This window comes from Nelumbo lutea, chromosome 7, assembly GCF_056320005.1.
Source record: "Nelumbo lutea isolate HS-2025 chromosome 7, American lotus-T2T, whole genome shotgun sequence".
Taxonomy (NCBI): domain Eukaryota; kingdom Viridiplantae; phylum Streptophyta; class Magnoliopsida; order Proteales; family Nelumbonaceae; genus Nelumbo; species Nelumbo lutea.
The window spans coordinates 21,488,362-21,632,540 of NC_142690.1; the positions used below are offsets into that span (position 1 = coordinate 21,488,362).

The 144,179-nt window shown below is 37.0% G+C and overlaps 4 protein-coding genes, 1 long non-coding RNA gene and 3 pseudogenes across 34 annotated transcripts; 6 read left to right on the forward strand and 2 right to left on the reverse strand.

Annotated features, from left to right (window-relative positions):
• The first annotated feature begins 4,781 nt into the window (after nucleotides 1-4,781).
• LOC148845588 (protein ACCELERATED CELL DEATH 6-like) lies at nucleotides 4,782-12,536 on the forward strand. Its single transcript, XM_088955882.1, has 5 exons — nucleotides 4,782-5,500; nucleotides 9,314-9,377; nucleotides 9,959-10,453; nucleotides 11,672-12,135; nucleotides 12,272-12,536. Exons 1-5 carry the CDS (start codon nucleotides 4,782-4,784, stop codon nucleotides 12,534-12,536), a joined length of 2,007 nt encoding a protein of 668 aa, XP_088812008.1.
• A 10,910-nt stretch (nucleotides 12,537-23,446) lies between these two features.
• On the reverse strand, nucleotides 23,447-25,838 carry LOC148845589 (uncharacterized). The gene is made up of 2 exons (XR_016101878.1): nucleotides 24,540-25,838; nucleotides 23,447-23,849 (listed from the first exon to the last, which is right to left on the reverse strand). It is a non-coding gene; the product is annotated as an uncharacterized LOC148845589 (long non-coding RNA).
• A 14,908-nt stretch (nucleotides 25,839-40,746) lies between these two features.
• LOC148845590 (tryptamine hydroxycinnamoyltransferase 2 pseudogene) lies at nucleotides 40,747-42,205 on the forward strand (annotated as a pseudogene).
• Nucleotides 42,206-47,673: 5,468 nt separating this feature from the next.
• Nucleotides 47,674-49,128, forward strand: LOC148845591 (tryptamine hydroxycinnamoyltransferase 2 pseudogene; annotated as a pseudogene).
• Nucleotides 49,129-68,950: 19,822 nt separating this feature from the next.
• Nucleotides 68,951-86,980, forward strand: LOC148845592 (Pentatricopeptide repeat (PPR) superfamily protein). Of its 30 annotated transcripts, none has more exons than XM_088952693.1 (9): nucleotides 68,951-69,391; nucleotides 69,949-72,151; nucleotides 72,265-72,591; nucleotides 72,699-72,787; nucleotides 73,364-73,428; nucleotides 76,812-76,933; nucleotides 78,607-78,878; nucleotides 86,236-86,335; nucleotides 86,443-86,980. In XM_088952693.1, exon 2 carries the CDS (start codon nucleotides 69,978-69,980, stop codon nucleotides 72,138-72,140), a length of 2,163 nt encoding a protein of 720 aa, XP_088808819.1. In that variant the 5' UTR covers nucleotides 68,951-69,391; nucleotides 69,949-69,977; the 3' UTR covers nucleotides 72,141-72,151; nucleotides 72,265-72,591; nucleotides 72,699-72,787; nucleotides 73,364-73,428; nucleotides 76,812-76,933; nucleotides 78,607-78,878; nucleotides 86,236-86,335; nucleotides 86,443-86,980. The 30 variants fall into 30 exon arrangements, with proteins under 30 accessions (XP_088808819.1, XP_088808820.1, XP_088808843.1 ...); XM_088952694.1 differs by having other exon boundaries at nucleotides 78,611-78,878; XM_088952717.1 differs by lacking the exon at nucleotides 76,812-76,933 and having other exon boundaries at nucleotides 69,949-71,964; nucleotides 72,067-72,151; nucleotides 73,364-73,459; nucleotides 78,611-78,878.
• Nucleotides 86,981-89,665: 2,685 nt separating this feature from the next.
• Nucleotides 89,666-91,162, forward strand: PSRP5 (plastid-specific 50S ribosomal protein 5). Its single transcript, XM_088953748.1, has 2 exons — nucleotides 89,666-89,838; nucleotides 90,586-91,162. The coding sequence occupies exons 1-2, from the start codon at nucleotides 89,754-89,756 to the stop codon at nucleotides 90,933-90,935; spliced, it is 435 nt and encodes a 144-aa protein (XP_088809874.1). The 5' UTR covers nucleotides 89,666-89,753; the 3' UTR covers nucleotides 90,936-91,162.
• An 11,954-nt stretch (nucleotides 91,163-103,116) lies between these two features.
• On the forward strand, nucleotides 103,117-109,253 carry LOC148845594 (coniferyl alcohol acyltransferase pseudogene; annotated as a pseudogene).
• Nucleotides 109,254-114,209: 4,956 nt separating this feature from the next.
• On the reverse strand, nucleotides 114,210-137,840 carry LOC148845595 (E3 ubiquitin protein ligase RIE1-like). Its single transcript, XM_088953822.1, has 4 exons — nucleotides 137,071-137,840; nucleotides 128,038-128,157; nucleotides 117,387-117,684; nucleotides 114,210-114,593 (listed from the first exon to the last, which is right to left on the reverse strand). The coding sequence occupies exons 2-4, from the start codon at nucleotides 128,133-128,135 to the stop codon at nucleotides 114,432-114,434; spliced, it is 558 nt and encodes a 185-aa protein (XP_088809948.1). The 5' UTR covers nucleotides 128,136-128,157; nucleotides 137,071-137,840; the 3' UTR covers nucleotides 114,210-114,431.
• Nucleotides 137,841-144,179: the final 6,339 nt, after the last annotated feature.

The following is a 144,179-nucleotide window of genomic DNA, read 5'->3' on the forward strand; positions in this document are numbered from 1 at the left end:
CTTTACCCACTCCCATGTGGATTGGCTTAGGGCCTTCATTTAATAATGCACTAGTGAAATCTTGCACTGTGTGTACCCTTGCAGCCTCCCAGAACACATTTCTTAGTGCAATACCTTTGTGTACTGTTTTAAAATTAGAATACATGTGTCGAACACAGAACCTATGATCTGCATTGGGCATTACATCATGTACAGCATCAACAAGACCCTATTCAATTAGGAAAAAAGTAATTTTTAATAAACACATAATCATATCTTCAACCTCAAAAGAAAAAAAAAAAAAAAAACAAATTAAACCACTTAACCTTTTGTCGGTCTAACATGAAGCACCATCCATGGCCATCATTTGTAATATCAATAGCATCTTCTAGTTGTTGCAAAAACCAAGTCCAACTAAGCCTAGCTTCAACCTCAACAATGGCAATTCCAACCGGAAAAATGCCATTATTGCCATCCAAGCAAACAGCAACAAGCAAAATTCCCCCATATGGCCCCTTCAAGTGACAACCATCCAAACCCACCAATCTCCTACATCCAACCAGTGCTCCTCTTTTCATTGCATCATAGCAAACAAACACTTTTTGAAAAATGGGAGGTGAGTTGGGAGTAGGCCTATCCACACATATTCTAGCAGTACTTCCTAGGTTTTCTTTCAATATTGCTTCACAATAGTTAGGTAGCTTAACCATTCATGCTTTGTGGCACCCTTCAACTTGTTTCATTGCCTTTGACATTGCTCTATATACCTTGCTCCTTGGAACTCCTATATCATACTTTTGTCTCAATTCCATAACTATGGACTCTATCTTCCAAGTGGGATTTTGGCGCAACTTTTCTCCAATCTTTTCAGCAATCCAGGTGTTAGTTGCTTGTTTATTACGATATATACGCGAGCAATTATGCTCAGGATTAAGTGACTTAATACAATAGGTGAGACCATCTTGTAGTGGTGAAGCATGTATATGCCATGGGCAGTCTTCCCATGCACATTGAGCTATGACACGAAACTTTTCATTTTTTATATACTTGATTTGAAACCCATTTACAATAATGTGTTCTTTGAGGGCAGCCCTAAATTCTTTTATACTGGGAAAACACATACCAACCTGTAAATTAGGCACTTCAATGTTGAATGATACCTCAAGAGCATGTCTTGCATCATCATCATCTGAATCTATCAGGCTTGCATATTCTGATACAGGTTCATAATCTGATGGACCATTATCATCCTCTATTTGAATCCTAGTATCCTCTTCATTAATATCAACCTCAATAACACCATGACCCCCATCATTATCTTCATCTTCACTAAACTCATAATCAAACATTGCTTCCCTGTGTTCATTATAATCTTCATGTTCATTAGGCATATTTAAGTCAGCGTCTTGAATAACTTCAAGCTCTTCATTATCAACATGGCGTTCAATATGAGATTCCATTTACCTAGAAAGGAGTATGTGAGACAATGACAAAAAAGTGAAAACAAGTAAACTTAAGCAACTAAACACCAAAATATTTATTAGATTGAATTGGACATGGTCCGTCCGTAATAAATTTATATTGGATTGGGTTGGATTAAGCCAATATCTAGTCCATTGATATAAGATAGTAATATAGGTGTCACTGGACTGGGTTTGGGTTGAAACCAATCTAAATTAAAACAAATTTGAATAAATTGGATGGCCCAGACATTGAATTGGACCGGTCCAAAATGGTCCAAAATATTCATTGGATTGGATTGGACCTAGTCAATTTGTAATGGACTCACATTGGATTGGATCGGATTGGACCAAATCCAGTCCAATTGACACCCCTATACCTTCCTATGTTCTATTGCTTGAGGACAGAGCTGCAATAGTTGAGTTTGTAAAACTGTAAATCCTCTACAGTTAGCCCCTCAAGGCTGGCTCGGGTATAGCTATTCTTGGCTTCCACCTTCTCTAGCAAAGGAATCTGCAACTTATTTATCTGAGCCTTGATTCAACTGAGGGTGCCTTACCCTCTGCAACTTATTCAAGTAAAGGTTGATCTACTTCATTTATTAGGGTTTTTTACATATATTGTTTGACTTGTGGACTAGCATATCTCTGGTCTTGGATGGGTAAAGTGTGTATACATAGGAACTCGTCTCAGTATTGTTGAGTAAAGTATTTGTACACAGGAAACATTTCTACTAAACAAAAGAAGTGAGAGTTAAATACCCAAATAATAGAAACTCTGGAATGCTGGATGGGGATATCATTGTCCTATAAAAAGGATGGCTGCCGGGAAACTTTTAAACACGGTTGTATTAAATGTCAAATTAACAGCAACAGAGATAACCATCCTGGCTTGCCTTGCTACCTTTATTGTTTAGGACAGCATCAAGAGTGCCATCATTCCCTCTGTTTTTTTTTAAAGAAGTAAAGTATGAAATATATTAACTGAGAAGAAAAATATACAAGTATGGCCCTCTAAACATAGTATTTTATACAAAAAAAACTCCTTTATTCCCTATGTTGTTCAGGCCCAATGTTTAAACAACTGTTGTGATCTCTAGATTTGTAAGTGAAACTTTGCTTATTTTAGCGAAGGAAAACCATTCTATTTACTCTAGTTCAAATTGCACTAATAATCATTTTCATAAATAAATTACACTAATAATTTTGATCCAATATTACTGGAAATACCGGTTCTATCATGCAAACTGTTAGTCATAATGATGGAAAAAGCTTTATCCTTACAGCTTTGCAATGGGCATGCATTTTTTTTATTCAGAATACGTTTGGTTCAAGCTTCTTCTGTTATCTATTTAAGTTGTTACTCGTCTTGTCAATACAACTCATCCTTTCAATTAATCATTATACATTTTACATTGTTCATAATGGATATAAGCAGCAGCTTGTATCTAAATTGTTGCTAATCCTTCTGTCTTTCTTTGGGGGTGTTGGGCATATGCAGGTTTGTTTTGCAGTTGATGGAGTTCTTCTGACTTCACTTTCTTGTCAAATCATTTCTTGAGGTATGCTAGTTAGTAGCTTATGATGCAGGGTAACTCTGGAATGCTGAGTAATATAGATGCTGGCCGTGAGATTAATACACAAACAATAGAAACTTAAAAAGCGACAGTGAATTAAAACAAAAGAATAAACTCCAAGAGAATATCGAATCCAATAAAATCCTATGAAACGAAGAGCATAAGTCGTATTAGAAGAACGATTTATTCGAATCCAATATTAGAAGAACGACCATGGAAGAAAACGAAGAGCATAAATCATATTCAACATAATAAAATATTCGAATCCAATAAAAATCCATTTAAAACTGAATAAAATCCTACGAAACACTAACCTTTCAGCCAATGAAGCTTTATCTCAGTGAAGAACACTCGCCAATCAACAAATGGGCTTCAAAACGGAAACAAAAGAAATTTCTCCAGGCAAGAACAGTCGTCGATGAAGAACAATTGTTGGAAAATGGAAACTATTCTCCGGTGAATGGAATATTTCGATCACCGGCACCACTGCAAGTGGTATTAGGTTTTTTTTTATTTGAAAAATCCCTATAACAAAGTGTAAAAGAGAGATTAGCCGAATAAGGGCAATTTCGACATTTTAAAATATTTTAATGATGCCCTCACAATTAGTTAGGGGCAATTTTGTAATTTCATGTGATTTCTAAACATTTAGGGGAGGTTTTTGTATTTTACCCTATTAAAATAAAACCTCGGAGGATTTAATGATTGTTAGGAAAGTTTTTATATTTTAATAAATAAATAAAAAACAATGAAAAAGAATAGTGGGGATTCTCGGAATTCATGACCTATTAGCTGTCTTTGACATGTCGATTTTCTCATGCTAGTTCATGGAAATTGGAGAGAACGCAATGGCACATGCATCTGTATTTAAAAATGACGACAGTGGAGAAGTAATGAAGTAGGAAATTACGTAGGCATTTACAAATTTAAACTATAGGAGCCCGGAAGCCATGAGCATCCTCCCAAAGTAAACGGGACAACTCAGCCAGGAACAAAAATTGGGATGCAAACATAGAATAAGAAATTAAATAAACAATAGAAATATTTTTTAAGAATATAAAAATTAGAACATAGATCTATTAATGAATTCATATCAAGGTTTTAAAAACAGGATCGGGCAAAGAACTGTTTTCGAGACCGGTTCTAACCTTTCAGTTTGAATAGACGGCCAAATCAGCAGATTACTGATCAAATGACTGGTTCTAACCTTTCAGTTTGATATTAATGAATTAATATCAAGTTTAAATTCCGATCCGACCCAAAAAATAGGATTAGGTTTTCATATTTATCAATCCGAATGTGAAAATGGTCCAATCCAAAAAAATTGAATTGGGTTGGGTCATGGGTCAACCCATTAACTCGATTGTCAAGTTTAATTGAGATTATTTATGCATTGTTATAAGTTTTCACTCTTTAATTTTTTTTATTTAGTCTTTACTTTTTACTGTTTACTTTTTAAATTGTTAAATGTTTAAATTTTTATTTTATATTTAGAATTTTAAGGTTAATTCTTTTAATTTTGACATTTTTCATGTAATTTTTCTTTATTTTTTTAAATTTTAATTATTTTTTGGGATGATCCAAATTGACCCATGAATCAACTCTAACCCGAACATCTAAGATTAGGGTCTAGCATTTGACAACCCAACCCAAAATACATTGACCCAATGCGAACCCAACCCACCCAACCCGATTGCCAGGTCTATTTATAGAGTACAGAAGAAGAGTAAATAGAGAGCCAATTGAAGCCCTTCCGAAAAGAAAAATGTACATCCGTTCAGCTGAACTCAAAAGGAAGTTTATCTTTGTCGAGAGTCCGGAGAATTTGAATGTGAATCGCCTGAAGGAGTCATGGAGTACAACCAAGCGTCCAGAATGGTACAAAGCTGCAATGGAGGGTGACCAAGCTCGCCTCAGTAGTTTTGTAGGTGATAGCACACTTGGACCAGGAGATAGCAGCCTTCTTCTCACTGTAGTCAAATTTGGAAACGAAGATTTAGTGAGGAAAATCATCTTTCTGAATCCAGAATCCCTGCTAAAACAAGATGCAAAAGGCGACACTCCTTTACATGTAGCTGTCAGGCTCGGGCATTGTGGAATAGTTGACATTCTCATCGATTGCGCCGGAGGGATTCCCCTCCCCCAAGCAGAGATTGAAAGAGAAATTGATGGAAGTAGGAGGCTACTGAGGACGATGAATCATATGAACCATACGGCCTTGCACGAGGCTGTGCGGAGCGGTCAATTTGAGCTCGTGAGATCGCTGATTGGAAAAGACGCTGAATTGGCCACAATCGTAAAGGAGGACGATGAATCCGCGGAATCCCCACTGTGTATGGCTATCCGGAGAAGATTCTTCCAAATCGCAGAGTTTTTTATATCTTCTAACAAGTTTAGTTGGCGCGGCCCCAATGGTACGACGGCCTTGCACTATGCAGTTCTCCAGAAACAATCAGGTAATCCCCATTCTCTTCTTATTATTATGCCCTTAGACTAGGGGTGGATCCGATCCGAGGCTGGCTTTGTAAGGTTTCTAGACCTATATATTTACATTCAAATAAGATTTGAATACGATCAAAATCAATAGCCAAATTCCAAGAGATAAATTGTTCTTTTTCGATTCAGAGCTTGCAAATCGCTTCATCCTTCATTTTTAGGGGACCGGACGTAATAGGCACAATAAAATAAGCATGTTAAATGAATATTTAATAAATATTTTGATAATTGTCAAAAGTGAGTATTAATCTTTTTCAAGGATAGACGTGGATATTTTAAAGGACAGGTGTAAAAAAAATTTCAAGTGTTCATTAGCATGTACTTACAACTTCATCCGAACCCCATTTTTAGCAAAAGCAATCAGGTTGAGCTAATGATTGGCCCATCAAACTTTTTTCAGGGACATTCTTGATCCAAATCAATTTGTTGAATCCCAATTTTTAATTTTGACCTGATCCATTAGGTTTTTTTTTCTGAGACAATCCAATTTGTTTGGATTGGATTTTTAGGTTTGAGCTCAAATTGGAATGAGGTATGTGTTTTATTTTTTAGGGTCAGATTGGACAATACCTATCAGCCCAGCCCAAACTTAAATATTTGATTTGAGATGGACAATACTTCCTCTAAGTGCATTATAGAAAATTTCACCTGCTATCCATTCTCCCTCATCTCTTACACACCCCCCAAGACAATTCTTGACTCCAACACTGCCCAAAACCCTAGCTACACCCCAACCTAAGTGAAAGGGGGACTTGATCCCAGGTCTCCACCCTAGAGACTTTACTACAAGCCAATAGAAAGGTATGTCCATGGTAAGTAAAAGAAAATTAAAGACTTCAACTATTGTATATTACATTAAATCAAAATTTTATTATGGTCTATTAACATTTTATCGGTTCATGTTTCACAAGATGTATTTTTACATTTTACGAAGTCATTTATCATTAAAACTTTAATAAGGTCAGTTTCAACTTACTTTATCACTAGTTCAATTTTTTTGCTTCATAGTGCAATTCGTGCGCCATAGATTTTGCCAAAATTAAATGATAAATATATGAAAAACATCTTAGTGGCTGTTTGGCAATTCCAAGTGCCTATTAGTGAGGGCTTTTATAGAATGGTTTTTAGCTTTGAAAGGCAGGTCCCACGTGATGAGCTTTGTTTTGTCAAAAGTTGGTAAAGCTAGAATACACTTATAATAAATTTCTCGTGAAGCTAATTTCAATAACTTCTTTAATGCGGCTTACTCAATGCATCTCAATCAAAGCTGAAGTCCTACGGAACGAGCTCTAAGTAGATCTTTTGACGGCCTACCAATTCAAAATACATGATGAGCTTTGGTTCGGGGTTAAAATTAAAATAAGATTTTGGTTTGATAAAATCAAAATGTTCACATAATATTGATGACATAACGGCATTTCTCTAGAAAACAGCCAAAATACCAAACATGTACAATAAGGGTTATTGGGCCGAACCTCACCCATGAAGAGAAAGTGGATAAAAGAAGACAGTCCTATTACCAACCAATAACCAAGTAGGCTATTGGATTGACATTTTTTTTTTAAACTTTCTAATAAAATATAAAATTTTCTTAAGGCCGCAATGGATATGATTTAATCCTATTCAAATTCAAAACTAGTTCGTCTAATCAGATTGATTCGGATATTACCATGTTGAATACTTCTTTTTAGTATTAAAATTCTTTAAAATTAAATAGTATTTTGAATCTAGATAAAGCTATTTCTTATAGTATATCTTTTTTGTTTTATATTTCATTTTTTTCATTTTGTAAATTTATGTTAATTTTATTAAAGTTTACTGATATTCTAATCAAATTGGATATCCGAATACGCAAACAAATTAAATTCAAATATATGTTTTATGTATCCATCGGATCTTGCATCAAGATCTATTGGATTTTTATTATATCACATCAGATATACCCCCTATCCAAATTTGATCTGATTGATTTGCATTTCAAAATTTTCTCTATAGACTCAGTTTGGAAGGAGTACAAATGTAATTATCTAGGGTAAAAAACCTTGTATTTTGTATTATTTTACTTGTATCTGTATTGTACAAATTTGTAAGGAGTATAAATACAAATATGTACATTACAAATACATACAAAATAATACAAAATGTAAGGTTTTGCACTCTGCATATATATTTGTATCTGTCCTCCTTCCAAACTAAGCCTAACAATGAATTCCCAATTACCATGGGATCGACTTTGATATTTAAAAGATATGATATCTAAAAAAATTTTGACCAATTTATTGGTATCATAAATGTGGTAACCAATCAAGTGTTATTTATCAAAATTCATGGGTGGGTATTGATTGGTCAAAACTCTTCTTGTACCATGTCTTTCTTGCATCATAGATTTTCCCTTTTTCTTTTTGTTTGATATCAAGTTGAGCCAAAGTTTTAAGTGCCCGTTTGGAGGGTTATAGTTTTCAGGCAATGGCCTTTGGCGTTGCAAGGTGGGCCTTACATGGAAAGCCTAAAATCTATGTTTGGTGAAAAACTTGGAAAACCAGAATCTACTTTAAAGTTAATAAATCTATTTTCTAGTTAGTAGCTTCTTCAAAGTGGCTTAGACAATGTAGCCCAATCAAAGATAAGCCCGGCCAAACAAGAGAGCTTTTGTGTAACAACTAGGAATGTCTAAGGGATGGGGATCATATTCCTTGTCCCCGACCCATGTTTAGAGATAAATCTGTCTCCGATTCTGATTCCCACCGGGGATAAAAATTGTCCTCCATCCCCAATCCATGACGGAGGTAGATTCCCCATGGGGACCTGAATCACCAAAATTTGTTAATTAACATAAGTTTTTAAAATTAAATTTACTTAAAATAAAATAAAATTTTAAAATATAAATAATATTTTAAATATATTTTGATATACATTTGAAATAATCCCCATCCCAACACCATTGGGTCAAGGAGGTTGGGTACCTGGTAGTGTGATAGATATCTTCAAGCATGAGGGACTGTTGTAAGGAAAAAAAGAAAAAAGCTTAGGGGGCTGTGGAAAATTCCCGATCAGTACCTGTACTTGGCTCGAGTGACAATTTGGTCCCCAAACTTTAAAATGCAACAATCTAGTACTTGAACTTTTAAAATGTGACAATCCAGTATTTGAACTTTCAAAATGTGACAATCCAATACCTTTTGTTAACCATTCTGTTAATCAGCCGTTAAGTGATATTTGAAAAGTCAAAAATGCCCTTCAAATGTCATCTAACTCTCTTTATCAACCATCCTAATGTTTACAAAAAAATGAACAGTCCAAAATCCTAGTATCTTCTATTCAAAAATGCTAGTGATTGTTTAGAAGAATCTAGAATTTGGGACTACTCATTTTATTGTCAATGTTTGGATGGTTGATAAAGAGAATTAGATAGCATTCTTAGGCTATTTTTGACTTTTCAAATGTCATTTAACAGCTGATTAATGGACTGGTTAACGACAACGATAGGTACTGGATTATCACGTTTTGAAGGTTCAGGTACTGAATTGTAGCATTTTAAAATTTGGGAGACCAAATTGTCGCTCAAGCCAAATTACAGGTACTGATCAGGAATTTTCCCTTTTTCTTTCTTTCCCTGCTAATTATAGTAGAAAGGTCATAAAGGTCTTGCCGAACTACTATAATTAGTAATTGAAAGGTCATAAGGCATGAAATGAGCACAAGGTGTACTTATGGTCACTCGTTTAAACTTTTTTAAAAACCAAAACTACCTTTTTTCAAAGAATTTTTAGCATTTTTTTTTCAATTTTCATTTATTACTAGTTTTATTGAGACTAAATTGCATGTTGTATTTGTTGCAACTCCAGGTCTTCATAGAAGCCTTTTGGTCTTTTGTTTCAAGTCTCATTTTATAAAGATTCTCAGATAGGCATTTTGATAACTTTTTTCTGTTATTCAATTTAACGGAGAGGGAGTCTTTGTTAGAATCTAAAAATTCAGGGGGATAATTATCACTACTCGTAAGGTATATAGGATAGTAATTTATAATTCACCCAAAAGTCCTTCCTTACTTTTACGAAGAAAATTAATTATTTTTGTAACATATAGTGATGATATGAGTTCAAATGTTCTCTAGACTAAATACTAGGGACTTCTTCCTCCATTAAAAGTCCCTATTTGTTAGTTGACAAAGCTCGAGATGCTACAACGGTTGGAATAAAAACTATATGCTCTTTCCATGATTCTGCAATATTTAGAATTTTATTTTATTGTAAAATTTGTTTTAGCTCATCTTTTAATTAAATTCTTCTTTATGGTTAAATCTATGATGGGAGGAAGAAATGGTATGGGAAGAGTTTTGACCAAGCAATACCCATCCATGAATTTTGATAAAAAAAATGATCAGCTTTAATTGCAACGTCATTCATTTTGTGTCAATTTATCTTCATTATTGTTTCGTCATTTTAGGTTTTTCCCATTTGGCCAATGGCAGGGATAATACAAATGCTATTGGAACGAAGGCCAGCAATGGCTCGTGAGGTCGACGCGGAGAAATGCACTCCACTCCATATTGCTGCTTGCATTGGTTACCATAAAGAAGCTCGACTGTTGATGGAATTTGATGGTTCATGCGCTGATGTCCGCAACAAGGACCATATGCTGGCTCTTCATATTGCAGCTCACCAAGGCCACATCAACGTAATAAAAGTGCTTACAGAATATCGTCCAGATTTATGTAACTCTTGCGATGATAGAGGCTGGAATGCACTACATTTTGCTGCAAAATATGGAATGGTTGAAGTGGCTCAGTACATTGTCAATTCGCCAGTGTTCATGGGCCTTGCTGACAAGACAAATAACCAAAGAAAGTTGCCTTTTCATCTAGCACAAGGGAATATGGTAATGAGGTCTATACTGCCCTTACCAGAACAGTCTGTGCGCTTTTGGTGTTTTTCATCAAAGGTAAGTGCCCTAACCTGGCCGGATTCTGACTACATACAAGGTTCAAGATATTTAAGGGTCTGTTTGGTGTTCGCAGTCGGAATCGAAATTGGAATGGTCCATTCTCATAATCTGTTTGGTTCAAACAAGAATGGGAATGGAAATTAAAATCAGCAGAAATGGAATTTCATTCTCAAGGGAGGGGTAGGGAATGGCCATTCCCTCAAATAGAGGGAATGCCATTCCAGCAGGAATGAGAATGGAATTCTAATTCCACCCAACCAAACAATTGGAATCATAATAGCCCATTCCAATCCCGATTCTGAACCCCTATTCCCACAAATCAAACGGGGCCTAAGTGTATCATGTATGGCTTTTGGTCACCAATAGGCTATTGATTTTGCTGGTTTGGTACTTTTGTGATGGTATCTATATTGTATTTATGATAATATATATATATATATATATATATATATATATAAGATTGTCCACGTCACCTTTGTTATCCTTTCTCCCTTGTTATAAAAGCAAGGTACCCACTTTGAAAGAATTTACATAGCATTGTGCCTGGATCTAACCATCTTTCTCAGAAGCAAAATTCCTGTACACATGGCATCCAGTCCACATGCGGAATATTCTCAGTACGCAGCTGGATGCATGTGCTTTTTAAGTATGTATAGAGCTTTTGCTTTTAAGAGATCTCATGGCATGTGTGCAAACAAAAATAGGACAAAAAGTAAAATGAGATGGAAAAGACAAGTTTTAAAATTTTGACCTACTTTTTTTAAAATGTTTTAACTTATATAATATGATGTTATATTTTGATTTAATTTTTATGACCTATGAGTCTATGACCCATATAGAGACCAGGGCTCCGTTATGCACAAACACCTAACATTGATGTGGCATCGTGAATTTTCCTCATTCTACATTAAAGTGTGGTGATTCAAACAAACGATTTCCCTCATGTATGTCATGCAGATAATTGCCTTGTATTTAAATCCAGGTAGATCCTATCCAATGCTATAACCCGATTGCAACCAACTTAATGAAAATGTGGTTTCTACACTCTAGTCACTGAATTTGCATTTATCTAGCCAAGTCATTTATCAAAGTTTATATACTGAAATGATTAAAGTAAGAAAACTGTGCAGATATACTATTTTATCGTTCCAATGTTTCTCTTGTATATTTTGTTTTCCACTATTCTTCATTAATATTAATAGTTGTTTATCACAGGGAAGAAAACGGAAAAAATATGTAAACTTAAAAGGAATTGGGAGGTATGTAGCACTTATGGAACATGAACCTAAGGAGGAAACAGAACCTAACGAGAACAATATTAATTCAGACCCATGGAAAGAAAGAAGCAGCATCCATTTGTTGGTATCCACAATCATCACGACGGTCGCCTTTGCAGCTGGTATAACCATCCCTGGTGGGTACATAAATGATGGCACAGACCAAGGAATGCCAACTTTGTCACGGAAAGCAGCCTTCCAGATATTTATGGTAGCTAACTCTTTGGCTTTCAGTTTATCTATTTCCTCGATGAGAATTCACTTCAAAGGTTCAATGCAGAAACACTACGGCAATAAAGTTGTTCAATTGCTAAATGCCATACCATACATTCGATTTTCCATGTTGGCATTGGTAGTAGCATTTGTTTCAGGCACATATGCTATATTGGCCAATTCTTCTGGGTTTGCCATTGCAGTTTGCATAATCTGCTCTTTCATCTGTATTTTTGGTTCTAGTGTTTATAGGGTACCAAAGTGGGAAGTAAAGAAATTAAAAGCATAGTTCTTTTTTTTTTTTCTCGTAAAGTTGGGAATAAAGATGGACGTACAGAGACTGGGAAGTCTCTTCACCCAGTCGTGGGCCTGGGGGCTTCTTGCCTTCTTCACCCATCAAAGCAAGAAAGCCACAGAGTTGGGGCCGTGACCATCCTGAAGCTTCTGGGAAGAAACTTGGAAGTCGAAATTCAATCAAGGTTATAGAGAAGTTAACTGATGTGTCGATCACTCAGGCTATGTTTGGGTTGAAACAGAAATTTGAGGAAAATTTCTTAACAAAATTGGTGAAATTCCTGAAGATTTTTTAACTTCAACTTTCTTTTTCTTCCTTATTTTCTGTGAAACCAAAATCATCCTTGTCAAATATGTTAATCACTCAACCCGAACGCAGAAAGATCTATCATAGTTGTAAATTGCGAATGGTTCTGTCAAATACCATGAATGAACGGTGAGATTCTCCGAAATTCCTAACCCAATTAGCCCTGGACACATCTCATCTGACATGTGTAGAGTTTCAGTATTGTTTTTCCTATAAATAGATATTTGGCTTACAGAAGAATGGTAAATAGAGCCAATAACTGAAGCACTTCCGAAATGGATTTCTACTACCGTTGCAAAGAAAGCAAACAAATGGAAATCCGCGGGAATATGGATATTGAAGAACTCGTAACAGGGAGACACGTGGATGTGACTCGACATAAGTGATAATTCGGCATAATCAGTCCGGCATGTGAAAGTGACTTGGCACGAGTAACAGCTTAGCATGATCAGTTCTCTACAGAGTAACCTCGGGTTTGAACTGAGACTTCGAGCTAAGACCACCTCGGTACTAGGTTGCGACCAAGGAAGCGCCGAATCCAAGCAAAGGGACCACCTCGGAGACTGACCTACCTCGGGCAAGATCACCTTGGCATTCAGTCACCTCGGGATTCGGATCTGAACGAGCCTAAAGAACGCAAGCTCAGATAGCTCGCTACCAGTTAGCTCACTACCAGGCAGCTCGGTATTTCGCGGGGAGCTCGCTACCTAAACGGGTCATTCCACCTGGCAACCCTGAGGATTGTACTTCCATATCCCATGACTTGCGGGACCGTACCTTACAATGGTTGTATTAATTCACCCACTCCCTGGTTCAGTCGCACTGCAAAGAGACGTTACACCCAACTAACATGATAACGGATCATGCCACAGCGGGGATTTAGGAGCAACCCCACCAAACCTGTCAGAGCACCAGTATATAGAGACCTCAACCCCCCCAAGGGCCAAGGTAATGCGTAACCACTGCTTTTTAGCTCTCTCATTCTCTTACAATCTTATTTTCTAGCTCTCAACCAAGTGCTAACTTAAGCATCGGAGTGGCCTCGTTGGGTGAACCACCCCAAGCTCTCTAATTCTCTTCGCACAGGTCACTCAAGCCCGTCGTCAGCTAGGAGCCAAGTCATTTCCAGCTAGGAGCGGTCGGATTGCGCTTCATCAATTGGCACCATCTATGGGAAACGCTTCAAAAAGCCTTCTTTGCTAAGCATCCATCAGTGTTAATGGCATCTTCTAGCAACGTCGGGCAGAACAACAAGATGAATACCTCCGGGGGGCAACCTCAGGCCCCCACTATACATATCGGTCAGTTCACCGTGCCGCTCAATGCATTTGGGGTCCCCTCGTTGAATCTACCCCAAGCCCCTGAGCCAGTGAACGCCCCGCTCCCTCTTGTGATGGGTGTTGCCTTCACTGAACCCTCCGTGGTTCATCCTCCGGTTGGACAAAACCAACTGAATGACCTGGTACAATGTGTGCAGGCCATTCAGGCCCAGATGCAACAAGTCCTGCATCACTTCTACCAGCAGCCAGCTCCACCGCGGTGCCCGATAATGCCGCAAAACCAATAGCAGCTCAACTGCCGTCAGAGCAACCGTCCTCCTCACCGAGGAGAGACTTCCCAGGTCTCATCCCGCAGCAAAAGGGGAAAGCAAGTAGCCCTTTCCACCTCGCAACACAAGGAGCAACCGTCCTTGAAGGAGAAGTTTTGAACTTATCATGATGATTTGATTCCATTTAATATCATGAAAATAGTCCAGAATAATGTGAGAGTTGTTCAGCACAAGGTTTTTGAAACCGATCCGGACAACGAACCAATCAGGGGTCCGACCGTTCAAACCAAACGAACGACCCGTTCTGACAAAAAAAATAAAAACTAAGAAAAAAAACGGCCAAACCGTTGAACAGATCAAACGGTTCGACCGCCCAGGTCAGCGGTTTGCTGACCAAATCTATGGTTTTCTAGGAAATAACAGTTCTGGGGTAAAACGAAACCGATCACTTGACTGATTCCCGGTTTTTCCGGTCCGATAACCATGGTTCAGCCACATTGATATTTGATAAAAATTTAACCAACATTATGACTACCTTATTAGGGTAACCATTACATGGAGAATTTGGATGTCCACATATTCATCTTTTTAGGGCACTTGTATAAGGGTAAATTTAGAAATAAAAATATGGTGTTCAACAAAGAGCCATTGATCATTCTTATTTTTAATAATGAGATGAGATAATAAATTTGTATTAATAATAGGGGTAAATTTGGAAATAAAAATCAAGGTGTTCAACGAGGAGCCATTAATCATTCTCATCTTTAATAGTGGTAATAGATTTTTTGTTGTGTCTGGATCTGTGGATTTGCTTCTTATAAAGTGCTACTCACACCAACCCCACAGCATAGCCTGGTTGCACATCGGAGACATGTATTTATTATTCATGGGGAGATGTCCCCAATACATGGAGGGACGTGACTATGAGGTCAATGTGAGGAGCATATCCCAATTCATTTTTGTTGCTTTTCTAAGGGTAAATTATATAGAACCTCTATAACAAAAACCTCCCTGAACTTTAACTTTGCAATAAATACCTCCTTTCATAAGAGTTATGTCAATTAACTTTGAAAAGTATTCTCATTCAGCCATTTAAAATTTTTAAGATCCCTATACTACTCTTTTCTTATTTATTTGAATGACATATGATTCAATTAGTTTTCTAAATATAATACTGAAGCCTTCTCGGTTGCTCTAATAGATCCTTGCAAACTTCTAGTTGGATTCAATATCTAGATAAAATTGTTTTGTTTGTCTTGATTCATTGGATAAAGGAGTGGATAATTTTTATATTTTAAAATGAGGAGAGACATTCATGTTATAGAAACAAAACAAGATTTTAAAGAAACTTGTTTTTTATGTTAGAGAAATGATTCTTATTATTGTAGTAGTTTTTGGAGAAAATGAAGGTATTATTGGGTCATTTAGGGTTTAAGAAAAAAGGACGAGAAAAAAAAATATGGAAACTTCATACAGGCATTTTTGTCACAAAGTGAAAGTTCAAGGGGTCTTTGTTGCAAATGAAAGTTTAGAGGCATAATTGTCACTAATCCCATAATACAAGGGGTCTTTGTCCTATTACATATGACAGCCTTATATTTGTCTCATATATTTGAATACTGAGCTTAGTTTGGAAGGAGTATAAATATAAACTAGCGGGGCCCCGTGCGATGAAGGGGCTTTGTTAAGTGAAAGTTAAACAATAGAAACACATAAAAGTATACAGTTGTTTTATATTTTAACTTTTTAAATAATTAATAATTATTCATATTTTATGTACTACTTTTAAGAATATTTTTACAATAGAAAAATAACAATAATTAATTTCAGTTAGGATTGTTTCATAATATCACTATAATTTTTAAATTTAAATTTAAATTTTTTAAGTTTAATTCGAACCAACTAACTAAACTAAAAATCGACCCAAACCGATATAACCCAAGTTGACCGGTTTTCACTAATGGTCAATTAATTCCGGGTGACCAACTCCCCAATCTAACTGGGTTAATATGGTTGGCCAAGCAACTTGCAATTGAACTAAACCAACTCGTGCACTCCTAATTTCAGCTAAATTAATAGTTCAATCTCTAATAAATAACAATACTTTAATCTCCAATAATTATTAAAATTTATAAAATAAATACACAACCATTGAAAATAATTTTGTAGTGAAAATACAATAAAGAACTAATACAAATATAATAAATACAATGGTTACAAAACTACAATAAATATTAAAAATATATTAAATTAGTCAATAAATAGCGTAATCTAAAATAATAGTTTAATCTCTAATAGAAATTAATCAATAAAATATAACAAAAATACATAATTACTAATAATAAATTATAAAAAATATAATAAGTTAAGTTTAAAATGTTAAATGGTAGTAGTTTAATCTCCAATAATTATTGAAAAAATTTGTTAAATATGAAAAAGTTAGATTTATACACAATTATTGAAAATATATTTATCGCAAAAGCAATAAATAATTACTAAAAATATAATAAATATTATAATTTATACTATTATTATATAATTCTGTTATTAATTTTGTAAAATATTAAAATATTATTAATTTGAATGTTACGAAATCTATTATAATTATTTTTCTAATTTTAAGATTTTTTTAATTTATTACATAATTTCGTTATGTTAACCATTTAAAATTTAGTTATGTTAAATATTTCATTATTTAAAATATTTAGTTATTTAAATATTTAAAGAATATGTTAACTATTTATATTTTTATTTGAATTTTATTTATTTTAAAGTTATGACATAATGTTAATTATTTTTTTATACAATATTTCGCTATTTTTTATATTTTTATTTAAGATATTTAGTTATTGAAATATTTAAATAATATTTTATTTTTAATGTCAGATTTTTATCATTTGAATAACATTTAAATTGAATAATCCATAAAATTATAATTTATATTGTTAGTACACAATTTTGTGATAAATTTTATAAAAATATAATTTACTAATAATATGAATATTATAAATATTATTGTCTTTTCATAAATACTTTAAATTTATTATATAATTTTATTATAATATTTAAATAATTCTTAAATGTGTGCATTGGAAAACCTGGTATATTGTATTTCTAAACCTTGTTTTGCACTATACATATTTATATTTATACTCTTCCTAAAATAAGGCTCACTTTGGAAGGAGTACAATTATAATTATATACAATATAAATACATACAAAATACAATATTATGCACTTTACATATTTTTGTTTATACTTAGGGGTGGATTCAAGTTGAGCCGTGCCGAATACTTGGCTATCCAAGCTCGATTTGTAGGAATAGTATCAAGTTTGAGCTCGAGCTCAATTCGAGCTAGATACTTGATCTCAAGCTCGACTCGGTTCATAGCTCGCAAGTTTGAGCTCGGCTTGACATCGACTATAAGCCAATTTTTTTTTTGAAAAATAAAAATTATATGTATAATTTTTTTATTTTTAAACAAAAATTAAGAATTATAAAAATTATTTAATATTATATATACATAAAATAATTAAAAAAATTATTTACTATATATATGAAAAATAAAAATATTATTATATAATAAAATTGTATATATATATGTATGTATGTATGTATGTATGTATGTATGTGTGTGTAGGTATGTATGTACGTATATAATAAAAATTACTTATTTAATACTCGACTCGCAAGCCTCACGAGTTGAACATCACTGAGCTCAAGTTCGGCTTAAAGCTCGGCTTGTTACGAGCCAAGCTCGAATAGCTCGTAAAAGACTCGGCTCGTGGCCACTCTTATTTATACTCTTTCCAAACTAAGCCTAAGCTTTATAACTTGAACACATAAAGGTTGGAATCATTCATTTTTCTTTCTATGGTTTTTCCAATTATTTAAATCACAGGGATAATGAAAATGTTGTTGGAAGAGACCGGCTTCAGTCATGGCAAATCTATGACCACACCATTCTAACAGTCTTTCCCAACCTTACATTGAGAATATATTCCCATAATATAAAGTATATAAGTATGGAGATATTCTCAATACAAGGCAATAAAAACTGCCCGAACAAAGTTTGCCCTGACTGAAGCTGAACTCCTATTGAAACGTAGGCCAGGGATGGTGAATGAGATGAGGTCAATACTTCACTTTGCTGCGTACATGGGTTACCATATAGAAACTCAGTTGTTGCTGGAATTTGATAGTTTATGTGCTGGTGTTTATAACAAAGACCATATGTTGCCTCTTCATATGGCAACATATGAATGTATGTATGTATATATGTATGTATGTATGTATGTATGTATGTATGTATGTATGTGTATGTGTGTAGGTATGTATGTATATAATAAAAATTACTTATTTAATACTCGACTCGCAAGCCTCACGAGTCGAACATCACTGAGCTCAAGTTCGGCTTAAAGCTCGGCTTGTCACGAGCCAAGCTCGAATAGTTAGTGAAAGACTCTCCCGCCCTACTGCTGCTGCCGGCAGCGCGCGCGTCTCACAGTGCTGCTACCGTGCAGCGCGTGCTGTTGTCGTGCGGTGCGTGCTGCGCGCTGTCAGGCTCGTGGCCACCCTTATTTATACTCTTTCCAAACTAAGCCCTTACTATATAACTTGAACACATAAAGGTTGGAATCATTCATTTTTCTTTTTATGGTTTTTCCAATTATTTAAATCACAGGGATAATGAAAATGCTATTGGAAGAGACCGGCTTCGGCTTCAGTCAGGGTAAGTCTATGCCCACACCATTTTAACAGTCTTTCCCAACCTTATATTAAGAATATATTCCCATGATATGAAGTATATAAGTATGAAGATATTCTCAATGCAAGACAGTAAAAACTGCCCAAACAGAACTTACCCTGACTGAAGCTAAACTCCTATTGAAACGTAGGCCAGGGATGGTGAATGAGATGAGGTCAATACTTCACTTTTTTTTGCGTACATGTGTTACCGTAGAGAAGCTCAGTTGTTACTGGAATTTGATAGTTTATGTGCTGGTGTTTATAACAAGGACCATATGTTGCCTCTTCATATCGCAGCATTTAAAGGCCGCATCAACTTAATTAAACTACTTGGTGAATATCGTCCAGATTTATGTGACTCTTGTGACGATGGAGGTTGGAATGCTCTTCATTTTGCCGTAGCTCGTAGAAGGGTTGAAGTGGCGGAGTACATTGTCAAATCGCCAATTAATGTTCAGATGCCTTACTGACAAGACCAATAAGGATGGAAAGTTACCTCTTCATCTGTGTCTGTTGGAAATTTTGATATGAAGGCTGTATTGCCTTAATGATAACATCTACCTAGATTTGAATCCAATCCGAATTTGATCGGATTTTATCTATTAAATCTTGATGAAAGTCGGATTGGATAGATATTCTAGTATCATATGCATCAGTAATCACTTAAATCTCACTGTATAATCTAATTAGTTCTGATAACACGGCAAAGCATGAGAGCAGACACATAGTGCCCAAACTTAACCCTCAGTTTGGGAAGAGTGTATATACAAATATGAAAAGTGCAAAATCTTTTATATTGTATTCTTAGAGGTTGGATTTGCACTGTATATGTGTGTATTTGTACTCTTATCAATAAAAATATCACAGCTCCGTAGCCTATATATATATGTTTTGTTGGTCAAAAGCGCAAAATTCATTAACTATTGCTCAGGAGAAAAAGGCATATCCTACTCTACAAGAGCAAGGAACCAGTCCTCAGATTGTATAAGATATAGACAGCCCAGAGGCCTAAGCAAAGATCGTCTTGCCACTTCATGGGCTCACTTGTTAGACATCAAGTAAGCAATGCCCAACAAAATGGGAGTCTGAGGAGAGAGGGGGAGAGCTGCCGCATGTGCTATTTCTTGGATTACATTTGCCGCGTCTACTTAAATAGTCAATTTTTGAATTCCCAACTTCTGAGCTAATCTCATACCCAATCTAAATGCCAACATCTCTGTTGAATGGGCTGACTAACTCCAAGTTCTACTCCAGAGAGCCCTTACTACAAAGCCTGGAGGAGATCAAATGACCATTCCTAACCCCGTTTTCAACGAGTTGTGGACAAAAGCTGCATCCGTATTTAACTTGAACCACTGCAGCGGAGGAGGAACCCAGTTATGGTTAGGGGAGACCTTAGGGACTATTCCCTGTGGTTTGTGGAGGAACAACACTTCCCCCACCAGGCTGCTTCCAACTTAATTCTTTTCAACACTTGTTCTGGAGGATCAGACTCTCCTGCGAAAACTAATTTATTACGGGCTATCCAAATGTGCCAGCAGATTGCTGCCACTAGCTTTGGGCCTGATTGAGAGAGGTATCCCCTTTTTGAGAGATCCATTTCACTACCCAGGATGAGAAAGAGATAGGATGTGACGGTCATTCATTTAGATCTAATCCAAACCAAATTGTTCTATTGTAATCACATTGAAGGAAGAGATGTTCTGGAGTTTCACTTTCTTTTCCGCATCTAGGGCATGAGTCATCTTGAGTGATTCCCCTTCTTTTTAGATTCATTTTCATTGGGATTGTACCATGACAGATTCTCCATAGGAGATTTTTCATTTTGGGAGTGGCATTAAATATCCGTAAATCTTTCCAAAACCCAGATGTGTTGGCCTGCACACTTGTTGTCACCTGGTCCTCTTAGTCCATCATGCTTTTTGCCAAATGATAGGCCGACTTCACCGTGCATTCTCCTGAATCGTGAAGGCGCCATATAATTGAATCCGAATGGTTCGTCCAGCTAATGGGGATACTTTGAATGGCTCTAGTATCGTGGCTGTTGAAGTGGGCTCTAATGACATCCACATTCCAAGCTCTTGGGTCCTGTGTTATCTAAGTCACAGACTCTAGATATGAAGTCACTCACTAATTGAGGGGTCGTTACTTGTTGATTTGGAAGGTTCGGCACCCACTTGTCCCCCGAAATTTTTACTTGTTCACCATTTACTATGCCCCACATACAGCCTCTCCTTGGGACATCTTGGCCCCAAAACAAACTCCGCCAACCCCACGAAGCTTTGCTGCCCAACAGACTTAGATAATCTTTCAAGGAGAACCCTGTTAAAATCCCGGATATGTCGGTAACCTAGCCCTCCTGTATGTTTGGAATTACAGAGCTTCCTCCAACTTAACCAGTGAATCCTTCTTTCTTGATTATTTTGCCCCCAAAAGAAGCTTGCTATTCTCTGATTGATTCTTTTGCAAGTGTGCGTTGATAATTTGAAATGTGACATTGCATAAATCGGAGAGGCCAATTTAACCACCTTAAGAAGAGCTTCCCTTCCTGCATAGGATAGGAGTCTTCTCTTCCAAGACGTAGTCTTCTTTTCTACCTTCTCATACAACTCTTGAAAGAGTTGCTTTTTGTTTCTCCCCAATTCTATAGGAAGACCTTAGGTACTTGCGAGACCCCATGTACGGAATGTGAAGCCATTTAGATATCAATAGGAGTATTGGCACTGAAGAAAATGTTGGATTTGTGGTAGTTAATCTCCTGGCCTGACATGTGACAGAAGTTCTGCAGCAGCTGGTAAACCTCTCTACAGTTCTGCACATCTGCTTTTGTAAACATCATACAATCGTCAGCGAATAGTAGATGACAAATACAGGGGCCTGCTCCGGATATTTTGATACCTTTCAATACTCTGTTCTGAATTGCTTGCTTACACATAACTGAGAAACTTTGCATGATTAAGAGGAAGTGGTAAGGGGACAGGGGGCCTCCCTGCCCCATGGGGGAGCCATTAACCAAGATGCTGTACGAAACTGATCTAATGCACGTTGAGATCTGTTGAACCCATCTTCCATCAAATCCCATCTTGGACATCACTGCTTCTAGGAAGTCCCAGTTCACATAGTCATACACTTGCTTGAGATCCAGCTTAATGAACCACCAATATACTCTCCGAAATCATCCGATTGGGAACAAAGGCATTTTGCTCCAGATCAATAATGTCATGCAAAGATAGGCTTAATCCGATTTGTTAGCACCTTAGAGAAAATTTTGTAAGCCACGTTACAAAGGGATATGGGGCGGAAATCAATAATTACATTTGGATTCTTAGTTTTAGGAATAAATGTAAGTGAAGTTCAGATTACTGGGCATTACCTCTGAATTGAACAGATATTTGATCAGTGCTGATATGTCTGTCCCTATGTCCGACCAAAAGTGTTGGAGCACTCCAGTTTGAAGACCATTCGGGCCAGGAGCTTTGGATGCTCCCATTTGAAAGAGAGCGGTGTGAATTTGAGATTAGGGATGTAAATGGATCAAATTCGAATCAGATCAGACAATATTTGAATTCGAATCCGATTAAATATTCTAATATTGGATTGGATTCGATTCGAATTCAATTAATTAATTATTTTAGATAATTAATAAATATATAAAATACATATTTTATTGATATAAAATATATAAATTATTTATATAACTTAACTATTTTATATATTATATATAAGAATTAAATAATCGATCGAATTCAAATATTTATCGAATCGAATCAGGTCATATCCGAATTCGATCAATTAAATATTCGAATTATCCGAATTCGATTCAATTATGTCGAATATCAAATTCGAAATCGAATTTTCGAATATCGTTTACACCCCTATTTGAGACTCTTTTTATAATTCCCTATACTTCTCATTCCTTATACCGGCAATTTGAGACTCTTTTTATACACTATTCATAGGTGAATTCGAATATTCATTGATAGCTGTATGACACAAAGAAATAAAAGGAAACAATATAAAGCCTTTAAAGGAATTCAGAAGAATGTAAAGTCTATATACATAGATCGGAAGACCGAAACTCCAAAGAAAAATTCAGATCATGGAAAGAAAGAAGCAGCATCCATTTGTTGGTAGCCACAATTATCACCTCAATCACCTTTGCAGCTGTTATCACCATCCCTGGTGGGTACAAAAATGAAGGCACAGAACAGGGGATGCCGACTTTGTCGGTGAAAGCAGCCTTCAAGATATTTATGGTGGCCGATTCCTTGGCTTTCAGTTTATCCGTTGGTTCAATGATAAGACACTTCTTCGGTTCAATTCAGCGAAATTGCAAGAACAAAGTGTTCCATCTTGGCCTTGGCCGTGGCATTTATTTCAGGCACATATGTGGTATTCGCCAATTCTTTAGGGCTTGCCATTGCAGTTTGTGTAATCTGCTGCTTCATCGTTTCAGTTTATCTTTTTATAACCCACGATATCGGCAAGTACCGATATGTTAGGGAAGCATAATTTATGACCATTAATCTGTGGAAGCCGGTTGACACACCCAAAGAATTTGAAAATTAGGTGAAGCCTCGTTGAGATCGTCATTACTATATTTATTGTATTTTGAAAGCTTTAATCATGTTTTATTCATTTAAAAAATTGATACAAAAATGATGTCAAGCATAACAAAACAAAAAGATGGATGTAGGAGAATTAGAATAATTTCTACAACCAAAATAAGGTGATTTAACATCATCAACAGAAATGGATAAGTACATCTCCAAATCATCATAATTGGCAAACAAACTGACGAGCAGTTTCCAACTAAAACGAAATCTGACAGAGAAGGTTACAAAGCCACAAGCCATGATTTATAACCTCCAACAATTCCAAACCAAACTGCAAAAGACAGCATCATCTGTAACTGCCACCCAACACACTAGAGGACTGTCGATTGCGAGCTGCCACTCAAAGAACGTCGGAGAACTGTAATTTCCATCCGAAATAGCAGGGAACTGAAATTGCCATCAAGACGTCAAAGCACTATCACTGCCATCCAGGACGCCAAAGAAATGTAACTGCCTTCCAAGATGTTGGAGACGGCAAAACAAGTGGCAACTTTCACCGGTGAAATTTGCAAAAAAGAGATAGAGCAGGGACTCCATATCAAAATGCCCGTAAAAAAAAAGCAAACATAAAAAATAGGGAAGAGGGGAGAAACAGAGGTAACAAGGAGAAACAAACGAACAGATAGCAAAAAGGAGAAAAGGAGAACAAAAGAACATAGAGAAGGAGAATAGAAAAGAGAAAACAAGAAAACAGATGAAACACAGAAATAAAGAACAAACTAACATATGAGAACAGGGGAAACAAGGAGAACAGAAGGAGAAAGAAAATAATAAAAAAAAAAACAGAGAAACAAACAAAGCACGAAAGGAAAAGAAAACCTAAGAGATCTCGAGAGTAAACGGGGGGTCGTGGACGACGAACCAACAAGAGACGGGAGAGAAAACAGAAAAGAATCTTGTTTATATATGATTATGGTCTTAATTTCTTTTTGGATAAATTTCTTAAACTACCCTTATGATTTAGCTAATTGATTAAGTATATCCCTATTGTTTGAATATTGTATAATACTACCCCGGCCTATGTGAAATTATTTCTGACGTTAAAATATTAACGGAAGGATGAAATATCTATTTTACCCTTAAAAGCTCCTCCAATTCTTCCTTTGTCTGGTCTTCACCGCCCGCGTCCAATCTGGTATTCATTGATCAAAATCACCGCCGCCGCTGCAACTTCCATAGCGGTGGTGATCTTCTTTCTCCACCCCTTCCCCTCTTCGTTCTCCCCCTCCTCTAAATGGATTTGGCCGAGTAACAAGATGGTTTGGAGGGTTTCGTTCATCCACGAGACCGCGGAGAGGTATGCACCTTGTAGAGATGTAGTTCTTCGGAGACTGTTCGAGCAACGTCTATCGGAGGTCTTTCTGGGTGGAGCTCTGAAATGCCACACCCCCGCTAGATTTGATGCTGTAGAAAATGCCCCAAAGAAACTCCAGTAGCATCAGAAACGCTGTGACTCCTTGAAGATCTCCAAGGTTTTTTCATGCAAAAGATCCCCTAAAGGTATCTCAAACTCCAATCTCCTCTGTCAAAAAACCCCAATCCAATTCATTGATATTCTATGTATATCAAAGAGCGACGAAGCTCTCAGAGCACATCATTGAAACTTCCTCAAGAGTAGGCGCTACCAGCTTCGGCCTCAATTCCTAATTCTTCACTAGGGAGCTTTGAAGATGGTAGAGCCGGTGGCTTCAGATCTGTTTTCGGAAATGGCTTCAAATCTGCAGTAGAGCCGAGAATGTAAACGGCCGTGAGAGAAAAGAGGAAGGGGAGAAAGAGGGAAAAGAGAAGGGAGAGAATAAAAGAGATAGAGAGGCTCGAGCTTGAAACAGAGAGGCTGTCGAGCTCAAAAATGAGAGAGCCTTGTCGACCACCCTCTAAGCTGTAACGCAGCGGTTCTATTTCCGATGCCCAGTCGGAAACGCCGCTTCCAATCTTCGCCGCTGGAACCGCCGCTCTCTCTGACAGGAGGGGGGAGATGTTGTTGTTGAAGTTGCTCAAAGCCCCCGTATTCTTTGATTGCTCACCCTTAATTGTAGTTTTGGTTCTTCTCTTCAACTTTAACTACAGGAAGATATGGTATCCCACCACCGTGTCAAAACCCAACATCTATTCTACAAATGTATCCTAATGACAGTAAAATGAACTGACCAACCCCATTTTGAATTTCTCTTCTTCTTGTTCTTCTTGTTGTTGCACATCGTTATTCTCCAAAGCCCACTTGCAGATATTCGAACTGGCAGTGGAATAGTTGAAACTACGATTACTTCACAGAAACTCATTTGTTTCCCCTAGCACAAACTGTCTCTTTGGATTCTAAGTGTGTTTCTATTCTTTTCTCGGCCTTGCACAGCCGTAGAGCTTTCTACGCTCCCATTGTATCAGGCTATCGATAATCAAGAATCCACGGTCAAGAAAATCAGTTTTTCATTTATTTTGATGAAGTCTTCTAAAAATTTCCAAAAAAAGAAGCCCTTGTTTTTGGTAACATCATTAAGTCTCTCCAAGCCCTTGGTCAATTTCTCATCCCTAAGAAATCTTCGTTGGCATCGTCTCTCGTCTCTGAACGATGGTAGTAGTGGTGGTGGGGGAGGCGGAGGTGTTGGTGATGACGGGGAAACTGAAGTAGGTAGCATTTACTCACCACTCCCTAACATGCATGTTGAAGAACTTCAAATGAGATACGACTTGTGCCCAAAGCCGGGAGAAACAGGGGAGAGAGGGGTCCACCGCTGCAGCGGGGTGATGAAACAGGGAAAATAGGGAGAGAGAACAAAGGTGAAGAAGGAGAGAGAGAGAGGGCCGGAGGTGGAGGGGGCTATCGTCAGCGGTTAAGGATCGAATTAGTTCGGTTTGCTGCTGGTAAGGGTAAAATTAAATTTTAGAAAAAATTATATCACATATGTATATGAATTTTGACAGAATATTAACGGATGTTATCTTTTGACAATAATCAGTAAAAATATATTTAATCAATTAACTAACCATACATAGTTTAAAAAATTTACCCTTTCTTTTTAATGAAAAGTAGTATTTTATTTAGTTTTGCTTTATTTTACCCTTTATCCACAGTTCAACGCATGATATTGTCCATACTTTATTGGATGGATTTTGATGAATGCTGTGATTAGAATCACTTTTCAGCTTGGGGAGTGAGAATAAAACCTGCTCCGAGTAACGTTTTTAGTTTTTTTCTGATGTTGTATTTTGTCAATTTAAGAGGTGGACCCTCTCATCAGATTCCTTTGAGAACATCCTTTAACATTTAATCGCCTGTAGCCCTTGGTACATGCTAGCTATATATTCTAAGCATGAAATCCTAACTTTAAGAATTTTAAATTAATAAAAGGTTTAATTACTTATATACCCTAAATTTTGAGGAAACTACTTTTATATATATACATACCCTGTAGCTTCATAAACTGTTTACAAGGTATACCTTCTTTCATCAAGTCTAACAGATCAAAAGTAAAGGTCAAAAGTTCCCCTAACTGTTCATTCAATTTTCAAAATACACCCTTATTCTTACAACATAAGAAGAACTAAAGCCCAAAAGCCTTCAATTCTAATTTTTGTCTTGGGGCTGGTAACAGTGGGGCTTGGGCTTCGGGTTTTAAGTTAGAGGCAAATGAATTGCAATCCAACATCAACCGGCTCCTATGATTTCAAGTGGTATGATGTGAGATGGTACAATTCCATAGAGGCAATTAGGAGCTGGAGTGGCTTTTTTTGTTCCTTTTTCGATCCCTTTCTTTTGGATCTTATTAGCATTCAATTGAAATCTATTGTTAGGGTTTTATGCAAAAGTAAAACAAATAGATTCTTGATATTATCGGCGGGTATCTTCTTATTGGCCTCAATCCACTACATGGCAGAGAAAAAATGTTTTTCTTTCTTGAGGGGATGTTCCTTTTGGGGGATTTTGAGAGGGGGGAAGTTGGTCAATGGGATTCACACTCCCATTGATCAAGAAACTAATGCTCTTTTTCTAGATTTATATGGGGCCAGGGAAAAGTTTATTTCCATAGGTATCATTTACGAGTTCACATCTCCTCCCCACAAGAGGTCGCCCCACAACATCCCCACCGTGTATTGGGAACATCTCTCAACGATAGTACCAGAACTGAAAATGTCATCATCGAGAGATATGACCAATAAACGGCTGGGATATGCTATGCGATATTGTGGGGCGGCCCTTTGTGGGGAGGAGATGTGATCTCATCACTTACCCACTTACCTAGGTAAGTGCTACCCATCTCCCAAGTGGGTAAATTAACTTTCCTATTGGGAGGAAGTTTCCAACACTTGGATGGGACACAATGCCTTTTTTGATAATGAAATTTTTATGGCTAAAATGGCCATTATATTATTTAATTGGGAAATAAAAGAATGTGGGTAAATTTACATATTCAGGTAAATGTTTCCTAAGAAACATGTAGCAGTTTTTAAAATTATTGTAAATTTTGTTTTTCAATTTTATTTAAACTATTTGTTGTTTTTTCAATAATGGAATTTTTTGTTTTTAATTTATAATTTTATTATATTTTATCATATTTAATTCATTGATTGACAATTGTATTATTCAAATTCAAATGAAATAAAATTCCTATTTTTTCCAATTTATTGTCCATTTTGCATTTGTTAAGTATTTTTTCATCTCTTTGTTAGATTTTTTTATTTTTTCGATTTGTTCCCAAAGGAAAGTTAAGTATTTTACTTAGCTAAATAATAAAAAAAATCAAAATGTCAAAGAAACAAAAAAAAAGTCTGGCCCGATTTGGCCCAAGCGTAGCTTATAGAACAGTCCAACACCGCCCATCTCTCTCTCTCTCTCTCTCTCTCTCTCTCTCTCATTAATTCTCTGCAATCTGAGTGAACTCTGATAATCTGATTAGCTAATTGTCTAATTTTCCAATTCTCAACTTTATTGAAGTTTCAATAAGAATATTGCATGCTCAACCAACTCAAGTATTTCAAGTTAGCAATTTGGGAGTCTTGGGCGTTGAAATACTTTAACCATTGCAATCAAGTTGGGATTCTGAATCGGCAATTTGGGTAAGTTCAATTAAATTAATTTTTATTTTTTTAGAATTAAAAAAAAATGACTGTCTCTTCCCAAAACCAATTCCCCAATATGTTCACTGTTGACGATATTCAATCACATCATAATAGTATTATCACTGATGCTATTGATATTGATGGAACTTTCACCCTCGGTATTGATACAAGGGGAAAGAGAAAAAGAGCCTCTAAGTTGAGTATCCTAGTTTGGAAACTATTTAAAGTAAAAGATATTGAGGGGAAGGAAAAAAGAGTAGTTTGCCAAAAATGTAGAAAAGACTTCAACTATTGTAACAATGGTGGTACTAGCCATTTGAGTAGACATTTGCTCACACATGAGAAAAAAAAAAGAAGAAGAAGGGAGAGAAATAGCACAAACAAAAATTGGGAGGGGGTTTTGGTCTATTTAAATATACACAAGAAAATGAGAATAATTAGAAAAATACATTGTACATGCAGAATAACCATTTTTGTTAGCTGAATATACTAAACTTGAAAAATGGTTACGTGATTTTGTAAATCCACAATATAAAAAAGTTTCTAATAATATTATTAGATTAGATGCTTTAAAAATTTTTTATTCATATAAACAAAATTTAATGTTTTTTGTTATCAAATCTTAATTCTAAAGTTGCAATAAATTTTGATGTTTGGACTTCTAAATTTAACATAAGTTATATTTGTGTTATTGGTCATTTTATTGACGAAAATTAGATTTTAAATAAAAGAATTTTAAGTTTTACTAAGCTTGAATGGCCACATACTGGCCCAGCTATTACTGCAAGCACTTTAAATACTTTACATGCTTATGGAATTGAGAATAAATTATTTTCTATTAGTTTTGATAATGCTAGTAATAATGATTATGCAATAAATATTTTAAAATCTCAATTAAAATCATGTTTAAATGGTAAATTATTTCATATCAAATGTGCATGTCACATCTTAAATTTATGTATTCAAGATGCTTTAAATTACTTCTGCAACAATTTCATTGACTGAACTTAATTTTTATTTACAAGCAAATTTTTCTATTTTAGGTTGGGGAAAAAATAATTTTGATATTTTAGCCTGATGGAGTGAACATTCAAAAAACTATTTAGTTCTTGCCACCATGGCACATGATCTACTAATCCCTCCGGTGTCTATAGTTCCACCGGAGTCTTGTTTTTGTGTAGGTGTGAGAGTATTGGACAACAAGTGAAGCTGCATGAACGATGAAAGTATAGAGATGTGCATCTGCTTTAAGGATTGGTTGGATGCAAAAGATAGATTACAAGACAAAGTAAGGCATGACAAAGGATTGGTTGGATGAAAGTCATGAACAATAGTTGACTATTTGTATACTTTCATCTGCGTCAACGATGAAAGTATAGAGGGATGTGCATCTGCTTTAATTTTATTTAATTTATTTGCTATTTTTTAACAATGTAATTCTGTATTTTAAATTTTTAACTATATTATATTTTTTATATTTTATTAATTTATTCCATTTTCATATTTCATTCATCGAAGTATCTGTATGCTTTGTAATTTGTACCATCCAAATTTAAATGAAATAAAATTCTTATTTTTCTTCTAATTTGTTATTCCATCATTCTTATTTGGTTAAGTATTTTTTTTTCATTTATGTCTTAGATTTTTAATTTCTCATTTCTTAATTTTTCAAATAGTTCTCAAAGCTCAAAGTCAAAGGAAAGTTAAATATTTTAATTTTACACTAAAAAAATAAATCAAAATTTAAAAAAAAAAAACAAAAAAAAAGACAAAAACTTAGTCTAGCCTAGTTCGGCCCTGGCCCAAGGCCTGCCTTGTGGCCAAGCCTAGAACGGCCAAAGCCCACAGTTCGTAGCACAGCATCGGCCTGCACAGGCTTGGGTAGTGGGCTATTACGGGCCGACCCCCAAATTATTCACTAGGGAGGGCGGCACAGCCTGTGCCGGCCAACGGGCCAACATGGCACAGCCTGCACTTTGCGTGGGCTGCCATAGCTTTACACCTCTAAATGTTATTGTACTCTAATCAACTTGATAGAGATCTTTCAGACTTACTAGCTACAAACACCATAGGGATGCATTCCGAACTGAACTAACAACCAAATAACTCTACTCACATAAGGATGCATTCCAAATTGAAATTGGGAAAAAAATTTAAAACACATTTAAATATTTGAAAGAAGAGATGCTTAATTTAACATGCATTTCGAGGTCAAATAGAAACAACCAAATTTAACATGCATTTTCAGACAAAGGAAAATCGAAGAAAGCATACCGTGTTGTGGTTTGGTCTGGTCTGGTCTGCAGCGGAAAAACTACAGAGGAATAAAAAATAAAGTGAGAGAGAGAAGGAGAGGAGGAATAAGAAGAAGAATAGGAAAGAGGAGAGAAAAAAAAATTGATGGTGATTTACCTCGTCGTCACCATCACCGGAGTTTCGACTCAGATCAGTACTTCGAACTTCTACCGGTGGAGGGAGTGACGAGAGAGAAGGGGGAGTAAGGCTTAGAAGGTTGGATTCGAGTAGAAAGAGATTTAAGGGGTATTTTTGTCATTTTCGTTTTTGGGGAATGGGATTCCGATTCCGGAAGGTGGGTCAGGAATGGCCATTCCTTCAAATTGGGAATTGCTATTCTGCTCGGAATGGAAATCAGATTCTAATTCCGCCCAACCAAACACCTAAAATCAGAATGGGCCTTTCGATTCCGATTCCGATCGGGAAGGTTCTTTATTTTCATGATTATAACTTTCTTAACAATTAGCAAACAAATATTCTTTTCTTAATTTAAAAAACCCCCTTTTGCCTTGTTCCCACTAGGGATGTCAATTTTCCCCATTTCCCCGATCCTTGCTCGTGGGGACCTGCCCCATGGGGATGGGGCAGGCACTCCCTGCCCCATGGGGATGGGGCAGGCACTCCCTGCCCCGTGGGGACCCTGATCTCCTCCCCGTTCAATCCCCACTAATAGGTAAGTGGGTAAGTGATGAGATCACATCTCCTCCCCACAAGAGGTCGCCCCACAACACCCCACAACACATCCCCACCGTGTATTGGGAACATCTCTCAATGATAGTACCAGAACTGAAAATGTCATCATCGGGAGATATGACCAATAAACGGCGGGGATATGCTGTGCGATATTGTGGGGCGGCCCTTTGTGGGGAGGAGATGTGATCTCATCACTTACCCACTTACCTAGGTAAGTACTACCCATCTCCCAAGTGGGTAAATTAACTTTCCTATCTGGGAGGAAGTTTCCAACACTTGGATGGGACACAAATGCCTTTTTTGATAATGAAATTTTGATGGCTAAAATGACCATTATATTATTTAATTTGGAAATAAAAGAACGTGGGTAAATTTACATACTCAGGTAAATGTTTCCTAAGAAACATGTAGCAATTCTTAAAATTATTGTAAATTTTGTTTTTCAATTTTATTTAAACTATTTGTTATTTTTTCAATAATGGAATTTTTATTTTTAATTTATAATTTTATTATATTTTATCATATTTAATTCTTTGATTGACAATTGTATTGTTCAAATTCAAATGAAATAAAATTCCTATTTTTTCCAATTTATTGTCCATTTTGCATTTGTTAAGTATTTTTTTCATCTCTTTGTTAGATTTTTTTATTTTTTCGATTTGTTCCCAAAGGAAAGTTAAGTATTTTACTTAGCTAAATAATAAAAAAAATCAAAATGTCAAAGAAACAAAAAAAAAAAATCTGGCCCGATTTGGCCCAAGCGTAGCTTATAGAATAGTCCAACACCACCCATCTCTCTCTCTCTCTCTCTCTCATTAATTCTCTGCAATCTGAGTGAACTCTGATAATCTGATTAGTTAATTGTCTAATTCTCCAATTCACAACTTTATTGAAGTTTCAACAAGAATAAGGGTTGCTCACCAGCTCAAGTATTTCAAGTTAGCAATTTGCGAGTCTTGACGTTGAAAGACTTTAACCGTTTGCAATCAAGTTGGGATTTTGAACCAGCAATCTAGGTAAGTCCAATTAAATTAATTTTTATTTTTTTAGAATTAAAAAATATGATCGTCTCTTCCCAAAACCAATTCCCCAATATGTTCACTGTTGATGATATTTAGTCACATCATAACAGTGTTATCACTGATGCTATTGATATTGATGGAACTTTCACCCTCGGTACTGATACTAGGGGAAAGAGAAAAAGAGCCTCTAAGTTGAGTATCCTAGTTTGGAAACTATTTAAAGTAAAAGATATTGAGGGGAAGGGAAAAAGAGTAGCTTGCCAAAAATGTAGAAAAGACTTCAACTATTGTAACAAGGGTGGTACTAGCCATTTGAGTAGACATTTGCTCACACATGAGAAAAAAAAAAAAAGAAGAAGAAGGGAGAGAAATAGTACAAACAAAAATTGGGAGGGGGTTTTGGTCTATTTAAATATACACAAGAAAATGAGAAAATAATTAAAAAAATACATTGTACATGTAGAATAACCATTTTTGTTAGCTGAATATACTAAACTTGAAAAATGGTTACATGATTTTGTAAATCTACAATATAAAAAAGTTTCTAATAATATTATTAGATTAGATGCTTTAAAACTTTTTTATTCATATAAACAAAATTTAATGTTTTTTGTTATCAAATCTTAATTTTAAAGTTGCAATTAATTTTGATGTTTGGATTTCTAAATTTAACATAAGTTATATTTGTGTTACTGGTCATTTTATTGACGAAAATTAGCTTTTAAATAAAAGAATTTTAAGTTTTACTAAGCTTGAATGGCCACATACTGGCCCAGCTATTACTGCAAGCACTTTAAATACTTTACATGCTTATGGAATTGAGAATAAATTATTTTCTATTAGTTTTGATAATGCTAGTAATAATGATTATGCAATAAATATTTTAAAATCTCAATTAAAACCATGTTTAAATGGTAAATTATTTCATATCAAATGTGCATGTCACATCTTAAATTTATGTATTCAAGATGCTTTAAATTATTTCTACAACAATTTCATTTACTGAACTTAATTTTTATTTACAAGCAAATTTTTCTAGTTTAGGTTAGGGAAAAAATAATTTTGATATATTAGCCTGGTGGAGTGAACATTCAAAAAACTATTTAGTTCTTGCCACCATGGCACATGATCTACTAATCCCTCCGATGTCTATAATTCCACCGGAGTCTTGTTTTTGTGTAGGTGTGAGAGTATTGGACAACAAGTGAAATTGCATGAACGATGAAAGTATAGAGATGTGCATCTGCTTTAAGGATTGGTTGGATGCAAAAGATAGATTACAAGACAAAGGAGGGCATGACAATGGATTGTTTGGATGAAAGTCATGAACAATAGTTGACTAGTTGTATAGAATTTTTTTATTTTTTTTTAAATTATTGCGAATTTGTTTTAATTTTATTTAATTTATTTTCTATTTTTTAACAATGTAATTCTGTATTTTAAATTTTTAACTATATTTTATTTTTTATATTTTATTAATTTATTCTATTTTCATATTTCATTCATCGAAGTATCTGACCATTGTATGCTTTGTAATTTGTACCATCCAAATTTAAATGAAATAAAATTCCTATTTTTCTTCTAATTTGTTATTCCATCATTCTTATTTGGTTAAGTATTTTTTTTTCATTTATGTCTTAGATTTTTCATTTCTCATTTCTTAATTTTCAAATAGTTCTCAAAGCTCAAAGTCAAAGGAGAGTTAAATATTTTAGTTTTACACTTAAAAAATAAATCAAAATTTTCAAAAAAAAAAAACAAAAAAAAAAAGACAAAAACTTAGTCTAGCCTAGTTCGGCCCTGGCCCAAGGCCTGCCTTTTGGCCTAACCTAGCACGGCCAAAGCCCACAGTTCATAGCACAGCATGGGCGCGCACAGGCTTGGGTAGTGGGCTATTGCGGGCCAACCCCCAAATTATTCACTAGGGAGGGCGGCACAGCCTGTGCCGGCCTACAGGCCAACATGGCACAGCCTGCACTTTGCGTGGGCTGCCATAGCTTTACACCTCTAAATGTTATTGTACTCTAATCAACTTGATAGAGATCTTTCAGACTTATTAGGTACAAACACCATAGGGATGCATTCCGAACTGAACTAACAATCAAATAACTCTACTCACATAAGGATGCATTCCAAACTGAAATTGGGAAAAAAAATTAAAACACATTTAAATATTTGAAAGAAGAGATGCTTAATTTAACATGCATTTCGAGGTCAAGTAGAAACAACCAAATTTAACATGCATTTCAGACAAAGGAAAATCGAAGAAAGCATACCGTGTTGTGGTTTGGTCTGGTCTGGTCTGCAGCGGAAAAACTATAGAGGAATAAAAAATAAAGTGAGAGAGAGAAGGAGAGGAGGAATAAGAAGAAGAATAGGAAAGAGGAGAGAAAAAAAAATTGATGGTGATTTACCTCGTCGTCACCATCACCGGAGTTTCGACTCAGATCAGTACTTCGAACTTCTACCGGTGGAGAGAGTGACGAGAGAGAAGGGGGAGTAAGGCTTAGAAAGTTGGATTCGAGTAGAAAGAGATTTAAGGGGTATTTTTGTCATTTTCGTTTTTGGGAATGGGATTCCGATTCTGGAGGGTGGGTCAGGAATGGCCATTCCTTCAAATTGGGAATTGCTATTCCGCCCGGAATGGAAATCAGATTCTAATTCCGCCCAACCAAACACCTGAAATCAGAATGGGCCTTTCGATTCCGATTCCGATTCCGATTGGGAAGGTTCTTTATTTTCATGATTATAACTTTCTTAACAATTAGCAAACAAATATTCTTTTCTTAATTTAAAAAAACACCTTTTGCCTTGTTCCCACTAGGGATGTCAATTTTCCCCATTTCCCCGATCCTTGCTCGTGGGGACCCGTCCCGAATGGGGAAAGGATGGGTATGGGGCAGGCACTCCCCACCCCGTGGGGACCCCGATCTCCTCCCCGTTCGATCTCCACTAATATATATGTATATATGTATGCATATATATATATATATATATATATATATATATATATATATATATATATATATATATATATATTTTTTAAAGTATGGTTGAATATGTTTGAATCTTTTCTAATAGGATTATAAATTTTAATTATTTTATTTTTACTTTTTTAAATAAAATAAAAAACAAAAACAAAATGATTAACATTATAAAAAAATCATGGAAAATGGGAAAACCTGCAGAGTTGAAGATCCCCATGAAGACAGGGATGAGGATAACCTTGTCCCCATTAACAAGGATGAAGATAGAGACGGGAATGGGGATTTTTGTGGGGATGGGAATGGGAAGAGGCACCCCATCCCCGCCCTGCCCCGTTGCTATTCCTAGTTCCCACCTTGTATTCTACAGCAGAAGAAAATGGAGACGTCTGGTGGAATTGAAAGAGATGGTGGTTGGTGATAGAGATGGGAGGTTGCTAAATATAAGGTGGTGACCATGAAAAAAAGAGTGGAGGAGACTGTGTGGTGGAAGCTTAAGTGGTCACAAGGATGGAGATTGGGAATAGGGTGGTTGTTTCTTATTTTTTTAGTGTAAAACTCTTCAATCTGTTCTAGTAATTGGACCCCAATTTTCAATTTTTTTTTCTTTCTATTGACATGTCTTAGTGGTGGTTGTCATTGTCGTTACTGATAAATTCTTGTCAGCATTTCTCTTTCTTAGCAGTTAGCACTTGGATGTCCAATCTCATCTAAAGCCATCTCAGTCCTTCCAGTCATGGGCTCTTCTCTGAAAGTCTTGTAAAGAATTGTCGTGATTATAATGGACAATTTGTAAAATTGCATGCTAGCAGTTCTGGTGAGACAATCCAAGGCTTGCCTGCAACTCTCATGTCAAAATGTATTGGCCTGAAAGCCCAGCTCCATCAGACTTGTATTTCAGCTGGGGTTCTGGAATGGGCCGGGCCGGGCATAGGTTACGGCCGCTAAGCCCATCCCAGCCAGCCCATATTCACCACTACATAGGACGGTTGGTGTAGTATTTGACAGCAAAACTTATTAAGATATGATATTAAGGCTCAGTTTAGGAGTATAAATACAAATATGTACAGCACTGTTTTCAAAACTGGACCAGACCAGATGGTCGGACCGGAAAAATCGGGAACTGGTCACCTGCCAGTTCCATTTTCCTCTAAAACCACTTTTTCCCTCAAAACCGTCGATTTTGGTCAGCAAACCACTGAACCGGCCGGTTAATCGTTCGAACAGTTTTGACCGTTTTCTAATTTTTTAATTTTTTTAAACATTTTTATTTTTTTGTCAGAACGGGCTGGCCGTTTGGGTCAAACGGTCTGACCGTTCGAACCGGTAACCAGACACCTGACCGGTTCGGTTACCGGTTCATTTTTAAAAACCATGATGTAGAGTGTAAAACCTTGTATTTTGTATTATTTTCATAATTTGTATATACTTATACTGTACATATTTGTATTTGTACTCTTTCCAAACTGAGCTTAAAGACCTATTGTAGTGGGGTGAAGGTTACACTGCCGTCATGGGAGACATAGTTACGTATACCCAAAATGATAAACCAGGCTCAATGGTGTGATTCATCAAACTGGATTTCCTGCCCACTAGTCTCTACTAGGGGTGCAAATGGATTATATCATGATCCAAGATCCAATCTTATTTGATCGAATTTGGAACCACCCCTGTTTGGATCATGGGATTAGAGCAGATTGGATAATAGGCTCTGATCAGAAATCAAATCAGATTTGGATCACCCCTATCCGATCCTATATATGTTATATATTTATTTATATAAGTATATATATAATACACACATAAATGTTATTTATTTGTTTATAAATATATTATTTATATTGTATTTTTATAAATTTGTTATATTATTTATTTTTTATAACGAATTGAAGCAGATCAGATCGAAAAATCCACTTACTGATAGGACTAAGGCCTATCAGATCTTTACCCACATTGTGAGCAGAGCGTGTGTAGAGAAAGTGAATAGGAAATCTAGGTTTGTGATTCATTGGCTTCACAGCCGTCGGTCAGAACGTGTGACCTAATGTATTTCTCTTGCGATTGAAAATTTAGGCTACCACTCTACCAGCCACGCTTGGATGATGAGACATCGGAGACTAGGATCATGATTTAATAACAACGCCTTAAGAAAGAATACAAGGTGGGTATGATTAGATGAGTTGCTTTTTTGTTTAGAAATTAACAGAAAAGCTAAGGCCCAGTTTGGCTCATGCGAATAGGAATTGGAATTGGAATAGACTGTTCTGATTCCAACTGTTTGGTTGGGTGGAATGGTAATCTCATTCACATTCCTGTTGAAATGGCATTCCCCCATTTGAGGGAATGGCCACTCCCTGCCCCTTCTTTGGGAATGAAATCCCATTCTTATTGATTTTAATTCTCATTTCCATTCCTATCTAAACCAAACAAACAATGGGAATAGACCATTCCGATTCCGATTCCGAAGGATTTCAATTTCAATTCCGATTCCAACTGCGAACCAAATGGACCCTAATTTTAGAACTTGTATCGAACATAAAACTAGAATGCTAATTGGGTCTCGGTTTCCTTTAAATCATGAAAATTATTACTTAGGCTGTGTTTGGTTGCAGTGCAATTTTATTTGCACTATTACAAATATGAAAGTGCAAATGAAAAAAATGCAAATTCTCATTTAATTTTGTTTTGGGTTTTATTTTATTCTGTTTCAGTTATTAATTAACTTTATTTACACTGCAATCAAACAAAATAAGTTAAAATTTGAAACCAAAATAGGTCAGAATTTATATTTGAATCATTTATACTACCATAGTTTTGCATCAGTACAAATTTATTTGCATTGCAATCAAACATAGCCTTGTGAGGCTGTCAATGGGTCGATTGAGTTTATCCGACAGAACCAAATTGACCAAATCGATTACGTTGTTTCTAGATTTGTAGTTTTGCCTCGATTAATAATTGGGTCGGAACCGGTTCTTATTTTTATGAGCTGATTATGTAATTAATAGTGTATATAAACATTTCTTGATTATTTTATAATTTGTGTTATGTTTTTATGTCTAAAAGAATAAATATTCATAATAAATATATAAGATAATTATGATTAAAACCACATTTTACTGGGTGTCAAAAAAAAACACATTTTATATACATGTAAACAGTTTAGTATTTTAATTAGTTTTTATTTTCTTAAAGTTATAATATCAAAATGAAATTTTGTAATTATAGGTGTCAAGTATAATCTGACCTATTAGGGTTAGACCTGATTGATCCGATTAATAATTATTTTGGCTCTGGGCCCTTAATTATTGTCCCGATTAATAATCGAAATGGGACTGGCACATCTTATCCCGAACCTGACCCAATCCATTGATATCTCTAATTATTTAATTGGGACCCGGTAAGGTCATTGGGTTACTAGGCCACAGGTTATAAACCATTACATAATATAAACACTTAAATCCTTGTGATTATAGGATAAACGGATTTATTAATTCCCAATTAATAGCATTTAAAAACCAGCAAGAAATCATTGTTTTGAAAATATTGTTGACCTAGGTGGTCGAACCATTTGATGTAAGAATCATTCCTAGTTAGCTAGTTTCATTTAAGGCCCAACCTGTTTTAATTTTTTCAGAAAATCATTGATTTAGTTAAAGAACCATTAATCCAGACGGTTAAACCGTTACACCATTCGGCCTGTGTAATGGATTTTGTGTAATGGATTACGGGTTGCTATTTAAATGTCTTATTCACTGGAATTTGATGACACCACTAATTAATAACCACCTTTCCCATAGTTGATGGTTTCAGGAACCGATTCCACATCTATACCGGAATAAATCAGCTAACGTACCAACTAAGCCACCTCTCAGTGATTTTCTCTCCATCTCTTTTTCTTGACCTAATCTCAAACCTCAGTTCCATTGGACTCTGGGGTCAGGTGAGACATGCAGCAACATGATTGTGCTGTGCAAAGGCAAGACCGAGACGACCCGTGAGGCCGTGTAAGAACAACTCTGTCCACCATTTTGGGTGGTGGTTCTTGCAGCAATGACCCCCTTGGCTACAGTGAACATAACCGGAGAGTTGGAGAAGTAGTGACCTTTAGGTATCTCTTAGATTATTCTCTTATTTCTCATCCATTTTTTTTTATTTGCTCAAACCTTGAATATTAATAGAGCATTTTCTTTTGAATATTTTGTCTTTGTACGTTTGAATGCTTTATTTTATGGAAGTTGGGTTAAATCATTGTCTCAACAATAGCTAGGTTTAATTAGTAGGATAATCCAACTATTTGATTCGTTTAGACAAGATTAACAATATAATTAAAGTATACTAGGGAAGGAATTGCTCTGTTAAAGGGTAAATATTGGGATTAATTTGGAAAAAGTATAAATACAAATATTTACAATATTAGAAATACAAAGTTTAGAAATATAAATATAATATACAGTTTAGTACTATACGAATATAATTGTAGTTCGGTACTGTAGATATTTGTATTTGTACTTTCCAAACTGAGTATGGAAAATTAATTTTATAATATAATTATTAATATTTATATTTGTATTATTATATTTATGACATCACACGTCAAACCATTTGAGCTGAACGATTTAACCGCTTATCCTAAAAGGGATGGCCACAACAATTCCGTTTTCGAGTCGGGCTTTCAAAAACTGATGATTTAGCATGGTTGTAAATTTTGACCAAAATGTAAAGATTGAATGTGGAGAGTTGAAGACCAGTCTTGCATCAACTCAACGTGTAATATATTATCCCCAGCAGTCCTAATTCGGTTTAGAATGTTGACGGTAGCCTCCTTCCCGATACTTTATATCAGCCCATCTTGTCGGACCAGACCCATTAATCCTGACCATTGATCAGGCCAATAAATAAATAAGCCTCAATCAGAAGAATGTGTCTGACGAACAATAGAGCATAATCAGATTGATGAGCACGGCTTACATCAAGACTATTACGTATAGTAGTAGTAATATTAGGATTTAGGAGACGACGAGTACAGGCTCATGGGGCTGGGTGTCTTGACCTTCACCAACCCCGCCCTGCCAGGTGGCTTGACTACCGATGAAATCAGGAAACCAGGATCCATCAACTATATTTCCGGCCTTCACCTTCCAACATGGTGGCTTGACCATGGCTTCATTGTTTCTCTATATAAATAATCAAATCAGTTGTTTCAGAGACTCACATCGAGCTAGCTAGCTAGCCTTAGTTAATTTATTAGAAAGCAATTCCTACAGCCTGCTGCATTAGACTTTGTATACGAAAAGCTCAGAAATGGCTATTGGGTTAATCAACAATACCCTCTTGAAGGCTGCTTCTTCCTCAGATTATCCCACCACGAATGCTCTGATACCTCTCAACATCTTCGACAAAGCAGCCTTTGATATTCATGTCCCCATCTTGTATGCCTTCAGAGCACCAATGCCATCTAATGAAGTCCTGAAGGATGGACTGTCCAAAGCCCTTGTCCACTATCCCCACCTCGCCGGTCGGTACGTGACCGACGATCAAGGCCGCACTTGCATCACTCTAAACAACGCCGGTATCCGCGTAATCGAGACTTACGTACCAACAACCCTTGCCGAGCAGCTGCCCTTCACTCCGGCTTCCGACCTGGGCAGGCTCCTCCCACCTTTAGACGGTGTTGAGGAATTACTGCAGATTCAGCTCAATCGTTACGCCTGTGGTGGTGTCGTGATAGGCTTAACTGCACACCACCGTGTTACTGATGGCCAGTCCATTACCTTCTTCACCATCGCATGGGCAAGCTTGGTTCGTGAACTCGACATTAAAACACTTCCTTATCACGACCGAGATGCTGTTTGTGTCCCAAGAAGCCCACCCAAAGTGGAATTCGATCACTCTTCCATCGAGTTCCGAAAGAGCAATATGTTGAACAACAGTAATGCCTCCTCCATCGCAAACTTGGTTGTCCATCTCTCGGCTGACTTCGTGACCAAGCTCAAGGCTCAGGTCTGCCAAGGGAACCAACGCTTCAGCACATTCGAGTGCCTTCTGTCACATATGTGGAAGAAGATCACACAAGCACGTGAACTTGCACCGGATGAGTACACCCAGGTGAGGGTGGCGGTGAATGGCCGAGCTCGGATGAAGCCACAGGTGCCGATGGAGTACTTCGGCAACTTGGTGCTCTGGGCGTACCCAAGGTTGACGGCCAAGGAGTTGTTGAGGGAGAGCCATGCCCACATCGCTAAGGCAATCCATGAGGCCGTGGCTAAAGTTGACAATGAGTATTTCCGATCATTTATCGACTTCGGAGAGTTATCAAAAGGAAAAGAAGAAGAATTGGTGGCCACAGCACCAGAGATTGGAGACTCGTTGTGTCCCAACTTGGAGGTGGATAGCTGGTTGAGCTTTCATTTCCACGATCTTGACTTTGGTGGCGGATGGCCCTGTACTTTTCTCCCTCCAGATTTGCCTGTTGAAGGGTTACTGATTTTTGTGCCTTCCTGCAAGGAAAAAGGCGCTGTGGATGTGTTCCTTGCTCTCTTGCATGAACACGTCGAGCTCTTCAAACAGATTTGCTACTCTCTGGACTAGAAAAGCTGCACAGGGAAGCTTAAGCTGGCGCCTGAGATTTCTCAAGCTTTCCCGTTCTTCACTTATCGTCGTGCTGTTCTTTTTGACGCAAGTCATAGTTAAATTCTTTGGGTTCTGTAAGAAGATTAGAATTGTATTGGGTTCTTTCATGGTTTTTTTTTTTTTTTTTTTTTGTTAACACTTTCATTGTATTAAATATTTATACAAGAAGGAATAACAATCAAACTGATCAAATCGATTATATTGTTTCTAGTTTTGTGGTTTTGTCTGGATTAATAATTGGGTCGGAACCCTTTCTTGTTTCGAGCTGATTATGTAATTAATTACGATAATTATGATTAAAATCACATTTTATTAGGCGCCAGAAAAGCGTATACTTTACAACATGAAAATAATTTAATTTATCTTAAATAGTTTCAATTTTCTTGAAGTTATATTATCAAAATGAAAGAGTTGCTGTAATCAATTATAGATGTCAAGTATAATCTAGCCTCATATGGTTAGACCCGATTGATCCGATTAATAATTGGTTCACCTCTGGGTCCTTATTGTCCCCATTAACATCTTATCCTGAACCTGACCCAATCCATTAATAGCTCCAGTTATTTAATTTGGACCCGGCAAGGTCATCGGGTCACTAGGCCACAGGTTCAACCATCTACTCGAATTTGAGTCTTGCAACATGACATAAACACTTAAATCCTTGTGATTATAGGATAAATAGATTTGTTTCCAAGTAATAGTGTACACAAACCAACAAGAAATCATTGTTTCGAAAATATCGTTGACCTATGGGCTGTCGAAGTTTACGGGTTTAAAGATGAAGCAAAAGGTTTTGGAACAATATAGATGCACCATTTCTCGACAAATGTGTGAATTGTAAAGACCGTCTAGTCAAGTGGGAAAGTTTACGGGTTGGCAATTTCCATCGCAGAATTAAAGATGTGGAGTAACAACTTCCCAAGATATAAGAGGGCAACACCATCAAAGAACTTGAACACTTATTGGAGGTGGAAGAATCATCTTGGCATTGGCATCAGAGATCAAGAGTCTCATGGCTCCTGGTGATTGAAATACACATTTTTCACGCAATAGCTTTAAATTAAGGAAAGACGAAACATAATCAACTGGCTTAAGGACAATACCTGTAGATGGACTTATGATGAGAATACCATTGCTCATGATCTTCAAAACCGGACCGGACGGTCAACCGGAAAAATCGGGAACCGGTTACGTTTTTCTCCAAAATCGAATTTTTGCAAAAAAAATGTTGATTTGGTCAGCAAACTGTTGACCCAGGAGGTTGAACTGTTCGAACCGTTCAACGTTTTTGACCTTTTTTTATTTTTTGTCAGAACGGGATGACCATTCAATTCGAACAGTTGGACCATTCGACCCGGAAACTAGACCCCTGACCGGTTCGGTCTCCGGATCAGTTTTAAAAACGTTGCCATTGCTTCTTATTATAACTAAGGACTTACCCATGAGTGCCAATTGACACTCCGGATTTCTTGACGTTACAAATTTCTGATGAGGAGAACTCTTCACTCCGTCTAATCCCTGATGAAGATGAAATAAAGTCTGCACTATGTAGCATAAGGCCTACGAAGGCCCCTGGACCTGATGGGATACCATCTTTGTTCTATTAAAAAGCATGGGAAGAGGTGGGCCAAGACCTAATAAATTTTGTGCAATAGGTATTTTCTGACTGGGCTTTCAATTGTAAAATTCAAAACCATACTATTTCAAAGAACCATTCAACCTAAAAGCTTAAACAGTTACTTGAGCTCCTTGAATAAGTTTTATTCTCTAACAAACTTGATACTATTCATCTTTTACTAATGTTCCGTATAAAGTTGTTGTCAAAATTATATCTAACAAGTTGAAGACATTCATGGATGGAATTATTGCTCCATTTCAAAACGCCTTTGTTAATTCTTAGGCGTCAAATCCAAGTCAATAAGGTAGTGCACTCCATGTGAAGAATGAAGGGTAAACATGGTAGTTTCATGTTGAAGGTGGACCTCTAAAATTCATATAATAAAATTGAATAGAATTTTTTGGATTAGTCTTTGCAATTTAGGCTGCGTTGGAAATGATGCAAATATGTGCCAATGCATATATATAGAGTATAAAAAAGTTCATATAAATTGCAAAGTTAGATTAGTTTTGCATTGACAAATTTACCTTCTTACCAAAAAGACTTTTAGCTATAATGGATGCAAATACGAATTCCAATAAAACACGTGCTTTTATTTTATCAAAAGCCCACTTGAATACAAATTTACTTCTTTTTTATTGATGTACTTTTACATCTTATTATCGATGTAAATATGCATTGGTCTGTCATTTATCAATACAAAAATGTAATGTTGCCAAACACGGGCAAAAGTAAACCAAAGTGCAAATTTACCCTGAACCAGGATTTACACTCCATTTGCATCGTTTCTAAATGCAACCTTAAGCTATATTAGAAAGGAGTACAAATACAGATATGTACAATGCAAAACCCTGTATTTTGTATTATTTGGTAATTATTTGCATTCTATATATTTGTATTTGTACCATCTCCAAACTGAGCCTTGAGGATTTTTCACCTCAATTTAGCAAAAGTCAAGTGTTGTGTCTCCATTGCCACATTTTAAATTCTCTTAAATGGGCAATTTAGGGATTATTTCCAACCAGAAAGGGGTCTTACGACAAAGTTGCCCTCTCTCCCCATATTAATTTGTTTATTTTCTGTTTGGACATTTTTCTTATATGTTACAACACAGGCCGGAGAGCGGCAATGTTAAAGCTTTGAGGTTTGGACATGGTGGTGTTAAGCTGAGATATGTTATTATTTGGGAGGAGCTTGCTCCATCAATGAAATTATGAAAATCAGCCCTCAGTATCAAAGTATGCACGATTAAGTGCACTCTAACTCTCTAAATTATTGATTTACAGTTCGCAATTTACTAAACAAGTACTAATTTAAACATCGGAACGACCCCGCAGGGTTAACCACCCCAGGATTCTCTGATCCTTTCTCTTGCATTTCGACCGACCAACTGAACACCAACATCCGAGCTGCCCTCCAACTAGGAACACCCAAATCACGCATGATCACAAGGTAATTCATGAATCTTTTGAACCTAGTGTTGCGTTTGAGATCTATTCTATAACCTTGCAAAGATGCATTCAGGAAGCGGAGGACCATGTAGTGTTGATGACTTATTCTCCGATTGGGAATCTGACATCAGCTTCAGTCTATCAAGTATGGATGCAAAAAGAAGCAAGCTTGTGATTGTGGATGCAAGAAGATGCAAGCGAAGAAGTATGGATGTAGCCTTGGCAGGGATTAGTTGGCAAAGATTGTGGAAATTTAGCCCCCCCCCCCTCGGGTTATTATTTTCTTTGGCGTTGACTCTCCAATGCTCTCCCTTTACCGACAGTTCTAGCCTCACGATCACCGACGATATATGAAGGTTGTTGTTGTAATTGCTGTGATGCCCCAGAGACACGTGGCCATCTCTTTTTTCATTATGTTGGTGTACGAGCACAGATGTTCATATGGATTAATTTTGGGTGCTGGTTCTTGCAAAAATGACCTCCTTGGCAGTGAAGATAACCCGAGAGTTGAGCAGCAGTGACCTTTAGGGAGAAGTAAACTGCAGTCCAATGCAGAATTCTGAAATTACAGCCCCTCCTCCATAGTTAATTAGTAGCCCCCCTATAAATCGCATCTTGTTCGTGGATTTGACATCAATTCATGATCAGAGTCATCTCCCTGTACAGTGGGATTAAGAATTCTAAGCTGTGTTGATCAGTCACCCATGTACGGTGGGGCTAAGAAATTGAACTAGTCTGATCAATCATTCTCCCTTGGGTAAAATGCAAAAACCTCCCCTAAAGTTTCAGACAATCATAAAAACCTCCCATATAATTTCACTTTAGCAAAAAGCTCCCCTCTATTTTTGAAAAAAATCAACAAATACCTTCCTTCCATCAATGACGAAGAACTAAAAGTTCACGCTCCATTTGCATTCTACATTCTTATTTCTTCTACTGTTTTTTCCTTCTACCTATTTCAGTTTCAGGGTTGTTGTTGAGGGCAGCACTTCAGTGATGCTCTCGTGCTTAATCTTGAAACAATGGCATGGAGCACCCTTGTAACTACTTGTCAACCGCCTGGTACAAAATACAACCACAATGCAGTACTCGTGGGCCATAGGATGATAGTTTTAGGGGTAACAATGGTTGCAAGAAAGTAAATGACCTTCATATATTGAATCTTAGAACAGAAGATTGGACCCAACCCAAATGTGAAAGGACCCCACCTTCCCCTTGTGAGAGTCATACAATAACAGACTTGTGAAACTGGGATAAGAAGAGATGGCACAAAGTATATAACATATAGACGTGGGTATTTTAGTAAAAAAGGTATACGTTAATTCATAAAAGGGTAAAATAGGTATTTTAAAAAAAATATCCATTAAATATTTTCCATCATGGTCATTGACGGAAGGGAGGCATTTATCGATTTTTTCAAAAATAAAGGAGAATTTTTTGTTAAAATAAAACTATAGGGTAAGTTTTTAAGATTGTCAGAAACTTCAACGGAGGTTTTTATATTTTTATCCTTTTTTTTTTATTTGCTCTAGTTTGAAACCTTGAATTTTAAGCATTTTCTTTTGACTGTTTTGTTTTTGTATGTTTGGATGTTTTATTTTATTACGGAAGTTGGGTCAAGTCATTGTCTCAACAACTGCTAGGTTTAGAAAGAGAATCCAACTATTTGATTCGTTCAGACAAATTAACAATATAATTAATGTATACCAGGGAAGAAGTTGCTCTGTTAAAGGGTTAAACTGAGTTAGGAAAAATTCATTAATAATTAAGTTTATAATATAATTATTAATATTTACATTATCATTATTATATTTATGACATCACACGTCAAACCATTTGACCTGAATGATTTAACCGCTTATCCTAAAACGGATGGCCGCAACCATTCCGTTTCCGAGTCGGGCTTTCAAAAAATGATATTGCAGGCGGAGAGTTGGAGACCAGTCTTGAATCAACTCAACGTGTAATATATTTACCCGCAGCAGCCTTCTGTTCAGAATGTTGACGTTGGTCCCCGTTTATATCAGCCCATCTGATCGGACCAGACCCACTAATTGGCCAATAAAATAAACAAGCATCATGACGCCTCAATCAGAAAATCTCTGACGAACAATAGAGCATAATCAGATTGATCAGCACTCCTTACATCAAGACTATTACGTATAGTACTAATATTAGGAGACGACGAGTACAGGCTCAGAGTCATGGGGCTGGGTGTCTTGACCTTCACCAACCCCGCCCTACCACTACCAGCTGCCTTGACTACCGATGAAATCCGGAAACCAGGATCCATCAACTATATTTCCGGTCTTCACCTTCCAACAATTATATTAATTATTTATATCCAAACCTTTATCACTTACAACTTAAACATGGTTGCTTGACCATGACTTCATTGTTTCTCTATATAAATAATCAAATCAGTTGTTTCAGAGACTCACATCGAGCTAGCTAGCTAGCCTTAGTTAATTTATTAGAAAGCAATTCCTACAGCCTGCTGCATTAGACTTTGTATACGAAAAGCTCAGAAATGGCTATTGGGTTAATCAACAATACCCTCTTGAAGGCTGCTTCTTCCTCAGATTATCCCACCACGAATGCTCTGATACCTCTCAACATCTTCGACAAAGCAGCCTTTGATATTCATGTCCCCATCTTGTATGCCTTCAGAGCACCAATGCCATCCAATGAAGTCCTGAAGGATGGACTGTCCAAAGCCCTTGTCCACTATCCCCACCTCGCCGGTCGGTACGTGACCGACGATCAAGGCCGCACTTGCATCACTCTAAACAACGCCGGTATCCGCGTAATCGAGACTTACGTACCAACAACCCTTGCCGAGCAGCTGCCCTTCACTCCGGCTTCCGACCTGGGCAGGCTCCTCCCACCTTTAGACGGTGTTGAGGAATTACTGCAGATTCAGCTCAATCGTTACGCCTGTGGTGGTGTCGTGATAGGCTTAACTGCACACCACCGTGTTACTGATGGCCAGTCCATTACCTTCTTCACCATCGCATGGGCAAGCTTGGTTCGTGAACTCGACATTAAAACACTTCCTTATCACGACCGAGATGCTGTTTGTGTCCCAAGAAGCCCACCCAAAGTGGAATTCGATCACTCTTCCATCGAGTTCCGAAAGAGCAATACGTTGAACAACAGTAATGCCTCCTCCATCGCAAACTTGGTTGTCCATCTCTCGGCTGACTTCGTGACCAAGCTCAAGGCTCAGGTCTGCCAAGGGAACCAACGCTTCAGCACATTCGAGTGCCTTCTGTCACATATGTGGAAGAAGATCACACAAGCACGTGAACTTGCACCGGATGAGTACACCCAGGTGAGGGTGGCGGTGAATGGCCGAGCTCGGATGAAGCCACAGGTGCCGATGGAGTACTTCGGCAACTTGGTGCTCTGGGCGTACCCAAGGTTGACGGCCAAGGAGTTGTTGAGGGAGAGCCATGCCCACATCGCTAAGGCAATCCATGAGGCCGTGGCTAAAGTTGACAATGAGTATTTCCGATCATTTATCGACTTCGGAGAGTTATCAAAAGGAAAAGAAGAAGAATTGGTGGCCACAGCACCAGAGATTGGAGACTCGTTGTGTCCCAACTTGGAGGTGGATAGCTGGTTGAGCTTTCATTTCCACGATCTTGACTTTGGTGGCGGATGGCCCTGTACTTTTCTCCCTCCAGATTTGCCTGTTGAAGGGTTACTGATTTTTGTGCCTTCCTGCAAGGAAAAAGGCGCTGTGGATGTGTTCCTTGCTCTCTTGCATGAACACGTCGAGCTCTTCAAACAGATTTGCTACTCTCTGGACTAGAAAAGCTGCACAGGGAAGCTTAAGCTGGCGCCTGAGATTTCTCAAGCTTTCCCGTTCTTCACTTATCGTCGTGCTGTTCTTTTTGACGCAAGTCATAGTTAAATTCTTTGGGTTCACTGTAAGAAGATTAGAATTGTATTGGGTTCTTTCATTGTATTAATTTTATTTATACAAGAAGGAATAATAATCAAAGTTTATTTTTATTAACTAAGAAAACTACTCTTTGACAAAAATTAAGCGATAAGAGTTAGAATCAGTCGTTGTCCATCTCAGGCTACGCTGGATTGTTAGGCGTGATGAAGACCATCGGAAACTTATTCATGGATTTGATTGTTGCTGAGGTTTGGACGAAGGAACCACAGAACAACTAACTATAAACGCAACTCACACTTCCATACGTGATTGTCGTGCACTACCTGCAGAACCAGTCCACAGATTATTCAAGTTGCACTCCTAATCCAAATGAATTCAAAGATAATGTAAGGTTGCGTTTGGATAAATTGTTCCATTTATGCTTTAAAACCCCAAAAGCACAAGGGCCCAAATCAGGGCTTTCTCATTAAGGCTTTTGGCTTAGCGAGGCAGGTCCTACTCCTACCTGATAGCTTATAAGCAAATGTTCTCCAAGAAGCTTTTTTAGTGACTTCTCTCCAAAGCAGCTCAATGAAAGTGACTAAATGGGTAGGCTTCCATTGAGCAGCTTATTTTGTGGGCCGGCCCATCCAATCAGTCAATAAGGAACATTTGTTGAAATTCTGATGAAGCCCAAAATAGTTATCCCAAAATATGGCATTTCAGCTTAAGTTTCTTTTTAGTGGCTTCTTCAAAACAATTAAGTGAAAAGAGTTGGCGTTCACCTGCCCGGTTGAACCGTTCGAACTTTCACTCGGTTAAGATTCCAGGTCCAGTTCAGTCAAGACCCGCCAGATGATCAAAAATCGTTCATTGGTCAAGAATTGTTCGATTCGGTCAGTTTGACCGTTGACCCATTTGATTTGGTGACCGGGTCATGGATTGCACACTCAATGCATACAAAATTTTGGAGGTCATAACTTTGCACTCTGATAGCCGATTGGGGTGATTTCTGACCTGGGTCACGGGCCAAATGGTTCTTGACCAAATCAACGGTTTTTGACCATCTGGAGGGTCTTGACTGAACCGGACCCGAAATCCTGACTGGGTGACGGTTCGAACGGTTCAACAAGTCAGGTCAATGGCGGGTTTAAAACATTAGTTTAAGCAAAACTTCACCCCTCCCAAACGAGCAATTAGACCTTGAGTGTTTTTCTGTTTTTTTTTTTTTTTTTTTTTGTCCTTAATATTAAACTTTGAGCTTTGGAGCTCAAAAGTGTATTGATTTCAAATTGTAATTATTGCTCAGTTTGGAAGGAGAACAAATGCAAATATGTGCATTGCAAATACATATAAAATAATAGAAAATACAAGATTTTGCACTGTACATATTTGTATTTGTACTCCTTTCAAGCTGAGCCAGCTTGGAAAGAGTACAAATACAAATATGTACAGTGAAAATACATACAAAATTCAAGATTTTGTACTCTATAAATTTGTATTCATAATCCTTCCAAACTGAGCCTAATGTTTTTAAAAGCAATTCTTTTATCAGACGCTCAAAAAGACTTTTGGGCTCAATTGTTTTTTTCCACGACCAAAGTACAAAAGCAAGAGGTTATCAAAACGGAGCCTGAATTAGGGGTACAACTCGAGTTGGTCCAAAGTAGCATATTACATTGCATTGTGGCCTTTGCACTGGGCCCATTCAAATTTTGACAAAAGGCAATCCACCTGCCCAAGTCGCACTCCTACTTGTTTTTAAAACAAAACAAAAATGTAAGTGCTTCAGGTCTCACTCAAACTTTAAAATAGTGTCGTTTCTTAATTCAAGATTAATGACATATCAAAAAGTGTGGTTAATTAGAAATTATAATTAAACTTAATTTACTCTTAATTCAAGTACAACCCAATTCAAATAAGAAACCCATCACGAGATGTGGGTCATATATATTTTGATAAATCGGATTGTTTATTTAGAAATACTAATTAAACTTAATTTAATTTCCTACATCAAATAAAAACCCCAATCTAAACACTAAAAAGAATTGCACTTGGATAGAAGCCTGGACATGCCGTGATCTTGGCGTCGTGGTTATTGCTATATATCCACTAAGGCTATGTTTGGTTTGAAGGTAAAAAGTAGGGAAAAAAAGGGAAATGCAGGAAGCCTATACAAGATTTGTAAGCTTGTATAAGCTTACTTTTTCTTTCAAACCAAACATAGCCTAAAAGTAAGCCATTAGGAGGAATATGGGGCTGGTAGCCTGGCATGGACTGAAGGGACTGGGAGCATTATCTGGCTTATTTAAAGAGGTCCATACCCAATTAATGATCAAAATTGATCATAAGACTTGTCCAAGTGACAGAAATTGGTTGGTTTACACAGAAGCATTGTTTTCCTTGAGAGGCTGAACGGGCTTGTTGGACCTATCATTGGGCCAAGTTTCCAGGTCCATTTAGCTCGACAACCATTTACTTGCAAAAAATGTTGACTCAGTCCACGCAGTGCTGTAGTAGTGCACTAATCAGTTGAACTGTCAAACTGTTTGGCCATCACATGTTAGACATAAGTTCTATTTTTTTTAAATTTTTTTTGTATTTTTTATTTTTTTCATCATTAATAATAATTCTCATTTATCACATTTATTTTTATTTAATATAATAAATACATGATATTAGAGAGAAACCCAATTTTTTCTTTAAAATTTTTATATTTTTCTGCATTTTCTCTGTTTTTATACTTATATATGATTTATGATATCACAAGTTGACCCATTTGACCTGTATGATTGAACACCTAACTTGCCGCTAGAAAGGAAAATCTTCTTTCACTGAGTCATTTTTTAAAAAAGTTCACAGAAGATTAAAAATTATCTCAATCACTAAAAGCAAAAAAATTATCTCAATCACAAAATGTGTTGTTTTTTTGTCAAAAACGAATTTTAATTTTTTAGTTTATCAAAAACACAGAAATATGAGAGAAGTACTCATGAATTTTATCATGTTAAACTTGATTTTCTAATTTAATTTATACATGACTCTAGGTGTGGCATACACTTAGCTTTTGTAAACCAAAGGAGTGATCTTTAGAGAGTTATTACTTATCATAAAGAAGATGGGGTTAATATTGTAATTTCATCTTTTTATTCTTGTATACAATTGTACATTCTGTACTTATTCTTGTAGGGAAAGGTTTTCCATTTATACAATAATATATATACTCTTTCTGTTTGGGCATGTGACTCACTGAACACAACACACCAATCAGTTCTCTCTCTTGTTCTCCCACTTGCACTCTTGGAACAAGGTATCAGAGTAGGTTACTTTCTTATTGATTCTTTCTTTGCTTGCCTTCTATTGCTTTAGTTTCTAAGAAGATTAATAGATCTTGCATAACTTGTGCTTTAGTTTCCCACTTCTTTTGAGCATACCACTATTATTTTTCAAGTAATACATAGTTATATTTGGTTGTCCCCTATTATTTTTCGACTTGGGCACTAATATTTGGTATTATTTATTGATGGCTACACTAAATATACTTGAATTTACTTTCTCCATGAAAAATTTAGGCTGAGTTTAAAATGAGTGCAAATGCCAATATGTAGAGTGCAAAACCTTATATTTTGTATTATTTTGTATGTATTTATGCTGTACATATTTGCATTTGTACTCTTTCCAAACTGAGCCTTAATGTTATTTCCACCTTTTGGAACTTTTACACTATGTTACTATAAAATGTAAATTAAAATATCAATTAATAAATTTTAAATATAAATAATCTTAACTTAAAATATATCAAATATATTAAAATTTTGAAGATGTATATCATATGAAATTCATAATTTTTAATTGCCAAAATAATTATCCCTTTATGAATATTTTTACTTTTATAATTTTTTTAAAATAAAAAATTATTTTTTATATAAACGTATATTAGTGGATGTGATATATTCAATTTATATAAATGTAACTGGAGTTGTTAATAACATTAAGTGTATGTTGTTTGTTTAGATTGCATGTAAACATTAATGTTAATAAAAGTTGATTTGTTTCAATTGTTATCATGCATGAAGTAAAACATTGCTTGGTCATAATCATACAACTATTACGAGACTGGGTCTAGTGCCAATAAGAGTCCCCAAAACCAGTCACAACAGCTTTTCCAACTGTACATCAGAAGCATCTTATTTCTCCTCCATGGTGAGATGTTTTCAATGTACAACTGCAAAGGTTGTTGTGACTGGTTGTTGGAACCCTATGTTGGACCTGATCCAATCTCAACTATTACAAGAGACCCATGAGTTTTTATTACAAAGGAAACCCAATCCTATTGGATTCCTTCAAGGGTTTTAACATCAAACCCAAAAGGAAGGGGTCTGGATCTATTCCTCACACCAATCTTAGCTTACATTCCAACCTTACATCAGGAGTATCTTGTATACTTGTGTGTTATTATTCATGGGAGATGTTCCCTATACACAGTGGGATGTGCTTGTAAGGTTGATGTGAGGCTTTGTGAGATAAAAATCTCAATTCCAGAGAAGGTTTCCAGATCTCCTCCCAACAAAAATAAATAAATAAATACGTTCCACTACTATCTGTGTACACACATAAGAGATTGGATTTTGTCCTCACATTATAGCCAACATCTGGGTACTTATATATTTTCATTCATGGGAAAATGTTCCCAATACATGACTGGAAGGGTTGTGAGGACAATATGAGGATGAAATCAGGATTTTACATGGTGTGATGTGTGGATACAGATCATGTTGAAAGTGTGTTAAGACAGTGTTTATCGGTATGTAATCTTAATTATGTGTTATTTTTGTTTCATAGATTCCTATTAGTGTTTCTTAATTTTATATTCATTTCCTCTTTTCCTGGGCTTTCATGAAATCAAGAGTCTGTTTGGGGAGTAGGGATTAGCTGAGTGCAATGAATGATCAATGAGTTGTGGAACCCATATGCATTTAATTTCTCACTATGAGCCCCATATATTTTAGAGAAAAGTACTTTGCAACTTACTACAGAATTCTGAATTACAGTCTCCCTATAAACTGCATCCTACCTATGGATTTGGCATCAATCCTTGGTCAAGATTCATCCCCCCTGTAAGTGGGGTTAAAGAATTCTGAGCTGGGATGATCAGTCATTCTCCCTATATTTTATCACAAGTATAGGGCATTACCATTGGTTTGATCATGGTTTTTAAAAATGAATCCGTTCTAACAAAAAAATAAAAAAAATAAAAAGAAAACGGTCAAAACCATTCGAACGGTTAATCGGCCAGTTCAATGGTTTGCTGATCAAAATCAATGATTTTGAGGAAAAAAACGGTTTTAGAGGAAAATGGAACTGGTCAGGTGACCGATTCCTGGTTTTTCTGGTCCGATTTTAAAAACAGTGGGTTTCATAACTTACAGAACAACTATTGTGTTTAAAAAATCCGAATCCCTGTTTGAGAGGGTTTTAAGCTTTCAGCTTTGATTGAGCTATTTTAACCAAACTATTTCAAATAAACTACTAACTAGCTTCATGTGAGAGTGATTTGATAGGCTTTCTGGGTTTTCACCAAATATTACTTGTAGGCTTTTTATGTGGGGTCCATCCTGCAAAGCTAAAAGCGGTTGCATGAGAGCCTTAGGAAGGCATTCACTCAGGCTTTTCGAGGTGGGCTCCACATGAACAGCCTTTAAACTATGGTTACCGAATGATCTTAAATTGGTTTCAAGTATCCCTCCCATGGTGGAGCTGCAGTCTTATAGATCCCCCATTTTCTACGACAACAGGTATGGGGCTGGGATTTCTAACCTTGTTGGGGAACAGGTGAGGAAAATTCGGAGATCTCCTTTCCCTGAAGACAGGACATGCAAACCCAACCCTGCCCCATCATAATACCATTTCTGCCAGCCTCTTTACTATTCCTTATCCTGAGTGCTTCCAACCAACCGATCCAGCGTAAATCTGCCCTAAACCTGCATGGAGCTGTGTAATTGTGACAATAATAAGCTTTGTTGGTTTGCAAATGATAGGCATTGATTTTGATAAATATAAATAAAATTTTTCGTCTTCTTTTTAATTAGCATCAACAAAGACAGGGGTGGAGCTAGGAGTTTTTATTGAGGGCCAAAACCTATTCAAAAGCTAGGAAACATGGGTAAAAAGGCTAAAATATAAGTGATTTATTTTGCGTCAGTCTTATCTTAAATGTGTGAGTGTATTTTATATTTTATCCAATTTATTTGGATCAATCTCAAGGATAATACGAAAGATGTTGGAACGAAGGCCAGCGATGGCCCGTGAGGTGAACACAGATGGATGTAGTCCACTCCACTTACTTTGCGAAGTACATGGGTTACCATAAGGAAGCTCAGTTGTTACTGGAATTCGATAGTTCATGCGTTGGTATCAGAAACAAGGATCACATGTTGGCTCTTCATATTGCTGCACGATTTCAACAGGTTGAAGTGGTTGAGTACATTTGCAAATCGCCAGACCTCAAGGGCCTTGCTCAAGGATATGTTCTCGTTGCCATTGCTCTAAGTTCTTTATTTGTTCATTAAATTTTGAATTCGCATGCGAGATGGTCTCAACGCAAACAATACATCCCAATTAGAGATGTAAACGGCCCATTACGGGCCGGTACGGCACAGCTTGCGGGCTGCCCGTGTAAAGTGTGGGTCGTCCCAGGCCATGCCGCCTTCCCCTAGGATAACTTGGGGGCTTGGCCTGGCATAGCCCACAGCCCAAGCTCTTGCCGTGCTGCAGGCCGGGCTGGTTCGTGGGCCAAGCCTTGGGCTAGACCAGGCCAAAGCTATTTATTTAAAAAGTTTGAAAATAAAAACTAAAAATTGCTTATATATATATATATATATACATAGTAATAATTAAATAAATCAATATAATAAAATTGAAAAAAATTATTTATTTTATTAATATATTATATATTATTATATAATTATAATTTATAACAGCTTGCGGGCTGCCCGTGTAAAATGTGGGTCATCCCAGGCCATGCCGCCTTCCCCTAGGATAACTTGGGGGCTTGGCCTGGCATAGCCCACAGCCCAAGCTCGTGCCGTGCTGCAGGCCGGGCTGGTTCGTGGGCCAAGCCTTGGGCTAGACCAGGCCAAAGCTATTTATTTAAAAAGTTTGAAAATAAAAACTAAAAATTGCTTATATATATACATAGTAATAATTAAATAAATCAATATAATAAAATTGAAAAATTTTATTTATTTTATTAATATATTATATATTATATGTATAAACATATAAAATATATAAATAATATATATAGATCGTACTGGGCTGGTCCGTGCCGATACGCGAGCCGGACTATCTGGTCAAATGGTCCTATGCACTTACTCTTCATTCTTCACTTTCAGATTTGAAGCAAGTATAAGTAATAAAGGCTGGCATTTGAAACTCCTCTTTTGTGCAACTCTATTCTTTAATCTGTTCTTCTCCTTGTCTTCTCCACGCCTTTCATTCTTCCAAACAAAACAATAACACCAATTCCTCATTCCCATCTCTTTCACCCATTAAATCCATGGCTGTGAAGAGAGACTTGGTTTGGGCAACTACAACAACCAATGGGTAATATATCCAATGTTGGCATTAGCATTTGAGATCACTGGACTAATGTCCCAACTCATCCAGATCTGAAAATCCCTTTCAGACAAGAACCCCATTTGCCTCAGGCATGAATCAATTGCTCTTAAAGCTGCGTTTAGAAATGATGTAAATAAATGTGAATGCAAATATGTAGAGTGTAAAACAGTTTATATAAAATGCAAAATTGGGTTAGTTTTGCGGTGATAAATTTACCTTCTTACCAAACATACTTTTAGCTGTAATGGATGCAAACATGAATTCCAATAAAGCATATGCTTTTTTTTTTTATCAAAATCCTACTTGAATGCAAAGTTACTTCTTTTTTATTGATATACTTTTCCATCTTATTATTAATGTAAATATACGTGCATTGGTCTGTCATTTATCAATGCATAAATGTAGCGTTGCCAAACACAGGCAAAAATGAACTAGAATGTAAATTTACCCTAAACTAAAATTTACACTCCATTTGCATCGTTTCCTAATGCAGCCTAAGGGAATATGTTAAATAGTATATCTCCAATAGCGATGCTTTCTTTCTCAGCCTCACCTGCACTAAGATGGTGGAAAACTAGAGGCTCGTAGTAATTCTGTGTCTAGGCTCAAAAGGCAATGTATGGGGTTTAGGGAGTTTTGGGTCTCTGTTGTTTCAATCGCTAGGAATTCGTGAACACGGGCCACAAACCTCTTTACTGGGTTTTGTGTTGGAAGGGGATGACAGCCAAGTAAAAGAAATGATGGATCAATATGTCACATTAACATAGATGAATAAGCTTTCTAATGCTGAGCATAGTTTAAGAAAAGTCCTTCCATGTAGTGACCTAAACCCATCTATCAGAAGAGAAGAAAATTATCTAGAGCTGAAGCTTTGAAATGGTGACATTATTGCTTAGATCTTCACTATTTTTAATTAGGAATCAAGCTTTTGTCTTTATGTTTTCTTTTTCTTTTCTTATGAGAGAGCTTGTTTTACAATTGGTTACAGTTCTTTATCATGCAACCTCTCTATGTTGGTCGCTATCCACCCCTCAAAGAACCCAAGATGATCGGATCACCTTAATCAATTGGTGTTGATGCTAGGGATGACTATTACTAAATGTTGTCAACTATCATAAGATAAGATGTTGCTAGAGGCTAGATTGAGAGGAGTTGCGTGTTGGGGGCGTGACTTGATGCTTGCTAAAGAGTGGAAAGATGCATTAGGAACCAGGAAGGGTTTGGGGTTGGTTACTGTTTGGGTTGTATCTTAGCTGTCCACTCTCACCACGTGTATGCCATATCAGACGAGTTTGGCAGACATACATCAGCCACATTAGTGGTAAGAATCAACATTCACCAGACGATTGGGCAAATTTTTTAAGCCCCGGGATGGATAAGCTCAAAGAAACCTCAGTCCAAGATCCCTAAGGGAATCTAAAAAACATTGAAGTCCTACGCGGACAAGGATAAGGGCCCCTGTCGAGGAAGGTGGAGCCTTCCAAGAACCTTGGTGATGGCCTCAACACTACAACATGAACTCTCATCTATTTAAAGGCATCTCCCCCTCATGATAAAGGACATTCAACACTCTAGACCTCTTCACTCCCCTATTGCTTTCTTCAGCTTAGACCAACTCGCCATTCTACAGCTCGGCCCAACTGACTTCTCTTTCCATTTTATTGACTTGAGCATTAGAGTGCCTCCCTAGGGATCACATCCTCAAGGCTCTAAACATTCTTTGCTTATTGACCTTGGTGCACAGCTCTATCTGTGCACCTTGGCATCATCTAGTTGGATCAGATAGTATCAAATTGGCATCGTCTATAGGAAATGGTACAAAAAGCATGTTCCCTATTTCTTCACTCTTCGTGCATGGAAAGCAAACATGCATTCAAAAAATGCATCCAAAAACTCTAGCAGACTTCATCTCGAAGATCCCCCTTACGTCAAAGCTTTCTCCCTCGCAAAGCTTGGCGACTGACCTAGATTGACCTCGATGAGTTCAATGCCCTACAAAAGAAAGTCGATTACCTCATCATGATGATGGAGGCGCTAGGGCAGCAAGGTGTGCCCCTCAAATGCCTATTGTGGTAGATTCTCATATCGAGGACTCCAAAAGGTGCCCAACAGATCCTCCAAAGACAAAGGCCAAGCATGAACAGCCCCAGTTGTCTCAGAAGTCTGAGTCTCCAACTCAAACCCAAGCCCACAATATTCATTCTTGGTCCCATTGCTCCTGTGCTCTAATTGTTAGACAGTTTTGTATGCCCTTAGCTTCAATCAAAATGATGTACTTTATGAGTTTATTGTAAATGAACAAAAGTGCATATTTGATTCATGTTCTCTTTGTATGTTTCTGTGTAGTACCCTTAAACTGGACACTTAATGAGACTCGTGTTAGTTTAGAATGTTCACAGCCAGTGGGTTGGTCTGGGGAGACCTATCCTAACAAGGCTAACACTGTGGTGCCACCAAGTCGGTTGGGGTGGCCTATCTCAGCTGCCAAGGTGAGACCCTAGGCACGTATAGTGTAGGATTAATTGAATCTATGAACTTGACCAGATTTCCAATATTGCCCTGGACCTTGGAGATTGATGGGCAAAACTAAAAAGTTACACCCGACCCCTAGACTCGATTATGATACTGCACTAGGTGTCGGATTGGGTTGTCTTTGATATACCAATCAGTGAGATCCTTAGCGGGGGTCAAAACCTGGGTATGTTAGGACAGTCTGAGAATTCATCTTAGTGGGTGATCATAGTGACAAAATCAGCCCCTTTGTCGGATAAAGGTAATGATCGGGGATGCACTCTCTCTGTTGGAAACCAAGACTGCTAGCAGCCGATTTCAATCGTTAAGATTTGTTTTGCAAAATATATTTTATATTAGATATAAAAGTATATATATTATGATTTCGAAATGATTTGCAAAAGGTTTTAATTCCCGGGATCCATATAAGCAGAGAGTACAACACTGTTCCTTGTAGCCGAGGGAGAGGTCATCTCTTGTCGGGCAGTGTATGATCATCATGGGCTGAGAGGTTAAGTGTAAGACCATTGAGGATAATACCTAGTGGGATAATCTTGCATCTGCCCACAGTCCCTAGGTGTTACATGGTGGTTTGGCCCAGGGACCACTTAGGGTAAGTTTTGGGCCTATAGAGCCCATAAGATGAGTTTCAGGGGGTGCACAGTCCATAACAATGTATTCGGCTAGGCCTTGTAATAAAGGCTGGGTCAAACTCATGTGGCTGATGTGTAGATCAATGTTTAAGTCCCACGCCATACAAGGAAGCCCAACTGGGCAGTAGTTTGGAAAGATAAGTGAGTACATAACCTTAAATGGGCCTTAAGCCCATTTCGAACTGGGCTGATTTGATCAGTCAATTAAAGGGGTGAATTCTAAGATGGATCAACTGATAGGACTGGGCTGATTTAGATCTAGAAGCCTCCTAATTAGATTAGGAGATGGCTGATCTAATCTGCAGATAAGATAAGAGTTATCCCTTATCACTTAAAGGGACTTCTTATCCAAATATGATTTGGATTAGCAATTCCTAATGGGATTAGGAGTTGATCCCTTTAAGATTATAAAAGGAGGAAGGGGCGGCAGCCTTTAGACATACAACCACCACACTCTTGTCTTCAGAGCTGAAATCACAAGAAGAGAATTCTGCACCCTACGAATACTCTCTTGCCGCCTCCTTCCTGCAGCCGCCACCTCTAGTAGTTCGATCTCTAGTTCTTGGGAGAAATCAAGATCTGATCTTGATATCAATCTTTTGGGAAAAGATTGATTGGGATTGTACTCACAAGCTATCCAGTTGATTCTTGCAAAGGGCCAAGTTCTTTTGAAGAACATTGTTGATTCTGCTCCATCCTGCACTACGCCATCTTCAGCGGGAGCAGATTTTGGATCCTTCCTTGGGCATGAACACCTCCATTGGTAGATATTGTTTCTCTGTATCAAGTACATCCTCCCTCTTACTCCTTTTGGTTCGGATCTGGTTTGGTTCATGTTTCAAAAATGATCATTGAAAATATGATTTTCTAAATAGGGAATGCAATTCCCAGTTAAAGGGAGAGAAAAATTTTGAAATTCGCCCCCTTATTATGCAATCTTTGGGCGTTCATGTGATGGATATCCTATCCCTTCACTAATCACAAAATTCATTTGCCCACAAGTGCAACATTAACAGTTGTAGCCCTCTCACACTAAATCTAGTTCTATTAAAGATTGATGTGTTGCCCCAAAGGAAAAGCATATAGGCATTGGCACAAAGATCACAGATATGCAATAGTGGTTGAATGAGTTGGAGCAGAGTCACATCGACAAAGGCACCCCTATCACGGGAGCTTGCCCCACAAAGGAGCAACATGCCTAAAATGTACCAATTTTCACCAAGGAAATAATGGACGAGCTGCCCCCAACAGGATGGCAGTCTCCTCAATTCGAGAAATACAATGGAATCTCAAACACCACCAATCACTTGGAAGGTTTCAAGGCCATCATGATGCTTCATGACACTTCTAAGGTCTTGATGTGCAAGGCTTTTGCCTCAACAATCTAGGGTGTGGCTTGACCATGGTATTTTGCCCTCCCTCCATGATCAATAGCCACTTGGGAGTAGTTCCTGGCATAGTTCACTAGTAGCCGCAAGCACTAGAAGACGTCGGCTAGCCTCATGTAAGTGTAGAAGAAAATGTTGAGTTTTTGCGAGAGTACTTGGCAAGATTTAGCGTTGAGACCCAACAAGTCCAAAACTTGGACCAATCTGTGGCCGTAGCAATTATCATGAATGGGCTACGGGCAGCTAGGTTCAGCTTATCCTTGTGGAAAATCTTCCTACCAGCCTGATGAAACTCATGACTCATGCACAAAAGTATATCAATGCTAAAGAAGCCCAGACACCCAGGCACAACACAAATAGGAAGAAGAGGGGTGACACAATTAAAAGCACTGAGACAGAGACAATGGAAGAGCCAACCACAACCATATTGGATCACCATAGAGACCGCAGGCCGAGGACTCCACCCCCAACGTATAAGAACTTCACCCCCCTCAACGCAACATGGACCGAGGTGTTGGTGCAGATCTACAATCATCGTTTCATCTAGTGGCTGGAGAAGATGAAGTCCTAGGACAACAAAAGAAGTTGAGACAAGTATTGTGAGTTCCACTAAGGCCACAACCACAACACCAAAAGCTGCCAAAACCTCTATAACCACTTAGAAAACCTCATTCGATAAGGATATCTCTGTGGGTTTGTGGACGACTAGTAGCAAGGAGGCCACAGAAACAACCCTATTTGTGCTAATGCGCTTGTAGACCGAGACCCTTCGATTGGAGTCATTGTTGTTATATCAGGCATAGTGGCTTCGGGTGGGGAGAGCTCCTTAGCCTAGAAGGCCTATGCTTGACTCAACCAAGTCGAAGACCAAACACCAAAGAGAACGAAGCTTGACACCCCCATTATCTTCACTAATGATGACCTCAAAGGGATGTAGACACCATACGACGATGCCCTAGTAATAATAGCAAAAGTCACCAACTTCGAGGTGCACCAAGTCCTCGTAAGGAGCTCGGCTAACATCATCTTTGAAGCGGCATTCTAGAAGATGGAGATTGTAAAAGAAAGATTGCAGTCCATGAACACCCCTCTGGTAGGGTTCTCCGAGGGCTCTTTGATATCGGAGGGAAAAATCACTCTACTGATGACCATAGGCAATGGATTGAGGACAAAGACCTTTATGGTTGATTTATTCATTGTGCAGGTTCAATCACCATACAATGTTATCATCGGCCAGCCAACATTACATGCCTTGGTCTCAACATATCATCTAATAGTGATATTCTCAACCGTGCATGGCATAGGCGTTACCCAAAGAAACCAAAGCATTACGAGGCAATGCTACATGAAAGGTTGCAAGGGGAAAACTCGTATCCCAAAGGCTCTTACAACTGATGGATTAAACCTCCAAGATGAGTTCTGCACACTGCGGCTAGCCCATGGAGGGCTTTTGGTAGGTTGTTTCATCCCCTGTAATTCTATTCTTGTATTGTCTTTTTGGACTGATTCACTTTTCGGTAAGTTTCTTACCCGGGTAAAAACAATTACTTGGGTAAGTTTTTCCTAGGAAACACTTAAATGGGTAAGTGCATTTACCCATGTTCTTTTATTTCCTAGGTAAATAAGTAATGACCATTTTAGACATAAAAATCCATTATTAAAAGGGGCATTTTTATTCCATCCAAGTGTTAGCAACTTTTTCCCTAGATCCAAAAGTTATTTACCCACTTAGAAAATAAACTTTCCGTGGCCCCCACCTAAATCTGAAAAATGAACATGGGATTCTTGGTCAATGGGAACCAAAATCCCATTAACCAACTTTCCCCCTCTCAAAATCCAAAAAAAAAAAGAATGCCCCCCTTTATGATGGCTTTGTTTTTCCTCACTATTTGTCTTGGTTCTTTTTGTTTTTTATTACTAAGGAAGTCTTTTAATTATCAACAAGAAGGAATTCGTACGTTAAAAGGTAAAAATTATAGTACACCTCTCCCATGTGCCATATGACAAGTATGGTAATTTGGGAATATAGTTTGAGCCTGAGAGCAGTGATATGGTGCCATAAAAAAAAAAAAAAGTTGTTAAGGTTGCATCCAATCCACCCCTCCTAAAAGCGTGGTTGGCTGAACCAACGCTGGGTAATGAGCTAATGGCCTTTTTATTATAAAAATGCTTATTCGTAATTAATTTCGTACCATTCTCTATGTATTTTTTTTTTAATTAAGTGCTTGTTTTTATATTTATGCATGCTTCATATAATGATGTTTGCACAAATTATTTTCTTGCACACTTAAGTCTTATAAAATTAGAATACAAAGTCCAAATGAAAGGTAGCTTTTGCTTTTTTATTTTTTTGATGCATATACCCATAATACCTTTAAACTTGTTGTGTTGTGTTAAGCTTCACTTGGGTTGGACTGGTTGGCAAATTTAGGCTTTGACGATGGATTTGACCAAGCCCAGGTTGATGTCTAGCTCTCAGGTTTAGGCACCCAAAACCCAGTCCACCTGTCCTAGCGGAAGGCTTACATACAAATTTGTGTTCTACGTTGGGCTAGTTACAGTGTAACACATTACGCCACTTATTTAGAAATTTATCTTTAATTATAAATCAAGTAGATACTTATGACTCCTTAATGTTGCCATGTCGAAAAGAAGAGGGTGAAATAGTAGCTGAGTTTCCTTTTCCTTTTCTGTGATGCATGGAAAGAAAGAAGAAGCATCGTGTTGTTGGCAGCCACAACCATCACCACCGTCACCTTTGCAGCTGGTGTCACCATCCCTGGTGGGTACACAGATAAGGGGATGGCTATTTTGTCAGCGAAAGCAGCGTTCAAGGCATTTATGATAACTAACGCTTTGGCTTTCTGTTTATCCATTCTCTTAATGATGGTATTCTTCAAAACTTCATTTCTGGATGAAAACAAGGAATTTGGAAACTGAATTGATATGCTTTGCATATTCCCTGGTGGCCCTAGCAGTAGCATATATAACAGGTACATATGTCGTATTGGCCAATTCTTCTGGGCTTGCCATTGCAGTTTGTGTAATCTCCTGCTGCTTCGGTTTAATTAATTACTTTCTTATGGGGAATTTATATATTCTGTTTTACACTAATAATGAAGTTTTGTCCATGGTTTCTTATTTGATGGCTCAAGAGTAATGAAGGCCAATCAAAGTTGAAGGCAGCTGAAGTCCTCCCAATTCCCAAACCGGAGAGGTTCCTCTTCCTTTTTTTTTTTTCTTTTTTTTTTTTTTGTAAAACTAAGAAGCATAACCCATGACATTAAAATTTGTGTGACTGGTGAATACACCAAAAAATAAATTAGTAATGGCTTTGTATTGGTAAATTAGGTGAAACTTTATTTGGAACAAGACTTATTATCTTTGTTCTTGTGTGATTTTCTGCCAAGTCTGTATAAACCTTATGCAGGTTATGGCCTTCATTTAATTTTTAAACCAGCATTTCATTATTGTTTTTCTTTATTTATGTATTTTCCTTTTCTTTTCTTTCCCCACTCCCACAAATTTCTTCTATATACAGTCCAAGTCACGATTGGCTTCAATGCTCACAAGACCATTTTCATAGGGTTCGCACAGCCTAATACAGTTGTGCATTAGGAATATCTCTGTACTTGTATGCTTTTTTTATGGAGAGAGATTCTCAATGCAAAGTTGCAAGGCCCTGTGCCAATGGTGTGAATACGGGCTTGTGAGCATTAAAGCAGATTTCATCCAATTCATGACACAGGGAGTACAAAAGGTAGGATTTTGAGAAAAATGAACTGAGAAGGTTTGGATCTATTACAATTTCTTTTTAAAGAAGCGCTTGAGAGTGATACTTTGCATTTTATTATTTTTTTTTTTGGGGGGGGGGGGAGATAAACAAGAAAATGACATATGGAGTAAAAGAGGTAGGGTTTTGAGAAAAATGGACTCAGAAGGTTTGGATCTATCTATTACAAACTTTTTTAAAGAAAAATAAACAATTTTTTTTTTAACTTTGGGAGTTGGAGGAGCGTTTAGAGAGTGATACTTTGCATTTTAATTCTTTTCTTTATTATTATTATTTTTTTTTGGGGGGGGGGAGGGAGGACCCACTTTATTATAGTTTTGACCTTGCCTCCAATTAGCCATATGAGCAATGGTTTTAACAAAAAGTTTGGAAAGAGTACAAATACAAATATATACAGTATAAATACATACAAAATAATGTAAAATACAAGGCTTTGCACTCTACAAATTTGTATTTGTACTCCTTCCAAACTGAGCCTTATGGGTTGAATCTAATATAGCAAGGACATGACAAGAAATCAAATTGTGTTCTCTAAATGAGGACTGGGGTAAAGATTTAATACTAGAATGGTGCAAATAGAGGTCAACCATGTTAGACAAGACATAGGTTGGTTGTAATAGAAAAGAGCCGGTTATCCAACGTGGCAAGAATCACGTGGTTAAATGAGCTGGCCATTTGTATGTATAAATACACTTCAAACCTTCAAACAAAAGGCACCTTTTTCTTACATTCGGTACTATTTTACATAGTATAGTCCATTTCTTTCTTTCCGCCACTAGCACTCTACAACAACTAATGCTCATGGCATTGCCATCTTCTTCAACGAGAGGAACAACAATGGTAACCTCTGATGAATTGGAAACAATCCAGGAGCCATTTTTGTTTCTCCCCCACTCACAAGAGATGATTTCTTCACTTGATAGAGTGCAGTGAAAAACACTCTCTAGGCCAAGAACAAATACAAGATCATGGATGGTTTGATTCCTCGACCACTAAGTTCATCGCCAAATGAAGAATTTTGGTTGAATTGGAACAGTATGATCATTTCTCGAATTATTAACTCCCTATTGAAGGATCTTTAGCAGAGCTTTGCATTCATTGAATCAGCATCCGAAATCTGGTTAGAACTAAAAGAAAGATATCTCTGGCCACAATATCCCCTACATCAAAGGTTTGTGAGATGAATAAACCTCCTGATCTCTACTCACGACTGTGAATGTAGTAGATCAATAAAGATTCTTATGGAAAAACATGAAACAGAGGGACTCCACCAATTCCTTATGGGTCTCAACGATTCTTTCAACATGATTCGATCTAGCATCCTTGGATCTAATCTGCTACCTAGCCTGAGCAAGCTTATGCACTCTTCATTTAGGAAGAACATCACTAGCAAACCTTGTCTCTCCCATCACTACTGACTTTAGAAGCAATGCAAATTTTCACAAAAAATACTTCTTGACAAAAGCACCACCAAACCGAAGTAAATACTTATGTGATCACTACCAAAAGCCTGGTTACATGAAAGAATGATGCTATGAATTAGTTGACTATCCAAGCAATTGGGACAAAAATCATCGTTCAAAATCAGACAATCATTATAACTCATATGCAAAATCTTGCGTCACTAATCCTCCACCAACGAACCCCATTATCTCTCCTGTCATGGGTCTCAATTTGCAACAATAGAACCAGCTTTTCTCTATTCTTAGCCAGTTGTGAATCTTTGTATGCTTCTGCCAATCTTTTCGCTAAGACAGTTCCCCTCATTCACTGGATTTTAGATAGCAAAGCTTCATATCACATTGTTTGATCTCATTCTCATTTCTCACATGCAAGATTAGTTCATCTAAATGGCAACATTATCTGTTTCTTGCCAAGGAATTATTCCACTAATAGACCATGCTTTCATTATCGATGCACTCTATGTCCCTGAATTTCATTATAATTTACTCTTTGTAAGCAAACTAACACAACAATTTCATTGTGTTGTTCAATTTTCCCCACCTGTTACGTCCTTTAGGATCTAACCTTGAAGAAGCTGACTGGTGTGGGTAACCTTTGAGGAGGCCTCTATTACTTCTTTTCTCCCACCACAACATCAGACCCTTCCACTGTGGTACATTCATCCACTACTTCCTCTAATTACGTTCAATGACATCAATAAATTGGCCATGCTACTCGTGACTATCTTGCCCATATTCCTAGAGTCTCTATAGCTGGTCCTAAACACTATTGTGATGCTTGTCACCGAGCAAAAATGCCACAGCTTCCCTTTCCCCATAGTTACATTCACACTTCCTCTCCATTTGAATTGATACATTGTGACATTTGGGGGGCTTATAGAACCTCATCGTTTTCTGGTGCTCATTATTATTTTATTAGTAGTAGATGATTTTACAAGAAGCGGATGGATATTTATGATAGTAAATAAACCACAAGCAACTCAATTATTTATTGGTTTCTATACTATGGTTGTCAAACAATTTCACCATGATGTCCAACAGGTCAGGAGAGATAATGGGTTTGAATTTTTAACTCACCCATTATAGAAATTCTTCTTACAATAGCAATCTTGCATAAACATGCCACAACAAAATGATATGGCTAAACGCAAGCACCATCGTCTCTTATAAGTAGCTTAAGCTCTCCAATACCAAGCCCATTTACCTCTCAAATTTTGGGGTGAATGCTTACTTACAACAACTTTTCTCATCAACTGTACACCTACACCATTGCTCTCTAACAGGTCACCCGTTGAAGTGTAACACGGTTATGCTCCCTCATATGACACTTTACGAGTATTTGGTTGTCTTTGTTATGCACAATTTTCTCATGGAATGTTGTCTTCCACAAGGATGTATTCCTATTTCAATCTGGCGTCAATTGATTCCCTTGATGATGAACATATAGCAGTGCCATTACTTGTGGTTGATAATGGACTATAGTCCAACCCACCTATTAAGGATGATGAATCATAAGGATTATACAACTTTGCACAAGGTTGTGTAGAACAGTAAGCTCAAAATCATGAAATTACCGATTAGAGGAGACTTTGTGTTGGTCAAAATCGTAAAAGAGGGCGATAAAATCCCGAGTCCCACTTATCTGGCTATCCAGAGAAGATTCTTTGAAATTGTGGAGTTCTTGGTATGACAGATTAATTGAATCCAAAAAATTGAGTGATATTGGGGCTTAAAAAATTGAGTGATATTGTATATTATGAACAAATTAATTGAATGGGAAATCACTTGTACGAAACTTGAATTTATAAAAATTTAGTAAAAATATCAAAAAATAATAATAAAAACACAACATTCAAATTATCTTTACTAATAGATACAATATAAAATTACAATGGGAAAATTCCACTTCAATACCCCAAACTTTGGGGAGGTATTTGAGATTCTAGACTAATGAAGTCATTGTCTTCTACTTTAGATCTGAAACACATTCTTGTCTAATTATTTCTTTGTTTTCAGTTATTGTTTCCGTTTGTCATATTTTATGTTTTTTTTCTCCTTTTCTTTGAAGATAACTGGTTCAATTTTCAAGATAAGGAACAATGATTTTTTTTTGAAAAATAACTTTAACCTTTTCAATAAGTCAATTAACACTAGGAACTAACTTGACACTTTTTAAAAATTTAAGTATCGAAAAAACACGTTTAAAAATTTGGATACTAACTTGACACTACCCAAAATTCAGATAGTAAAATGGAATTTTCCCCATCGTAAATTTTAAAAATTTTAAGTGCATATATATAAGTCAAATTGAATCGGATTTTATCATTCGATGGTGCATATTTATTCGAATTCGAATTCGAATTCGGACAATTGGATACCTTTGCAGCCAGCCCTATTTTGGGTTTCCCTTCAAATTATCAGCGTTGTAGGCTATAAGCGTTAAACCCTACTCAAAGGGAAAACCCTCTTCTTCCCTCGTTTCCTCCCCTCTTTCTCCGATCACTTCTGCTCCCTTCAGGAGCGCCACCCACCTGAGCTCTGTGTTTCTTCTCTGCAAATAAATAAACAGAAGCAGTAATTCGAGCCTCGTAAAGTTGAAGTAATAGCTGGAGCAGGACTCTCACCATATGGTCATATAACATGATTCAGTTCTTCTTCCTTTTGAGCTTCTCTGAACTATGAGTTACATGCACAAGCTGCAGCTCATTCATTCCATTTGCGCTAGTTAGGCCACTAGTACCTACTAGCTACTTCTTTTTTGTTACTGAAGTACGAGAGCCAATGAAGGCGGCTTTGATTTCTTTTCAGAAATTCGTTTCACCAGAACCATGAAAGTGATTCCTACCAGTCTAAATATTCAGGTATACTTCGAGATTTTTCCGTTCTTTGACATTTATTTTACCATTTGCCACCGAGAATTATCGTTGGATGAACATTGGCCATCTGTTTCTTTGTAGAATTTGAAATGATTTTCTTATTATGCAGGGCTCGTATTTTCATAGACGCATATCCACTTGTGTTTCATTTCAGTTTATCTGAAAATAATTTTTTTTTTCTTTTCACTTTGATTCCAATCGTTTTCTTCAGACTTTTAAACTGAAATTTGTTTCACAGGTTTTTATCTGCGTTTCTTTTATTGTTTTCCTTACATTTCTATGGAATTTGTTTGTCGAGGTCCCCCCTCACTTAGAACTCGATTTAATATCTTTATCTTTGTCTTCTTTTCCTGCTTTTCGACATCTTAGATTTTCTACTGCAAAGAAGGTCCATTGGGGGTATTTAAGTGATTATCTTATGGGTTTCTTGACCCACCATATTTTTCAGTTGTTTTACACTAAGAAAGTGATGCATTGTTCTTCTGTGGTGTTCCCATTGGGCTTCCTTTTAATGTTGTTAACTTCTAGTGTTTTTTGTCCAGATTCTTTGTTTAGTAGCTTCTGGCTGTTCATGAGGGCTTCTTCATTCTCAATCATCAATGGTAATATTGGAAGACTGAAACTGCTTTATGGGAAAAATAGAAAACCTCAATTCTTTCCATTTAGGAGTTTAGCTTCACCTTGCTCATCTTTCTCAGAGGATGAAGATTTTGTTCCTGAATGTTCCAACTCTTTTGACGAGAACTCTGAAGAGAATATTGAATGGGGTTTGGTTAAATCTATAGAATATAATGGACTATATCTTAACGGGAAGGCTATTGATGATTTTTCTGTCAGGAACTCTTTAGGTTTTGTAAATGAGAGAGCTGATGAGTTAAGCATGAAAAGAATAAAAACTATTCTCTCAAAGCGAGGTTGGCTTCTTAATGTTGGCAAGGAGCATGGTTTTGACCTCAACCCATGGAATGTTACCCGGATTTTGAATGATTTGTTTGATGAGAGTTTAGATGCTGCACTTTCTTTCTACTTCTTCAAATGGTGTGAAACCTGTACTGGCTCTAGGCATGCAATTAGACCAATTTGTGCAATGATAAATATTCTAATTTTAGGAAACATGAATTACAGGGCTGTGGACCTTATTTTTGATCTTGTTGGAAATAAGGATGGAGGAGAAGAATGGCATAATTTAGTATTTAAGGGTCTTGAAGAAACCTGTAAGGATAGAAGGGTTACCGAAACTGTACTTAATATGCTTGTTAACTCATATGTCAAGGAAAACATGACAAAAACAGCAGTTAACATATTTTATAAAATGATAGAGATTAACATTTTACCTACACTTGGGGTATGTAATTCTCTTCTAAAGGCATTGTTAAATTCAAAGCAGATGGAAATGGCCTGGAAAGTATTAGGAGAGATATTGAACCTAGGACTAGGTCTTAATGTTTCTTTTATGAGCCTATTTGTTCATGAGTATTGTGCTGAAGGTAGCATTAAAAATGCTTGTAAATTGATTGCTGAGATGTGGAATTACGGATTAAAGCCTGATATTGTTGCATACACAATTGTGACTAATGCCCTCTGCAAAATAGGTCACTTAAGAGAGGCCACTTCTATATTATTCAAAGTGATTCAGATGGGTATTTCTCTTGATTCTGTTTTGATAACTTCAGTTATTGATGGTTATTGTCAAGTGGGTAGGTTGGAGAAAGCAGTCAATGTTTTAAAAGTTTCTGGTTTTGGTCCAAATCTTTATGTGTACAATAGCTTTATCTCAAAGTTATGTAGAGATGGTGAAATGGCTGAAGCTGCTAATCTTTTTTCTGAGATGTCTGGTTTGGGCATGTTTCCTGATTGTTGTAACTACACAACTCTTATTGGGGGGTACTGTAAAGTTGGTGAAATGGAAAAAGCACTATTGTATTTAGGGAAAATGTTGAAGAGGGGACTCAAGCCATCTGTTATAACATATAGTGTTTTGATTGATGGCTACTGCAAGAGTGAAGATTTGGAAAATGCAGAATATTTGTTTTCAGTGATGCAAAGAGCAGGTCTAAAACCTGACATTGTTACATACAACACAATAATGGATGGATATGGAAAAATGGGCCACCTTCATAAGGTTTTTGATTTGTTGCACATGATGAGATTGGCTGATATTAGTCCAGATGTTGCAACATATAACATTATCGTCAGTGGTCTTGCCAAAAGAGGCTTTGCTAAGGAGTCAAAAGAGATCTTAGAAGAACTCCTGAGAAGAGGTTTTTCTCCTAATGTATCAACTTTCACCAATATCATAAGTGGATTTTCTAAGGAGGGAAACTTTGAAGAAGCATTTCTTGTGTGGTCATACATGAGTGAGCATGGTATGAGACCTGATGTTGTGACATGCAGTGCTCTTCTTCATGGGTATTGCAAGGCTGGCCATATGGATGGAGCAACTGTCTTGTTTCGTAAGATGCTGGATGCTGGATTAGATGCAGACATTGTATTGTACAATACTCTCATTAATGGATTTTGCAATCAAGGAAACATAGATGATGCTTGTCACTTAATAAGTATGATGGCAGAAAAAAATGTGATTCCAAATTATGTTACTTATAAAGCACTTGTTTGTGGTTTTGAGAAAAAATGTATTGACAATCCTGTCAAAAATGCAGCTATTAAGATGCAGAAAATACTGCAGACAAATGGCATTGATGTTGATATTTCTCAATATATGTCAACAACATAGCAGTTAGAGTGGTATGAAATTTAAAGCTAGGTTTTGCCTGTCTTTATTTTCTCATTTTCATTTCTTTTTTCCTTTCCTTTTGTTCTTCCACTGTTAATTTTGTTGTTTTTTTTGTTCTTTTCAGGTGGTTATTCTGGGGAAAATACAAGAACTGCAATGTATGGCTCTAAAGTGGAAATATAAAATTGACGTTGTTGGGCTTAACCTTGCCCATGCGATTTTACATTGAGATGTGAAAATCAGTTTATCTTAGCCTGAATGTGTTATGTGGCCAGTGCTAGATGCTAAAGTAAGAGCTTTGGAGGACATACCATGGAGATACATTTGTGAACCATGAGTACTGAAGTGAAGAATTGTCTTCTTGGTCATAAATTTATGGAATCCAAAACTACAACCAGGCTAACAGAATGAACTTGTTGAAGACTAAAACCAATTCCAGTACTGACATATTGTATGTAACTTCTACCTTCTTGAAGAATAACATATTTAGTTGTCACTGAGTCAAGATGACTTAGAGAACTTGATCTAATCTGACCTATTATGTGGCATCTGGGACAGGTGCCGATTCTGATGGAGTGGTTCTTGGTCCCATTCTTTTAGAACCAATATTAATTGGATTGGTACCATATTTACCTTGTTAAGAACTGGTAAGGATCCATACTGATAATAAATAAAGGTTAAAAACTATATTTTTATATACCTACATATATTCTATTTAGTAGGTTGCTTATAACTGGTCTAATCAATGTTAGATTTGATAAAGCCTGATTTTATAGGACCCTATAGATTGATCAATATATATAAGTATAGGATCTGGTCTGGTTTTGGGTCTACCATTCTACCCTAATCCAGTCCAAACATGACTAGTTGACAGCTCTAAATGTATCATTAAAATGTGGTTTAATTTCTCTTATTGCCTATGTATTTGAAAAAGGTGGTAGTCATGCTGAATTTTTGGAAACCAAAATTATGAAATAAGTATAATTTTCTGTATCATCTATACTCCAACCATGGACACTTTGAACTCTCTCCTTCTCCTGTGACATTTACTTTTAGGTATTTACATATTGAATGTTTGAACTGTTTGTTTGCTCAACATATTGTGTGCATTCAAATTAGGCTCCTAATTCATATTTTTATTGTTGTTACTCTCTAGACTTCCTTTGAGTTCACAATTAGAGGTGAATTTTGGATGGGCTTTAATTTGGTATTTTTCTTAACAGTACATGGATTCTTACAAAGATCTACTCTATAAATGGCATGAACTTCAGATTGAGAAGTTGGGGGGGTGCGTATCCAGTTTTCCAGTAACTTTCCAGGTTTAGCATTGATATTGTACACCTTAATGTCTTTTAATTACTTTTTTTTACCATAATCTTATTGTACACCTTAATGTCTCATCAGAGGTAGCTCAACCCTGGTGATACTTACAGAGATAGAAAAAGAGAGAAAAGCCTCTTTATGTGGCATCTTCTTTTTCTGACATTTCTGTCTTTTTTAACATTTCACTGCATCCCTGCTGTTCTTTTCTGAAGGTTTTATTTTCCTTATTGTCCCTTGTCATTGTGACAAGAGACATCTTTGACAATGATTCTTGTGGTTCTTAAACATCAACTGAGTTGGTCCACTCACTTTTTATTTCAACTTCAGTCTTGTTCTCCTTGAAGGAGGATATTTTATTTTTTATATACACAAATATGGAACCTTTCATAAATTGCTATTTTGTTTATAAATACATATGTTTTATTCCTTGAAGAAAGGATTTATATGTCGTCAAATACACGCAATGGTTCTGAAGAAATTTCAACAAATTTGGGATTTCTTTTTTCAGGTTTGAGCAGTTTTGGGTATTTTGTCATTTGAGACATTTGATCAAACTCTGTCTCTTGTTTAACATTTTCTGTATTGAGTGATTCCAGATAGGAGAAGATGTGGAAGGAAGTGACAGTGAATCCAGATAAAGAAGTTAGAGATCGACTCAGGCTGTTGAATTTAGTTTGGTCGGTCATTTCATAAATTCCGACCCAGATGTGGAGAAGATCGAAGAGTGGACCGCTGCTGAGTGGTGACCTGAGAAACCTTTTCACATGAGGAAGCTAAATGCTGGTTTCTTGTTCATCTTCAAAAGCAAGGAGGAGGCAAGCAACATCCTGATGAATGAACAAAATAAGTTTCAAGAACCTTATCTCAGAATCGGGAGATGGAATCCTTTAGTTGGAGCATTCAGGGATATGGTCCTCTGAATATGGTGTGGATTACTATTTTCGGGATACCCTTGCACGTGTGGAGCTTCCAAACTTTTAAGATAGTGGGAGACACATGTGGAAGATTCAGATTTGTTGACTCTGGAACAATTTCGTGGAGAAACCTTTCTGTTGGTTGTATCTTAATTGAAGTTGAAGAGATCCACCTTGTTCCTACTTCCCTAACTCTCCGTTCGCTGGTGAATCTTTCGACTTGAGACTGGTCATAGATGGATCTTACCCAACGAGATGGATCGAAAATATGGAATTGTTGAGGAGGCCCAAATGCTCAGGTTGGGTTCTGGCAATATTGGAGGGAAGACGAATAGTCAGATCGAAAGGGAAGGGCGCGAGGTTGAAGACAAGGGTATTTTAGGAAGCAAAAATATCTATGGTTCGGTTGGGGTCTTTACCTTGGGCCACATAATGGATAGTGAATGAAGAGTTCCAAAGAGAAATAAAAGTGGTGGGGCCCATGTGAACTTAAGTGGTGAGGTGAATTGGCTGGGACACGTGGAAGAAGAAATAAGGCTATGTTTGGTTTGAAGGAAAAAGGTAGGGAAAGGAAGGGAAAGATAGGGAAACCTATACAAGGTTTGTAAAGGTTTCCCTATCTTTCTTTTCCTTTCCCTACTTTTTCCTTCAAACCAAACACAGTCTAAAGGAGAGAACTAGGAAGATGAAAGAAAAGGAAAAATTGGGAATTTCAGAAGACAAAGAGATGACACGGGTAGGAAAAGATGGTGAAGGTTTGATTTTGGACCAAGCTTCGAAGACAAAGTTTATCAATATTGTTGGAGAGTTATCTACGAAGCATCAATTAATGGTTTTGAACAAGAGAAAGTTCAAGTGATCTTGAAGTTTTAGACGCACAATTCAGTTTGAAATCCCTGGGAAGAGGCTTTGGAATCTGAGAGTCGATGCTGCTTGTGAAGAATTTCAGAAGAGTGATCAATGTGGAAGATTCGTTGAACCTCTTAATCTAAGAGAACACGACGATGAAAGGAAAAGGAGAGGACAGGTAATAATCAACGAGCAGGTAAGTTTATCTCTTTTGGTGATTTCGTAGTTGAGCTCTCCTCCTTTTCGTCACAGACATGGAGTTTGGAGGAGGAGGATCAAATGACTGTTTGTCTAGAAGGTTCAGAAGGTTAGAAGGAAGGGAGGTGGTTTCTAAGGAAGTAGCGGAGGAGTTAGTGGTTCCTTCTGTACGCTACTGAACATGGCGATGAGGTTGCGAGCGAGGCTTTGGACAAGAATGGCAAAAGTGATTCATCTCTGGACTGCGAGGGTTATCAGAAGTTTGAAATTTCAGCTGGTAGGATTGGAATACATCTAGGGTGGAGAAGAGCTGTGAACAAGGAAGGTTCCGTAGGACCTATAGAAGGAGCGGAAAAACTAGAGAGACAAACAAGTGTTACCTTGTCCATGTATCTAAGGTTTTCTCAAGGCTAAAAGACGGTTTGATTGGGCAGGTCCTTCCAACAAATATGAACGAGTGTACAGAAGGAAGAGATTAAAAGGCTTAGATGCAAAGAAAAAGGGCGATGAAAGGGGGGGGGGGAGCTTCAAGTTGCCGTAGGGGAGATAAAGTCGACCCTGACAAAAGAAGGGCTGGAGGTTAGACTAGAGTCAGGGGATAAGAAGGAAGAGGGAGGTCAAGCTGGTGAGAGTAGCCTTACTTCGTCTCAACAAGCTGACAAGGAGGTGGAGAAAGCGTAGATTAAGACCTTGGTGGACAGGGGGGGTTAGAATTGGCAAGAGTTTAGGACTATTCTTTTGGGGAGGCAAAGAGTTTGCTAGAAGAGATTTTGAAAAATTTGAATTGAGTAAAAGGGGAGAGAAATTGAAGAAGATGATGCGACGGAAAGAAGAAAAAGTTTGGGATGAGGAAGATGATGGGCAGGACAAGTCGTTTGATCCTAAAGACTAGCCAATGTATGAAAGGGGGGGGGGGAGTTCCCAGTCTTTCTTTTTGTTAGTTTTGCGTCTTTGAAAGCCTTTCTGTATGAAGGGGGGGGGGTTCTCAGTACTTCTTTTCGTTAGTTTCATGTTGCTGTATGAAGGGGGGGGGGATTTCTCAGTCTTTCTTTGGTTAGTCATGTTCATTGTAAGTCTTGCTGTTGTTGGTAGTGGGTTCGGGTGTTATCTTAACACCCTTGTCAGTGCTGTAATCTGATTTTTATTTTATCAATAAATTATTTCTTTTATTCTTAAAAAATGGAATACCGAGAAGTCTTCTTTTTTTCATTATGATGTCAGACAACTTTGATATTGATATTCAAATTGAGAATTGCACCTTACACATTTTATTTTACTGACATCATGTTAAGACTTCAAATGGTTTGGTTGTGTTTGAATTTGAATGTCAAGCACTAAACAGTTAAATCTTCATACTTACTGAATTGACATTGTCTATGTCCATCAGCTGGAACTTGGTTCAACCTGTTGGTGTCACCCAATATGGCATTCAAGTAGCTGTTCATGTTTCTAACTGGTTCTCTACTTTTTAAGTGGAGTTGCATGAACTTATAACATTTGGACCTTCAGGTAATCCCTTTTCTCGCCAAGTAGTCACAGTGTTTCTATGGGAATAGTTGCAGGATCAGAATCCAATGTGTGTCTGTGTGTCAGACTCAGCAAGAAGAAGAAACAAGGAATCATAGATACATCTATAGAAAAGTATAAACTATTGAAACAGTGTATATTATGTCAAATAAGCAAGTATATAAAGGAAAATGGATGTTCATGGTTCAAAGTATCGAAGCACTTGATTCAATACACAATTTTTGCATATCAGGCATTTCAAACAGGTAATATACTAAGATAAAAAATTAATTAGGCTCTGAGAATTGAGCCAGGACATCTCTAAAAAGGATTAACCTTTGAAACTGGCCAGATATCCTTAATCCATCTATTCAGCATATCAGGAGCCCAAAGATACAATATGATACGCCCGATAGCAGGCGTAGCATGTATTGATACTTTGAACCTTGTGTATGTTGTCCAACATGGACACTTCATCCATGTTGGAAATCCATGCAACATTGACTAGTCGTTAGGGTAATAGTGTCATTTTGCACTTTCTGTTGCTTAGGAGTCTTAGAGAGGAGCTCAAAAGCTTTTTTCAAAGGGGAGGTCAGTGAAGTCTGAAAACATAGGTCAGGCTGTAATTTTTGGTTGAAATATTAGTTTAAATAAAAATAAGTAATTTTCTCATAATGTTCTAATTTGATAATTCCTGCATAATGTCTATTTTCCAAATACTGTCTCCATCCTCAGAATAAAAGGTTCTAATAAAAGTGTGCTTAAAAGGCTCTAGAGTATGGACATCTGATTGGATTTTTTTTTGGCATGGAAAAGCATCTTAGTCTGACATTCCATTCATTTATCTATGACCAAAAGAGAAAAGGCTAGGGGAACTTGTATTATAACCACTCATCTCACTTAAGGGCCATTGTTTTTTCAAAACATCTGAGAAAACGGAAAAGGAGGGTCAGCATAATTTTTAATTAACCAAAAATCCCATGGCTTATTGTACTTTCCAGGTGAAATGATGTAAGGCCCTAATTGGGCTAATTTTTGCCATTCAAGTTTCAGAAGCATTCCGGTACCAAGAGTACTGCAGGAAAGATTTAGAGTCAAACAGTCCATAAACATAAAGATTTGAATAAAGTATTGTTTGTTCAGGATCCATCATTATTGCTGTAGATACTCCGTCATAATTCACCCCGATTGCATGAAAACCACTAGTTTGGACACATGCAAAGGTCTTAAACTAAAACTTTCTTGTTACTATTAAACACATGGGGACCAACTTTGATACATGTAAAGTTCCTAATAGGTTATTTTGCCTTCTGTCCACTACATGGTCAACCATCTTTTTCTTTACCATCAACTAATTTCCTGACTTTAATTAGAGAAGATCATTACTGTTTCAGTCTCCTATGTTTTTTTTTTTTTTTGATCAATATCAGTCTCCTATGTTGTTCCTGATTTGGAATCAGAACAGTTATTCTGTTACTAAATCCCACCCTCCTCTCTTACTAAATCCTTCTTTCTGCAATCTTCCAGTTCAATCAAAACTAAAACAATGTTCAGCCACTTAATACTCTGTTCTCAATTCTTCATTTTTTTTTTATTACTGTTATTCTTTGTTTGACTTCACTTTAATCTATGCTCTGATCAAGTTTTGGTTGCTTTTGTTGTTTGACTTCACCAAGGTAGATAGAAAATTGGTTATAAGCTTTTGGAGAGAAAGACATACTAATTGGAGCTTTGCACCATCATGGAGAGCTTCAGAGGGCATAATAACAGCTTTGCACCATCATGGGAAGCTTCAAAGGGCATGATAACAGTTTGCAAGGAGGAAATGGTACAACGCATTGAGGAATTGATAGACATACTAAGGCCGAGAATGGGGACTGTGTCCACTTGCTGATCTCCTGTTCCTTTGCTACAGCTATATGGAGGTGGAGCTTTTGTTTATTTGGAGGTAGGTGGTCTTTGCCTTCTGATTTAAGCTTGTTATTTCAACCCGTCCGTCTTTGTTTGGCACACTAGAAGAGGTAAGGTCATGTGGAAATGTGTCAGGGCAGCCACTCTGTGGACTCTTTGGGAGGAAAGGAATGCAAGAATCTTCTTAGAGAAGGAAAGAGGATTAGATGAAATGAAGGATTGTATCCTAACAAGAGCAATCCATTGGCTGAAAACTGTGGATATCTTTGATGACTTCTCCTTTGATGATTTGTAGAGAAATTGGCTAGTAATAGCTAACAATTCAACAAAGAATGATAGAATTCTGTCAGAATGGATTTCGCCTGTGGAAGGTGTCATCAAGCTGAACCTTGATGGAAGTAGCCAAGGCAATCCCGGGCCTTCATGTATAGGGGGTATCCTGAGAAATAAGGACAGCAACATAATTTCCCTACTCTCAGGACCGGTGGGAGTGGGGGATTTCACAAGGGCAGGAATCCTTGCTGCAGTACAAGGAATTCAGATCGCCAACCAGCTTGGGGTGGAGCATCTCCTAATTGAAGGGAACTCTCAGGTGGTAACCAGGTGGCTCCGAAACTTGGATACCACCATTTGGGGCTATAGAGATCTCATAAAAAAAGTAAAGTGGTTAACTAGTAACATGAGAGTTGAGGTAAAATGGGTTAGTAGGTCTGCTAATTCTTTGGCTGATGCTTTAGCCAAACAGGGGGTTTCTAGGGAAGATCTTTTTTGTGCTTCTATGTAAGTTGTTATTAATGTGGAAATCTGTACTTAACTAGCCCGGAGAGGTTGCAACTCGTACCTCTCCTTGAGGACTTTGTAATATTGTCTATTGCTGTTTTATAAAACCATTTCAATTATCAAAAAAAAAAAATTGATAGACAAATTTTCAGTTTCTGTTAAATCAAGGAATGCACAAGATGGGTTCTCAATTTCTCATGAATGTATATGGGCCAAACTCATATAGGAAAGGAATTTGATGTGGGAAGAGTTGGCAAACATTAGAGGGTTATGGGAAAGACCTTGGTGCCTAGGAGACTTTAATATAAGGTTGTGTTTGGTTTGAAGGGAAAAGGTAGGGAAACCTATACAAGCCAAACACAACCATTCCTTCTAGGAATGGCAACGGGGCGGATTTGGGGCAAGGATCATATTTCCGATCCCCGACCTTGACTTTGAAATAAATCCTTGTCCTCAACCCTAATCCCTACCCGGGATAAAAGTTATCCTCCATCCTCGATCCTTAAGAGGGATAGGTTCCTTGCAGGGATCCGAATCCCCAAAATTTTTTATAAACAATATTTTTTGAAAAATAAATTTACTTAAAACAAAGGAGAATTTTGAAATGTAAATGACATTTAAATATATTTTGATATATATAATATAAAAAGTATCATATATATAATGTTTATTTAATATGAATAATATTTATATATAATTAGGGTTGGGTCAGAGCGGGGATTTCACTCCCCTTCTCTAATCCCTCCCTTGGTCAGGGATCCCTATTAATTCCCATCCCTGTCCTTGCCTTGCCAGGGCAATTTTCATCCTCGATCCCATTGGGTCGGGGAGGCTGGGTATCTGACAGGGATGGGGAAAATTGCCATCCCTATTTCCTTCCTTTCCTTTCCCTACCTTTTCCTTCAAACCAAACACAACCTAATTAGATTTGTGGAAGAGACAATTGGTTGCAAAGAGAGAGGTTAACTACGCGCATGAGGAGATTTAACGACTTCATGCAAGCCTTTGAATTAAGAGATATTCCTTTGGGGCAATCATGCTACACTTGGTTCTTCAAGCTAACCCCATATGTTCTAAGCTTGATAGGTTTTTGGTGTCATTAGATTGGAAAGAACATTGGATTGGTCTCATAGGGAGGACTTTACCTAGAATCACCTCTAATCATTGGCTATTTTGTTTGTTCTAAAGGGCTACTTTTGGTGGTCCAATCCCTTTTAGGTTTGAAAACATGTGGCTTACTCACCCAGATTTAAAGAAAGAGTCAAGGATTGGTGGGACACCTAAGTTCAACTGCTATGTTGGGAAGGTAAAAAATTCCTGAAGAAGTTGCAAATGCTGAAAGGAGAAATCAAAGAATGGAATAGAGAGAAGTTTGGGAGATTGGAGGAGAAAAAAACGAAATTTGGTCTCACAAATTGAGGAAACCGGTAAAAAGGAGATAGTAGGTTCCCTAGTAGAGGGTGACAGGGAGTTTAGATGGTCTTTAAAAAAGAATTAGAGGAAACTTTGCTTAGAGAGGAAATAAGCTGGAACCATAAGTCAAGAGAGAAGTGGATCAAGGAAGGTGATGGTAATACAAGAATTTTCCATGCCATTGCTAATGGTAGGAGAATAAAGAGGCTTATCACCTCTTTAGTGGTGGGGGAATTTGAGATCACAGATCAAGATGAAATTGCAAAGGCTTTTGTGGAACATTTCAAATCAATCTATATAGGGCCCCTTAATGAGAAAATCAAGCAGAGGTACTAGAAAGACAGTTTGCTGAGGATGAAATTAAGGAAGCCGTATTCTCAACAGAGAGATCCAAAGCTTCAGGGCTTGATGGATTTACAATGGTGTTTTATCAAGACTGTTGGAATATAATGAAAGCTGATTTCATCAAAGTATTTATGGAATTTCAAAGAAGAGGGTAATGAGCTGGGAAATGAACTCAACCTTTTTAACCTTGGTCCTAAAGAAGTTTGGTGCTAATCATCCTAGGGAGTTCAGACCTATCAACTAAGTAACTAGTCTTTACAAAATAATTGCTAAGGTGCTTTCCCTGGGAATCAGAAAGTTACTCCGTTCACTTATCTCCCAATATCAAGGGACCTCAAGGGGCATTCGTTCAAGATAGACAAATAATTGACCAAACCCCAATTGCTTCTGAGGTGTGGATGCCCAAAAGAGATTAAGGAAAAGGGGAATTGCAATCAAATTGGACTTGGAAAAACCCTACGATCTGGTGGGTTGGGAGTTCTCAATTAATATTATGAGGTGTGGATTTGGGGAACAATGGTGTAAATGGATTAGAGGATGTTTGCAAACAAGTTATTATTCAGTAATTGCAAATGGTTTGGTGGTTGACTTCTTTGAAGGGTTTCGAGAATTAAGACAAGGGGATCCCGTCTTACCCTTTCTTTTTACTTTTGTTGCTGAGGTCCTCAGTAAGTTGATTTCAAGAGCTAACAATATGCAATTGTTCAAGGGGTGGTGCATGGGGAGAAATGGGGTGGAAAATTTGAGAATGGTAGTAAAGCTCTTTGAGAGGATGTCTGATTTGAGGATAAACTGGTCCAAAAGTGTAATGGCTGGCATCAATGTAGAAGAGGGTGAACTGAGGGCTTGTGTAGAATCTTTAGGTTGTGAGATTGGGGATTGGCCTTTGAGGTATTTAGGTTTACCTCTTGGTGACAACTCTAGAACCACTAGGTTTTGAAATCTGGTGGTGGAAAGGTTTGAGAAGAGACTAGCGGAGTGGAAAAGGAATTATAATTCTTTGGGGCGAAAATTACCCTAATTAAATCCACTTTCGCCATCCTCCAGGTGTATTACATGTTTGTGTTTAGGGATTTTCTATGGGAACCTAGAGAAGGTAAGAAAGATCATTTGGTAAGATGGGAAAAGGTGGTAAAGTTGAAGGCAAAAGGAGGTCTGGGAATTGGAAATGCTAGAATGAAAAATATGGCCTTGTTAAGCAAATGGCTTTGGAGGTTCCCTAAGGAAAATGAAAGATTGTGGCACAAAGTTATTGCAAGTATCATGGGCTGTCAAATAACAGATAGGATGCTGGTTGTCTGCATAAAGCTACTTTGGCTGCTCCTTGGAAAGCTACCCATGATATCATTCCTGCCTTCCTCAACCATGTCAAGTATGATTTGTCTTTGGGTAAGAAAATTAGATTCTGGGAAGATGTTTGGGTTGGGGAGTATCCTCTGTCTGAGATCTTTCCTTCCCTTCTTTCTCTCTCCAGCCTTTAAAGGTTGACATGTGCCTGATTTTATTTCCCAGCATTCTTCCCCCTTAGGGCTTAATTGGTACCTTGGATTCACTAGGAATCTTAGAGAGTCTGAAATATCCAGTGTGTCAAATCTGCCAAGGGAATTTGGGCCTTTTTCCTCCTAATGCTTCAGGGCTTTCTTCATGAAAGTCTTTCTTCAACTCCTGTGTAGCTACTTCCTGTCTTTCTTTCCTTGTTAAGGGAATTTGGGGTCCCCCAATTCCACCAAAAGTCAATGCCTTCTGTTGGGAAGTGTTTCATGGTTGTATTAACACCTATGACATGATCTAAAGGAAAAGACCAAACTGGTGCTTTTCCCCCAGCTGGTATTTTTTATGTAAGTTGAATGGTGAGGCTGCTCTTTATCTCTTTGTCTCCTGTCCTTTGTTGGCTGCATTTGGGATTGGTTTTCTTCTCTTTTTGCGTGCAGGTGGTCCCCTCCTATCAGCTTGGAAGGGTTGTTTAGGCCATCTGCTTTTAGATGCTCTAAGAGGAGGGGTAGGACCTTGTGGAGATGTACGAGGGCAGCAGTGGTATGGTCGGTCTGGGAAGAAAGAAATTTAAGTATTTTTAAAGGAAAGAGAAAAGCAAGGAAGCTGTGATAGAGGTAATAACCTCAAGAGTGGCACACTGGGCTAGAACCTTGAATCTTTTCTCTGGGTTCAAGGTTGATGATTTTTTCAGGTCTTGGGCTGCAATAGCCTACTCTTCCTCTACAAGACAAAAAGTCTGTTTGCAGTGGTCACCACCAAGTTGTGAATGGAAGAAGCTAAACTTTGATGGTAGCTGTATGGGTAATCCGGGGATATCAGGCATTGTTGGAGTAATTAGGGATGGAGGGAGTTATATTCTCATTGTACTCAGGTCCAATTGGGCAAGTTGATGTATACAGGTCAGAATTTTTGGCAGCAGTTTATGGGATGGAAAAAGCAAAGGAATTAGGTATTGAAAGACTGATTATTGAAGGGGACCCGAGAACAATTTTGAGTTGGCTGAAAACGGGAGAAGGAATTTCGACTTTAAGGAATGATTATAGAACGTTTAAATGGCTGTCTGAAGAAATGATGATTCAAGTTAATTGGGTTTGGAGATCTACAAACCATTTGGCAGATGGGCTTGCTAAGCAAGGGGTTCAGAGAGAGTCTATATATTGGGCTCACTTGTAATTTTCTGGGTTAAATATGTCCTCTTGAGCCTGTTCTATCTACGACTTTTTGTTGTACCTCTTTTATCTAATTTTAATGAAATCTTCTCTGTTGCTGATAAAAAAACAACGTATGGTGGTCTGCAAAATGTCAATGAATATTTGATTTTTGATAGGTTTTTCTTTTCATGGTGGTTCTTTTTTTGCAATGCCAACTGTTTTCAGCTTTAGAAGTTGAGGTTGATTTTGATGCCTTATTTATATTTATAGATTAAACTCTATGATTCCAGGGGCATACCCTGCAAGACAACTAATGGGTTGAGACTTGGAGAACTCGATAGTAAACTAGTAATCTTGTTCATTATTTTAGATTAATTATAGCTGCGGAAAGGTGTTCTACTGACTTCAGAAGATGTATAGAAACTTGGTCTTGTATAAAGTATAGAAACTTGGATCTCTTAGGATGCATAGTTCCAAGGGTCATAAATTTATTGCACACTTGATGCTAATGTCTAGTGCTTATTCTGTTTCTGTACTTTCTGCAGCTACTTGACAGTGTATTAGAGAGAGTGTTTTAAATAAGAGTTAAGATTTCAGATCTGCAAATTTAAGAAAAAAAAATAATAGCTCATTATGATCATCATCATCATCTAAGCATTATCCCAACTATATGGGTTCGTTACATGAATCCTATTTTGCCATTCTGTTCTGTTTAGAGCCATCTCTATTGTTAAATTCAAAGAATAGATCATTTAATGGTTATAGTTTGACAAATAATATGTCTTTAGGCCCTAAAATGTTGCTAATCCAAAGTCCAAGTAATTTTATAGAGGAGTGCAGGTCACATTCCATTTCATTTTCTTTAACATTTTTTACTTTTAAATTTATGGTACCTGTCCTCAATTCTAATTTATATTAACATATTGCAACGTATTGGTGAGTATCATATGATATGTATCAGTTTCTGTCCTATTGTTATACAATAGAAATATCTAGAGTTGCACAATAGGACTATTACCCCTGAGAAACAGATTAACAGTTGGGTCTTTTGGGGAAGTGGCCTTAGATCTTACAACCTGTTGCACACTGACCTGGGGGTTCTGGGAGGTCTACCTTTGTTTAAACAAGATGATCATTATTATGGTAGACTCATCAATGGTGACCTGAGATTACTTTAGCAACTGAATGGTTGTGACATATTATTGGTGGTTAAGTATCAATAAGGTTCTGAATGCTTTGAAGAATTCTGACTTTCTGAGTAGGAGTGGCCGTATAAGTATTTTAGCAAAGGTGTTAAGAGAAATGAGCTAGAATGGGAATACTAGGCCTAGGGATAAATATGAAACAGTGTGTAGTTTCTTTATAGTACTGCTGTGGCAGCTTTGGATGTAGTAGTATGGATCCTTCCTTGCGTAGATTTCTCAGGAAACTTGAAATTTAGGTTATGTAATGTTAAGATGTTTACTGAATAACAAAAACCTAACCCGAAAAGTTAAATAGAAGGCAATTTACATTGTTTTGCCCAACATCCAGGTGATGGCTCCCTATGTTGAGCATCAAAGCTAGTAGTTCAGGATCACCACAAATTAGAAACTGATACTGTATTTAAACAATCAGCCAAACCATTTGTAAATATGCAGATCCACCAAAATGAACAAGCCAAGTATGAGTCCAGCATCTTTACTTCCCTTGTCATGAATCTTTGAGACCATGGTCCTTCAGTCCCTGATAGGAATCAAGTTTCACCTACTGTGCTAACATTAACCATTGGGTGTAGTGAAAGAAGTTCATCCCTTAAGGAATTCCCTGTCCACTTAGACCTGAAAAACTAGTCACTATATGTTTCTTGCATAATTTCTAAAAATCTGATCAAAAATTAAAATTTCATATTCCCTACTTCAGGTGCCTCCCATGGTTGAGATATAACCCATCATTGATGAGAGGAACCGGTCACTATGGACAGGCCTCTAAATATTAAATCCAACATAATTCCTTTGAACTCCTTTCTTATTATCACCAGATGTGTGCTACTATCACTGTTCATTTTGTGTATCTAATGATGCAATCCAATATTTGTTATCCAAATTCCAAACGTACATCCATATAGAATGAAATCTTAATTTCCTGAGCTACTCTTATGAATCCATATATTCTGTGAGTACTTATTTGCTTTAAATTTATAACAGTTTAACTTGTTTCATTTGATGGCAGTTTCATTTTGGAGTTGCAGTATATTATTGTGTCCAAATGGCCTTGCGTGAGCAGGGATGCGTGTCCTTGAATATCTGCAACTCTGAGAGGACCTTGTCAGGTATCCATTGCATTGATGGAAAGTTAATAAAGAGATTATTTCATGGTTCAGTAATTAAAGTTGGGTTTGATCTTCATCAATCATCTAAGTTAAAGCTTTTTTTGCAGGAACTATGTTATCTAATATGTCCTTGCACAACAAAACCCAGATTTTATTCGGAATATATGATTCCAAAGGCTACCATGTGCGGTTCTGAATGCAGAAATGTGGAAAGACTTGTTATAGTGAATAACAGAATATCTCCTGGAATATGCTGTCACTGAGCTTAGCCGGTGACAAACTAGACATACTTGTCCAGGATCGAAACCATGTTATTCAAACGGCTGAAATTGACAAAGTTAACTTTGATCCAATATTTATTTGTTCTATTGTGTTTGGCATTATAATCATCCCATAATTTGTACTAAATAGCAAGCCACGCACAAAGATTTAGTAGGCAACAACATTCAAAACAAAGCAGGTTGATTGCCAACCATCTGATGGATTCTTCTGTGGGGCTCAACCACATTTTAGTGGTGATCTAAGGGAATGTAAATAAATTAATGCTACTATCGTCCAATCGTTTTGAATTTGTTAATTCACTACAAAGCTCTCCTGCATGGGGCCTGAACTCTTATATTTTAAGATGTTTTTGGTGGTGGCAAATAGATTGTGTTCCTCTATTACCTTAGATTTACACTAGCTGAATACTGATTAACATTTATATCTCTTCTTCCTTGGTCATCATAAAGAAAAAAAAATTTATACTTCTTTTTATTTTGCCGGATCAAATGTAGAGATCACACTGGTCTGTATCAACTTCTGGTGTTTGGACTCCAACATCATTTTCAAGGCAGTCTGATGCATATTGGTTATCTCACGATCATTTTTATCAATAATTGCAACTTTCATTAATTAAAGAAGAGAAAAGAAGTGTACAAGTACAATTGGAGATAAAACAGCTTATCTCCATAACCCAAAACATTTGATATCTCCGAGCCCCTTGTTTTGCCATAAGGTCCATAACATCAGCCTAGCCGATCTTTGAACCCATTGAATTCTTACCTCTACGCCTCTGATATTCATTTTTAATCTTTGTTAGCCCATTTTTATACATCCATGAATCATCCATTATTTCAGCCCTCAAAGAATCTCCAATCCCAATTGGACCAGAATTAAATTGCTATCACCTGATCTAACTCGTTTCTGAACAACCTCTTACACCTGAGGGGCTTGGATTCCCCATCCTATAGAAATCATCCATTGAGAAAACTGAAAACAGATCTAGAAACTTTAGCCAATGAACAGTTCTGATGGTGATGCATTCTATCAAGTCTTCTTTACTATTGTTTTTCAAGGAAGATCTTGCATTTCTTTTCCCAAAGTGTCTAAACTACTGTAGCTTATATGCTTTTCCACATAATTCTACCTCTCTTCTTTTCTTATGCCAATGGGAGCAAAGAAGATTTTAACCTAGGTCTCCTACACATAAGACAATAAACCATATCACCATACTACATTACCTTCTTAAAATCACGAGTCCAGATCAGTTGACCCATAGTTGTTAAATCAACAAGTCACTCATGGAGGGTTGCCTTGCTTTATTATTTTCTTATATGTTAGGGTACTCAACACACATATTGGTGTATTGTGTCTTGATTTAGTATCTGAACTAATAAATAAAAACATAAAATTATCTACTCAAACATTCTTCTTCTTCTTATTCTTCTTCTTCTTTTACCTTTTCCTTTTTTCCTAGGATAAAAACAGGGCATCTGTACCTCTTTTTTTCTGAATTTCTTTTCTTTGTTTTTGTGTCTTGTATATATTAATTTTCTATGTTTTAATACGAGATTTGTACATCTTTTATGAAGATCATAGACAGTTACTAGTGAAAGATGATTGCTGGTTGCCATAGAACCTAGGGAATTACCCAAGGATTCATGGTTTTAGTTAAAAAAAAAAATCATGGTTTAGGTGAATAGGTGAAAAAGTGCCTCCCTGTTGCCTAGCCTTGCCTTGGTTTTTTGAAAACTGTGTTGATCACAACATGCTAGCCACAAGACCCAATAGTGGCACCACATTGGGAGTATTTATTGTACTTGTATGTTGTCATTCATGGCCAGGGGGGGGGATTTGATTATGATGCCACAATGACATGAACTGGAAAAAAAGTTATAACCAATTAACTGACATCATAAAAGTGGTAACCAATCAGATGGATTGTACAGTTGATTTCTTTATCAGGAATGATAACAAACAAGTGAACAATCTTATGTTACTCTTTTGGGTTCCTCACCCTATATTAGGAGACCCATTAAAAAATCCACTACAAGAAACAAAAAAAAGGGAGTGCTTTTTTAGAGTTCCAACTTTGTCTTGATTTTCAAGTTTCATGGGACTACACAATAGGGGTTTGAAGTGGGGGGTAGACCATTCCCAACCTCTTAACCCCCCCAACCCTGGTGGCAGCAGGATTTGATCCTAGGTCTCTACTATGAGTCAGCGATCCTACCGATTGAGCCACCATCAACTGAGCAAAAGCGAGGATTGCATACACTTGTTTTTTACTGATATTCTTTTAGGAAAAATACTCTGCAGCTCACTACAAAATTATAAATTACAGCCCCCCATTGCTATTAGTAGCCCCCCATAAACACATCCTACCCGTTGATTTGGCATCAATCCATAGTTAGGCTTCAATCCAAGGGCTCTAAATGGCATCTGTTAGTCCAAATTCGATTCATTTATAATTCTAGCATAAAAAATGATTTGATAAATAGATAGATATATGCCAAACACGATTTGATATTTAAATGCATATGTTCACATATATTTAAAATTTATTTCTAGTATAAAGTTGGTTTGATTGCTGTGTTTTTACTAAAGAGTCATTTATTAATGTTTCATAAAATTTATTTTGATAAAATAATATCAAAGTCATTTTTAGATTTTAGTTCAGCCACTCCAACTGAATAATTTATTTTCCATGTCTTTTTATAAATATAAATTTTACATAAAAGTAATGAGATTTTAAATTAGTTTGCTAGCAGTACTACTAATAAAAGGTTGAGTTGTAACACTGTCGTATTTTTATTACATACTCTTAACACAGATAAATTACTTGTAATTAAAAAAATATATTATTATTATTATTATTATTATTATTATTATTATTATGTTAAGAGACATTAATTACTTGATTCCAGTTTTCATTTCATAAAACATAAATGTACTTTAGAAAAGTCAAACGACACCAATAATTTTCATTTTACTTTTTCAGTTTGTCTTTCAAGCCTTCAAGGGTGGGCTTGCTTTGCAGAGGCGCACGTTAGTAGCCTCTCTTGTTTATCTTTTATTTATCCTCTTTTCAGTTTTCACTTGTTTCTCATTAAAGGGGAGTTCGCTTATCTGAAACTCTACCCAAACAGCGTGAGAGATGGCTCTCCTCCTGTTCTCTCCCTCCCTCTCCTCTGCTTCTTCTTATCCTTCGTCCCCGTCAATGGTCATTACAGCAACACCGAGTAAGAATCTATACAAGATGCCTTTGAACTCTCTTCTTTTTCTCTTTGAAGTATGTTCTTTTCTATTTGTCTCCTTTCTCTTTCCATTTTTTCTGGTACACTTGATTAGAGTTTATTAAGCTTAGATGTTTCTAGGTTTCCTGTACTTGTTATCCATTTCCGACTGACTGCATTATTGGAAGTTTTCGAATTTTTGTTTTTTTTGCAAAACTAACATTTTCTCTGTTAAATTTGCTATTGTTTTACAGTTATTTCCCCATTTCCCATATCTTTTTGGTCTTTTTTTTTTTTTAAATACTTCAGGGTCGAAGTCTCAACATTTCATCTCGGTTGTATTTATCAAAAAAAAAAAAAAAAACATTTCATCTCGGTTGTGCGTTTTGTCCAACTTTTTCATTTGGGTTCTCTTTTGGTGCCCAGAATTCCTTCTTTTCTTCCTCGGTATCTCTATCCCCGTTTTAGGGCAATTACAACTGCGTCTGCGACAAATCAATTTTGTCCAGTTGACTTAGCTGTTTTTCATTCATCTCTCACATGGGTTTTCTTTCAACCAGTGTATATTCCTTTTTTCCGCCTCCATATGCATATTTCCATGTTGCTCTAATGCTGAAGCTTGTCTTTCATGTGGTTTTCTTCTTTAGCATCTTCAATTTAAACTTTTTCTTACTTTGTATATCTTGAGATACATAATTCTACCTCTTTTTTTTTTCTGCTTTAAGTGGTGTCTGTATTGTACATGGCATTCAGTGTCCAGGTTGCAGAAGAAATGCATTGGTATGCAACCAAAGTCTTTCAATGGAGTTCGAATTTTTCTGTCCGGAGTTCAAGAACGGGGAGCGGTAATTGTTCGGGCTTCTTCAGATATAGATGGAGTTGGTTTAGAGAGCGCAGAATCGGCAGCTGAAGGGAAGGAAGAGAATGTTTCAGTTGAAAAGCTTCCTTTAGAGTCCAAGCTACAGATGATGCAGGAGCAGAAACTGAAGATGAAACTGGCAAAGAAGATAAGGTTGCGGCGGAAGCGGCTAGTCAGGAAGCGCAGAATGAGGAAGAAGGGAAGATGGCCACCTTCAAAGATGAAGAAGAACAAGAATGTATGACCCTTTCCCAGAGTCATCCCTGCAGGTTTAGAGCTTGCTCTTTTTCTGCTTAAGCCATTTCAATTTGGTCATTGTTGTCTTGAATTGATCGTTATTAAATGTATTTTTTGTTATCAGTTCAAATTTTAAGGGCCTTAATATTGTTTTGTCAAATCGAGTTATGGCTTGTAGAAATTTATTGTCATGATCATTTCCTGATATTTATACAGGGAAATTATGTGGATTCAGTTTTTTTTTTTTCAACCTTTATTTTTTCTTTAAATTTTCCATGTTGAACCCCTGCAACTCCGGGTTGATATTCTTATGCTTCTTAGTACGCCAATAGTGGAAATCTCTCCCTCCTTTTTCCTTTTTCTCTTTTCCTATTTGGTGAAACATACTAGTCTGAGTCTGTTGCAGATTGTCATTTTCTACATGTCACAATTTTTTCAACATAATCTGTCCATTTATATCTAACAGGGTCTTTTCCTTGAGTTGTTTTCCACCTAACCATGATGAAAATATTATGAATGTGGTCTAAATTTGTATCTGGTAAGAGATTGGTGGTTCACAATTGGCTGCATTTCAATCCTTTGTTACCACCACCATTTTGCTTACATGCCATTACCAATCCCTCATGTATGCGATTCTGCTGCTGAATGAATTCCCTTAATTCTTTTTTTATACTTTGTCTTTACTCTCTGCACATTGTTACTTTGTGGCACTAAAAGCTTCATCAGTTGGTCGACTTTTCCTTTTGGAGTTCATCATTAATAGTCCAGTTTCTCATGTCATGAGTCCATGAATTGAGTAGTAGAATCATGATCTTGGTAAATAAGAATATCAGCTAGACTCCAAAAGTCTGAAGCCCAATCCAATCTGGTTATTTGGATTCAGATCTTAGAACCTGCATCCATTTAATAATTGGATTGGATGCAAATTTAACCCTATTGGATTCGGACGAAGTTTCAAATTGGATTTGGATATGGCTGGATCTAATCTGAATCCAGCCTGATTACAGCCCTACCTCCATAATTAGAACTTATCCTTGGTGACATTAAACAAATTGAGCAAGGTCTAGAGATAATAATTTTAATAAAATGCTAAACAAAATTTTCAGTGTCTTCATATCGCCCTTCGAATTCTTCCATATTCCCTTTTCTTCTACTACCAGCAGTAGTTCTATTGTATTTTTCCATCTGTTGGTGATATTGAATCTTAGTTGTGTTAGTAGCCTGACCTAATGTAAAGAAAAATTGACATTATTAAACTGGACAAATGATTAAGTTATTCCTAACAGTCCGAGTTTTCTGTTAGAGATATTCTCCAGTGAAAGATTGACTGGTGAGCATACAAACAAGATGATGCTGATAGAACATATAATTTTTGTTTTCATCTAGGATCTCTGTAACGTTCAGTTCCCTCAGGAGGGTCCCATGGATGGAATCATTTAATTTTGAAGTAGGGAAGAAGTTCTTGAATCCTTAACTGTTATCTATTCAATTTTAGCATTTCTGTGTGACCCCCAGCCCCCTGTTTTTCCTGTTGACGAGCTTATGTTTTCAAGTTTCTAGAAACATGATATCCAAACACCCTTATGCATGGATCTGATAACTATTTATGTGAAGGTGGTTTCTAGTGAGACGTTAAGTTAATATTTTAGTGCCAAAAGAACAACATATGCTAGTGAAGTGGATCCAGTCCCCAGGAAAGAATGTTGATTTGGTGGATGGTTAGCCCATTTCTTCTTGGTCAACTAAAGTGACTGGGTGGTGTAGTAATAGGCAAATTAGAGAGGGAAATGGTGAAGATACCCATGTTGAAGAAATTCATGTCTTCAATTCTAATAATTTTAGGCATCATTAGGGCTCAATTATCATTATTTTTTTAGTCTTCTTTCCATGTATAAAAGCTTTCTGTATGCATAATTTTTTACATGGTTTCTCTTTCATTAAACATGCGAAGTCCTTGCATACAGGGCTTTGAGCTCCTTGCTTTTGATTATCAAGCTTGATACAAGTTATCATCAGGCTTCATTTCTTTTGATGTAGAAGGTGAGGAAATATTTCCATCATAGAAGGGGGTAAACTATAGTTGAAACTGCCATAATGAAAACTCTTGCACTCGTTTTTTTTTTGTTTGGGAAAGGTAAAGTATAGTATGCTGTATTAATATCAAAGCAAGGTTTTTTGTACAATGAGTAACTGTACATAACAATCCACTAGGAACCTCCAAAAAAGCCTACCCTTAACAACCAGCTCTTTAAGAAACCTACTGCTGCATTGGTTATCACTGCAGCCGGAATTGAGGATGAACATACCTTCCCCTTTTTAGACATACCCTGGATTGGCCATCCTTTTAACAGGTTCTTCACCGACCTTGGAACACACCAGTTCAAGTTTATGGCATTCACAAAGTAGTTCCATATTGAAGCACTGAAGCTACATTGCAGAAATAAGTGGCTCGATGTCTCCACCACTCGATTGCAGAGAACACAGAGCAAGTCGGGGACATTAAACCCCTTTTTCACCAACATGGCCAAGCATTTGTCCAAAACAGCCACCCATAGGAAGAATTTTACTTTAGAAGGGCCTGCTGCTTTCCACATTAATTTTGCTCGGGAAAGACTCTCTTGCCTCTCCTACAAGACCCAAATAGAAGGACTTGACAGAGAACACTCCAGAACTTGTCCATTTCCAGCATCTTGTATCTTGGACTTGCAAGATCAGCTGCTGATTTTGAAGGGTTTCGAAAAGATAAGGCCACTAGATCCAGCTCCCAATCGTTGAATTTTTGAAAAAAGTATCGATCACGAAAGTTGGGGAGATTTTAGACAATTATTAGAATACTTAGGAGGTACTCTAAGACAATATGTAAACAATAAGGATAGAGTTAGTCAATTAACTAAACCATAAGGGTAGTTTAAGAACTTTACTTTTAAATTTATTTCTTATATTTCATCTCTTTTGAGGGGGTCGTTCTATCTCTATCCTTTTCTCTACTAATTTACGGTTCTCATTTAAGGATTGGTGAAACAGGATTCATGTAGGGTATCCCTTTGAAGTGGTACCCCTAATGCAGTGTAAAGCTTCCTTATCCCTTCAGGATGCCACCTCTGCAAATTTCAGAAATGGTAGATGATTCATTGAATTCATGTCTATGAAATGTTGAACTCTTTTAACACGGCTCTCCAATGATTTGTTCATTGTGGTATTAATTACCAAATACAGTCATCCATCACCTAAAGGATCAAGACTTTCCAAGTCATCCTTCATTGTATCAGCTGGGAAAAAGAGGGAACCCAGTACTCTATTTGTGTCCTAATATCATACAAAATAGTAAAGATTAGGGCTGTTCACGGGTCGGGTTGGGTCGGTTTATTGTAGTTTTTCCAACCGACCCGACCTGGTCGGGTTACCTGACATAGAAACCGAAACTGACCCAGTGTTAAGCAAAACCGCCCTGGTCGGTTTGAGTCGGGTTGGGTCGATTTTGGTTGGTTTTAGTTCTAAGTTCATCCCTGTGATAAAATCTTGTTAATTTTAAAAACAGTCATAAATTGAACATCATTTCAGCCATCTTTTATGATAAAATTTAAATAAAAAGTTAATCACAAAAGTTGTTCATTAATCACTATTTACTAATCCAAAGCTTCTTGCAACCATTCAAAAACTAGGTGGCCTAATGGGCTTTGGAACTTCATGTTTGAACTAGGAACTAAGTCGGTTCGGTTCGGGTTGGTTTCGGTTTTCATGTGTGAAAATCGAAACCGACCCGAATCATCGGTTTAAGAATTTGCACAACCCGAAACCGACCCGTGCTGATGAAAACCCGGCTGACGTGAATTGGGTCAGTTTGGTCGGGTTGGGCCTTCTTATGAACAGCACTAGTAAAGATTCCAAATTTGTCAGATTTCTTTGTTCAGAAATCCCCTCCCCCATCACCCCCTAAACCAAAAATACAAGAAATACTGAGATAAAAATCATGAGCAAAGCCCACTAAATGCAATAATGCATCATATGCTACCATTCAAAAGCTTTTATCTTGAAGGGCAAGCAGGTTCAAAATCTTGGAAAGGATCAACCGTAAGCAGAACACTGACGGGGGCTTCCATATCCATGTCTCCACCGCCAAATCAAATTCTCTCTTAATGATATTCCAATAAAACCTAGAATGCACCTAATTATTCTCTTCTTAATGCCTGTATAAAGAAATAAGCTCACATTTTTTAAAACTACGAAATAGATGCAGGTCCAAGTATCATCTCCATTTTCTAAAATATAACCTTTTTCCTTCTGACAACCTCCTCCATTCAACACCTTATACTTCATTTCATTACCAGATTTTTCTTTTCTAACCATTCCCTCAAATGGCATCCAGGCCATTGAATAGGTAATCAAATAAGCTTTTTAAACAATGTTGAAATCAATGTATCTGGGAAAGTTGGAAAGTGTTCATATGTGGAATTTTATTTCTATGTATAGTGAACCGGAGTATCCCACCACTCCTTGACTCTGGCTTTAAACTCTAGATGAGTAAACCACCTATTTTCAAATCTAAAAGGGGATGGGCCCCCATCAAATCTTTTCTGAAATGGGCATATCGGCCAGTGATCCTAGGCAATGTTCTTCCCAACAATTTTGTCCAATGTTCTTCCTAATCTAGAGAAATTAAAAATCTATCAAGCTTAGAGTAGATTGGATTAACCTGAAAATTTGACCAAGTAAACTTAGAATGCCCGAGAGGGAAGTCTTTCAGTTCAAAATCCTCCATGAACTCATTGGATTTCCTTATACTTGTAGTAGCCCTTCCCCTACTCCCATTTGTTTCTTCTATATCTCTGATTATGCTAAAATCTCCTCCTAAATACCAGTGCTCCTCCCGTAGCCCTCTTATATCTGCCAGTTCATCCCAAAACAAAATTGTCTCTCTAATATGAGTTTGATCCGTAGACATTTGTAAGCACCCATTCAAACCATCATGTACATTCCTGAGTTTTACTGAGACTGAGAATTTCGTCAATAATTCCTCAGAAGAGTATATTGTTTCCTCCCTCCAGACTACTATCATGCCCCTTGAGGCTCCCCAAAATGGGGCAAAGCTCCATCTTAAGTTCCTTTCTCCCCAAAATCCTCTAATCCATTTACTATCAACCTCCTGAGTTTTACACTAGGTCAGGTTTTTCTTTCCTCAACACTCCCTTTACTTCTCTCCTCTTTGTGGCACTCCCTAGACCCCTTACATTTTAGCTAATGATCTTTATTGTGAAGGCTAATAAAGTCCCCAAACCCTTGACTAACTACAGTCCTCCATTTCTTCTTCCCCCATAGCACTAAATTCCTTATCTTCTTCCACATCTTCTTTCTTTTACCCACCTTCTTATTGCCTTTCTTAAGTGAAGGACCCATCTCCTTGGCCTTGTCCACCTTTAGCCCCATTTTAATTGCCAAGTTAACCACAGGGTCCTCCCCTGTCTACAATCCTTTTCCATTTACTAACCCATTAGTGCACCTCTCAAGATCACCTTGTCAATTTAAGTTAATCGATACAAATAGCTGAGAGATGTGTTCACATCGATCATATATGAGAATCACTCAAGCTAGAATGATTAGACTTCACCTAGGAACAAAAAAAAAGTTCAATTTGGCCTTTCTATGCAAACAACCAATCACCCACACATGCATTTTTAAGGCTTGCTATTTTGACCATAAACACAGCCTCAAATAATAGTTGTATGTCAATTTTTACTGATCAACACAAAACATTTTAGGCAGAAACAACAGTGGTTCCAAACACAACCTAAATCTAAAAAGCTCAAACAACTATATAAGCGCATAAGAAAATATAGTTTAATAGTTTAATAATACGTGTAAGATTCAGTAAGATTCAGTTTGGAAGGAGTATAAATACAAATATGTCGAATACACAACTTTGCATTTTGTATTATTTTATATGTATTTATACTGTACATATTTGTATTTGTATTTTTCAGTTTGGAAAGAGTATAAAGTTTTTTATTCTATATATTTGCATTTGTACTCCTTCCAAACTGAGCCTAAAGTACGAGCCACTAAGATAGAACATTGGAAATGGGAAAACAGTGGCTTTTAGAGGATATGGATAGAGTTAGACCAGCTCATCACCTCTCAGAATATTGTATTTGCAAAGAGGACATGTCGCATTTATCTGGATATGATAATGCCTCCAGAATGAATGATGATTGCAAGGAAGCGTGTGCAGCTCTGCTGCTCCATCCACACACTCAGAAAAAGCAAATGCAACATTCCTTCAACAACCCTACAATATTGTTCGATGACGGGCATGCCCGATACATTTCTTTGTTTTATGCATGCTATAGAGGCTTATTTAAATGAGTTATACCAATCGTTTATCAAAAAAAAAAAAAAAACGAGCCAGCTATAACACAAAGCTACAGCTCCCAAAGTCCCAATAGCTATAGAAAAGAGTAGGATAAATTGTAAATAAGTATCCAGTACTTTGGGCATAGTCTTATTTTCGTACCCAAATTTATAACATGCCAATTTAGTACTTGAACTCTCAAAACATCTCAGTTTAGTCCCTATAATGAGTAGTCTGTCGGTTATCTGTATCACCTGATGATATGTTACTTGAAACTTTTGAAAATATCAAAATTGTCCTTTAAAATAAGACTTTGTTCATCATCTTTTTCCTTAAGAATCAAGATCGGACCAAAGCAATGATGTATAACCCGAAGAACATTTAGATTTGGGCACTTAGATTATTGATAAAGAAAATTAGATGATACTAAAGGGCATTTGCATCTTTTCACATGCCACTTAATGGCGGTTAATGATTTTAAACTAAACTAGGACGTTTTGGAAGTTCAGTTACCGGATTGAAACGTTTTGAAATTCAGATACCAAAGTGGCACTAGGCCTGGTACTAATCTGCAATTTATCCAAAAAAATTAATGTTATAAAACCCATGTCCCATTGGTAATAATATATTTTCTAACAGATCCCAATGTCTCAATAACTTCTATAGTCATCCTAGCCACTTCTCACAGAGCTCAGAGACCACCCCCATTTTAGACAAGCATTAAATAACTTCTCAGTGATGCTTCCAGCTAATTTGGCAAGCCAATAGAATTTAATTTAACATTGTAAAAAAAAAACATGTGAAAAGTGGTGTAAAGACATGCAATTCTAGAATTCTAAATAACCTAGCTGGGAATTTCCTAGGGGTGAGCAAAAAAATCGAAAAACCAAACTGACTGAAACCAAATGGAAAATCGATTAACTGAACAGGTCGGTTCGATTTCGGTTTGATGTTTTTAAAAAATTGAAGATATCGGTTCAGTTTTGGTTAACCAATATAAAAAACCGGTGATTAACCGAACCGGCCGATATACATATATTTCTATATGTTATATATATTTATGTATATTATATAAATTAATAAATATGCATTATATAGATAAATATATATTTATAATATATGATATATTATTTATTATTTAAAATATAATATATATATATATATATATATGTATAATTTTTTATTATATATTTTCATAATATATATTGTAAAAATTAAAATACCGAAAAACTGACGAATAGGCCCCGTTTGCCATAAGACAAACAGGGCATTTAATGTCTTGCCATAAGACATTAAATGTATTTGTACATTTTCCAAACTGTGCCTTAGGCCCCGTTTGCTTCGCGGGAATAGGGGCCTGGAATCAGAATCGAAACGGGCTATTCCGATTCCAACTGTTTGGTTGGGCGGATTCGGACTCCTATTCCTATTCCTGCTGGAATGGCATTCCCCCATTTGAGGGAATGGCCATTCCCTGCCCCTCCCTTGAGAATTAAATCCCATTCCTGCTGATTTTAATTTTCATTCCCATTCTTGTCTGAACTAAACAGATTATGGGAATGGACCATTCCGATTCTGACTCCAGAGGATTTCGATTTCGATTCCGACTGCGAACCAAATGGACCCTTAATTCAGATTTATTAACTCAACTTGGCCAAAACACCAATATAAGGTACAGGGTTGATGTGGCCGGAAGAATCAAATACATGGCCAAAATCCAAAAGGCTCCCTACTGATGTGTTGAATTTATCTTGAATTAGCCATGACATTTATGCATGTGGAGGGTATCCCTTTGAAGAGGTACCCCTAATGCAGTGTAAAGCTTCCTTATCCTTGAGGATGCCACCTCTGCAAACTTCAGAAATGGTAGATGATTCATTGAATTCATGTCTATGAAATGTTGAACTCTTTTAACCATGGCTCTCCAATGACTTGCTCATTGTGGTATTACCAAATACAGTCACCCATCACCTAAAGGATCAAGTCTTTCCAAGTCATCCTCCATTGTATCAGCTGGAAAAAAGGGGGAACCCAGTACTCTGTTTCTGTCCTAATATCATACAAAATAATAAAGATTTCAAATTTGTCAGATTTCTTTGTTCAGAAGCCCCCTCCCCCACCACCCCCTAAACCAAAAATACAAGAAATACTGAGATAAATATCATGAGTAAAGCCCACTAAATGCATCATATGCTACCATTCAAAAGCTTTTATCTAAGCAGGTTCAAAACCTTGGAAAGGATCAAGCTGTAAGCAGAACACTGACGGGGGCTTCCACATCCATGTCTCCACCAAATCAAATTCTCTCTTGATGATATTCCAATAAAACCTAAAATATACCTAATTTTCTCTTCTTAATGCCTGTAAAAAGAAATAAGCTCACATTTTTAAGACTATGAAATAGATGCAGGTCCAGTGTCATCTCCATTTTCTAAAATATAACCTTTTTCCTTCTGACAACCTCTTCCATTCAACACCATATACTTCATTTCATTACACAGATTTGTCTTTTCTAATCATTCCCCCAAATGACATCCAGGCCATTGAATAGGTAATCAAATAAGCTTTTAATTCTAAACAATGTTGAAATCAATGTATCTGGGAATATGTGAAATTTTATTTCTATGTATAGTGACCTCAGGTTCATATATGACATAGGATGATATTAAATTAATTCATCTATGAATTCAGATATATTCTGTTTTGCAATGCATATTAGTCTTATCATCAGCTCAGATTAGCTTTTTAGGCCCTGTTCGCTTTTCATTAAGTTATTTATCTGGGTAAATATAATTACATGGGTAAGTTTTTTTTTTTTTTCTGGGAAACATTTATTCAGGTAAATGTATTTACCCATGTTCTTTTATTTCTTAGGTAAATAAGGCAATGACCATTTTAGCCATAGAAATCCATTATTAAAAGGGACATTTTTGTCCCATTCAAGTGTTTGTAATTTTGTCTCTATGTGGAAAAGGTATTTACCCACCTAGGAGATGGGTATCACTTTACTAGATAAGTGATACCCAGGAAATTAAAATAAACTTTTCCTGGTCTTTCCTGGTCCCCACTAAAAGTTGAAAAAAGAACATGAAAATCTTGGTCAATGGGAACCAAAATCCTATTGGTCAATGGGAGGGCAAGTTCATGTATGAATTCACTGGTGCTTGGCTCCATTACAGCCACTGCAACTTGTTATTTCTTATCCAACACAGATGTCTCTTGTTTGTTAACCTGGCGAAACCTATATCTTGGAAGGGTCTTGATATCATCTTCAGATGCACCTTCCCGAAGTGCCATGGAATACAGAATTGCTATGATGCATGGCAAACAGCAACACAGAGCATTGGCAACAAATACGTATAGGCTGATACAGGTTGATACATGTCGATACTTTGAACCTTACCTATATAGAAGGGCATTTTGATCAAATGGGACATGTCAACCAAACCGATTTGAAATAGTACCAGAGGCTCAAAATATTAATCCAACCCTACACCCGAGAAACCTGATCCTAACTCAACCCTGTAGGGTTGGGTCAAGTTGGGTTTACCATTTAAAACTACCCGTAGACATCGGTCCCTACTGATACAATCTCTCTTTTTAACGTTCGATAGATGAGAGGCAATGTTGGGACAGACCCTTAAATCCACTTGAAGAACCTTACAAATTAATAATTTAAAGGAAATGGATTGGCCAAACAGGATTCATGCATGTAGCCAGTTTATAGTTAGGATAATGTTTGGATGACGATAGAAAAAGATTCAAATAATTTACTAAATTAAATTGGAATTTTCAAGAAAATATTAAGTTAGAATTTCAAACACATTTATTAAAATGATAAATGATAAATTTCTCTCTTCAGAACAGACATTCTCCTCCATCCTAAAAATCCTAGTTACTCTCTTCGAGATATAGTGAATGAGAGAGGGTTAGGATGTTGGATGAGAATGGAAATCTATATATTTCCTATCAATCTAAAGGCTCTGTTTGTTTAGGGTGCAAAAAACTCAGCACACATCCGAAAAGCATAGGCAGCCCCTTGTTTTCCTTCTCTTCACATGTGACAGAATTGAACTTCCAAGTTGGTTGTTATCTTCCACATGTTATTTGCTTGGGATTCACATTGCCATAGATCCCCTTCTATTTTTGCCTGACACTGACAGTATTCCTAATATCCACTTGTATGTAGGTGTTAGCCTGTTACTTTATGATCTGGCTACGTACCTAAAATTGAATCAGACAAATAAGGTTGTTTTTGATTTGAAGGAAAAAAATAGAGAAATGACGCCTCACGTCACGTTACTGCACATGTCGCTATGTATTGAAAACATCTCCCAATAACGACATCATCGATTCAAATAATATAAGCAAGAGATAACAATAATTCATTAGCAATACAGGACCTAATGAGAGAGATGGCAACGGTCATGCAATAATTATGCTGACACTTATCCCACACATGTAGAGAAGTGGGATAGTTTTGTCATTTTATCCCTTGTTGTATGCATATTTTTGGGCATTTGTACGTAAGGACAATTTTGACAATATAACAAATACATCATTTAATGGGTTGGGTCGACTAACGACTGACCAACTGAATAGTCTGTCTCTCTTCTTTGATGCAACATTTGTACAAAGTGAAACTTGACAGACTATGTTTCCTAACTAGTTTTGCTTATTCTGGAATTTTCATGGAGTTTGGACAAACGTTGAAGGAGTTCTGATCTATGTAGGTTTTTTACCTTCCTTTTTTAAATTGTTTTCTCAGTGTTCATTCAAAACACCTTTATTTCAGTCTTTTGATTAATTTTGGTACTCGAACTACTTGTTTCTATTGGATTTCATTTTTATCTATTTAATTAATTGTATATTTTAATTAATTATTACTAAATAATTTATTAATTAATAATCTTTTCTACTGATTAATATTTTATGTTTTATTTGTAGTTATCAATTAATTAACTAATTGTTATTCAAATTTGGTTAAATAATTAATTAACCTTAAAGGACTGCTTGTAGGTAGGGATGCCATTATAGGCTTAGTTCAATATGGATTTTACCTAAATGCTTACCCGACTCAACCAAATTTTGACCTGAACCAATCCACAAAATTTATAATTCTAGTTTTATAACATATTTTGAGAACCTAGCTAAAAGCCAATAATTTAATCCAGTCTTTATATATCCAAAATGAGTCGGATAGGTATTGGGTTGGGTTGAAGTTTGAGTTTGAGTTAGCGCTAGGGTTGAAAAATATCCACATAACTTAAGTTTAGGTTGGGTTAGGGCTATGGCCTTGGCTAACTTGGGAATAGGATTCCCCTTCTAGACATTTTCTCTAAAATTAAAAAACTCTTAACAGAAAAAAAAAACAAACTATTAATAAAATATAACTAAAACAACAAGTATTAATAAGTTAATAATAAAATAATTATATATTAATAATTAAATGATAATAAAATAATAATATTATTAAACTAGTGATAAAATATTAGTAAAGTAATAACAAAATAATAATATATTAATAAAATAATGAATATATTTATTAATTAATTAAAATAATTGAAAGCAGACCAAATGACGAGGTACTTAGCACGAAAAATTGATACTTAGCTAAAAACCTGACATGATTTTCATATGCAAGTTATCTAATATTGTCCCTATGTTGAAATAGACTTTATAGTATTATTTTCTATGTATTTATACTGTATATATTTATATTTATATTCTTTCCAAACTGAGCCTAAATTTAAAATACATTTATTAAAACAATAAATTCCTTAACACACCTTAGCTCTGTCTATAAATCAATACCCAAGTTATCTAATACATCCAACATTTACTACTGCCACCGCTGGATGTAGGTGTTTTCTTTTGTTACCAAAAGCCAAGAAAGCAGGAAAATCTCACATTTACATCCATGGTTAGAATTCTCAAGAAAGCACTGTCTGAAGCTCTGGTTTCGTATTACCCCCTTTCTGGTGAGATTGTGATCAACTCTGTAGGTGAACCAATGCTACTCTGCAATAATAGAGGGGTGGATTTCATCGAAGCTTGTGCGGACGTGGATCTACAAGATGTCCAGTTCTACAACCCAGATTCCAGTCTTGCAAATATTGTCCCTGGGAGGAAGGAAAATAATTTTGATAACTCCTAATTTCTTCTTCTTCTTCTTTGATGCTAACTATATCTAATCAGTCTCAGAAGACACAGTACTGGTGTGGCATCGAATATAGAGGGTAACTTGCTCTGAGTAATTGGGTGCTAAACCAAAAATATTTGGAACAATCATTTCCTTGAATTCTGTTTGGCCGCACCCTGGATCAAGGTTCAAAGTATTGATACTGGCCGATATGCCCATAGGGCATATTGATACTTTTACTCTTTTTTTTTTTAATTTTGATTCAAAAGCACCGGTTTAAGTCCCAGCTATCCTTTGAACCAGGTCCTGACCAAATACAACACCTATAGGGGTGTATTGGGAAGGGCCCCAATATAATATGTATTGACTGATACAGACCGATTTTTTGAACCTTTCCATGAATGTAGCCAGATACTCTGAATCTGATGCAAAAAGACATGTACACAGGAAAATGAAACCCAATTAAAAATAAACAAGACATGTATACAGGGGAAATCCAATAGGACCAATACTAGATTATTTGGTCAAACAATTTTTGATACCATCTGAAGAAATTTTCAACCTAAAAACTTAAGCGTTAGATGATGTCTTCATTAGATTTTTATTCTCTAACAAACCATTAATACAAAATAACTTTTTGTTACAAATCATATCAGACTTTCTCCTCTGTCCTAAAAAAAGAATCCCAGGCATTATCTCTATTGAGTATGAGAAGTGATTTGAAACATCCCTAATAAGACAAGTACTATTGATGGGTTCAACTATGATATTGAAAAGATATGATATCCCAAAAACATTTGACCAATGAAATGGAATCATAAACGTGGTAACCAATTAGATAAAATTCATGCGTAGGTTTTGATTGGTCAAAACTCTTTTTATATTATATATTCCCCCAATCATGGATTTTCCCACTATTGATTATGAGAAAAGCTACAAAATTGGGATTCGGGAGTAGTCGATGTTGATTAAGCATGCTTTCCTGTAAAAATGGGGTGTACTAAAATCAGTCCTTTGTTCATATGATGTATAGTTGTTTCTACAACTATAAGCATCAATGATCAGACCCACACATATTTCTCATCAATTTGTATTGTCAATTCAAAGTGTTTCAGATAGAAACACAACCTATGAAATTAGTTGTAACAAGTTCGGCTTCAGTCAGGGCAACTCTATTCGGGCAGCCATTGAGAATACCTCCGTATTTATATGCTTTATTTCATAAGAATATATTCCCAATACAATATTGAAAAAGGCTGTCAGAATAGTATGGGCATGAATTTGTCCCGACTGAAGCCCGTCTCAGTTGTAACTGTGCTCTACATGTACCTCTCCTGTCAGGCTGCCACAGTAATTTCCACTTTTCTGTGTTTACTATTAATTGTACTCTTTCTAATGTTGGCAAAGATTGATTACTTAAATATACCCTGTGAGTTGACAAAAATAATTAAGTATACGTTGTGGTTTAAAAAACTAGTTGGATATACATCATAAAGTTTGTTGTTTAAAAAACAATTTGTACGATTTTTCTCAGGACAAAAAGTTTGTTGTTACTTTTTCTCTCTCCCTTCACTTTTCACTCAATAGTTGGTCTCATTTATGATCCATTCATAAGTTTTGACTCTCTCAGAAAAAATTCCTGACTCCACTAAGTGCCTTTGAACCATAGGGTATAGTTAATATTTTGGTATTTTGATTAAACCGCAAGGTATATTTAAATAATTAACATTGCACATTATCGTTAATTTGTTGTTTAGAAACATGAATGGTTGATTCCAATGCTAGATGATCATAATATGCAGCACTAAACTGAAACTCTGGACGGTTCATGAATAATCAGGACAATAAAATAAAACATATATATTTACGCAGGGGGTGTCGACCGTTCAAACTTTTTTTTCTCATACAATATTTTGAAAAATGATTTAGAAATGAAATTGTTTTGACCATTGGTTTTCAGGTCAACAATTTAACCATATAGTTAATGGATAACCCATTTTTACAAATAAATAAAAAATAATTAAAAATAAAAAACAATCAAAATCGTTGAATGGATTGATAGGTTGATGATTCGACCGTCTGGGTTAATAGATTATTGATTTTTTCAATGGTTTTTTGCTAAATACCGAGTTTGGGGTAAAACGGAACCCGTTGCTTGGACGGTTCTTGGGCCAAACAGTCCGATTGTCTGAGTCAACGACAGTTCAAAAACATTGCTCCCATATTCCCATTCCCTCAACCTCAAATATTGTCTGACCCCCGTCCTACTCTCCTCCACCTGAGCTCAGATCCAACTCCATCTCTCGCACCGATGATCGCTCCGACTAGCTCACTGTCACCAGGATCGCTCCGATGATCTAGTTGAAGCGATTGCCGGTGCCAAAGAGGGAGTTGGAAGAGGGAAAGAAAGTTTCTCTGGTTTGAAATGAAAAACAAAATATCAAATGGGGGTTTCTCTGATTTGAAATGAAAAAAAAAAAAAAAAACAAATATCAAAACAAAATACGAGGGTTGGAGCATACCTGGTAACGGTGAACTGGCCAGAGCGATCGTTGTTGCTGAAAATGGAGTTGGATCCGAGCTCGGGCGGAGGGGAGTAGAACGAGGGTCAGACATGATTTGAGACAGTTTTCGAACCGCTGTCAACTCGAACGATCAAACCGTTCGGCCCGAGAACCATCCAAACAATCGATTCTATTGACCTGGGTGATCAAACTGTCGACCCGTTCAGTAGTTTTGATCATTTTTTTATTTTTAATTAATTTTTTATTTTTTAAGTTATTTATTAGAACGGCCTGTCCGTTTGAACCAAACAATCGAACTATCGATCCAAAAAACAATGGACAAAATGGTTTTGTTTCTGAGTAATTTTTTAAAATGTTGATTTGAGATTGAGGGGCATTCGAACTGAACGGGCCTACACGCAAAAACGCCCCACTTCGTGCAACTGAACATGTGACAGTCGCACGTTCTGTGGGGCGACTAGCGGTGGGGCGTCTTTTCTAATAATAATAACAATATTGGCACGAGCATATAGAGAGATAATATTAAATTATTAGCTTTATGCATACCTCAAAGATTGGCATATTAACCCAGAAATAAATAAATAAAAATAGATCGTATCTGGTGGTGAGCTTTGGAGTTCAGGTTCAGTGACGGCAAACTCTGTTCGAACAGTCTTTACTGTCTTGCATTGAAAATATCTCCATACTTATATGTTTTATTTCTTGAAGATATATTCTCAATGCAAGGTTGAAAAAGGCTGTTAGAAGTTAGAACGGTGTGGGCATGAATGTGCCTTGACTAAAGCCGGTATCTGAGCTTTGGCTGCCCACTTTCCGAAGGAATTCCCTGCCCAGAGTGAACAACATTTTGCCATGTTTCATATGTTAATGATGGCGGCCTATATAAACAGCGTGTTGTAAAGATAAACAGAGTGGTGGTTCATTGGTATGTTAATTGAGTAGTTCCAGTGGAGATTGGGATTAGAGTCCTGCTTATCTATCTTCAATTATGATATGGAAAAGATATGATATCGGAAAAACAATTGACCAATAAATCAGAATCATAAACGTGATAGTGAATATAGTGTTATTTATCAAAATTTATGAGTGGATTTTGATTGATCATAATTTTTTCCATACCATATTTTTTCTGCATGATAGGTTTTTCTTTTCTATTATAACTCTTGAGAGTTATTAATGTGTTGTATTAATATATCAAAAAAAATTAATTGAATTTATTTACCTTTTCAAAAGGTCTAAAATCAAAAGGTGCACATTCCCAACTCCAATACAGAACGCCCTCTTCTCTCCCAAACCCATTACCTGTTTCCTCTCTACTTCCCCTTCTCAGCCAACGCTGGGAACTATGGGGGCGCAGCAGTTATACTTGCCACTGTTGAGTTATGAAGGCACGGATAATTAATTTAATTAGATTTTTCTTTGCTTCGGTAAATACCTTCTTTTTTAGCTTTGATTCATTTGAGCTAACACTATAACTAGATAGATTGCCCTCTTCCCCCTTTCCCCTTTACTCGTACAAAAGTTGATGACTCTGTTAACTTGTAAACCACCACCACGTTTCATCACTCAGTTGACTATTAAAAGAACAAGGTTTTTTCTACATTCAATTACCACTAAAACGTAAAAACACAATCAAGTTTCCTTCCTTTAACTTATTTCTCACATCTCATATATTTGAGAGGCTCTATCATTCTACCTTTATCCTTTGCTCTAATAATTTATGGTTTTCATTTAGGGATTGCTCAAACAAGATTCATGTAATCCATCCCATTGCTTCTGTTGATGTGATATTGTATTGTTCACTTAAAAGAGTAATGGCCCTATAGGGTGTGTGATTAATATTAAGAAAAAAAAATCGGGGGACAAGGGTTAAATCCGAATTGACCTTACCTTATTGGGTAAGGTCACATCAGCCTAAAACGGTTTTTGGGCTAGGCTCAGGTTCAAAATGCCTCATTCTGAACCCGACTATCTAGTTGGCATATAGCATTGAACACTTAAAAAAGTAATACAGATATGAAAATACTTAGGCTATGTTTGGTTTGAAGGAAAAAGGTAGAGAAAGGAAGGGAAAGGTAAAGAAACTCATACAAGGTTTGTAAAAGTTTTCCTACCTTTCCTTTTCTTTCCCTACTTTTTCCTTTGAACCAAGCACAGCCTTAGGCTCAGTTTGGAAGAAGTACGAATACAAATATGTATAGTACAAATACATACAAAATACATAGTTTTGTACTTTACATATTTGTATTTGTACTCCTTCCAAACTGAGCCTTAAAAAAAATCTTGATTGAGTACAGGAGTACAATCTTTGGGATGGGTTGGATTTTCGTTTTCTTTAGTTGGTTCGGGTTGGGTTTGGTTGAACCAAACCTGTGCTGAACCTAATTCATTGACATCCCCATTCCCATTTGATCACCGAGTAGTAGATGCCCACTCTGCCAATATGTTCCTTGTGGCATGGGCGGAGCTTGTTCAGTCAAGACCCATATCCATCATCCCGTCATTCACTCGATCCTTACTAAACCCTAGAAGTCCAACATGTTACGACCCATCCTTTGATGACATGTACGTGGTCGTGCCTAGATCGATGTTGCCTCCTCCTACAGTTCCCAAACCTGGAGCTGATCATCTCATAAGTCGCATCTACTACGTCAGAGCCCAGGACATCGACTATCTTCAATCTCTATCCAACTCCAACAGCTACAAAAAGAGAAGCAAAATCGAGTCTTTTAGCGCATTTTTGTGGAAGATTATTGCCAAAACCAGCAGTGATGATGCTGAGAGATGCAAGATGGGTATTGTTGTGGATGGGCGGAGGAGACTAAGTAATGGGGTTGAAGACACAACATGTTCGATGGTTAACTACTTTGGAAATGTGCTTTCCATTCCTTTTGGCAAGAAAGTTGTAGGTGATCTGAAGACAAAGCCATTGGATTGGGTAGCAAACGTGGTGCAGTTACTAAGGAGCACTTCCTGGGTTTGATTGATTGGGTGGAGGAGCACCGGCCAGAGGCAGCGCTAGCAACGATTTACTGCAGCAAAAGAGAGGATGGACCGGCGTTTGTGGTTTCCTCCGGGCAGGGGTTCCCTGTCAGCAAAGTGGACTTTGGCTGGGGTAGGCCCGTATTTGGGTCTTACCATTTCCCATGGAATGGTGAGGCTGGGTACGTGATGCCTATGCCTAGTTCAAGCGGGAATGGTGACTGGATTGTCTACATGCATCTACTGAAAGGGCAACTGGAATTCTTGGAAGTAGAGGCTAGTGATGTGTTTAGGCCATTGACGTCTGATTATCTTGGCTTGTCTGTTTAGAATTATCTTATTTATTTATTTATTTTTGTTTTGGTATTTGGTGATCCCACCAGACTACATTAATAACTCCCTCCTCAAAGTTGGTGGTTGCAGGAATTGAATCTGCGTCTATACTAGAGTATTGAACCGGTTAACAAACCAACTGAGCCATCCCTCAATTAGCGTGTTCTATTTAAAACCAAGTCATTATTATTTTACTATCATAACATGTTTGTATTTATGCTGTATATATGGGTTTAGTTCAGAAACAAAATCTTCCAAGAAAAATAGGGAAATGGGATCTAAGAGAGAATAGTGGGTTTTGTAGAAAAGAAAGACATAAAGAGGAAAAAAGAAAGAAGAGAAAGATTAAGGAATAAAGGGAATCCACATATCGTGGGGAGTAATTCTGCTCACTGGATTTATTTTATACACAAGGTTCAAAATATTGATACGCTCGTATTGGGCAGTATTAATAGTTTTTTTTTTTCTTTTTCTGAAATCTGGTTCAGAGGGGCTGGTTTAAGGTCCATCCACCCCCTGAACCGGTCAAAACCCCAGTACATCCTCTGTAGGGACGTATTGGGAAGCTCCCGATAAGATACATATCGGCCAATACAGGCCGATACGTATCAATATTTTGAACCTTGTTTATACATCATAAATAATAAAGGATGAATTACATGTATACCTTAATTAAAGGCAGCAACAATAAAAGACTAAAAGAATATAGGCCTAAACATCTATTAGAGCCCATTAACAATAACAACAAAAACTAAAAGCCCAATAATGAATAAACCAGATTGTCAAATGTTTAACATCCCAACTTGTCAAGAGTCACCTGTAGCTTTAGCTAAGAAACCCCCTTCAAAAACATGTGTTAGTTACTGATCCATCTTCACTTAAGACCATGATTTTCAAACTGTCATTGACCCGGATGGTTGGACCATTCAGCCCAGAACTGTCCAGGTAGTCAGTTTCATTTTACCCTAAACCCAGTCCTTGACAAAAAAAAAAAACCGTTGAATCAATCAATAATCTGTTGACACGGGCAGTCAAACCGTAGACCTGTTCAATGGTTTTTGTGCCTTTTTTATTTTAATTATTTTTAATTTTTTATTAGAACAGGCTATTCATTTGAACCGGACGGTCGAAACGTCAACCCAGAAACTGGTGTTAGAACGGTTCCGGTTCTGGGTCGTTTTTTAAAATATTGCTTTAAGACTGACAAACATCACTAGAGAACAATTCTTCCCTAATGAAGTGATGTTCCACTTCAATATGTACAATCATACTAAACTGGGTTATGGATAATATTAATTGTTGTCTTATTATAAATTTATCACAATACATAACAAGAGGAAACTCCTACTAAATACCCAACTCTCCTTGTGGACTCTGCTAGAGAGCTTCGAATAGATCATTCACCATAGATCTATACTTTGCCTCAGTGCTAAAGAAAGCCACTACATATTGCTTCTTCATCTTTTAAGACACCAAATTTCTCCCAACAAAGGCACAAAAACTTGAGATAGATCTCCTAACACTCAAAGATTCTGCCAATCTATTTCTGTAAGCATGTCTGTCCTCAATTCATCATGTCTAGATAGTACAATTTTCCTTCTTGGACACTTCTTTAGGTAATCAAGTAAGAATTCTATACACTTGCAAGATGAGTAGTACAAGGAGAGTGCACTGCCTCACCACACTTACAAAGAGTATGCTATGGTAGGTCGTTGCCAAACAAAAAAACGATTTTATTTTTAGGTTAGTTTTAAATTTTGTATCTCATTTCTATCATCAATAAAAAATGTCTTATTCATCACAATTATTTTTCTTTAATACACAATATAAAATATTCAAGAACTGCTCAAAATTTTCTACATATTTTTGTTTTCGTAACACTTGTTTTTTTTTCATTTAAATTTTTTGTTGTTTAACTATGACATAATGAGTTGATCCATTTGAACCTGATGTTTGAATTTCTTATACACCACCTAGATGGAAGAATGGTTGTATTCCTCAGTCTTTTTTAAACAATGGATATTATTAAAAGTATTGAATGTACATCTAATTAGTAGAATTTATTGGTGAGAAAAATACCTTAAATATATGATTTAATGAGAGAAAATGAGAGTTAATATCTTAAATATAAGATTTAATGAAAAAGAATTCAATGAGGTGAAAAGTAGTAGTTCAAATGTGCTTAGAATTAGAAAATACCAAACTTAAAGATTGGGGCTTCTTAATTAAGAAAAAAAAATCGCATCATTGGTACTTTTAATAGTAGTATAGATATAGATTACTAATGTCCAGGCACGCCGTCAGTTCCATATTCTACTTTAGAAAATGTACCTCTATAAAACAATGCCCTATTCTAGTTAGTAAAACTACAAGTGTGTCACTGTGTAGACCAACCACCATTTGCAACCATTTCTTATTTTAAGGACTTATCTCCTTTTTGCTGTTAAAAATGCCCTCATAAACACTGAGCTTTTAATTGCAAAAAGGAGATAAGTCCTTAAAATAAGGAATACCAAGTGCAGCCTTATTCTCATTGGGCAGTTCACTTTTAGTGGTTATCTTTTTGCAGCAACAAACATTGTAGCTTTAGGGACGTAGTAGACCCAATTAGGGATGAGCAAACCGGTTATTTGGTTAAAAATCAAACCAAATAAACCAAATTTTAAATGAAAAACTGAACTGAAACCGAAATTTTCAATTTGGTTTTTGGTTATTTCGGTTAAACCCGAATTTCAACACTATATATATTTTAATATATATTATAGATATTATATATGTATTATATATTAAAAATTCATTATATAATATATATAATAAATTATATATTTTAATATATAATATAATACAAAATAATATATTTTATACATATTATATATGTACTATATGTTAATATATATTATAGATAATAAAGTTCGATTAATCCGATTTTTTTTTCAGTTAACCAAATTTCTAAACCTGAAAACTGAAACCAAAACCAAAATTTTTGGTTCGATTTTTCAGCTTTAACTGAATAATGCTCACCCATAGACCCGATTATCCCAATTACTAATTGGTTTAATTAGTCCAGTATTGGTTTTGGCATCATGGACCCAATAGGGTCTGGTTTGATATTAGGTCAACATAGCTTCATAGTTGGTCGAGGTCAGGTCAACTATTCCAAACCAGATCCAATGCATTGGCATCTCTATTTAAAAAATAATAACACTTGTAATAGAATTAATAAATAATGTAAATGAATGAAACTTAAATAATAGTAAGAATGATTAAGAATAATAAAAATGATTAAATTTTTAATAAAAACTAATGAAGTTAAGAATTAATTTGAATAAGCATTGCATTGTTTGGTATGGCATATCTGTTGGTAATACACACAAATTTACCTTATTTGGTAAGGCATATCTGTTGATCAGATGGATGCATATTTCATTTATCATATTGGTAGTCAAACCGTTGCTTTGTATATGGCCGCTTGGTTTTGTGCTGTTTCATATGGTAATAGCATCTGGGGATAGACCAAGATCTGAGCTTGTTGGAAGACTACGAGCCAATGAAACTTTTCTTAGACTTGTGCAATTACAAGGTAAGGTGGCGATGGCAGGGTGATCAAACATCATTTATGAGAATCACTTAGCTAGAATGATTAGACTTCACTCCGGGAACGGAACAAAAAAAAAAAAAAAAAAAAAAAAAACCCTTCAATTTAACATTTCTACAAACAGCCACCCACATGGATTTTTAAGATTTGCTCTTTTGACCATTAAACAGTCTCACATAACAGTTGTATGTCAATTTTTATTGATCAACCCAAAACGTTTTAGGCAGAAACAGCAGTGGCTCTAAATCTAAGGTTCAAATGACTATATAACAAAGGTATAAGCACAGATACTCGAGTATTTCACATATGCCAAGTGCCGGTCGTTCCAAAATCCTATACAATATACCGTGATGTTGTATTAATTTGATATTTTCAACCTTGGATGGAATTGGGGTTGAGAACAATTTGCAGCTTTATTAAAAACAAGGCCTCTAGTTGCGACTTGAGAGAGGGTAGTAAGATAAAATAAGCTTGCTTGAGTGTGGCCAAGCACTTCTAGTCCCATCTCCTAGTCCTAGCCTGCCTTAGCCGTATTAGAGCGGATTAGTGGTTATTATATAATTTATATTGCAATGTATTCAATGAAATAGGACTACGGCTATGGGAGAGCCAAATTCTAGAATGCAGACTACTTTTTCGGGGCTATTGGACATCCGAAAATCAACTTAAATCCACCTCGATCGCCCCCAGCCTGCTTACCCACCCAATTCCATGGGTGGTCTTTGTACACTAATGAATTTCAAGCAAAACGAACAGGGATTCCACACGTAGGACTGTCAATGGATCAGATCTCGGGCAAAACCTGAAACTGGAACCGACCCAACATGAAATGTCGAGGACCCAGACCCAATAGGGTCTAACTTTTGGACCCGGAACTGAACCGATCAGTTCTCAGGACAATTGGGCCAGGTCTGAATGACATAGTAATTGGAACCCTATATCAGGACCTGAAACTGGCCCATTGGTTCCAATTCCTGGAACCAGAACCGCCCCAACCGGCTTGGGTCCATCTGGTCCGTCAGGTCAGACCCGACCCATTGACAGCCCTGGGCTTCATGTTTACCCGGACCAAGGTTTTAAGTATCAATACGTATCGGCTGATTTTCAAGGTTACAGATGCATGGCACAGGTGGAATGGCCGAAACTCAAACTGATGCTATGAACGCATACATTATCTCCTCACATTCTCTTATCATTAACTCCTATATTTAAGAATCTTTTTAATTAAGACATGTCTTCGAAATCAACTTTCCGATACCCTTCGCATTTCCAATACCTTAACCTTCACTTGGATAAGAAATAAGAAGACAACCCTCCTATCTAAATTTCCAGATTTCTGCTTCTCAGAAGCCTTCATATGATAAAACTGGGTAACACCCAACAAAATTTAAAGCCAGCGAAAACAAGAAAATTTACAGAGCTAGACAGGCTGGTGTCAATGTAAGTAAAAAGCTTCTTAACTTACATCAATGTCTACAGATCAACAAGGTAATGACCATCTGGAGCTCATCCCATCCCTTCCCCACTCAAGAAATGACCACTGCAATGTTTTTTGTTGAATCTGGATGACATGGATAGAGTTAGACCAGCTCATCACCTCTCAGAATATTGTATTTGCAAAGAGGACATGTCGCATTTATCCGGAGCCATTTGACAATGCATCCAGAGTGAAAATGATGATTGCAAGGAAGCGTGTGCAGCTCTGCTCCATCCACATACTGAGAAAGGCAAATGCAACATTCCTAGAACAACCATACAATGTTAGATGACATGCATGCCCAATACGTTTCTTTTGGATTCCCTTTACTGGTTATCTTCGTTTTGGAAAGAGGGCAGCATAAACAAAGATCAGAAAAACAAGATACTTGATAAGAAGAGAGAACATTTTTCTTTGTTTTATACATGCTAAAGAGGCTTGTTTAAATGAGCTATATAGCAATCGTTTACAAAAAAAAAAATGAACTATAGCAATAAGTAATGAAAACTACAGCTCCCAAAATCCCAATAGCTATAGAAAAAATTACTGTTACAGAAACCATGTCCCATTGGTAATAATATATTTTCCAGCGGATCCCAAAGTCCCAGTGGCTTCCATAAAGTTGTCTCTTGGCACGTAGACCATCTATAGTCATCCTAGCCACTTCTCATATAGCTCAGAGACCATCCCCCGTTTTAGACAAACATTAAATAACTTCTCAGTGATGCCTCAGGCTAATTAGGCAAAGCCAATAGAATTTAATTTAATAGTGTAAAAAATACACGCCAAAAGTGGTATAAAGTCATGCGAATCTAGAAGTCTAAATAACCTATGAATATCCCATGTAACAAGTTGATTTGAGGCCCAACAGAACTCTTCACTTTCTTCTCCCCTCCCTATGTTTATGGGATAAATTTTGGTTTAAAAGATCTTGCCATGCAGCCAGGATAAGTCCTTCACATTTTTTTAGTCAGACTTTAAGTTCAGATTGGTTAACTCAACTTCTAAAACATAAATACAAGGTATGGGGTTGATGTGGATGGAAGAATCAAACACATTGCCAATCCAAAAGGCTCCCCCCCTACTGATGTGATGGATTATCTTGAATTAGCCATGACATTTATCCATGTGGAGGATATCCTTCTGAAGTGGTACCTCTAATGCAGTGTAAAGCTTCCTTATCCTTCAGGATGTCACCTCTCCAAATTTCAGAAATGGTAGATGATTCATTGAATTCATGTCTATGAAATGTTGAACTCTTTTAACAACGGCTCTCCAATTACTTGTTCATTGTGGCATTACCAAATACAATCATCAATTCATCCATCACCTGAAGGATCAAGTCTTTCCAAGTCATCCTTCACTGTATCAGCTGGGAAAAAGGGGGAACCCACTACTGTTTGGGCCCTAATATCATACAAAATAGTAAAGATGCACAAGGGCTGCAGTGATATGGATGATTTGGGATGAAAGACATCTAAGAATATTCAAGGAAAAGAAAAGAAGGGTGGAAGATGTGTATGAAGGCATTGTGGTTAAAGTAGTGCATTGGGCAAAAACAATGAAGGTGTTCTCTCATTTTACTGTTGATGATATACTCAGAAATTGGGGGGTGATTGCAGGTTCCTCTTCCTCCAAGAAAAGCCTTGTACAACAGTGGGCTCCACCTAGAGTAGATTTTCTTAAGCTGAATGCCGAAGGCAGTAGCTTTGGCAATCCAGGCCTGTCTGGGATAGGAGTGATAAGAAATGAGAGGGGAGAAATTCTGGGGATGTTCTCAGGACCAATTTGGGAAGGGGATTCCACAAGAGCTGAGCTGGAGGCAGTCATGTTTGGCCTACAAAAAGCTGTGAAGTTAGGCATTCAAAAATTGATAATTGAAGGTGATTATAAAGTAATCCTAAGCTGGTTGAGAAAAGAGGAAAAGAGCCCTTGGTGGTTCAGAAATGAGATCAAAAAGTTCAAGAATCTCAAAAGATATGCAAATAATAGTTCAGTGGATTCCGAGATCAGCCAACAGCCTAGCAGATAAATTGGCAAAACAAGGGGCTAGAAGAGAACATGTTTTTTGGGCACAGATGTAATACTAAAAACAAATGCCCAGGGTTTTTGCTGTTTTTTCTGTTCTTTTTTTTTTTTTTGGTTTGTAGGGGTAGCTGAGGCTGCCCACTAATGTAAATTCATTTTATATCTTAATAAAAGTTTACTTGTTTTTACTGATAAAAAAAATTCCAATTTTGTAAGATTTCTTTGTTCAGAAACCCCCTCCCCAACCCCCACCCCTAAACCCAAAATACAAGAAATACTGAGATAAAAATCATGAGCAAAGCCCACTAAGTGCATCATATGCTATCATTCAAAAGCTTTTATCTTGAAGGGTAAGCAGGTTCAAAACTTTGGAAAGCATCAAGTTATAAGCAGAACATTGACGAGGTCTTCCACATCTATATGTGTCCAAATCAAATTCTCTCTTCATGATGTTCAAATAAAACCTAGAATATACCTAATTATTCTCTTCTTAATGCCTGTATAAAGAAATAAACTCATATTTTAAGACTACGACATAGATGCAGGTCCAAGTATAATCATCATTTTCTAAAATATAACCTTTTTCTTTCTGACAATCTCCTCCATTCAATACCTTATACTTCATTTCATATCACAGATTTTTCTTTTTTAATCATTCCCTCAAATGACATCCAGACCATATCATCTGGGCCATTGAATAGCTAATCAAATAAGCTTTTTAAACAATGTTGAAATCAATGTATCTTGGAAAGTGTTCATATGTGGAATTTTATTTCTATGTACAGTGACCTCAGGTTCATATATGACCTAGGATGATATTAAATTAATTCATCTATGAATCCAGGTATATTCTGTTTTGCAATGCATATTAGTCTTATCACCAGCTCAGACTAGCTTCTTAGTGTTATACATATTCTAGGTATTTACCAGAATTCTAGTCAGATCATTATGTGCTGCTTCATCTAAAAGGGACAATATTCTATCACTTCATAAATACTAAAACAATGAAACAATAAGAGAATATTCTTACAGAATCTTCTGGTGGGAGAGCAAGTTCACGTATGGATTCACTGGTGCTTGGCTCCATTGCCACTGCAACTTCTTGTTTCTTATCCAACACAGATGTCTCTTGTTTGTTAACCTGGCGAAACCTATATCTTGGAAGAGTCTTGATATCATCTTCAGATGCACCTTCCCGAACTGCCATGGAATACAGAATTGCTATGATGCATGGCAAGCAGCAACACAGAGCAATGCCAACAATAAATGCCAATGCGATACAAAATATCGCAAAGAAGACGTCAAAGGCTAGAAACACCACCGCTAACCTGCATTTCATTTAAAATGGACTTCTAAGATGTCTATGTATGTCTTCGTCATTCTGTCCAACTAATAAGAATTAAGAAATTAGATCAGTTAATAGTAAGTATTATCATGCTTTTAACATCATATCATTCCAGTAGCTCTATTACTGTATTCCGTTGAAGATGCACCTCTAAAATTGTGTTTCCCAGTGTCTCTAAAGCAAGAGGCACAAGAAAAGCACATGGGCCTTCTAACACCTGATGCACAAATCACAAGACTAGGTGTGGGATTGGATGAACCTATGAACGGTTTTTTTTTTATCAGCAAAGGTAAATTTTATTAAGCATTATATGAAACTTGACTTTACAATTTTGTGTGTAATTTACCCACACCCATAGGAGTAAACAAATACAACTAGAATTGCAATCCCCAAAAACCAGCCTTACAATTTAGCCCAAAATAAGTGCTGCCTGTTTCAAAAAAAAAAAAAAAAAGTGCTGCCTGTTTTCCCCCTGTTTAGCTAAAATATCTTTCATGCCATTTGCAGTTCTTCTCACCCATTTAAAAGTAACACTCAATTCCCTTGTTAACCTTTCAATTTCCCTAATCCTTTGCCTGTAAACCCAACAGGTTTGGCTGTGCATTGTGCCTCAGGTGTTAGAAGGTATAAATTTTTGAAAAATTCAAAAATAAATAAAGAACAACAATACATAAAAAATATGGAAACAAAAATTAAAAAATAAATAAATGTTTTAAAAATCTTATAAGCTCAAATTGAAATACATAGGCATATCATATAAAATAATTTAAAGTGAAAGTGAAAGCAAACAAATGTGGATCATACCAAAGCAAGGTGCCAACCAGTTGGTTGGTAAGGTCTCCTGCTGGTCGTAGCAGACTTGGGATCAAATCCCACCTGCACCTGGGTTGGGGGATGGGGCTACCCCTCGTTGTGTAGCCCTTCAAAAGAAATAAAAAATTGTGGATCGTAGCAAAATGATGCAAGCACTTAACAATTTCAAGTATGTGAAACTCTCAATGTGTGTCTATCTCCTAGTTGCATTATTTCAAGTAGCTAGGTGACATTAGATATCCTGCATTCCTAATCCTATGAGGTCAGGGCCTTTACACTGATATCTCTTCAAGGCCCCTTAGGCGTGTCTAAACAAGCCCATGGGGTTCAAAGGCAGTGCCACCAACCCAAATTTTTGGCCCATACGCATTAGGCAGCTTGTTTTATGATTTTGATAATCGTTCATTCTATTTTAGGGTTAGAGATCAGATCAGCTGTATGTTTGTAGCTTTTTTACTGTAATTTTTGCTATCTAAGATCCTGTCTGTAATAACTAAGGTTTCATGTATTCAAAAGGTCTTTCTTTTTCGTTGCTCAGAAAAAACCATTACCAGTGCACAAGCACCAGTAAAAGTAATTTAAAAATTAATAAACCATTACGAAGGAATAGAAAAATACAAGAATGTACAAAAAGAAATACCAAAAAAGCAAATTTATAAAAAGGCTGCTCGCCTTTTGTTTATTAAAATGTGCCTCACCTATCCCTTTCTGTGCCTGATTCTAGCCTTTTAAAACACTGGTATTCACATCAAATGGTGATAATTATACCAGGGTTAAATCCCACCATGAACATTTAATATAACGCATAATTATTAAGAACATGAGCATGGAAAGAAACTAGTGGGCAGATACAAAAAACAATTTTCGAGTACTTTGTTTATTAGGTTCCTTATTTTTCATTTTTCCAAAGTAAAACTTATTAAAGAAAAGGAAAAAGGGATATGAGAAACATGCAGTAAGAAGCCTAAATAAATAAAAAGACAAAGATTGGAGCAGCAAACAGAAGGAATCAGTCCTAACAGCCACAGACTATAGAGGAACTTCCATAAAAAAGTACCAGCATAACTGCTAATCTGCCATCAATTTCAATAGCATGTGGTGTCTTATGATCTTGTTTGAGGAACAATGGAGAAGTCAGTTGCGCCAACAGAGTAAAACCAGGCAAAGCAGCAGGTGAGGAGTTATAAATTAAACCACACAAAATTACCTTTTGGTAGGGATACAACTTGGAGAGCCTGGGTTGAGAATCTGTTAAAAATTGAATGGACCTGGCCTGAGGGACCACTGGATGCACAACCAGGCCCTTGCTGAGGGACCACTCCAATCCCTCTAACTACACCCTCTCATTTAGTGGCCTTCTAAATATAGATTTGAAATGGTCTACAAAGGCCCTTGCTATTTCTGTCAGATGTGAAATAGTTGATCCCTCAACATCCAGCTTGGATATAAAATTCTTCTTTCTCCCATTTGCCAGTGTGGAAGAACCTAGTATTGCCATCCCCTTCCTTCAACCATTTGCAACGGAATTTTTGCCTCCAACTAATTTCCTCCTTTTGCAATCCTCCAATTGTTTCATCAAAGACCCATCTTCGCTCCTTGTCCCCTTCTCCAAAAGAACCTCTCTCTTCCTTTAGGTCCAACTCCTCAATCTTCTCAACTAAGAATTGTTTTCTTTCTTCTAGTCTGCCAAACTCCAATCGGTTCCACTCTTTAATCCTAAGTTTCAAGTATTGGAGTTTCTTATGAAATTTCATTCCTTCCCAATCCACTAGGGGGTTACATTCCTCCCACCATTCTTTGACCTTCTTGAGAAAGCCCGGATGGGTTAGCCACATGTTCTCAAATCTACACTTCTACAGGGAGAAAGCCCATCACTCCTTAAAACTTCCTTACAAATCATTACGGGCCAATGATCAGAAGTAAGTCTAGGCATAGTTGTCAAGGCGGTGCCTAGGCGGGCGCCTAGGCGACAAGGCACCCTTGGAGGCTCGCCTTGCCTAATCACAAGGAAGTTTTCTATAGCGTGTTATAAAAAACTTTTATAAGGTTATAATTATAAAATAGACATTTTTAAACTAAAATATTCATTTTGTGTGTTTATATACTAATTTCTTTTTATTATGTTCTTATTTTTTGGGGTTTAATCAACACAAAAATTGCTAAATGCTGTATTGAACCCTCAAAGACTTCAAAACCTGAACCAATGTTGTCCAATCAACACATTTTCTTATTTTTCTTTACTAATTTTGTGTGCTTATATACAAATTTCTTTTCCACCTTTTCTTTTCTTCTTTTCCTATAACAGAAATAAGGGTTCAGTCCCTATATTTTTTTTTTTCTTTTCTTTCTTCTTTTCTTCTCATGAATATGTTGGAATATGTTGATTTTCTATACTTTAACATGAAGTTTATACTTTCCTTATGAAAATTCTGGATATTTACTAACGAAATATGATTATGGAACCTAGGGAACTACCATAGGATATATGCTTTTACTTGAAAAAATCCATCGCCTAGGCAACGCCTAGGCGACTAGGTGACAAGGCGCCCCCTGTCGCCTAGCCTCGCCTTGGCGCCTTGAAAACTATGAGTCTAGGGAGTGTTCTGGAGTTAATGCTCCCCCAATGTTCTTCCCAAACAGTCAAGAAGAGGAACATATCCAACTGAGAGCTCCTATCAAATTCCATTCGTTTGGACTCCTGAATAAATACCACAGCAAGATTGGCCTTCCTTATCACTTCTTTAATTGTTGCTCTTTTTCTTGCACTCCCCAGTCCTCTAACATTCCAACTTAATAATTTCATTTCAAACTCTTCGAACGACCCCTTCCTTCATTTGGAAACTACTTGACCCCCTTCCTCCTTTCCCCTTTCATAACAAAGCTCTTGTCACCCTCTACATCTCTCTTCAGCCTCTCAACTTCGCTTAACTTCCTTTTCTTGATCTTACCTTCCTCCTTCCTTTTTTGTAAGAAAACTTTAAGGCCATTCGGATTCTGCAATTTACATCCCAGCTTACCCACAAATTCTAATACGGAGTCATCTGAACTAGGATTACCTTGCTCTCTCCCCCTGCTCACCTCTTTATTTTTTCCCCCTGCCTCCTTACCACTTCCTTCTCTTGCCCCATGTGCATCCTCTCTTTATAAATGATTTTTTTCATATTCCCCCATTATTTTGTCAATAATCTCCCAGTTTTTCTTTATTTCTATCCCTCTCCCCCTCTGCTTCCCTCCTACCTACCTCCCCTGCAGATTCCTTGTGCAATCAAATTTAGTGGCTGCAATGTCATGGGCTTCCGACTCTTGGAAGGGAAAGGAATCTGGAACAAGAGACGTTAAACACTCATCAGTATCAAAACCAGAAATGACAAGGTTACTTTGATAAAAAAAAAAAAAATGACAAGGTTACTTGGGAGCAGCCAAGGATTGGAAGAAAAGGACGAGGATGGTCCTTCAGTTGCCTTTCCCTGTTTTTGTGTATGTGTGCTTTCTGTCTCCATCTCCTTGGGTTGGTGGGAAGTCAAACCCGTCACATTAGCAACATTAGAATCTCTTCCCTGACCCATTTGTTTATCTCTTTGTAGTGTGTTGTTCTCATTTTGCTTTTGGAGAGAAAGGTTTACTTCCCTATCAGTGTGTTGCACAGAATGTAAGTTTGAGCGAGCCTTTTCTGTTCTTGGGTTTCGGTTTTCCTCCCTAACAATCTGCATGGGTTCTGCTTCATCGGACATCTAGGCTCTGCCCAGCAATATTGGTCTGTCCAAGTGTCCTTCCTCATCATCGCGAAAGAGGACCTCCAAGTCTAAGGTTCCTTTATTTTCCCCCGTACCTGTGCCTGCATCGTCCTCACTTCCTAAGCTCGAACCTCCATCTAAGCTTTCCCCCATCACTCTCCTCCACCCTTTGTCTTCTACCTCCCTATCTTCCAGTCGGCCCCTCGTATACGTGGGTTTAGACATCCATAGATTTTTGTTTCGCACTATTTTCCTTGAAGTTTTTTCGAGTAACCCATTGAAATGAACTCCCTTGGCTTTCTCTACCTGATTCCCACCATTGCACCCCATCCTCTTCAACCTATTCAAATTTGGACGATGATAGACAGAAATTCCTGTCTATCATCGCTTCTTTGTTGCTCCGATCCACGTGACTCTTTAAGTTATCACGTGGACCGAGTTGGTTCTTATCCGGTCCACCCAATCCCTGTTGGCTTGGACTAAGTAGATCGGCAGTTCAAGGGTGTCAACTAAATCATTAAACTTTCTCATGCTTGTAGTGATCCCTTGGTTTGGGTTATTTGTTTCCCTCGAAAATCAGATAGCGTTAAAATCTCCCCCTATGCACCATGGGCCTTCCCATAAACCCCTAATAGCCAATAGCTCCTCCCAAAAAAAGGCTCTATCTCTATAAGAGTTAGGACCATAGACATTTGTCAAGGCCTACACTCTTCCGTCTAAGACTCTGTTTATCTTCAAGGAGACTAAAAACTGATCTATCAATTCCCCAGAAAATCCAAATCCCCATTCTTCCAAATAGTGAGAATCCAACCCGATGATTCCCATGAGGATGTAAATGACCAACTGAGGCCTCTAATTCCCCAAATTCTTCTAATCCACTTTCTATCTACAACTGACAGATTGGTTTCTTGAATCATCACCCAGTCTGGTCTCTCCTTTCTGAATACATTCCTAATCAACCTTCTCTTCTTCGCACTTCCTAAACCTCTCAGGTTCCAACTTATTATTTTCATTAAAGCAGATTAAAGAGCCCTTATTTGAAACCACGAGTTCACTCCCCTTTTCTTCTTCCCTTCCTCTTGTTATCCTCCTTTTCATAATCTATGCCATAAAGAGGCATAAATGAATACAAACAAAGAAATAGATTAATGGTAACAAGACAATACATATCAATAAAAGGTCTTGCCATTAGTATTTGAAAATTCCATTCATTTAGTGACCTAGGTGGTTGTATGAAACCAGGACCAGTTCACCAGTTCTCCAGTTAAACCAACCAGTCAGCCAGTTTTGGTTGACTTTTTATGAATTCTGGTTTTTAGGATATGACCAAACCAGCTAGGGGACCAGGTCGTGGTTCAACCAATCAAACCAGCTGGTCCGATCTGGTTTTCTGAACACTGGTATCATCCCATAGTGCTTTATCCTCTGAGGACCTTGCTCAACTCCACCATGCAATGCATTTTCCTCCCTACAGTATAATGTTAGTTTTCAGCATATGCCATATGGTCAACCCCATTAAGAACTTCCAAATCTTGAGCAGTATCTTCACACAAGGTTTAAAGTATCAATACAATATGTCTGATATAGGGCATATTGTATCAGTTTCCGAGCTGGACGGCACGGGATATGGGTGGAATGGCTGATATTGATGACATTCCTCCCATATCATTTGTATCTGTCAGCTGTGCCTTCACCATACATATTCCATATATTTTCATGTTACATATTAACCATTCAAATCCCACCATTACTCCCTTATTAAATACAAATTATAAAAATTAAGTCTCATGCTTGTTGCAAGGTTTGAACCCATGCCTTTCAGATTTAAAGGAATGACCACACACCACTAGGCCATTCCCCAATTCTATGCAAGTAATTAATTTAAGTTTTATTTAACATGCTGGCTAAATGTAATTCAAATAAATGGTGTTGCATACGAATTTTCAACCAAAAAATTAATAAAAATGATCACAAAAATTGGTATTTAATAAACAATAATAAAATGAATGATCTACTAAATCCATTAGCCTCAATATTTATGTGAAAAAAAAAAGATATTTAAGTCTTTTGATAATTTACAGAATAAAATGCTAAAAAGACAATAATTATCATAGTAATTAAAATTTACAAATTTGCATATGATATGTCATTTAGAAATTCTAATAGATCTGATATATTTTTAAGTTAAGATTATATATTTCTATAGATTATTAATTAATATTTTAATTATACTAAAGAAAAATATATTTATTATTTAGAAAATTACAAAATTCACTAGCTAGCATATTAAGAATTTAAGATTAAATTGGATTTTTTGTTAATATACAAAAGTAAAAAACAATAAATAGAAAATAATTGATTTAATAATTAAAAAATAATAGTTGCATATCATTTGTGTATTTCTGTAATTATGGGGGGGGGGGGGCCCTTCTCCCTTTCAGTTTGAAAATATGTGCTTGCCCACCCGGATTTTTTACATGGGATAGAAACTGGTAGAAAGAGGAGTTGGTGGGCTTCAATTGGAATGGAGTTAGGTTTCATAAAAGGCTACAAAGGTTGAAAGTTAAATTAAAAGTGTAGAATAGGGTTGACTTTGGGAGGGTGGAAGAAAAAAAAGAATCTTTAGTGGTCCAAATTGATTTTTTAGACAAGAAGGAAGCTCAAACAGGCCTAGGTGAGGAGGAGAAGTCCCAAATATGGTAATAAAAAAAGGATTTTGAAGACACTCTTTTGAGGGAAGAGATTAGTTGAAGACAGAAATCAAGATATAAGTTGATTAAAGAGGGAGACGGAAATACAAGTTTACTTCATGCTATAGAAAATGAAAGAAAGAAAAACAATTTTGTATCCAAACCGGTTAGGGATGGGGAGGAGGTCACAAACCAAGAGGATATTGCAAATATTTATGTTGAGCATTTCAAGTCACTCTTTAAGAGGTCTCTTAAGGATCAGTTGCAAGTGGAAGGATTAGGCTGGCCTTCTTTAGATGAGGCTTATACGAATGTGTTGGAAAGGAAGTTTAATTTAGGAGAGATCAAAAATGTTGTGCTCTCCATGGATAGATCAAAGGCACCAAGCCCAGATGTCTTCACCATGGCCTTCTACCAAGACTATTGGGCTATAATCGATACTGACTTGCTTGAGGTCTTATGAATTTTATGAGAGAAGCAAAATAAACCTATGGCTTAATGCTGCTTTCATAGTGTTAATTCCAAAAAAAGTTGGAGTTGATCCCTAAAGACTTTAGACCAATTAGTCTGGTGACTAGCATTTACGAAATTTCGGCCAATGTTTTATCTTTAAGGTTGAAGGTCGCACTCACTTCTAGCACCACTCAATTAAAAATGGGCTTTTGTGCAAGATAGGCAAATAACAAGCAAGATTTTGATTGCCAATGAATGTGTGGAGGAAAAGAGAAGGTCAAGAAGGGTTTGTATGCAAACTTGATGTCGAAAAAGCATATGATTTGGTGGATTATCATTCTTACTAGAGGTTTTGAGCAAGTGTGGGTTTGGGGAAAGATGGTGTAAGTGGATAGTTGGTTGCCTAAAAACTAATCACTTCTCAGTGTTAGTTAATGGTGTGGAAAAGGATTTCTTCCCAATTTCTAGAGGCCCAAGACAAGGAGACCCACTTTTACCTTTCCTTTTCACTTTAATTGCAAATGTCCTAAGTAGGTTTATCTCCAAAGCAAATCAGGAGAGGCTAGTGAGAGGGTGGAGAAATTTTGTAGATGATACAATAATCTTTTGTGATAGGATTGATTTGCAACAAGTGAGGAGACTGAAACTGTTACCGAGTCTTTTTGAGAAAATATCTAGTTTGAAAATAAACCTGGAGAAGAGTTGTGTAGCTGGGGTGAATTTGTAAGACTCTGAAGTAGAAGCAATTGCTGAAGTCCTAGGTTGTTAAACTAGTGCTTGGCCCTTGAAGTAACTAGGTTTTCCTTTGGGGGATAATCCAAGGAGTGGTAGTTTTCAGGCACCGGTGACAGAAAGGTTTGAAAAAAGGTTAGCAACTTGGAAGCATAACTATATTTCTCTAGGTGGGAAAATAACCTTATGAGATCTACCTTTTAAACCTTCCAGTTCCAGTTTACTTCCTTTCAATGTTTAAGATACCCAAGAAAATAGCAAATTTGTTGGAAAAGATAATGAGGGATTTTCTTTGAGATCCTAGAGAAGGGAAGAAGGAAAATCTAGTGAAGTGGGAACTAGTTTGCACAAGCAAGGAACAAGGACTAGGGGTAGGCAATGTGACTCATAAAAATCAAGCCTTGTTAGGGAAATGGTTGTGGAGACTACCCTTGGAAAGTGAGAAGCTTTGTCATAAGGTGATAGTAAGCATACATTGGGTTGCTGCAAAACAATTGGGATGCTGGTTTATCCAACAGAGCAACTTTGGCTTCTCCTTGGAAAGCTATTCATGCAATTCTACTGGTCTTCTTTAACCTCATCAGGTATGATTGTTACTCAGGGTCTAAAATTCTGTTTTAGGACATTTGGGTTGGAAATGCTACTTTTAAATTTCCCTTCTCTTTATGTTAATTCATCACTTAAAAATATGCCTATCTCTTCCTTTTATTCTTTATCTGCTAGGGTGGCATGGAACCTGGGTTTCAGAAGAGGGTTAAGAGAGTTTGAGTGTTCCCTAGTCGCAGATCTACTTCAAATCCTTGAGTCAGTGGTTGCTAAACCTCTCTTCCTGATGAGAGAGTCTGGACCCTGATCCAAAGGTGCTTTCTCTTGTGCTTCATTTTTTCATTCCCTAGTTTGCACTATTTCCAGTGAGTCCTCTTTTCCGATGCTTGAGGTTTGGTGTAAACCTATTCCTTTAAAAAATAGAGGCTCTGTTAGGAGGTTTTTCATGGAAAAATCAACACTTTGGACATATTATAGAAAATAAGGGAAAATGTGTATTTGTCCCCAAACAGGCGCATTCTCTGTAAGGCAAATGAGAAACTGCTGAGCAACTTTTTATCTCCTATTCATTTGTTACCTCTATTTGGGATTAGTGCTTTTCTCTTTTTGGGTGCAGGTGGACTCTACCTATTAGTTTGGAATGTTTGTTTGCAGGGGCAATTTTCAGATGGCCAAGGAAGAGAGAGAGAGAGAGAGAGAGAGAGAGAGAGTAATGTGGAGGTGTTTTAGGGTGCTGTATTACGGACAATATGGGAAGAAAGAAATGCAAGAACTTTCAAGGAAGAGGAAAACAACTGGAGGCAATTAAGGTTTGCATAGAAATAAGGGTGATACACTAGATTAAATCCTTGGACCTTTTCTCGGTGCTGTTTAACTATAAAAAAAAAAAACAATCCACGTTTTTTGAAACCATCAAAATAATGATTTCTATAACAAAAAACAAATTTTAGAATAGAGATATTATATGATCTATGAAGCATGATATCAATGACCAGATGAAAATATGTTTCATAAAACGCGTGTTTTGTTTTCAGTTTTGGAAACAAAAAAACATATACAATCAAGAACATGCTTTCTGTATTTTTGTTTTAAGAAACATTTTTTTTCAAACCATCTATTTGTTTTTGGAACTCACGATAAGAAAAACAATTCACATTAGAAAATACCTTTTGTTTCTTTTACATTCTCTCAATTTCCATATGATTTATAGGGCCCCATTTTGCAAGTATATTTGGGCTCAAGAATAATGGGAGTCAGTGCTCCAGACTCCAGTTGAGTTATTTTGCTTGACAACAATAAAATTTCTATGGGAATTCCATTGCAAAATGTTTCAGAGAGAAAATGAAACTCCAGGCATGGAGCTCTTACCAGTAGAGACGTGGAGCATCCTGCAGAAGTGCTTGGCCACCCACAACAATCCAATAGAAACCAATCACCCACCAGAAAAATGAAACCATCGTATTCATGGACTCCAACCTTTTTGCAACACTGAAAAGCAGAAAGTAAGAGTTAGGAAAGAAAGTCTTTTATTATGTGATTTTTAATTTTTTTTTTCCTTTTGGAAACATAACAGAATCTTCATTAAAGACCACAAGAATAAATATATAGACAAATAAAACTAGACAACCACAAAAGAAGCAACTTCCAGCATAAAAAGCCAATAAAAACATCAACACACCTCAACCCACTCCAAAAACAACCGATACCTCTCAATCAATGTCTAGCAAAGAGACCTGCTAGAGTGTTAGCTAATTTAGGAGATCTCTAGAACAAGATGTTCATCATTGACACTACAGATCTGGTTTCTCTAATGAAATGACAAAGAGATAAAGGATCTGGAGCAGCTCTTTCTATTTGCTATATTAAGATAAAATCATCGAGTGTTTTTTAGGAAGTTTATGTTTAACAAAAGTAACAAAGTAAGCTTTTGTGCAGTGCCTGACCTCCAATACAGGTAAATGCATTTCCTCAAATAAAAGAGATAAAAATAAAAATAATGTGCTTAAACCTAGAGTTGAGCAAGAAAAACCAAAAAACCAACCAAACCGGTCAGTTCGATATTTTTTAAAAAAAACCGAAGGTACCGGTTTGGTTTCGGTTAACCAAAATAGAAAACCAGTGGTTAACCGAACCAACCGGTATACGTATATTTATGTATATATATTATTATTATATTTTCTATACATTATAAATTAATAAATATGCATTGTATACATAATTATATATTTATAATATATAATATATTATTTATTATTTAAAATCTAATATTTTATATTTCTATTTTTATTATATATTTATATATTTTTCTATAGTATATATTGTAAATAATAAAAAAAAACAAAAAATCGACAAACTGAACCAACGGCTGTTATTGTTATTGTTATTGTTATTGTTATTGTTATTGTTATTCTTATTCTTATTATTCTTATTATTCTTATTCTTATTCTTATTCTTATTCTTATTAATTATTATTATTATTATTATTATTATTGTTATTGTTGTTGTTATTGTTGTTGTTGTTGTTTTTGTTGTTGTTTTTATTTGCACCGGAACAAATGCATGAGAATGCAAATGAAAAAAATGAAAATTCTGTTTAATTTTGTTTTGGGTTTTACTTTAGTTTGCTTCAGGTCTTATTTTACTTCATTTATACTGCAATCAAACAAAATAAGGTAAAATTTGAAACAAAAAAAAAAACCAGAATCTGCATCCAAATCATTTGCACAAACATAGTTTTGCATCAATGCAAACAAATTTGCACCGCAATGAAACACATCATAAGTGTTTGTGTAGTATGTAGTGTTTTAAAAGTGAAAGGCGCAAAAAAAGCACAAGGGCCATTTTGCGCCCAAGACACAAGGCAAGGCGCATACCTTTTTGAAGCAAGGGGCAAAACGCAAAAAATAAATAAATAAATCAAAATAAAAAAAAAATGCAAACTATCAAAATATTAAACAAATTATTAATTAAATTTTTAACTTAAATTTTAAAATAAATTATTTAAAAAAGCTATTATCTCAAATTCAATTATATAAACATAACATGTAAAACATATTTAAAATGAAAATTTAAAAATAAAATCAAGCATAACATATAAAACCTATTCAAGAATGTAAACTCTTAATCTCTTTATTTTTTCCCAATTGCATTACTTCAAATAGCTAATATAATGTTAAACATTAAACGTTCAATTATCAAAAAAAATATAATGTTAAACGTTATGCATTATTGATTCTAGGAGTCGCCTTTGTACCAAGCCCCTCGAGGCAAGCCCAAACAAGTCCAAACGAGTCGCCTTTGGACTTGTCTTGAGGGGCTTGGCCAGGGGTCCAGGGCAAGAGGCCTCGGCCCAACTGCTAAACACAAGAAAAAAAAAAACAAAAAGGCTGAAGAGCAAAGCGCACCAAGCAAGGTTCAAAATATCGATATGCCCGATACGTCGATAGGGGCGTATCGGGTGATATCAATACTTTTTTTTTATTTTTTTTCAAAACCGGTTCAGGGGGGCCAGTTTAAGGCTCCTCCACCCCCTGAACCGGTCAGAACCCCGATACACCCTCTGTAGGGGCGTATTGGGGACCTCCGGGAACAATATGTACCGGCCGATGCGGGCCAATACGTGTCGATACTTTGAACCTTGGCACTAAGAACATGCCTAGGCACACCAGGCGAGCGCCTTTTGAAAATACTTTGCCTAGGACCTAGGCGAGGCGCATGCTTGTGCACCTAGGCACGCCTTATAAATCACCAGTGGTACAGATAGTAAAAAAATATGAATCTGGCAATTAGCCACAAGTAAATAGAAGAACGTATGAAATGGAACATGGTAAACCCACATATAAGATCAAGGGGCACCATCATACACTACCATGAATAAATCGCTACCTAATCATTTGACCAATTCTTCAAAAGAAAAACAGCTCCAAGACTGCAGACTTCAGATTGCTTTGGGGATAAAGCAGGTCATTTTAGAGGGAGGTTCCTAGAAAATTATCAGGTAGATAAGAGATATATTTGTAAGGTATAGCCTTGGAATTGTTAATAGGGGCTAAATGCTTTATACTCTTTGGGTGCAGGTGGAACTTACCTTTGCAGGTCAGCAACCTACTTGACCCTGCAAATTTCAGATGGCCTAAAAGAAGGGGTAGAGTACTATGCAGATGTGCCAGGGCTGCCTTGGTGCGGACTATCTGAGAGGAGACAAATGCTAGAATTTTTAATGATAAGGAAAGAAATGTGGAGGACATTTGGGATTTGGTTGTAAGTAGGACCATAAACTGGGCCAAAACATTGGAGTTATTCTCCCAATGGTCCATTGGCCCTTTGATGATATTTGGCAAAATTGGAAAGTTGTAGCAAGTAGTTCAATGGTTGAGGTAAGGCCTACTGCAGAATGGGTCCCTCCTGAAGAAGGATTTATCAAGCTTAACATTGATGGCAGCAGATTTGGCAATCAATGGCCTCTAAGAATAGGGGGTGTGTGTTCAGGAATGTCGAGGGTCATATAATTGCTCTATATTCAAGTCTACTAGGAGTGTGGGACTCCATCCAGAGAGTTTCAAGCAGTCTTGCAGGGAGTACAGATTGCTGGAGAGCTAAAACATTGACAAACTATTAATTGAAGAGGATTCCAAGTTGATAATTGGGTGGCTCAACGATCCGGACTCTGTAAATATAGTCTTACAGGGAATTAGTGAAAAGACTTAAATGCCACAAATTTGACTCCAAGAATTCATTGGGAGAGGAAATTGGCTAATGGGATGATGGATTACTTAGCTAAGCAAGGGGTGCATAGGGGCCATCTCTTTTGGGCTCAACTGTAATTCTTCTCTGTTATTGACACTACAGCTTGTGCCTCTCTTTGGGAAGCTTCATTGTATAATCTGTTTCCATTGATTCTTATTTAATAAATTCTCTCATTTTTTTTTTTGGAAAAGGTAAAGTAATACTTATTGAGAAGGAAATACACACAAGAGGCTGAGATCAGTCCTAGAACAGGCTGACCGATCTAATCAGCAATTACACAATCCATCAAGAAAAAGAAAATAATACATCTGACACATTACAGTTTCTAAAATCTGCAGCCACAGACAACCAAGAAATCAGCTTGCCCACTAACTTCTGAGTTAAGTCCTCCAGACTTAGAAACTTGTTACTGAAAACCCTTCTATTCCTCTTGGTCCAGATGCACCAAATTACAGCAATTGGAATCATCTTCCCGATAGTCTTCTTTTTCTTGCTCAAACCCATAATCTGCCAGTAACACAACAGCTCTTTTACTGACCTCAGCATCACCCAACAAACCTTCATAGAGTTGAGGAAATGGTTCCACAACTGAACAGAAAATGGGCAGGGGATGCACAAATGATCAGTAGATCCAGCACTGCTCCCACATAAACTGCAAGACAAGTCTGGAACCTGAATTCCCCTTCTCACAAGGTTCTCCTTAGAAAGGCATTTATTAAGAGTCATAGGCCAAACTAGGAAGCTGGCTTTAGTCGGGCTGTTGGGATTCCACACTTGCCGAACTGGGAAATCAGGAGCACCCCTCCTACCAAGCATAGCAGCCAAAGATTTAGCAGAAAACATCCCATCAGAATTCCACTTCCAATGCCACTTATCCTCCGAACTATAATCCAACTCTTGGTTTTGAAGACAGGTCAAGAGATTCACTGCCTCTTCCACCTCACAATCAAAGAGATTTCTTCGAAATGAGGGAGTCCAAAGAACTGAACCACCAGAAATACTATAGCACTCTGCAACTGAGGCCTCTTGATCTGAAGCACACTGGAAGAGGAATGGGAAGGACTCAGCAAGAGGAACATCTGAGCACCAAGGGTCCTTCCAGAATTTGGTCCTGTTACCATTACCAACCCTAACTGAGACCCCCCTGGCCAGAGCTGAAAAGTTCTTCATTATCCCTTTCCACAGACAGTTACCCCAGTTAGGAGGAGGGTCCCTAGTTCTCCAATTGCCCCAACTCACACCATATTTGCTGGCAATGAGAGATCTTCATTATCTTAACACCTGTTATTTGGTTGTATTCATTATCCCATGTCCCAACTCCAAATCCGCTGAAACTCCCCCATTCAAAACTGACCTAAGACCCTATTCTCCTGGCACAACTCCAGAGGAACAGAAGAACTCATACCTGACACAGCACCAACAGAGTTCAGGAGACCTGAACGTCATCAGCTTACCAAGGGGAATGTCCTCATGCCTCAAAGAGGCAAAGCCTCAAGATTCACAAAGTTGTTAACACCTATAGATGTGCCAATAGCTACAACCTCCTACAAACCAGTGGTTGCGTTTATCAGTCGCTCAAAAGAACTCACCAATCTGGAAGTTGCTTGTCGCCTGCCCTCTTCTCTTCTCCCTCAAAATCTAACCTCACCTCTAAATTTACCTCAGGCCCCACCATTCTTAAAGTTTCTTAAATACTTCACCCTTAAGCCCATGTCTTTATAACATTGAAGGCCCAAAGGCCAAAGCATTCTCCTCAAGCAGGCCCCACCAATTAACTGTTTTCCACCCAATCTCAAAGAAGCCCCTTCAGTCTCTTCAAGCACCTCCCCTTTCTAAAATTCTCCCGCCACGTGCCCCTTATTACTCAATGCCTCTTCACTTCCCTCAAAATTTCCATTTTACCCCCCCCCCCCCAACCCTCTCCTGATTCCCAACTCTATCCTCCACGAGATTGTCCAACATGTCAACCCTTCAACTTCCATTGTCTTCTCCTACAACCCCCTGAGCTCCTGCACAATCGCATCCCCTCCAACTTCTAAAAGGTATTCGAACTCCTGAGCACAACAAGGCATAAAAACTGAATTCTCCTCCAACCATCGTACCACTCCCCTGCAAAATTCAACGCAAGGCATGATGGAACCAAATGAACATCCTCAACTTCAATCAGTATTCTTTCTGATACTAGGTTCTTCATCCAGCATGTGCAAGCATCAATTTTTCTTAAGGAGCCACAAGCATTTCCCACAGCACAAAAAGTTTGTATATTCCAGGCATTTAGAGGAATCCTGAAGACATTGATCCACAGAAGGCTCTTAGAACCCACTTCTCTGATTGCCCACACCAACGGATACCATTTTCCCAATCTGAGATCTAGCAACCTGACTTTAGCAGACTCACAATCCAAGACATCCTCTACCTTCTCCTTGCTACTCAAGATACAGAGAAAAAACCCCGCATTTAACTTTTTCACCTGGACTTTCTCTTTCACTTTCCACTTCAATCTGACCCATCTTAGTACCTCCACTTCGTCAGGATCAGAATTGGCAAAATGACCAACCAAATACTTCTCTAACCATCCAACCCTCTCAAAGACACCATCACTCAATTCTGTGAAGACTTCTCTAACCATCTCTTCACTTGAAATGCATCATACAAATTCAGTCTCTAACCAGCACATTCTGCATCAGCCAAAGATGACTTCTGGAAATGCTAGAAATTCCCTGACCAATGGTTGTCCATATTCATACACTGTCTCCATTGTCTTCAATAACTCAACATACTTATCAAAAATAAATAAAAAAATTTACTTCAACATACTAAATTGCATGCAAGGTATGCTAAGATGTGCATACGTAATAAAAGTGCTTCACTATATATTCTGAAGTAAAACTACCCACTCTTGAAACAGAAATTATTACATGCATTATGCATTCACAACTGACAATGGAGGAGACTTTCCAATCAGCATGTTGGTTTTCTAGTTTTAAGAAAAAAAAAGGGCTTGCAGAGTGGGTAAAACTACAACCCCTTTGTCACGTGTTCTTTTTTTATCAATAACCAGCAATTTTATTAAATACAAGAGTTGTGACTGTACAACACTCTCATAGAGATAAGGAGTTATCTCTACTCTCTCGTTTTCATTATCTTGCAACTGTGCCCCGAACATTTGGTGTCTCCCCACCCCTTGCTTTGCTATCACATCGTCCATGCAATTGGCTGCCCTTGGAATCCGTTGTACTTTCAGCTCCATATCTCTAGTCAACCAGCTGAACTTTTTCACTTTGTTTCTGTAGGACCACAAAGAAGCCTCCCTTCTCTGCAGCCACTATACCACCAGTTTTGAGTCTCATTCAATTATCAACTTTTTCACATTCATCTCTTTTGCACCTTCCATTACTGCCATATTTCAGCTCTTAAGAAGTCCCCTACCCTAATCAGACCTAAGAATAATGCAACAACATGACCCTCATTTTTGAAAATTCCTCCCACTCTTAAATTCCCTAGATTTCCCCAATTGCTTTCATCAAAGTCAAGTTTGGGGAAGCCTGCCCTAACATGTTCTTACACTACACAGATTTGAGGGGCGGGGGGAAATGTAAGGTCAGTGTTTTAAAAGCGCAAGGCGCAAAAAAGGCGCAAGGGCCAATTTGCACCTGAGGCGAGAGGCGCAAGGCGAGGCGCGCACCTGTTTGAAGCAAGGTGCAAAAATACAAAAAAAAATGCTAAAAAATAAAAAAAGATGTCAGAAAATTCAAAAAATGCAAAAAAATAAAAAATATAAAACATAATATTAATAAGAAATATAAACTTAAATTTTAAAATTAATGGCTTAAAAAACCTATTATCTAAAATTAAAATACATAAACATAACATGTAAAGCATACTCAAAGGAAAATTTAAAAATAAAATCAAACATATAAAACATTTTCAAGCATGTAAAGCCCACAATCTCTTTTTTTCCCTCAATTGCATTACTTCAAGTAGCTAATGTGATGTAAAACATATTACATTCCTGATTCTACAAGTGATGAGTCGCCTATGTGCCATGCCCCTCGAGGAAAGCCCAAACAAGTCCATGTTCGGGTCTTAAATTCTTAATTCTCACACAAAAAATAATGATTTTATAATTTTAATTGCCTTTTAAAGAGATGTTTTGTTAAGATGAATGAATGAACAACATTATCAAATAGGGAGACCCCCGACCCAGCCGCTAGGTTCAAAAAAAGTAAAAAAACGTACAGTTCTCAAAAGGCACACACCTGGGCCAAGGTGCATCAGGCATGCGCCTTTTGAAAGTGCTGTGCCTAGGACCTAGGCGAGGCGCCTACCCTAAAATGTGCCTTGCCTGTTCGCCTCAGACGTGCCTTTTTAATCACTGTGTAAGGTATAACAAAAGAGTTTTTCTTTGGCCTAATGGAAAACCTGGAGTGGCACAATGATTGTGCAGTAGTGAGGAGTTCAAAGATTTGTCCTTTGATGATATTGTTCAAGGCTTACATGGCAGTCTCCTCAACTAGATGGCAACTTTCCTCTGAAACTTAGTTACTTACTCCTCAAGGAGCAGCAAAGCTTTAATTTTGATGGATAGTTATTAGGAAACCTGGGGCCATGAAAAAGTAACTGTAACTAGAGACTTCAGGAATACAGTAGGGGAAGATCATTTGGCATTTTAGGCACTATAGTATAGGGTCAGGTGACTTGGTTCTTGCTTATATAAAGTCCCTCAACCTAGTTCTTAGTCTGGTGATAAGGTTGAGGCCCTGAGGGTGGCTCCAAGATTTTCATTGAAAGCTTTAGGTGTGAGACAACGAGACTGAGGCACCATGGACTATTTGATAATACGTGAGATAGCAAAAGCTCTAGAATCAAATGAAAGCATCTCATTCAGATAGATCTGAGAATCAGGACGAGAAAAGTACAGGAAGTGATGAGCTTTATTGGGGATCTAGCTCCCTCCATAGTTAATTTGGTTTTAAGTTGCTGTTGCATAAGTTATGAGCTGCCTCTTCTTACAAGAGGTTCTGTTTTGGTCTTGTCCTGCGCTCATTGAGTAGGATTTGAGTTGTTTATTTTGGTTATATGATTGGTGAAGTTTTTATTCATCTCACTATAAAGAATCGTACGTTACAGTCAGTCAGTTACTAGGAACTTTCAATTTTTAAATTGAGTTCATTTCGGTCCAATAGATCTTCTAACCCACAGAGTAAACAGTTTTATTATTCGATAAGAATATAGGCATTTGCATGGTAGAAGCTGATGCTGTCTAAAAGAAGTAATACCAGGATGATAGAAAGTGTGGACATTAGCCAAACCACAAGAACCAGGCAGTTGATCACTTCCAAAATGTGTATAAAGTACAAAAGGATTCTCATAAAGGAGAACAAATGCACAATTTAGAAGGGGGAATCATCACAATAGAATCAATTTAAGAAAAACAGAAAACCCAACCTGGGTGTACACAAATTTATACAAATTATAAGCAAATAAAATTAAAAGAAACTATGGGTATAGATTTTCTTATACCCAATAAACAATGCAGAAATACAAGAACAGAGCACAGAGATGACATCAATAAGAATGTAGTAAAATTCAAACAGTGCAAATTAAAAGGAAAAGAAAAGACAACAAAGGAGAAGAATTAAGAAAACCCAATACCTGCCTTGGCTTTCGGACTCTGAGACCCCAACATCACCTTCATGACCAGCTAAATTCCTCCTCTGATACTCAAGATAAACAAAACCCACATCTGCAGCGCATACCCACCAATCCAAACCCTCAAAGGGGTCGACGGCCGCTCCTTAATCGTCGACGAGAGCACGACAACAGACACCAGCACGAATGCCAGGTTCCAAATTACATCCAAGAAGAGAACAGGCTTCGAGTAGCCCCAATCCATTTGCCGCTCCTCCAATTGGAGCTCAGCGGTCTCTCGCACGAACATCGACGGCTCTCGCATGATTCGCCGGCTAGTCGCCCGGCTTATCAAAACAGAAAACCTGCTGTTGCTGCTATTCTCATTGCTGTTTCTGGAATTCCTCCTGTTGGGGTATTGCAGGAGAGGTGACCGGTCGAATTCACGATCTACCGAGGGTCCTTCTTCCTCCATTTTGAAGGAATTGGAAGGCTGGGTCAGAGAGGGCAAATGCCAAATGGGTTCTGGTTCTCGTTTTCCTTCTTCTTCTTTCACTCTTTTTTGGGTTTGGCGGAAGAGAGAGAGAGAGAGAGAGAGAGAGAGGTTTCAGAAATGTTACTGGCGGAGAGATGGTTTCGGTGTTAGGACAAAAGTGAAGGCCGGGGGGGAAGAATTCAGAGGAAAGAGGAGGACTCTGACTGAATGGCTTTTGATTGGGACATGATGGCTTGGAAAGAGCCACTCAGCCACAGCCCACAGAAGGCGTGTGGCTTCCTTCACATGTGTGCACTGTGCAAGCTGTGGACAAACTCTAATTATTTGTAATTTATGATTTCCACTTATATCTGATACAAAGTTGTTTTTTTTTTTTCTATCAAAAAAAACTTATACTTTTTCCTTGTTTGCACAGTATGGTAATAAAAATGATACAATATTTGCATCACCTTCCTACTACCTCAATTTTCTGATGTGGACCACATCTTACTATAAAATCGGGGCACACTATAAAAGTGGGATGTTCGTCTATCATGGTGTTGGTAGGGTGTTGGAATATATTTTGTTGGTAGGTGATTCGTTTTCTAACCTATTCTGAATCCATTACCTACAAATTATTCCCACATCCCGATCATCAGGTGAGAGGAAACCACCACCATGTATTAGAAGCATTTATCTAAAAGAAATATTTTCAATATACAGTTGTAACAGCTCGTGAGCAGCAGATTCAAGCCCATTTTAACTTCTCCAAATTTATCTCTAGACATTTTGGAAGAAATTGTACAATAATATCATATTTATAAACAAGGTTTTTAAAATCAAATCAAACAACAAACCGGTTAGGGGCTTGGTTTCCAGGTCAAACAGTTCGACTATTCAAACCTAACAGATGGCCTACTCTGACAAAAAAATAAAAAATTTAAAAAATAAAAAACGATCAAAATCGTTGGATGGTTTCAAATGGTTTGATTGCCCGAATCAACGATTTGCTGACCAATCAACGATTTGTGGCGAAATAACAATTCTTGGGTAAAACGGAACTAATCACCTAACTGGTTTCTGGTTTTTTGATCCTACATCCAGTCCGGTCCAATTTTGAAAACCATGCTTTTAAACATTTTAAAATTCTTTGTTACCCATAGACGATAATATTATAAATATCTATTGACTAAAATACCCTCAAGAGACTTTTCACATATTCATTGCAAACTTGGCCTTCTAAACAACAAAGACAATGTTTGAGTAACTTAAAGAGGTAAGTGGAGTATGTTTCTTATTTAGTATGAAGGGTGAAATTGATATATGAAACGTGGTATTTTTCTATCCAAAGAGAGATAAGGGCATAACAATAATTTCATTGTTCCATCCACATCACAATAACAGAAGGTGTCTAAATCAAAGCAAAGTATAGAAAAAAGGTTAAAAGCATTTGTTAGAAAGCATAGAGGAAGTTGAAGTAATTTAGCTAGTAATAGATTAATCACAATTAAAATATAATAATTAACTTACTAATTATTGTTACACTTATGGTGCATTCATGCACGTCCAAAGCCACATCACATGCAGCGCCTGTTCATTATCCTCTCAATAAGGACCCAAACCATAAAGAATAAAGCCAAATTAATGGCTGTTTGTCTTCTCTGGCTGTCTGATATAAGACAATGTTGAATCTTGAAAGCTGGGAAACTATCTTTTTTCAGGTTCAGACATCAGACTGGAGGGGTCCATTTGGTTGGATCAAGACATCGAAGTTTGGAAGGTTTGGACGACTGGCCACGTATCTCTTGAAGCCAACCTAGGGTTTGTATATATGCGGTGCCTTTTCTTTACATCTCAATTCTAGGAATCTTTTCGGAAATCAATTTGCTTCCGGGCAACTATTCCTCAAGCTTTTTTTTTTTCAAGGAATACTCTTTAGTCTTTAACAGTACAGATTGCAATTACATTGAATTTTGAATTTTGAAGTAGGGAATGGCCATGGTTTTAAGACAGTCATCAACGTGGGAATTGGTCATGATTTGTCAGGTTTCATTTTTCACCTGGTTTGTATAAAAAACAAAAACATTGAATTGGTCAACTAATTGTTGAATTGTAAAATTAATGGAAGTTTGTATTAATCTTGATATGAGCAGAATAACAGATATTTATAATGTATTACTGTAACTTACAGCCGTTATAACTGAATTATATATCTAGATAACAAATTCTGTAATACTCCCCCTCAAGTTGGAGATAGGGAGGACCGACACCCAATTTGGACTTTAACATGTGAAACTGATCGTTGCCCAAGGCCTTGGTGAAGACATCCGCTAGTTGGACTTTGGTGAAAATATGGGAGGTACCAATGGTCCGAACTTGGATATGTTTTTGGACAAAGTGATCGTCAATCTCAATATGCTTTGTTCGCTCATGGAATACCGGGTTGGAAGCAATATAGAAGGCTGTTTTATTGTCGCACAAGACAGTCATAGGCTGAATATGGTTTAATCCAAGATCCTGAAAAAGTCTCTTAAGCCAAATTAGTTCACTAGTTAGAGAAGCCATGGAATGGTATTCAACTTCTGCTGAAGATTTTGAGATTATAGGTTGCTTACGTGTCTTCCAAGAAATAGGTGAAGAGCCTAGCATGGTGAAGTAACCTGTTGTTGATTGCCTAGTAATAGGACATTCTGCCCAGTCTTAATCATAGTAGCCACGAATGACTACGTCATTGTTGGAAGGGAGTGAGATACCATGATCCGGTGTGGACTTCAAATATCTAAGAACATGAATTGCAACATCATAGTGAGCTTGTTTAGGCTTGCTCATGAACTGGCTGAGAACATGTACTAAAAAATAGGAAAAGAACTTGGACGACACCCTAGCATGCCCCTCTCAGATAAGATGTCCAGAGCGTATTTCCTTTGGCAAAGAAAGATGTCGTCTGGAGGCCTAGAGATTCCAATGCCAAGGAAGTACCAAAGTTCTCCAAGTTCTTTAATGTGGAAGTAGTTATTGAGATAATTTTTAAGTCTAGCTATGCAATTGAGATCATTTCTGCCGAGAAGAAACAAACAATGTGCAATCAACTATAGACTAAAGAAAACCATGATGCTTTAATGTTGTGGCCAATGTGTCAAACTAGTTGTGGTACGTTTATTTGAGTCCATAGATTGATTTTTGAAGACGACAAACTTGTGTATCACTCGTTGGTAAGAAACACGGAGGTGGCACCATGTAAACTTTTTCAAGTAAATTACCATGCAAAAAAAGCATTACTTATGTCCATTCGATGAAGATCCCAATGACCAGTTGTAGCCAAGGCTAAAAGACATCTCATTGTAACCAACTTTGCCACAGGAGCGTAGGTGTCATTGTAATCAACTCCAGGAATTTAGGTATAACCTTTGGTGAATAATTGGGCTTTGTAATGATCAATAGTCCCATCAAGTTTAAGTTTGAGCTTATATACCCACTTGCAAACCACTGGGAATTTTCCCGGTGGTAAAGAGGTTAGAGTCCAAGTACCATTTCTGGCAAGGGCTATCAATTCATCATGCATGGCTTGTTGCTAGTAAGGATGTGCAACGGCTTCAGCATAGCTTTGTGGTTCTGTGGTGTTTAACAAGGCAGATGAATGAGATGATGGTGAAGGCCCAATAAAATGTGATATGGGATGTTGTGTGTTGGGGTTTGTTGGACCATTGGATTGTAAGGTAGGACAAACAAACTCTTGGAATCGCTTGGGGGGTCGAATGGGGCGGCTAGACCGACGTATAGGTGGAGTGAGAGTGTGGTTAGGTTCTACTTAAGACCCATTGATGATTGGAGAAGACTTATCATGGGCTGCAGCGGGCTGATAATTATGGGTTGCATTGGTATCAACAGAAATGCCATCGGCTATGGGAAGAGGTACTACTGGTTGATCAGAGGTCTGTGGGGTATTTAGGATGTTTAAGAAAGGAAATTGATCCTCGTAGAAATGAACATCTCGTGAAACAAAAGAACTCCTTGTTATCAAGGTTATCAAGGTTAAATAGCCGGTAACTATTTTGTCCTTGTAGTTAGCCCATGAAAATACAATAATGGGCTCACACAACAAATTTATCATGGGGTTTGCCTTGAACTCGGCATAACACAAACAACCGAACACCCTTAAGTGATTATATGTAGGAGGCTTACCATGCAATGTCTCATAAGGGGATTCCCCATGCAACTGTGGTGTAGGCAAGTAATTTATTAATTAAGTGGCAGTAAGCACACATTCACCCCAAAATTGTATTGGAAGCCCAGCTTGGAACCGTATGGCACATGCCATTTCAAGTAAATGGCAGTGTTTTCGCTCCACTACCCCATTCTGTTGAGGGGTGTCAATACATGTTTGCTGATGAAGAATGTCATTGTGCTGAAAATAAGTCTAAATGGGTTCAAACAAGAATTCAAGCCCATTATCAGATTTGATTGTCTGAACCGAGGTGTGAAATTGAGTCTTTACCATTTCACAGAACATAGTGAGAAACTATAAAGTATCTGACTTATGTGCCATCAAATAGACCCAAGTGGATTGATTGTAGTCATCTACAATAGAGAGAAAATAACAAGCCCTAGAGTGGGATGGCACTCGGTATCCTCGCCCAATATCACAATGAATAATTTGGAAAGGTGTAGTGCTTTTATTATAGCTAAGTGGAAAAGGTAATCTTGTAAGCTTAGCACGATTACATGCATCACAACATACAATAGTTACAGATGGAGAAACGTGCAATTCTTGAATCAATGACAATCGATCATAGGTAGCATGTCCTAACCTATAATGCCACAATTGAAAATTAAAAACAATTGAACTGATATGTAAAGCTGTAGAGTTTGGAAGTCCAGTAAAGTGGTAGAGACCATCCCTCATTTTAGTCACTCCAATCGGTTTCTTAGTGATAAGGTCCTATATGACACAAAAGGTGGGAAAAAACAAAGCCACACAATTCAGTTGATTAGTGAGTTTGCTCACAGATACCAAATTGCAATTAAAATCCGAAACAAGGAGAACATTCTCTAGATGAATATGATCAGTAATCTTGACAGATCCTTGAGCTTGTATAGGTACTACAATGCCATTAAGTAAGTGGACTGATTTATGAACACTAGTTGACTATGTATCAAGAGCCATACCAGACTGTGCATCAATCATATGGTCCGAGGCTCCTATATCCAGAATCCAACTAGAAGAATGAAAAGTTGACAAGCATGAGCATTACCAATATAATTTGTTGTAGTAGTATGTTTTTCTAACTTCAAAAGATCCATCAATTGTTGATACTGATCAAAACTCAGACCAATAATTGGAGAAATTGAGTTTGAATGTCCAATTGTTTGAGTCACATTCTTTGAAGAACTCTTGTATGTCGCCTTGCTAGATGTAGATTTCCTTTTGTCTACCCAACTTGGTGGATAACCCAAGATTTCATAGCATCGGTCCTTCGTGTGTCCATTGCACTTGCAGTGGTCGCATTTGAATTTCAAACGAGTATATTTATCTTGTGGCTTTGATGATGCAGCGGCCACATGTAGTGTTGCTATTTTGATAATAGGTACTTGTTGAGACGAGAGACTTTGATGGCATTCTTCTTGCACGATTAGTGCATAAACGCAACTGACGTTAGGCAAAGGATCAAGACTAAGGATGTCAGATCAAACAGTGTTAAAGTTCTCACTCAATCCCATCAAGAACTGATATACTCTTCCTTTTTCACTTTTAGCAACGAATTCCTTTGCTGCACCTCCACATGAGAAGGTTGGGATTGAATTATAGGTTATTAATTCATCCCACAAGGATTTGAACTTCGTGAAGTAAGTTGAAAAAGAGAGATTCTTCTATCGGAGTAGTGCCAAGTCTCTCTTGAGTTGAAAGATTTGAGGGACATTTTCTTGTGACAACTGCTCTTCCAAATCACACCAAATCTCATGAGTTGAGTCAACACACGCCACACTTTTATGCAATTCACGGGACAAGGAGTTGAAGATCCAACAAATGATCATGGAATTGCACTTATTCCAGGCCAATTCTTGATCATATGACTTTTCTGGTTTCTTGATTGTCTTGTCCACGAAACCAAGCTTGTTCTTGGCACACAATGCATTTCGCATTGCTCTATTCTAGGTGGAGTAGTTTTCTCCATTTAATGTACAAGAAACCAAGATTGCCCCTGGATTATCCGAAGGATGCAAAAAGAAGGGATAATTTGGATCAAAAGTAGCGTCCGAACCACCAATTGCAGCACTGCCAACCATTAATTCCAGTGATTTGTAGATATAGAGAAAGAATGGATTAAGAACCTGGGGAGCTCTGATACCATGTAAAATTAATGAAAGCTTGTATTAATCTTGATATGAGTAGATATTTATAATGTATTACAGAAGACTCTAGAATGTAAGTTACAGTTGTTACAACTAAATTGTACACGTGGATAACAAATTCTATAATATGAACTAAATGATTTAACCACTAAAACATTAGACCTAAAACATGGTTTTTTGGGTTATTTTTTATTTTATTTATTTTTAATTTTTTTTAGGAAATTGTCTAAAACTCACTATGACTTTTCAGCATTTCTCTTAAACTCATCACCATAACTTTTCAAAACATCCAAAACCCCATGTCAAT

Bases quoted from the DNA above. Each gene is read 5' to 3' on its own strand.
- LOC148845588 (XM_088955882.1), top strand. From the start codon at position 4,782: ATGTACATCCGTTCAGCTGAACTCAAAAGGAAGTTTATCTTTGTCGAG. The intron at 5,501-9,313 runs GCCCTTAGACTA...ATTTATTACTAG, and splicing joins CATTCTCTTCTTATTATTAT to TTTTATTGAGACTAAATTGC. The intron at 12,136-12,271 runs GTTTGCCATTGC...TTGGGAATAAAG, and splicing joins ATATTGGCCAATTCTTCTGG to ATGGACGTACAGAGACTGGG.
- PSRP5 (XM_088953748.1), top strand. From the start codon at position 89,754: ATGGCTCTCCTCCTGTTCTCTCCCTCCCTCTCCTCTGCTTCTTCTTAT. The intron at 89,839-90,585 runs GTAAGAATCTAT...CATGGCATTCAG, and splicing joins GGTCATTACAGCAACACCGA to TGTCCAGGTTGCAGAAGAAA.
- LOC148845592 (XM_088952690.1), top strand. From the start codon at position 69,978: ATGAGGGCTTCTTCATTCTCAATCATCAATGGTAATATTGGAAGACTG.
- LOC148845595 (XM_088953822.1), bottom strand. From the start codon at position 128,135: ATGAATACGATGGTTTCATTTTTCTGGTGGGTGATTGGTTTCTATTGG. The intron at 117,685-128,037 runs GTAAGAGCTCCA...AATGAAATGCAG, and splicing joins GATGCTCCACGTCTCTACTG to GTTAGCGGTGGTGTTTCTAG. The intron at 114,594-117,386 runs GTAAGAATATTC...TGGTTGTTCTAG, and splicing joins CTCTCCCACCAGAAGATTCT to GAATGTTGCATTTGCCTTTC.